This window comes from Budorcas taxicolor, chromosome 1 (assembly GCF_023091745.1).
Source record: "Budorcas taxicolor isolate Tak-1 chromosome 1, Takin1.1, whole genome shotgun sequence".
Taxonomy (NCBI): Eukaryota; Metazoa; Chordata; class Mammalia; order Artiodactyla; family Bovidae; genus Budorcas; species Budorcas taxicolor.
Genome location: NC_068910.1, coordinates 38,560,360 through 38,701,987, shown reverse-complemented (window position 1 = coordinate 38,701,987; position 141,628 = coordinate 38,560,360). Strand labels below are relative to the sequence as shown.

The following is a 141,628-nucleotide window of genomic DNA, read 5'->3' as shown; positions in this document are numbered from 1 at the left end:
CTACCTGTCATACTATAATACTTGCTTTTCATATTGGCTGCCTCCCCTGAACTAGCATTTAAGACCTCTTAGGAATAGGGTGCTTGAGAACTTTCCTGGTGGTCCAGTGATTAAGAATTTGCCTCTCCTTCCAGAGGATATGAGGGTTCGATCCTTTGGCAGGGAACTAAGATTGCACTTACAACTTAGCCTATATGCTGCAACTAGAGAAAGCTCGTTGATCACAGCAAGACCCAATGCAGCCAAAATTTTAAAAATAAAAGGTATAGGACTTCTACTGCTGTAACCTCAGCATCTAGAACACACCCTGGAACAGAGCAGGTACTTCAAAGATTTGAATGAAGGAATAAAATAGTTTAACCATAATTTTAATCAGCATTAGAATTGCTAGGATAGATTTATCACACCAAGTGCCTTAAACTATGTCCAGTTTAGGGAAGAATCCAGACAAAGTTCAATACAAAGAATAGCTCAGTGGATGGTGGTTTCAGCTCATCCTCATTAGCAATAGCCTCAGAACCACAAACACTATGACAACTGGTAGGAATCATGTCATTCACGTCACTGACTTCAAGCCTTAGTTGATTTCATCAAGAGTCAGGAAAAAATTAAAACAGGCTAAGTGAACTAAAAAAAAAAAACTGTATGTATTAATACTTACAGTTAATAAACAGCCTGTGAAAGCAATGTGTTTTATTTTAAAAGATCAAACCAACAGCAAAGAAGACCGACACTGGCCTTGGGCAGGCTTTTAATCAGATGTATGCAAGGACAGCTTGACCTGAAAACAACTACAGGCCTAATTTTAATATTTTGAGTTTTTTCTGTTGTTCAAATTTGGTGTCTGTTGTTTCACTTTGGTTTAAGAGTTGCTCATAAATAAATCAGATTTTCCATTCAATCATTACAAATGAACTAAAAAGCCATTTGATTTTTTTGCTGTTCAAGTCGGTTGGTTGCACACCATTGTATTAGAAGTTTCTTTCTCTCTTTAAGACCATGGTCTTCCTCAGTTGAAAATACTTTGATATACAAAGCAATGGATCTGATTTCAGTTCACCTATCTCTTCTCTAAGCAAATTTTCCACCTCTCCTTCCTAAAGATGCTCATTCTCTCCAGAAGGCAACCACTTTGTTTAAATCGGTAACACCATTGTCAACCCCAAAGAACTTCCATGAGTCTCAAACGGGAGACCAGGAGTAATTCATTTAAAGCATGAAGAACTTTGCCTGCCTGATAAGAAGGAAATCTTGGTAGGATATTGTTTCAATTTGAATTATTCAAAAAGCAGATTATACTTTCAACACATGCACACACGCAAGTGAAAGTAAGAAACGAAAAAGAAAAGTGATCTTGCACAATTGGCCACAAAGCAAACTAAGAGTATATGAAAGACAGTCAACATTTCACAGTTCAGATTCACTGCAATTTAAACTTACAAATTATTCCAACAGAGCAACACCTGATTCTTGTAACCTACTCAGATGCCTTGATGTAGCTGATCAAGATGCATTTCAGGTGTGAAATAAACCCAATGTTGAATCCAGACAGTGTTACTTGTAGTTCGGATTCTTTTACTCTCCTCATGTAGGCTTTCAGCAGGCAGTTTTCTAAAATGAACTCAGTACAATACCTAAGACCCCCTCAAAAACCCAGAGTCTTTCATTTTTACACCTACAGCTACACTGTTTTCTTCCTACATCAAGGTCACTTTGTTCCTTTATCATTGGTGGGACACAATGAAGAGTTATTTCTTCAACAGCAATACATGTACCATTTTTCCTAGTTACCCTCATATTCCCCCTCCACTGAGACGCATTTGTGGGAAACAGCAAAGTCCCAAAGCCTGGGGTTACAGCTGGCATCCACTGGACAAGTCATCTCACTCTACACCTCAGCTTCTTCGCTCGTACCTGACTCACAGGGTTCCTGTGATGTATAGCTGTGGACCTGGCTTACAAGTACTTCATGTGTATTATTCTCATTTTAGCAACCAGTCAGAGAAGATTTTGTGGACCACTTTCTCCTTGCCTGCAGCTTCCTCTGAAGAGGGGAACTGAACCCAATTCTTGGCCTTATGAATGCCCACGTAGCTATGGGAGTCAAGAGAACTCCAAAAAGGAAGCGGACCTCACACATCCAAATACTTCCCACTCCACCAGCACTCCGGAGGATCTTATCAACAGGAAACAAAAGCACAGTACTACTATAATGAAGTGTCTGACTTCTTTTCTAATTAGAAAAGCCCAAAGATTGTAGCCCAGGGAACAGCTAAATATTTAGAATGTTAAATAAGTTATGAAGACCCAGGCCCCACCCACCTTTATTACCCTGTTGTTTATCCTATCCCTAACCATTTCAGAAGAAAAAGCTTGTGATCCTCAAATCTGTAGCAATGGGCATTTGTGCACCTGGTAAAACCTCCCTCTCTTGAAGTGCAGTCTGAACATTTGCAGGAGAAAACATAAGAGCTGCTTGCGTTTACAGATAAATGATGCTCTCAGCTCATATCCCATGACAGGCACCTAAACCAGAGGAATCCACCAGATTCCTTGATGCTCAGGTGGCATCAAGGATTGGATGTTACTTTCTTATGCTTCAAGAACTTCCCTTTTTCAAGTATTTGCCAGCAACCCACTTTAATCTCTTGCCACACAACCTACTCTGATTAAACACATATTCACAGTATAAGGGGGAAAAAAAAGGAAAGTGACTATTTTTGAAAGAGGGAAGCAGATAAATTTTGCTTATGTTATCTTGGCAGATGAAATGCACTGCATCTTTCAAAATTTAAATAATCAGCACACCTCCTGGCAAGTTCAATTCTCAGATCACCAGTGGGCATCCCTTTTACTGCTCCATCTATTTCTTTTTTCCCCCTGCTCCCATAAACCTTCAGGCTGCTTCACTTCTGAGTCAGGGCCAAAAGTACTAGACAGGACTGCCCCCTGGATCTCATACATTCCCTAAAGCCCTTACCACAGGCAGTGACAAATTTCAGAGAATTTGCCATCGAGTTTCCTGTCTCTTCCTACTCCCCATCTCCATGACTCCTCAGCGAGAACTTAAAATAGGCTTAGGACCAAAACTCATTATTAACTACAGCTTTCAGGCTTCCGCACTCACCTGACCCAGGTCAGGCACTCTGTTGCCAAAACACGCCCAGCCAGGGGTGTGAGTTCTGCTCCCTGGTGGTCAGCTCCTAAGTAATTGAGAAAGAAAGAAAGCTGAATGCGAGATTGGACAGAAGTGGGTCCCTAATAGAAATTTTCAAATTCTACACTTCCACTTTCAGTTAACCTCCTACCTGGAGAGACAACCCTCCCCCCCCCCGCCAAAACACACACATACACACGCAGGACCGACACCACCACCAGATTTGACAGGTAGGTTGGTGCGTTCACTTAGGTAAAGATTACTGGTCATTTCATCTGTTTCCAATATACAACTGACAAGTGAGACTAAGTACGCACAAACTTCGAACGCCCCGTGGGGCTGAAACTAAGAGAAGTGTTTGGCTGATCCCAAAGCACTTGTTTCCAGGAGCGGAGGCCAAGTATCCAAAGCCCGCATCCCCATCAGGCGTGAGCTCCGTCCACACTTCATCCGTCACCGCTCCCCGGGTTCTCTTCCGTTTTTCTAAAACCTCCCCACTGGGGCCCCCACATATGCATTCCTCTCCCTTGCAGCACAACGGAAGGCTACATTTTAAGAAAGATTGTTTCCTTTAGCCTACTCACATAGGACATCTCCACGACCTCCCTCCCTGCCACCCCCCCCGCCACCAAAACCCACTATTTTCTGCAGCTGCTGCTAGTTTCCAACTTGGGGGAATGCCTTTACAACCCAGAATGAGTAGCCTCAAAGCCAGTCGATGGAATCGAGAATTTTTTTTTAACCTCAAATGAACACCCCCAAAATGCCCTCAGTAAAAGAACCCCCAAAATGCATGCAAGTGCATGAAAATCCACCAAGAACTCCCAGAGAGCGAGGCAAAAACTTCTGCTCCTGGGGACAGTACCAACTCCCCGCGCCCTCTACCCGGCCCCCAGCCGCTACCTTAGTGCCCGGGGAGCCACGCCACTTTGGCGGAGCAGGGCGAGGAGAGGGGGTTAGCAGGCGCTGGGTAATCCCATGTCCGCGAAGAGGGAGCTCGTTCCGTTAGGATGGAAGCGGAACACCCACACCTCCTCTCGGCGTGCGATTTCTCTCTCTCCACCCTCTGCCTCCTCCTCCACCACCACCACCTCCTCCTTCTCTCCTCCCACCCCAGCGAGCTAGAGGAAACGCTTCAGCAGCACATCCACATGGTTACTGCACTTCGAAGCAGCTCCTGGCAGCTTATATAGGCCGGGACGCTCCCTGGGCAATGTAGTCCGAGTCCGGGGTCGTGGCCGCGCCTGGGGCTGCGAGGGTGAACTACAAGTCCCAGAATCCCATGGGTTCCCCGGCTGGGCTCTAAATAGACGCGCACGGGGACAGGGAGGGGCGTCCTGCGGGGAGTCCGGGCTTCAAACCCGGCTCTGCGCCGAGAACCCGCTGGCTTAGGAGCCCGCGACTCAAAACCACCCGTGGGGGGCGCCCCCAGCCCTTGGGGACGCTCCTCCGTCGGCTGCTCCATTTCTCTAGAATCCAGGTGTCATTGGGAGCAGGGGGCGGGGAAGAGCTCGGATTTCTGCTTTGGGAAGTTTTTACAAGCTGTTACCCACCCTTCCCCCGCCTTGAGTACCCAGCCAAGAATTTCAGAAATCCAGGGCACAAAAACTCCAGTGTTTGCGGTCAAGGATTAAAGGCGTGAGGTTGTCTTTATTTAAGCCGTTCCGCTCTCTTCGGGTTTGCACAGAAATCTAAGTCTGGGAGCAACGCAAGTGGGAACACAGGCAAGAGGCTTGAGAGCACTTTCCTGAACCCGAACTGCGCTTGTCTTTCCTTGCCCCTCAGGAGGTAAAGAAACGCAAGCGTCTCCGTGCACATGTAAAGGAGCCTGGTTGTGACTTGCCGGTGCTGAGATTGAGAGGCAGAAAATAAATACGAATCACGACCTCGGTGCTGACCCTGCTACAAGCAGCCCCTCTCCTCCCGGGAGTTGCAAATGCTTAAGTAAATAAACCGCAAACCAGAAAAATAAGGGCTTTGGAGCGAGCCGCTCACAAGAAGATGCGCGTCCAGGCGGGGCGCCCTCCAGCAGGTCCTACAGGGGCTTCCGGGACACAAAGTGGATTCAGCTCACTGCTAAGTGATGCCTGGACATCCCGGGCTATCTGCTCAGGCTCCCGCTTTGGGAAGGTGGGCAAGTCGAGCCTCAGATGTGCGTTCATTCTCTCGACATTTCCTGAGAGTGTGCTGGGTGCCAGGCACTGGGGCATGGTGTTGAGTGTTCCACTGTGTTCCGGATAGGCACTGCCTACCGCCGCAAAAGATCTGCTATAACAGCAACAACAGCAATAATAATAATTGAGGAGTTTGACTTTTTTGAGCCCAGCCCACATGCATTTTTCATGAGTTTTAACAACCCTTGACTTATTTATTGTCTATTTGACAGAGGCACAACTGAGAGCTCAAAGAAATCAGATAAATTCTCAAGATGACACCATCAGTTAAGTAGTGCAGCCCGGATTCCAATTACAGCCTATAAGTGTACTAAGTCCTTGTCTTTGGGGAAATCCATCAGCACTACTTTAAATGGGCTCCCTCCCCATTTTGGGAGCAGCCTCTGAGCCCTTGGGCAAGTCATTTTTTATCTCTTTGCCCTAGTTTTGCCATCGGAGAGGGAGAAAAATCATTAGAATTTGCCAATCTTTTGTCAGGATTGCTTGATACAGAGTCCACAGTCTTGTGGACTTCAGCAACAAATTAGGGGAGCACCATAGCTAATAATTATTACTGACATAATAATGCCCAAAGTAATAATAATTATTGGCTAATAAAAATTTAGATAATAATTATTGGATTCATGCCATGTGCCAGGCATTATTCTAAACTCTTCGTGTACATTATCTCATCAAGTCCTATTAATGAACTTTTTTTTTTTTTTAACTTATGAGAAAGTTGAGGCATAGAGAAGTTAAATAACTCCCAAAGTCACACAGCGGGGTAGGCTGTCTTGACTCCCAAACCTTGGTTCTTTTTTTTTTTTTTTTTGGCTGCCTTAGGTTTTAGTTGCAGCATGTGGGATCTTAGTTTCCCGACCAGGGATTGAACCTATGTCTCTTGCATTTGCAAGGGATTCTTAACCACTGGACCACCAGGGAAGGCTCCCAATCCTTGGTTCTTAACTACTGCCATCCACAGCTTCCCCAGTGTAAACATATACATTGTATTTGTCTGCTCATATAAGCATTTAATCAAGCAAGAATGGTTATCACTTTCACTCTTGTCTCCTCTTTTTCAACATCATCCTCTGGTTGTTGGACACCACAGCCTTGTGCCTAAAGCCTCAAGCTACCAGTCCCATCAGCAAGACGCTCCCCTGACCTGTCACAAAAAATAAATCCACACCTTACATATCTGTCCCCTTTCTTCTTTTCCTTCATGAAAACAATCTGTTCCATTTCTAAATGGTTTGTGGCTCTATGTTTTAAATTCAACAAATCATTCTATGCTAACATAACTGGTAAACATTAAAGGGTGATTATTTCCTGTGCTTCTAACTCAGAGAAACAGTGGGATTTTAAAGTGGGTTTTCTTAAGAAAACTTGGTCATGTCTGAGGGCTGGAGTTGGGTAATATTCATCCTCAGCATACTGTGGACGCCTGACCTTTAACTGCTATCTCCACTGTCTTCTCATTGAGAAGACAAGTTTCATTAAAGGCAGGGGCCATCTTTTATTCATGGTTGTATTCCCTACTATCGCTAACTCAGAAAGCCTTAGTCCTTTGTCTGTGTATTTTTTTACATATGCCAAAAAAAAAAAAAGTTCATTCTAAAAAGGTGTTTTGACAGGAGGTGTGGCAGGCATGTGGCAAGCTAGATGAACATATTTTCTGGGCACACACCTTGTAGCCCATTTGCGTCACAGACTGTTTCCTCTACCTGTATGTATGAATAGTCCTTTTCAACATTATGCAACTAACCTCAAGTTCTGGAATCTACTGGGTCACCAGAAGGTAGTTGTAATAAATTTGCAATGATGCTCAGAAGTTCTCTGCGATGGTGTATGACTGGTGATTTATATCACAATAAAAGGGCCACTGCCCGACTCACCCTCCATTATCCATAGAGGTAAGGGGGCCTATTTGTCTTAGTTGTATTTTTCCCTAGAAAAATTTTCTAGATCTGTGCTTTCTAATACAGTAGCTACAAGACATTTGGGCACTTAAGATGTAGCTATTTGTAACTGAGATGTGAAGAAGGTGTAAAATACACACTAAACTTCAAACGCTTAAGACAGGAAAGTTAAAATATCTCATCAATATTTTTATATTGATCACATGGTAAAATGATAATATTTGGATATGAGTTAAACAAAGTAACTATTAAAACTAATGTCACCTCACATTGTATACTTTAATGTTACACAATATATAAATTATATTTCATTTTTAAAAAATTATGTTAGATATTTAATTCTATTTAAACTAATACATTTACTAAAGCATTATTTGGAATAAAAAATGAATGTCATCTGTTTCCTTTTAAACTTTTTTACTATATCACTACAATATTCAAAATTATGCACAAGGCTTATATCATACACAACTGGACAGTGCTGGTCTAGAGCACCGAGAGTCTGATTCTCAAGGTCCAATTTGAGATGACGACCAGCCCTGAAAGCTGCCATTTATGACTCTGCCCTTGAAAATGCCCTATGCGGGGAAGTAGAAGGGCTCTGCAGTCAGGACACTTTGATAGACTGAGCAGACATCTGAAGAACATCCAAAACTAGCACACCAGCTACCCCAGGGAAACCCTACAAATAGAAACAAGTTCTCATCAGTGGCATTTAGCTAAAAATTGCAACTGAATTAATCTTCCTAGAAGCCCACCCACAAATGCTACCCTGATTAAGAGAGCAAGATATGCTGGAGAAAGCAAAGATCGGGAAAAAAACAAAGGGTGTGGCCCCCAGCTGCACCCTTAATATCCATGTAACTGTGGCCAGTCACAGTTATTTTGATAGAGTGAAGCCAATGGTCCTTGTTCTGCCAACCTCACCAGATCACACACATCATTGGACATGAGTGGCTTTGCAAGCTCACCCTAGTGTACCAAGACAACACTGTCAACAAGCATGAGTAAATGTTGATTGTGATGAAAGAAGACTCACCTCCAAACCAAACATCAGATTATTAGGGCAATATTAGTCCCCATTTTTGCCCAGGTAAAAGATTCTATTGTGCTGGCCAAAAAGTTCATTTGGGTTTTATCGAAAGATCTTACTTTATTTTTGTGGTGGAAGGATGTACTCACAGCCCTTTTGAGAATCTCAGAACCCACAGACATTTGCCCCAGCACAACACAAATGTTCACAATTTTAGCATTGGTTCTTGGAATTCCTCATACCAACACCACCACCACCCCTCCACTCATTCATAGATACTCCTGCAAGACTAGATTGGCTTTTAGCTCCATCTTTCTGTGACATTGTCTGTCCAACCAGATAAACTCTTTGAAGATAGAGACCAGATCCCTATATTTGTATAGCATCTACCTCAGCTTTGCATACAGAGTAGGTGCTCAGCATTTACTGGCTAATTCACTATTGAAACCATAAGGATGGCCAGAAGAAATGACTCAGAAACACACAGCAGCCCTATCTGAGATGGGAAAAGTACAGTTGGCATTTGGACAAGAGCAAGAGAGAGAACAATTTGATACAGAGCTAGGAAAAGAGTGTTGGTAGCTCAGTTGTGTCCATTCTTTGCAACCCTGTAGCCCACCAGGCTCCTCTGTCCATGGGATTCTTCAGGCAAGAATACTGGAGTGGGTAGCCCTTCCCTTCTTCAGGGAATCTTCCTGACCCAGAGATCGAACCAGGGTCTCCTGCATTGCAAGCAGATTCGTTTGCCATCTGAGCCACAAGGAAAGCGTGGAGCTATAGGAAAAACAAAATGTTTTCTCTGAGCTGAGGCTCTGGGCATTCTCTGAGACTAAGAAAAGGGATGAACCAGAAGAGGCCCTATAGTTGCTGTTCTATCTCTGGAGTTTAAAAGAGACTTCCCTGCTGATCCAGAGGTTGAGAGTCCATCTTGCAGTGTAAGGAACACGGGTTTGATCCCTGGTCAGAGAACTAAGATCTAAGATTCCATATACCATGGAGCAACTAGGCCTGTGCACAACTACTGAGCCCACGCACAACTTCAGTCTGTATGCCACAACAAAAGATCCTACATGATGCAAGCAAGGTCATGTGGGCAGCAGCTAAGACCCAAGGCAAATAAATAAATAAATACATAGATTTACTATTTGTCAGTAACCTTGCGTGTGGAGGGAATATGGGCAAATTGTCAATGATATAAAATCCAGGAGGCAACATTATAGCTATAGAACACAAAAATGAAGTACTTACTACAATGTTAAGCTATATGAAAGTGATACCATCTCTGATTATTGCTGCCATTATTATCAAGAATCTTGTGTGCAAATCAAAGGCATTATTGCTTTCTTACCCATTATCTTCCTGTGACACATGCAGAACAAAGGCTTTATTATCAACTCAGACATTTCCCTCCCTTTCCCGCCTCCCATCTGTAAGACTATTATCCTAAACTACTCTGGTAGCCAAGTTAGATCTCGGGACTTGAAGAAACCTTAGAAAAGGCCTCATTATCTTATCCTAGTGTTTGAACTGAAAGGAAATCTGTTTGCCAAAAGAAAAACAGAAAGCTCTTCCTTATAGAAGTAGCCAGCTAATACATGTAGAATGAATAATAAAATTAGAAAATCACCATTTTGCAGCTTCTGCAGTAAACATTTGTTTAGACAGTATCAATAAATACCAAACTTCCTGGGTAAAATGTTGATGGGGAAAAATAAATTCATATGGTCCGTAAAACTCAGCCTCCTCACCATCCAGGAATTATGAAGGGGCTTCCCAGGTGGCACTAGTGGTAAAGAACTCCCCTGCCAATGCAGGAGACATAAGAGATGTAGGTTCAGTCCCGGGTGGGGAAGATCCCCTGGAAGAGGGCATGGCAACCACTCCAGTATTCTTACCTGGAGAATCCCATGGACAGAGGAGCTGGCAGGCTATAGTCCACAGGGCTGCAAAGAGTCAGACATGACTGAAGCTACTGAACACACATGCATGTAAGTGGACCTTTATAGTGAAGAGATATGGCAATTGCCCAACATTAACCAAGTAATAAAATTTACTATCAAAAATACTGGGACAAGCAAACACTATTTACATCCTGATATGATTCTTCTATAAGAAGCCAGTGATATTACACGTGAAACATTCTTGCCCAAAATATTTCACCATACAGTCAAACTAACCCAGGATATGGGCATTCCACAAGACCATTGGTATAAACTCTTCAAATAAATCCATGTCACGGGGAAAAAAAAATAGCAGGAGGACTATCTGGATTTTAAAAGACTAAAACAAATATAGCAACTAAATACTACAACTAAATACAACATGTCACTAGTGACTGGATCCTGAATTGGAAGAAACAAAAAAATCTTTGGAAGATATTTTTCAGCAACTAGAAAAATTTGAATCTAGGTTGTATATTAAAGAATGTTGTGAAATTATTGAGGTGGGCCTGGCAGCCCACTTCAGTATTCTGGTCTGGAGGATCCCATGGACAGAGGAGCCTGGAGTCAGAGAGTCAGATATGACTGAAATGACTGAGCATGTGGAATTACTAATTTTCTTGGGTGTGATAATGGTATTATAGAGGAGAATGCCCTTGTCCTTAGGAGATGTACCCTAGAGTATTTAAAAGTGACATCTTGTGGTCTCTGAAACTTACTCGCAAAACATGCATATGTATGCAATCTTAAAAAAATCATGTTTATGTATTTGTGCTTGTCTATTTACTCAAAAAATGATCTAAAATCTTGCCAAATTTTAGATATTTCTATGACCATTTTCCGATCATTTCACAGTTATGCTGGAAAACTATTTCATACCTTTGAAGGTGATAGTTAAGTGCAACAAATTATTTTAAACTTTCCATTTAGCTTTTTAAGTAAAATGTAAAACAACTTAGTTACTATAACTAGGCAAATTGGTGTCAAAGGTGTCCAAATTATGAGTAATTCATCGCAATATATTCTTTTTAGGGTTTTTCAAGTCAACCAGGAAAGCAAAGCAAATGATGCATAAGAAAAGAGAAGTGGAAAACTTAAGAATTTTTATGGGCTTCATTTTCCCCTAGTCCTGGGAAAGTTATTTAATGATCAATAGACCTGGTCACTAAAGCAACTACTGAAATCTACTTAATTCAGTTACCAGTCAAGCAGAACCTGCAGCTTTTGCACTTCCTGTGTTGCATCAGCATATCCAGACTCAAGAGAGTAAACTGCTTCCTTTTGTTCCCACTTAATTTTGTTCCCAGATTTAAAGTAGTATTTTCCTCTAATTGTAGTTTTAGGATATGGGTAATCTGCATCATGAGTTCAACCCAGACGGAGAGTTTGAGGTTAATCCTTTATGAAACAGATCAGTGAGGTGGGGGGTCAGCCAAGGGAAGTGGGATTGGAGGCGTAGGGGGTCAAGTAGAGGAATTATACAGGAACATTTTATTGGCTGCTTAAGTAGCTGGCCGGAGAAGGTAATGGCAACCCACTTCAGTACTCTTGCCTGGAAACTCCCATGTACGGAGGAGCCTGGTAGGCTGCAGTCCATGGAGTGGCACAGGGTTGGACACGACTGAAGCAACTTAGCAGCAGCAGCAGCAGCAGCAGCAAGTAGCTGGCGGTCAGTACTGAACTAATATTAAGGGGTACCTACGTACCCTAGGACACGACTGAGCGACTTCATTTTCACTTTCCTGCACTGGAGAAGGAAATGGCAACCCACTCCAGTGTTCTTGCCTGGAGAATCCCAGGAACAGAGGAACCTGGTGGGCTGCCATCTATGGGGTTGCACAGAGTCGGACATGACTGAAGCGACTTAGCAGCAGCAGCAAGTAGCTGGCGGTCAGTACTGAACTGATATTTCCCTGGTGGCTCAGATGGTAAAGCGTCTGTCTACAATTCGGGAGCCCTGGGTTCGATCCCTGGGTCGGGAAGATCCGCTGGAGAAGGAAATGGCAATCCACTCCAGTACTATTGCCCGGAAAATCCCATGGACAGAGGAGCCTGGTAGGCTATAGTCCATGGGGTTGCAAAGAGTAGACACGACTGAGAGACTTCACTTTCACGTTCACGTACTCTAGGACCGGCCTCCCTGGTGGCTCAGTGGTAAAGAACAGGCTTGCCATTGCAGGAGACATGGGTTCTATCCCTGGGTCAGGAAGATCCCCTGGAGGAGGAAATGACAACCCACTCCAGTATTCTTGCGTGGAGAATCCCATGGACAAAGAAGCCTGGCGGGCTGCAGTCCATGAGGTTGCAAAAGAGTGGGACATAACTGAGCGACTGAGCACACATATAATCTGTCTACTGGGTTCTATACCGGGCATTGAGAAAAGAGAAAAAAACTGAGTAGAATACAAAGTGTTTTGCTGTCTACTTTTTTCTTTTTTAATATTTATTTACTTATTTATTTATTTGGGGGCTTCCCTGATAGCTCAGTTGGTAAAGAATCTGCCTGCAATGCAATTCAATTCCTGGGTTGGCAAGATCCCCTGGGGAAAGGCTAGGCTACCCACTCCAGTATTCTTGGACTTCCCTTGTGGCTGAGCTGGTAAAAAAAAATCCGCCTGCAATGTGAGAGACCTGGGTTTCATCCCTGAGTTGGGAAGATCCCCTGGAGAAGGGAAAGGCTACCCAGTCCAGTATGCTGGCCTGGAGAATTCCAAGGACTACAGTCCACGAAATCGCTCAGAGTCGCTAAGAGTCAGACACGACTGAGCGACCTTCACTTTCACTTTCAGGTGGTACTAGTAGTAAAGAACCTGCCTGCCAGTGCAGGAGACATAAGAGATGAGGGTTCGATCCCTCAGTTGGGAAGATCTCCTGGAGGAGGGCATGGCAACCCACTCTTGCCTGGAGAATCCCAAGGACAGAGGAGCCTGGTGTGCTACAGTCCCATGGAGTTGCAAAGAATTAGACACAACTGAAGTCACTTAGCAGCATTTATTTATTTAGCTTTGTCAGGTCTTAGCTGCAGCATGTGGGATCTAGTGCCCAGACCAGGGACCAAACCCAGGCCCCTGCATTGGGAGTGTGGAGTCTAAGCTTCTGGACCACCAGGGAAGTCCCTGTTTTTTCCTTTATCATTACCTTCCCTCCAAAGGAATTTCAGACTTTTAAAGGCAGAATTTGAGGGTAACAAATAGGAAGTCTGGCTGCTTTTTAACCATAGTTGTAGCCCTCAGATGGTCTTTCATCCCATTTCTTTCGTTGTTCTTCAGTACAGTAATATTTTGCAGACCTAGCAATTGTGACCGAGATCGGCTTATGCTGTCCGTGGCCTCTGGCCTTCTTTAATTACTTTACTACCGTTGAGGGTGGTGAACTGATTAAAGAAGGGAATATTTCTCCCTTGATAAAGATGCACATTATCAAGATGATCCTTTGTCATGGAAACACTTATATTGAATATAATATAGCAAGTGAAGGAGAGGAATAGCTTCTTGTGAGTAGTTTCTCTATTCAACTCTCCCTCAAACAAACTCTTTAAATTACACTTATCTGTTCTACTTAGGGGTATAAGGAGGAAGCAGTACATTTATTTTACAGGGAGTCAAAGTCTCACTCAATACCTTAGGTACTTTGAGAAATATTAATAGATGAAACTGACAATCTTTGATGCCAATGAGCAATTCTATACAGATAAGTGTTCTCTTATCTTATAAGAACAAAAAATTCAACAAGCATATAGTACTCCCATCATCAAAAATAAACAAGGATTTGTAAAAGAGAAACATCATTGTTTCCAAAAGAATACCATTCATAGGAAAAGCAAGCCCATTCTGAGTTTCCAGATGTACTGTTTCCTATCTGAATGAAAAAAGAACAGCATATATTATGGCTCCATGAAAATAATTCCATATAACAACAAGTAATAGATCTGATCTTTCCAAAAAATGATCCCAGTAAGGATTTACTGATGTTTTTTCTTTTAAAAAAATTATTTATTTATTAGGCTGTACTGGGTCTCTTAGTTGCAGCCTGTGAACTCTTAGTTGTGGCATGTGGGATCTATTTTCCCAACCAGAGATCGAACCTGGGCCCCAGATTGGGAGTGCAGAATCTTAGCCACTGGACCACCAGAGAGGTCCCTACCAATTATTTTTAACTTGTACATAAACTGAATGATCATTTGACTTTCTGAAAGACCAAAATGTCTGAGTTCACCCGGTTTTGAAAAAGTTCACTTGGCTTGAGAAGTAGGGTGAAAAGTTGCTATTATAAAGATATTATGTCTGTTGCCCTTGATTTTTTTTTTTAAAAAAGAAGTGTACATTCTGACCTCAAATCAGTATTAGAAATTAGGTTCTCAGATTAAATTAGCCTTTATTTCTTTTCCACTTAATTTATTTTCAGAACATGATCACAAGGGAAGAGGCACCAATATTAAAAGAGAAAAGAGAAAAAAAGACTTCTTATAATGCTAACCTATTTTGGAGCCATGTTTTGAAGCCATAAAGTGGTACTTGGTGACATGTCAACCCACATTCAAAATAAAAGAGGGAAAATACTGTCATGTGTTGGATGGAATAATTCTTAATCAGCAAGTAATTAAATTTTGATAATTTAATTAAATCATAATTTTAAATGATAATTTAATTAAATCATAATTTTAAATTATAATTTAATTATAATCTTATAATTATATATTATTAAATTATAATATAATCTTATATTATAATTTTAAAATATATAATATATAATTTAATTATAATTTAAATTATAATCTTATTTTTTGTTACTATCTCATTTAACAAAATTTATCTCATTTGTTACTATCTCATTCTGTAGTGAAAGCAGAAAAATCTTGGGGAAATGAGGGAACAATAGAGTTTGCCTTAAAAGTCTATGTGCAGGGGGCAGGGGAGGGGAATGAGGTCATAGGTTCCCATCATTTTCCCGTAGAGAATAAGCCTGTTGGAAGTTTGGGAAACTTTTCCCTCATAGGATCCAACACCCTGCTAGAAACATGTGCTTCCTTCTCAAAATTGCTTTGGCTATTCAGGGTCTTCTGTGGTTCCATACAAATTTAAGAATTATTTGTTCTAGTTTTCTGAAAAAATGTCATTGGCATTTTGATAGAAGTACATTGACTCTGTAGGTTGCCTTGGAGTGTGGTCGTTTTAACACTGTTAATTCTTCCAATTCATGAGCACGACAGATCTTTCCTCTATTTGGATTGTTTTCAGTTTCTTTCATCACTGTCTTACAGTTTTCCAAGAACAGGTCTTTACCTCCTTAGATGAATCTATTCCTAGGCATTTTATTCTTTTTGATACCATTAAATATGTTCTTATCTTATCAATTTCTTTTTCTGACAGTTGTTAGTATATGGAAACAGCAGAAATTTCTGAATATTAATTTTGTATCCTGTATCTTTACCAACACTGATGTTCTTTAGATTTAAATAAAGAAAGAGAGAGATTTCAGTAAATGACTGTGAGGCCTAAATTTTCAAGGTCACAGGGGTTGGATAAGCACTGTGTAAATCAAAGTGATGAGGTTTGCAAAAATAAGTAAGAGAGAACAGAGGGGAACACAGAGGAGATGCTCAACAGAAAGTAAGATACTGGGAGTGAAGTTGAGGATGGCCAATATCTAGAACTGTCTACAGTCCTGATCATTTCCTTGTCTAATCCCAAGCCATTTGTGGCCACGTAACGTGCCACCACCACTGTGTGAGGCAGTGTAACCAAGTAGCAAATAGTGGCAGTGCTACCATCACACTGCAGAAATCCAAGTCCCACTTTGCAATCCCAGTATTCCACTTACGAGCCCCATGACTCTGGGCAAGACCTATATTGACCCGTTTCCAGATAAGTAATTTACCCAAACTCTCTGAGCCTCAATTTCCTCATTGGTCCAATTTGTATCATTATAGAACTTCCCTCATTGCCTTGAAAGTGAAAGTAAAAGTCGCTCAGTTGTGTCCAACTCTACACAGTCCATGGAATTCTCCAGACTAGAATATTGGAGTGGGTAGCCATTTCCTTCTCCAGGGGATCTTTCCAACTGAGGGATTGAACCCAGGTCTGCTGCATTGTAGGCGGATTCTTTACCAGCTGAGCCACAAGGGGAGCCCAAGAATACTGGAGTAGGTAGCCTATCCCTTCTCCAGTGGATCTTCCTGACCCAGGAATCAACTGGGGTCTCTGGCATTGCAGGCGGATTCTTTACCAACTGAGCTATCAGGAAAGCCCTATCTAAGTGCTCAGCACATAGTAAATACTCAAGAGATTATTAGTTAATGCTCCAGTTTATTATTATCATTATTAATGCAACTTTACTTCTTGCACACAAAGGCATTTAATCAAATAGCTGGTATGCAAAGCTATGTACACAGTGAAGTCCTTTAGTTGAAAAGTAGTTTCTATAAAAGGATACTTGACAGTGGAATTTTTTTTTTTTTCTTTTCGGCCACTAGGCTTGTGGGATCTTAGTTCCCCAACCAGGGATTGGATCCAGGCCCTCAGCACTGAGAGCATGAAGTCTTAACCCCTGGACCATCAGGGAATTCCCAACAGTGGAAATTTTATAAAGGATTGGTCTACTCACTCTTTTCTTTTGCTGATGAGGGAACAGACATCTAAACATTCAGTGACCCTTCCAGTTCACAGAGATACACAGAGGCCACGTGGGGTTGAGAAGCCATGCTTCATGACCCTATGCAGGTCCTCAGTCCACTGACTCAGATATCTAAGACTGAAACTGCTAAATTAATATAGCAAAATTGCTATCTATTCTCTTAACCAGCTCTTTATTGTCAGCTTTAAAACAGAAGCCAAGATTACAATTCTAATGCTATTTATTTCTGTCAATTTTTTTCTATATATTATATTAAATCCACTATTTATTTTCTTTAGGTTTTATTCCATTGAGCTTTTGGCTTGTCCATTAACAGGGCCAAATTCCAACAGGAAAGAGACACTTTTCCATGGTGAAATCACAAGAATGTCCTGAATTCCCAACTGTTTTGTCTGTTGCTATGACCCAGAGAAAAAATTCCTCAAAGAACAACAGTGGAGTCATTCCATGAGTGACTTTTTTTTTTTTCACAATTAAAAAAAATAACAACAATAATAAAAATTATCCTAGAAATGGGAGGAGAAAAAATCCAGAATGCTTACTTTTTTGGTCAGATTTCCCAGGGGAGCAAGTATGACACAGTTCCTTTTTCTTTTCTGCAATTATTTTCTAATTAATTTGCTCCTGGTCCAGTTTAATTTTATTCATTTCTATGGCCATTGCATCATACCCAAATGAGCTTCCTCTTTCTATTGTTAGACAAACTTTCTCAAAATATTTTAAAATTTGCTACTTCCTCTCCGTTCTGTTCTGTGGGTGAAGCATTTTATTCAGACACTTCCCTCTGAGTCCTCTTGAGATATGAAGTTTCATGATAATTCGTGGGTGGGAGACTTGGAGAAGGTTTTGACAGTTGTAGGAGGACCGTTTGTGAGATGACATTTATTGTGTGCTACTGGCTTATCTACGGATGTGCCTCTGGTGTCTGCTATGCTAGACTTAGTAAGTTGTCATTAACAATAATGATGATGATGATAGACCCATTGTAATAGAGACCATTTACAGAGGCCTTTTTAAAAGTTTTGTTTATTTTTGGCTGTGCTGCCTCTTCGTTGCTGTTCAGGCTTTTCTCTAGTTGCAGCAAGTAGGGGCTACTCTCTAGTTGCGGGGCATGGGTTTCTCATTGCGGTGGCTTCTCTTATTGCTGAGCACATGTTCTAGGGCTTGGACTTCAGTAGTTGTGCTTCTCAGGCTCTAGAGCACAGGCTCAGTAGCTCTGGTGCAAGGGATTAGTTGCTCTCAGCATGTGGGATCTTCCTGGACCAGGGATGGTATCTGCTACCTCTTGCATTGGTAGGCAGATTCTTTACCACTGAACCATAGGGAAGCTCCTATTATATGTTAAGTGCTTTACCAAGATCATTCTATTTAGTCCTCATCGCAGTCCTAAAGTGTGGATTTTCTAACTCTATTTCATAGATGAATCCCAAAACTTAATTAAGTTGCCCAAGATCCTCTAACTTGTAAGCAGCAAGGGCTGTCTGAGTCCTAAGCTCTTACTCATTACGTCCATATTTCTCCAACTGTAGTTCTGAGAACAGCAGTAAGAGCAGTACTGGGGCAATTGTTAGAAGAGACCTGGCACATTCAGGGCGGTACGCCAGCCATAGACCGCGGAAATTGTTAGAAATGCAAATTCTCCTGCTGCATCCCAGATCTGCTGAATCAGAAATCCAGGGAGTGGGGCCCAGTAGTCTGTGTTTTAAGCAGCTCTCTGAGTGATTCTGGTGGATGCTGAAGGTAGAGAGCATCAGCTGCAGCATTCTATGTTTCATAGCAGCAGTCCCCAAACTTTCTGGCACCAGGGAGCAGTTTTGGGGAACACAATTTTTCCACACACCATGGCAGAGGGGTTGGTTTGGGGAGGATTCAAGCACATTACATTCACTGTGCACTTTATTTCTATTATTACATCAGCTCCACCTCAGATCATCCTCTGTTAGATTCCAGAGATTGGGGACCCCTGCTTTTTAGGAAGAAAGGCATCACACCCATGAGGAGGGAATTGGGAGGTTTTCTGGAAAGTGGCTCCAGGAACTCTGGATTGGTTGCCTGGTCAGGGGCTGGCTGGGACTGGTGGGTTCCTGTCTCTCACAGGGATGTCTTGGACTTTTCCTGATTCTAGAGGCCCCCAGATCTCCAGGGGCTGGGTGGTTGGTCTTTCTCTGAATTTCCCTCAAAAGCCAGCCTCTGAGCTCAAACTGCCTGTGCCTGAACCCTAAGTGGTTATCATCAACCTCCAGTTCCTGCCCTGATCCCATGCAAAACCACTCTCACACTTTTCTAGTGACAAGTTCAGTTCAGTTCAGTCGCTCAGTCGTGTACGACTCTCTGTGACCCCATGAATCGCAGCATGCCAGGCCTCCCTGTCCATCACCAACTCCCAGAGTTCACTCAGACTCACGTCCATCGAGTCAGTGATGCCATCCAGCCATCTCATCCTCTGTCATCCCCTTCTCCTCCTGCCTCCAATCCCTCCCAGCATTAGAGTCTTTTCCAATGAGTCAACTCATTGCATGAGGTGGCCAAAGTACTGGAGTTTCAGCTTTAGCATCATTCCTTCCAAAAAAATCCCAGGGTTGATCTCCTTTAGAATGGACTGGTTGGATCTCCTTGCAGTCCAAGGGACTCTCAAGAATCTTCTCCAACATCACAGTTCAAAAGCATCAATTCTTTGGCGCTCAAGCCTTCTTCACAGTCCAACTCTCATGTCCATACATGACCACAAGAAAAACCATAGCCTTGACTAGACGGACCTTAGTCAGCAAAGTAATGTCTCTGCTTTTGAATATACTATATAGGTAGCTCATAACTTTTCTTCCAAGAAGTAAGCGTCTTTTAATTTCATGGCTGCAGTCACCATCTGCAGTGATTTTGAAGCCCAAAAAAATAAAGTCTGACACTGTTTCCACTGTTTTCCCATCTATTTCACATGAAGTGATGGCACCAGATGCCATGATCTTTGTTTTCTGAATGTTGAGCTTTAGGCCAACTTTTTCACTCTCCACTTTCACTTTCATCAAGAGGCTTTTGAGTTCCTCTTCACTTTCTGCCATAAGGGTGGTGTCATCTGCATATCTGAGGTTATTGACATTTCTCCTGGCAATCTTGAGTCCAGCTTGTGTTTCTTCCAGCCCAGAGTTTCTCATGATGTACTCTGCATATAAGTTAAATAAGCAGGGTGACAATATACAGCCTTGACGTACTCCTTTTCCTATTTGGAACCAGTCTGTTGTTCCATGTCCAGTTCTAACTGTTGCTTCCTGACCTGCATACAGATTTCTCAAGAGGCAGGTTAGGTGGTCTGGTATTCCCATCTGTCTCAGAATTTTCGACAGTTTATTGTGATCCACACAGTCAAAGGCTTTGGCATAGTCAATAAAGCGGAAATAGATGTTTTTCTGGAACTCTCTTGCTTTTTCCATGATCCAGCAGATGTTGGCAATTTGATCTCTGGTTCCTCTGCCTATTCTAAAACCAGCTTGAACATCAGGAAGTTCACGGTTCACGTATTGCTTGGAGAATTTTGAGCATTACTTTGGTAGTGTGTGAGATGAGTGCAGTTGTGCGGTAGTTTGAGCATTCTTTGGCATTGCCTTTCTTTAGAATTGGAATGAAAACTGACCTTTTCCAGCTGGCATATTGAGTGCAGCACTTTCACAGCATCATCTTTCAGGATTTGAAACAACTTAACTGGAATTCCATCATCTCCACTAGCTTTGTTCGTAGTGATGCTTTCCAAGGCCCACTTGACTTCACATTCCAGGATGTCTGGCTCTAGATGAGTGATCACACCATCATGATTATCTGGGTCGTGAAGATCTTTTTTGTACAGTTCTTCTGTGTATTCTTGCCACCTCTTCTAAATATCTTCTGCTTCTGTTAGGTCCAGACCATTTCTGTCCGTTATTGAGCCCATCCTTGCATGAAGTGTTCCCTTGGTATCTCTGATTTTCTTGAAGAGATCTCTAGTGTTTCCCATTCTGTTCTTTTCCTCTATTTCTTTGCATTGATCGCTGAAGAAGGCTTTCTTATCTCTTCTTGCTATTCTTTGGAACTCTGCATTCAGATGCTTATATCTTTCCTTTTCTCCTTTGCTTTTCACCTCTCTTCTTTTCACAGCTATTCGTTAGGCCTCCCCAGACAGCCACTTTGCTTTTTTGCATTTCTTTTCCATGGAGATGGTCTTGATCCCTGTCTCCTGTACAATGTCATGAACCTCATTCCATAGTTCATCAGGCATTCCATGTATCAGATCTAGGCCCCTAAATCTATTTCTCACTTCCACTGCATAATCATAAGGGATATGATTTAGGTCATACCTGAATGGTCTAGCGGTTTTCCCTACTTTCTTCAATTTGAGTCTGAATTTAGCAATAAGGAGTTCATGATCTGAGCCACAGTCAGCTCCTGGTCTTGTTTTTGTGGACTGTATAGAGCTTCTCCATCTTTGGCTGCAAAGAATATAATCAGTCTGATTTTGGTGTTGACCATCTGGTGATGTCCATGTGTAGAGTCTTCTCTTGTGTTGCTGGAAGAGGGTGTTTGCTATGACCAGTGCATTTTCTTGGCAAAACTCTATTAGTCTTTGCCCTGCTTCATTCTGCATTCCAAGGCCAAATGTGCCTGTTACTCCAGGTGTTTCTTGACTTCCTACTTTTGCATTCCAGTCCCCTATAATGAAAAGGACATCTTTTTTGGGTGTTAGTTCTAAAAGGTCTTGTAGGTCTTCATAGAACCATTCAACATCAGCTTCTTCAGCGTTACTGGTTGGGGCATAGACTTGGATAACTGTGATATTGAATGGTTTGCCTTAGAGACAAACAGAGATCATTCTGTAGTTTTTGAGATTGCATCCAAGTACTGCATTTTGGACTCTTTTGTTCACCATGATGGCTACTCCATTTCTTCTGAGGGATTCCTGCTCGCAGTGGTAGATATAATGGTTATCTGAGTCAAATTCACCCATTCCAGTCCATTTTAGTTTGCTCATTCCTAGAATGTCGACGTTCACTCTTGCCATCTCTTGTTTGACCACTTCCAATTTGCCTTGATTCATGGTCCTGACATTCCAGGTTCCTATGCAATATTGCTCTTTACAGCGTCGGAACTTGCTTCTATCACCAGTCACATCCACAGCTGGTTATTGTTTTTGCTTTGGCTTCATCCCTTCATTCTTTCTGGAGTTATATCTCCACTGATCTCCAGTAGCATATTGGGCACCTACTGACCTGGGGACTTCCTCTTTCGGTATCCTATCATTTTGCCTTTTCATACTGTTCATGGGGTTCTCAAGGCAAGAATACTGAAGTGTTTTGCCACCCTTCTCCAGTGGACCACATTCTGCCCGCTCTCACCACCGTGACCTGCTCGTCTTGGGTTGTCCCGTGGGCATGGCTTGGTTTCATTGAGTTAGACAAGGCTGTGGTCCTAGTGTGATTAGACTGACTAGTTTTCTGTGACTTTGGTTTCAGTGTGTCTGCCCTCTAGTGACAAGGGAGAGGAGTAAGTATGAATGTTGAGGGGTAGACATCCGGTAGTGCTCAGACTCACCATGTCCAGCTGTGTCCCCAGCCAAAGCATATGGTCTGACTCTTCAGAGGATGCCCTGTGCACCTGCTGACCTTCTGCTGCAATCCCAGACTGCGTCCAGGGATAATGCCAGAACTGAAATATGTGTTAATGTTAGCTTCCTATTGCTGCCATAAACAATGATTACACACTTAGTGACTTACCCAACACAGATTCATTATCTTAGGGTTTCACAGGTCAGAAGATCAATAAGGGTCTCACTGAGCCAAAAACAATGTCCCTTCCTTTCTTTCTGGGGGCTCTACAGGAAAATCTGTTCCCTTCTGCTCTCTGCAGGAAAAATCTGTTCCCTTCCAGTGGCTGCCCACTGGAAGACAGTCCATTTCTTCACCTTGAACATCAATAACATTGCATCTCTCTTGATCTTTCTTCCCTAGTCACAGCTTCCTCTGACCACAGACAAGAAGAGTTCTGCTCACCTAATGTGATCAGACTGAGCAGGACTATCTCCCCATCTCAAGGACCTTAACTTCATCACATCTGCAAAATCCCCTTTGCCACATAAGGTAACATATTTATAGATTCTGAGATTAGGATGTGGACATCTCTGGGGCCATTATTCTGCCTACCAGAGTTTCCTCTTGTAGCACAGGGCACAATATTCTTTTATAGAGACTACAGTTGCAAATTGCAAGAGATAAGAACATGGTGAGAAAATGAATTCATATATCATTTAGAGGACTAAACAAGTCATGTTTCCTTGATTCCAAGACCATTTACTGAAATATATATCCCTGCTTTGAAAATCTTTTTTTGAGGGAAAAGGAAGCTCAACCATATTATAGGTATTCCTAGCTCACAAGAAATATCCAGAATTCAGAAACAATACAATGGGATGGAAATGTGTCACAAAATCAAAGGATACAATAATATTATCAATTAGTGTCTACTTCCCTTTCTATACCTGTATATTTGGTCTCAATAAGATATAATTATGAAGTAGGCAAGGTAGGAGATTAAGGCACATAGATGCTTAATGACTAAACTTAAAGTTTCTTAAACAAATGCTGGGACCCAAAGCCAATCTTTGGGTCTGACGCTGGGACAATCTCTATTTTGGGAGGCACGTCTTTACAGAGAGATATTATTTCCTCAGTGATCAACGAGCTTTGGGTCACAGACCCCTAGGAAACCAGTAATTAAAAGTATTGGGAGTTCATTCAGATGTTAAGCATTGCCTGAAGCCTGAAAAGGTAATGTACTTCTGAACCTTTCAAATATATACAGGAACTGGTATGATTGAATATGCAGTTCCTTTGCTAATGTACTGCCTTCAGAGAAGCATCCTGATGTTTCATTTTCCAAATTAAGTGGGGTACTAAAAGTAAAATTTCCATTGTATGAGCATCTGAAATAGAAATATATGTTTACCTTTTTCTTGAAAAAGTTGGGAATTATTTTTCTTCATCATTTCTTTTAATTTTCCATCTTTACAGATAGGAGGGTCAACCAGATGGATGTACCAGTACCTCCACTCAATAGTTATGTGACAATCCATTTTAATTCATCCAGTAAGAATTTCTTGTATATCCACTAGGTGTCAAGCACAATTCCAGGCACTGAGGCTATAGCAGAAAAGAAAACACGAAAATTCTTGCCCTTGTGGAATTGACATTAAAACCCTTAAAACATGTGAAATACTTAGAACATTGCTTGGTTCTGAGGAATAGCTGGAGAATTATTAGTTCTCATGATTATTATAATTATCAAGTTATGTAATATCTAAAATGAGCATTCTAAAGTTTGTTTGTTTGTTTTTTTAAATAGGACACATTCCTCTTTATATTTAGAGAGGAGAAATGAGAAGTCCAAAGAGGCAGAAACATTTTGCCGTGGGGTTCTTTCATTAAGCATTCTTTAGCATCATCATGTGGTGAAACCACTGATTTGGAAAGCCTGTTAAATGAGGCTTATTTAGTTATTTGTGACTGTGCTGCACAGCTTGCAGGTTGTTTGTTCCCCAACCAGGGATTGAACCCCAGGCCCCTGCAAGTGGAAACACTGAGTCTGAACCACTGGACCACCAGGGAATTCCCTAACTGAGGCTTAAAACGTTTTGCTAGTTTGTGCCGCGGCCAATGAGAAAAATTTATACAGAGAGAACTTTATGTGGTTCGCTTTTTTCTTTTTTTTCTTGTTCAAGTTGTTTCATCTCGCTTCGCTCCCTCCTTCAGAGCCGATTGATGATGCACACTAGTGATGAGGACACGGACACCAGCCTGCTCAGGACTCTCGGCATCCTCATCACTGAGACTCGGCCTCATCCAGCTCTGACTGCGGCTAACACTCAGGGTGTCTGTAGTTCCCCTTCAGCCGTCACAGAGAGGAAGCCTGGTTTGCCCAGCTGCTTTCTCCACCTACAGCTCCACTGCAGGCCCACAGGAGTCTATGGTTTAGCTGTACTTAAGTTACGTTGCCATCCCAAGTCAGATCAGCTGTAACTGGAAGTTCAGGCAAAAGTGTCATGGGCACCAGTAACACTTACAGGAATGGTTGGTGGGCCACCCTCAGACTCAGGAGGTCTTTAGGTGGGGCCCAGGAATTTGCATTGCTAATAAGTTCCCTCCAAACGCTATTGACTCTGCTGGTGAATCTTGTGTGTCTGTGTGTAGCAGATATATATATATATCTTTTTTATCCACTGCAGATATTCACTAAGGTTGCTTCTATATCTCAGCCATTGTAAATAATGCTGCTATGAACACTGGAGTGTATGTATCTATTCTCAGCAATATTTTTTATTTTTTCAGCTGTATACCCAGGAGTAGAATTGCTGGACCATATGATAATTCAACTTTTAGATGTTGAGAATTTTCCATACTACTTTCCACAGTGGCTGCACCAACTGACATTCCCACCAACAGTGTTTAAAGGTAAACTTTTCTCCATATCCTTGCCAACATTCCTATCTGTGTTCTCTTTGATGATAGCCATTCTGATGAGATCAGACCAGTTAATCCTAAAGGAAATCGATCCTGAACATTCATTGAAAGGACTGATGCTGAAGCTGAAACTCCAATACTTCTAGGAGTTTTATGGCTTCCAGTCTTAGTTTTAGGTCTTTAACGCATTTTGAGTTTATTTTTGTATATGATGTTAAAGAAGGGTTTAATTTCATTCAGACTGGAAAAACCAAGGGCCAAAAACATGGGGCAGGGGCATCTAGGTGGAAACCCTTGAGAAATGTGGCTTTGCAGACTTCCCTGAGCTTCAGAGCCTGTTGAGAACAAGTATTGAGTATGGAGAAGCAGCAGTTCCCTGATGTGGGAAGACCCTGAAGGACTCCATGCCCCAGGCACTGCCCCCACCCTCTTGCCTGCCAGGCATTATGCTGGTGAAGTCTCACTAGGGCCAAAGTGAAGAAAAGCTGGGTCTCAGAAAGAAGAAAAGAGATTTAACTCTAAAGGAGATGCAAGAATTAACTAGTAGAGAAGTTAGAATCCCTCAGGCATTGTCAGTGGGAATGTAAACTGGTATAGACACTTAGGAAAACAATTTGGCAGCTTCCTCAAAAGGTCAGACACAGAATTACCATATAACCAAACAATCCCACTTCTCAGATATATCTAAGAGAAATGAAACATATGTCCACACAAAACTTATATACAAATGTTCATAGGCTATTCAAAGCAGCATTATTCATAATAGCTAAAAAGTGGAAACAATCCAAATGTCCATCATCTGATGAATGGATAATTTAAATTTGGTATTTTGGCCATAAAAAGGAAAGAAGTGCTAATATGTGTTACAACATGGAGGAAACTTAGAAATATTTTTCTAAGTGAAAGGAAACAGGCACAAAAAGCCACATATTTTATGATTTCATTCACAAGAAATCTCTAGAATAGGCAAGTCTATGGAGACAAAAAGTCAACTGCGTGTTACCCAGGCCTGGGTTGGGGGATGAGGAAATAAAATGACAATTATTGAGGTTTGGAGTTTCTTTGGGGAGGGTGATAAAAATGTTCCAAACTTCAATTGTGGTAACAGTCATATAATAATTTGAATATATGAAAAATCACTGAATTACATACTTTATAAAAGGGTAAATTGTATGATGTATGAAGTATAATTCAATAAAGCTGTTTTAAAATGAATTAACTAGCACATACGAACCATAGCCAGGGGGTAAAACCCTGGGTCCGAACCAAGTGGGCATCTGATTAATGGTCTGAAATATAAGAATGGATAGGCAAGAATGTACTGACTTGGAAGGACTGACTTTGGACTTGGGATTTCATACCTCAGCAAGGACCCCAGGGATAGGGACAGACTCACTGCTGGCGTGGATCTAGAAGCTGTGAGAACTCTGTGGCTAATCTAAATGAAGGTGAAATGCATGGGTTGCTGAGTCACATGGAAGAAAGGACTTCACAGTTCAGGGAAGTAGAAATGCTGTTTGGATTTATTCTGAGAGGCTAGAAGACCCACCGAGCACCATACTCTATGGGAAGGTCCTGAGGACATGCTACCTGCCAAGCCATGCATGGAGCAGGGGCCGCCAGCATCACTCAGCAGTTCAACAGGAGAGGCTCACATTGTCCTGGTCCCAACGGGAAGATACTCTTTCTGTGCCCAGGAAAGTTCGCAATGGACTACAAGCCATGACTGCCATCAGGGCACTTTGGACTGTTTGTATTCAGGGGTCACCAGGCAAGACAGGGAGTCTCTAACTTGGCAGCGAAAATGACCCTGATTAACAGGAAAAGTGTGAGAACAAAAGTTATGAACAAAGCTAGTGGAGGTGATGGAATTCCAGTTGAGCTGTTTCAAATCATGAAAGATGATGCTGGGAAAGTGCTGCACTCAATATGCCAGCCAATTTGGGAAACTCAGCAGTGGCCACAAGACTGGAAAAGGTCAATCCCAAAGAAAGGCAATACCAAAGAATGTTCAAACTACTGCACAATTGCACTCATCTCATACGCTACTCATACGCTACCAAAGTAATGCTCAAAACTCTCCAAGCCAGGCTTCAACAGTACATGAACCGTGAACTTCCAGATGTTCAAGCTGGATTTAGAAAAGGCAGAGGAACCAGAGATCAAATTGCCAACATCCGCTGGATCATCAAAAAAGCAAGAGAGCTCCAGAAAAAACATCTACTTTTGCTTTATTGACTATGCCAAAGCCTTTGACTGTGTGGATCACAGCAAACTGTGGAAAATTCTTCAAGAGACGGGAATACCAGACCACCTGACCTGCCTCCTGAGAAATCTGTATGCAGGTCAGGAAGCAACAGTTAGGACTGGACATGGAAAAACAGGCTGGTTCCAAATCAGGAAAGGAGTACGTCAAGGCTGTATATTGTCACCCTGCTAATTTAACTTATATGCAGAGTACATCGTGAGAAATGCCAGGCCGGGTGAACCACAAGCTGGACTCAAGATTGCTGAGAGAAATATCAGTAACCTCGGATATACAGATGACACCACCCTCATGGCAGAAAGCAAAGAACTAAAGAGGCTCTTAAGAAAGTGAAAGAGGAGAGCGGAAAAGTTGGCTTAAAACTCAACATTCAGAAAACTAAGACCATGGCATCTGGTCCCATCACTTCATGGGAAATAGATGGGGAAACAGTGGAAACAGTGACAGACATTATTTTGGGGGGCTCCAAAATCACTGCAGATGGTGATTGCAGCCATGAAATTAAAAGACGCTTGCTCCTTGGAAGAAAAGTTATGACCAACCTAGACAGCATAAACAGAGACATAAAGCAGAGACATTACTTTGTCAACAAATGTCTGTCTAGTCAAAGCAATGGTTTTTCCAGTAGTCATGTATGGATGTGAGAGTTGGACGAGAAAGAAAGCTGAGCACTGAGGAATTGGTGTTTTTGAACTGTGGTGTTGGAGAAGACTGAGAGTCCCTTGGACAGTAAGGAGATCGAACCAGTCCATCGTAAAGGAAATCAGTCCTGAATATTCATTGGAAGGACTGATGTTCAAGCTGAAACTCCAATTCTTTGGCCATCTGATGCAAAGAGCTGACTCATTTGAAAAGACCCTGATGGTGGGAAAGATTGAAGGTGGGAGGAGAAGGGGATGACAGAGGATAAGATGGTTGGATGGCATCACTGACTCGATGGACATGAGTTTGAGTAGGCTCTGGGAGCTGGTGATGGACAGGGAGGCCTGGCATGCTGCAGTCCATGGGGTTGCAAAGAGTCGGACATGACTGAGTGACTGAATTGAACTGAAGTGAATCAATGAATAAGTGGAAAAAATTGACAAGAAATCCCTAGGTGAAAAGGTTAATTTAGGAATTAGAGTTAAAAGTACAGCTCAGCAATCAAGTTTGCACCACCTAGGACAATTTATCTAGAATTTTGCTCACCCTCCAGGCATGAGCAAATTCCCTGGTGGCTCAGTCAGTAAAGAATTTGTCTGCAGTGTGGAATACCTTTGTTCTATCCCTGGGTTGGGAAGATCTCCTGGAGTAGAGCATGGCAGCCCTCTTTGAAATTCTTTCCTGGAGAATCCCTAAAGACAGACGAGCCTGGCAGGCTACAGTACGTTTCCAACTCCCACCTACGGTCCTACTGCTGCCTACTCAAACTCATGCCCATTGACTCAGTGATGTTGTCCAACCATCTCATACTTGGTCATCCCCTTCTCCTCCCACCTCTAATCTTTCCCACCATTAGGGTCTTTTCAAATGAGTCAGTTCTTTGCATCAGGTGGCCAAAGGATTGGAATTTCAGCTTGAACATCAGTCCTTCCAGTGAATATTCAGAGCTGATTTCCTTTAAGACGGACTGTTGGATCTCCTTACTGTCCAAGGAACTCTCAAGAGTCTTCTCCAACACCAGTTCAAAAGCATCAATTCTTCAGTTCTCAGCTTTCTTTCTCGTCCAACTCTCACATCCATACATGACTACTGGAAAAACCATTGCTTTGACTAGACAGACATTTGTTGACAAAGTAATGTCTCTGCTTTATGTCTCTGTTTATGCTGTCTAGGTTGGTCATAACTTTTCTTCCAAGGAGCAAGCGTCTTTTAATTTCATGGCTGCAATCACCATCTGCAGTGATTTTGGAGCCCCCCAAAATAATGTCTGTCACTGTTTCCACTGTTTCCCCATCTATTTCCCATGAAGTGATGGGACCAGATGCCATGGTCTTAGTTTTCTGAATGTTGAGTTTTAAGCCAACTTTTCCGCTCTCCTCTTTCACTTTCTTAAGAGCCTCTTTAGTTCTTCTTTGCTTTCTGCCATGAGGGTGGTGTCATCTGTATATCCGAGGTTACTGATATTTCTCTCAGCAATCTTGAGTCCAGCTTGTGGTTCACCCGGCCTGGCATTTCTCACGATGTACTCTGCATATAAGTTAAATTAGCAGGGTGACAATATACAGCCTTGACGTACTCCTTTCCTGATTTGGAACCAGCCTGTTTTTCCATGTCCAGTTCTAACTGTTGCTTCCTGACCTGCATACAGATTTCTCAGGAGGCAGGTCAGGTGGTCTGGTATTCCCGTCTCTTGAAGAATTTTCCACAGTTTGCTGTGATCCACACAGTCAAAGGCTTTGGCATAGTCAATAAAGCAAAAGTAGATGTTTTTTCTGGAGCTCTCTTGCTTTTTTGATGATCCAGCGGATGTTGGCAATTTGATCTCTGGTTCCTCTGCCTTTTCTAAATCCAGCTTGAACATCTGGAAGTTCACGGTTCATGTACTGTTGAAGCCTGGCTTGGAGAGTTTTGAGCATTACTTTGGTAGCGTATGAGTAGCGTATGAGATGAGTGCAATTGTGCAGTAGTTTGAACATTCTTTGGTATTGCCTTTCTTTGGGATTGACCTTTTCCAGTCTTGTGGCCACTGCTGAGTTTCCCAAATTGGCTGGCATATTGAGTGCAGCACTTTCCCAGCATCATCTTTCATGATTTGAAACAGCTCAACTGGAATTCCATCACCTCCACTAGCTTTGTTCATAGTGCTGCTTCCTAAGGCCCACTTGACTTCGCACTCCAGGATGTCTGGCTCTAGGTGAGTGATCAATCCTTCGTGGTTACCTGGCTCATGAAGATCTTTTTTGGATAGTTCTTCTGTGTATTCTTGCTACCTCTTCTTAACATCTTCCGCTTCTGTTAGGTCCCTACCGTTTCTGCCCTTTATTGTGCTCATCTTTGCATGAAATGTTCCCTTGGTATCTCTAATTTTCTTGAAGAGTTCTTTAGTTTTTCCCATTCTATTGTTTCCCTCTATTTCTTTGCATTGATCGCTGTGGAAGATTTTCTTCTCTCTCCTTGCTATTCTTTGGGACTCTGCATTCAGAGTTCATTTCCTTTTCTCCTTTGCTTTTAGCTTCTCTTCCCTTCTTTCCTCAGCTATTTGTAAGGCCTCCTGGAATTGAGAGAGAAAGTTGATACTTCTGGAGAATCAACAAAGTTTCCATCTTTGATAATGATGATTAATAATAGCAAACACTTAACAGATATTTATTTTTATTTATTTATTTGGCTGCACTGGGGTCTTAGTTGTCATGTGGGATCTAGTTCCCTGATGTGGGATCGAACCCAGACCCCCTGCAGTGGGAGCTTGGAGTCTTAGCCACTGGACCACCAGGAAAGTTCCAATAGCAAATTTTTTTTGAGGTACTGTGGAATGCTAAGCCTTGTACATTTTTATCTCATTTAATCTTTATAAAATATGTAATAAGGTACTGTTATTATTCCAATTTCTCAGGTGAAGAAATAGTGGCTTAAAAGGTGAATACCTCTTAAAAGTGGCTAGCTTTTAACAGAACTCTTTCTGAGTCTAAAATCTGTATTATTTTGTCAACAATTTGCTTCTCTTTATGAGAAAGTGGTCATAATTATTGCCATTCACTTTCCATTAATTAAATAAATGTTCAATAAGTGTTTGTTAAATGCCAGGTCTTGGCGCTTTTGCTAATATAATGGTGAACAGATAAGGAGGATACTTGCCTTTATGAAGCTTATTGCCTAATAGCGGGGCAGGACCATGAATCAAAGGAATTCAGGGCTCGACAGGGCAACAGGCTTGTGTTGAGACCAATGAAGATAATCTCTGACCTGGAATCTATATTTATGCACAGTTAATATGTAAAACCTTGGTTAAAGCATTGACCTTTTAGCCTCATCAACTGTTAAATGGGTATAGTAATAGTAGTTTTCTTGCCAAGTGGTTGTGATTTCAAATGAGGAAATGTCTGAAAGCTCATGGCAAACTGCAAAATAGTCAGCAAGTATGAAAGGATTTAAAACACTTTTTTCACCTGTTTTTCCCCCCAAATGAGATACAACTAACATATGACATTAGTTTCAGGTACAACAGAATGATTCTGTATTTGTACATATTGCAAAATGGTCACCAAAGAACTTCCCTTTATATTAAAAAAATTCACACATAAACTAGAAAGAATAGAACAATAAACACTCAAAGAAAACCCCATAAACCAGCTTTAACAATGACCAAGTCATGGCTAACTGTGCTTCATCTCTAGCCATCCCCCTATTTACCAGATTTTGAGAAGTAACTCCTTGGCAACAGCAGGTCTTTTTATCTATTATCTATTTAAATATATATATATATATATATATATATATATATATCTCAAAGGAAGAGATTCTTTAAAAAAAAAAATGCCCACAGGGACTTCCCTAGTAGTTCAGTGGTTAAGAATTTGCTTTCCAATGTAGGGGACAGGGGATCCATCCCTGATTCAGGAAGATCACACATGTTATGGGGCAACTAAGCCCATGAGCCACAACTGTTGAGCCTGTGCTCCAGAGCTGGTGCTCTGCAATACCAGAGAGGTCACCGTAATGAGAAGACCATGCACTGCAACTAGACAAAGTGTTCGTTCAGCAATGAAGACCCAGTGTGGCCAAAAATAAAAATAAACAAACAGTTAAACAATTTAAAAATAAACATACCCACAAGGACTTCCCCGGTGGTCCAGTGGTTAAGAATCCACCTTGTAATGTAGGAGACACTGAGTTCCATCCTTGATCCAGGAAGATCCCAAATGCCATGGGGCAACTGAGCTGGTGTATCATAACTACTGAGCCCATGCAACTAGAGTCCGTGCTCCTCAACAAGACAAGCTACCAAAATGAGAAGCCTGCACATTGCAACTCGAGAGTAAACCTTACTCTCCACAAGCATAGAAAGCCAACATGTAGCAACGAAAATACAGTATAACCAAAATAATTATAGTAATTAAAAAAACCCACAAATACCATTATCACTCTTAAAGAACTAAAAACAAAATTGACAGTATTTCTTAATTTTACAAGATATCATAATTTGATTTAATGGCTATATTTCCCTGATTATCCTAAGAAATTTGAGATCAATAGGTTTGAATTCATATTTAGACAAGATTCATATATATTGCAATTGGTTGAGATTTCATTTTTAACCTATAGGTCCCCCCTTTTAGGTTTTCGTTTTGCCTTTTTTTTCCCCCCTGAAGAAATTGGGTCCTATAAAACAGTGATTCTCAAACTTCAGTGTGTACCAGTGTGCTTTAAAATCATCTGGAGAACTTGTTAAAAGCACAGATTACTGCGTCTGGTCTCCAGACATCCTGATTGAGTACTGAATCTCTAACAAGTTCCCAGGTGATGCTGATGCTGCTGGTCTGGGACAACACTTTGAGAGCCACAGCCTGGATTTCTCTAACTGTATCCCTGGAGAAGGAAATGGCAACCCACGCCAGTATTCTTGCTTGGGAAATCCCATGGACAGAAAAGCCTGGCCGGGGCTACAGTCCTTGGAGTGGCAAAAGTGTCGGACCCCACGCAGTGACTAAACAAGGGCAACAACAACAACAATCCCTTGGAGAGGGTTCCTTCAACACCTTCATCTTCCATTTTCCTGTTAAGTGAAGCTTATTGAGATGCTTACATAACAGCATAATGGTTTAAAAATGAGGGTTTGGGACTTCCCTGGTTGTCCAGGGGTTAAGAATCCACGTTCCCATGCAGGTAACACTGGTTCCATCCCTGGTCGGGTAACTAAGACACTCCATGGCAAAGAGCAACAAAGCCCAGCGCCACAGCTACTGAGTCGGCGCGTTTTAGAGCCCGTCCTCCGAGAGAGAAGTCAGCGCTTGGTTGAGAAGCTCTTGCGCCGCAAGTGAAGCCGCTGCCTGAGGTAACTAGAGAAACCTAAGTGCCCAAGAGCCACAACAAAGTGCCAGCACAGCCAAAATTATGTAAACAAACAAACAAAACCCCTCAAGGTTTTAAGATATGTGTTAGAGACCTAGTGTGGCTGGGTTTAAATCTCTTCAAACATTTATCTGCCTTGTAACCGTGGGCAGATCACTTAATTGTTCTGTGAACTCAATATTCAGGGTCCCCCTGAGGAGTAAATGAAATTTCAAAAAGTAAAATGTTCACCTAGCCTATTGCCTGGCACGTAGTAGTGAAAGTCACTTAGTCGTGTCCGAGTCTTGCGACCCCATGGACTGTAGCCTGCCAGGTTCCTCTGTCCATGGGATTCTCCAGGCAAGAATACTGGAGTGGGTTGTCATTTCCTTCTCCAGGGGAGCTTCCTGACCCAGGAATTGAACACGTCTCCTGCATTGCAGGCAGATACTTTACCGACTGAGCTAGGAGGAAAGCCTGGCACATAACAAATGCTCAATAAACTTGACTATAATTTTTTTCAACCAAAAAATAATAATGGGGCATACTGGCTGCAGAAGCTCATGACTTCTGGGCTTTTGTTGTTTTTACGTAAGCAGAGCCAAGGAGGAAGGCTCTAAAGGAGATCTACCTGGAGAGAAGTGGAGAGCGGACAACTCTCAAGGCCACTTCTCAAGTCAGCCTGGGGCTTGGCCCCTTTAAGGTGGGCGGGGACACGTGACCTACAGGGTCACATGGCTCGCGGGACAACATGGCTGCGCCCGCGCTAGGGCCAGCTCGAGGATGTGGCGCCGGGCTCACTCTCGTCCTCTTGTTGTCGCTGTTCTTGCTGCTAGGCTGGGCGGCGGGGGGCGAAGAGGCTGGGCCTGAGGCAGGCGCGCCGTCCCTCGCGGGCTCCTGCGGTTGTGGCAATCCCCAGCGCCCCGGGGCCCAGGGAAGCTCGGCAGCCGCGCACCGATACTCGCGGGAGGCGAACGCCCCGGGCTCGGTCCCCGGAGGGCGGCCATCCCCGCCCACCAAGGTGCTCTCTCGATTCCCTGATGATGGGTGGGGGTCGCCAGGTTCCTCGACAGGGCTGGGATGGGTAAACCAAGTGGTTGGAGGAGGGCAAGTAAAGATTATAATCACGTCGCCCAGTCGCGCACTGGCCGATCTAGTTTGATGAGAAGTTCCTCCGCCCTCCAAAACAGCTGGGTCCTGGGGCTCTGCCTAATTCTGAGCATTAGGTAGTTTGGTTTGAGAACAGTTGTCTCTCATTTTCTTGTCTTTTATTTCCTACTTTTCTTTCAACCCTATCTTCTTGATGAGGTTTTCCGATTTTAAGTTATACAGATGTAGGTTTAGACTTTCCAGGTGGTGCCAGGGTGAAGAATCCATCTGCCAATCAGGAGATTGGGGTTTGATCCCTGGGTTGGGAAGATCCAGTGTAGTAGGACATGGCAACCCATTCCAGTATTCTTGCCTGGAAAATTCCATGGACAGAGGAGTCCTAGGTTCTTCTCATTAATTGTGAAGGAATCAGGACACTGGGTGTCAGTATCTGTAACATTGTTGTATACATACCGGTAGTCTCTTATTGTAGATTATGCTTCTTGAGGACTTGTCCTATTTATTCTGCTGTCCTTAGCACTTTAGTACATGTGAAGAACTAAGTAAAACAGTAGTAGTAGTTGCTGTTGAGTTGCTAAGTCGTGTAACCCTGTGAACTGTAGCTTGCCAGACTTCTCTGTGGGACTTCCCAGGCTCTGTGGGACTTCCCAGGCAAGAATACTAGAGTGGGTTTCCAGTTCCTTCTCCAGGGGATCTTCCCAACTCGGATGGGAACCGGGTCTCCTTCATTGGCAGGCAGACTCTACCACTGAGCCTCCTGGGAAGCCTGCTGCAGACCTTACCTAATCTCTTTCCTTTCTGCGCCTTCAGTATTTCCATATGCTGACACAGTAGTATCTGTTTACTCTGATATAACGATTACTAAAGATAATTGTCTGCTGGTATCTCTCCCCAACAAGGTTGTGAGAGTGATGGGGGTCAGCACCATAATCTCGTGACTGTATAGAGTGTTAGGAGGTTGGTAGCTGGACTTCTTTTTGTTTCTCCATCCTGTATTGTAATTATTGGCATTTAAATTTTTGTTGTTCCTCAAAGGATGCCCTGAATTATTAGCATTTATCTTTTGTGTGGTAGGAAGCTTTGGTTACAATTGCAGTGTGTGTTGGCCATATTCCTCTAACTTGAATGGTAATTGATAGTCTGTCTCTCCTGTGAGAAAGCCATCTGTTGCTCTGTTTGTAACAGGGTTGCAGTCTTATCTGCATGTACACTGATCTGTGTCAAACTTTTACCAAGGACCTTCTGGCCAGTACTGAACATTCCTCATTTTAAGAGGTCCAATGTCTGATTGATCCCAGAATCGGATATAGGTATCTTTTGAATCACATTTTTAAGATACGCTTTTTTTTCTAAAAGTGGTTTCATGTCCAGATTGATTATTGTATGGGTCATCTTTGGCCATATCTTGCATTCACTTTAAACATTAGTTAAATTAATTATATTTTGTTTACATGCATTTATTTTATGTTCATTTTCACTTCCGTTCAGTTTCTATAATGTTTGGCAGCATCTCTGCTGCTGCTGCTGCTAAGTCGCTTCAGTTGTGTCCGACTCTGTGCAACCCCATAGACGGGAGCCCATCAGGCTCCCTGTCCCTGGGATTCTCCAGGGCAAGAATACTGGAGTGGGTAGCCATTTCCTTCTCCAATGCATGAAAACGAAAAGTGAAAGTGAGGTCGCTCAGTCGTGCCCGACTCTTAGTGACCCCATGGATTGCAGCCTACCAGGCTCCTCCATCCATGGGATTTTCCAGGCAAGAGTACTGGAGTGGAGTGCCATTGACAGCGTCTCAAGATGTTAGTAAATTAACAGTGGTTGAGAACACAGTTCACAAGCCTTGAAGGACTCCTAAACTTAATTCTTGAACATGAAATGGACTTCTTATCAAGACAAAGGACTTCTTAGGAGGCTATTCTTTGTCTATTTTCCTTGGTTTCCAATGTTTTAGTTTATGTGCAAATGACTTTAGTCTCATTCTGACACTTACCAATTTATTCTGGATTTTGGAAGTCCAATATTATGGGAAAGATACATGGTCCTAGTGATAACTCTTTTTCCTCTTAATTTTCTTTCTTCTTTTAGAAAAAGGATTTTTCTTTTTGAGTAGTTTTAGGTTCAGAACAAAATTGAGAGGAAGGTAAAGAGTCAGTCAGTTCAGTTGCTCAGTCATGTCCAACTCTTTGTGACCTCATGAATTGCAGCACACCAGGCCTCCCTGTCCATCACCAACTCCCGGAGTTCACTCAAACTCATGTCCATCGAGTCAGTGATGCCATCCAGCCATCTCATCCTCTGTCGTCCCCTTCTCTTGCCCCCAATCCCTCCCGGCATCATAGTCTTTTCCAATGAGTCAACTCATCGCATGAGGTGGCCAAAGTACTGGAGTTTCAGCTTTAGCATCATTCCTTCCAAAGAAATCCCAGGGCTGATCTCCTTCAGAATGGACTGGTTGGATCTCCTTGCAGTCCAAGAGTCTTCTCCAACACCACAGTTCAAAAGCATCAATTCTTCAGCGTTCAGCCTTCTTTACAGTCCAACTCTCACATCCATACATGACCACTGGAAAAACCATAGCCTTGACTAGATGGACCTTTGTTGGCAAAGTAATGTCTCTGCTTTTGAATATGCTGTCTAGGTTGGTCATAACTTTCCTTCCAAGGTGTAAGCGTCTTTTAATTTCATGGCTGCAATCACCACCTTCAGTGATTCTTGAGCCCCAGAATACAAACTCTGATACTATTTCCCCATCTATTTCCCATGAAGTGATGGGACCAGATGCCATGATCTTAGTTTTCTGAATGTTGAGTTTTAAGCCAACTTTTTCACTCTCCTCTTTCACTTTCGTCAAGAGGCTTTTTAGCTCCTCTTCACTTTCTACCATAAGAGTGGTGTCATCTGCATATCTGAGGTTATTGATATTTCTCCCAGCAATCTTGATTCCAGCTTGTGCTTCTTCCAGCCCAGCGTTTCTCATGATGTACTCTGCATATAAGTTAAATAAGCAGGGTGACAATATACAGCCTTGACGTACTCCTTTTCCTATTTGGAACCAGTCTGTTTTTCCATGTCCAGTTCTAACTGTTGCTTCCTGACCTGCATACAGATTTCTCAAGAGGCAGGTTAGGTGGTCTGATATTCCCATCTGTCTCAGAATTTTCGACAGTTTATTGTGATCCACACAGTCAAAGGCTTTGGCATAGTCAATAAAGCAGAAATAGATGTCTTTCTGGAACTCTCTTGCTTTTCCCATGATCCAGCGGATGTTGGCAATTTGATCTCTGGTTCCTCTGCCTATTCTAAAACCAGCTTGAACATCAGGGAGTTCACGGTTCAAGTATTGCTGAAGCCTGGCTTGGAGAATTTTGAGCATTACTTTGGTAGTGTGTGAGATGAGTGCAGTTGTGCGGTAGTTTGAGCATTCTTTGGCATTGCCTTTCTTTGGGATTGGAATGAAAACTGACCTTTTCCAGTCCTGTGGACACTGCTGAGTTTTCCAAATTTGCTGGCATATTGAGTGCAGTACTTTCACAGCATCATCCTTCAGGATTTGAAATAGCTCAGCTGGAATGCCATCACCTCCACTAGCTTTGTTCATAGTGATGCTTTCTAAGGCTCACTTGACTTCACATTCCAGGATGTCTGGCTCTAGGTGAGTGATCACACCATCGCGATTAACTTGGTTATGAAGATCTTTTTGTACAGTTTTTCCGTGTATTCTTGCCACCTCTTCTTAATATCTTCTGCTTCTGTTAGGTCCATATCATTTCTGTCCTTTAGTGAGCCCATCTTTGCATGAAATGTTCCCCTGGTATCTCCAATTTTCTTGAAGAGATCTCTAGTGTTTCCCATTCTGTTCTTTTCCTCTATTTCTTTGCATTGATCGCTGAAGAAGGCTTTCTTATCTTTTCTTGCTATCTTTGAAATTCTGCATTCAGATGCTTATATCTTTCCTTTTCTCCTTTGCTTTTCACCTCTCTTCTTTTCACAGCTATTTGTATGGCCTCCCCAGACACCCACTTTGCTTTTTTGCATTTCTTTTCCATGGGGATGGTCTTGATCCCTGTCTCCTGTACAATGTCATGAACCTCATTCCATAGTTCATCAGGCACTCTGTCTATCAGATCTAGGCCCTTAAATCTATTTCTCACTTCCACTGTATAATCATAAGTGATTTGATTTAGGTCATACCTGAATGGTCTAGCGGTTTTCCCTACTTTCTTCAATTTCAGCCTGAATTTGGCAATAAGGAGTTCATGATCTGAGCCACAGTCAGCTCCTGGTCTTGTTTTTGTGGACTCTATAGAGCTTCTCCATCTTTGGCTGCAAAGAATATAATCAGTCTGATTTTGGTGTTGACCATCTGGTGATGTCCATGTGTAGAGTCTTCTCTTGTGTTGTTGGAAGAGGGTGTTTGCTATGACCAGTGCATTTTCTTGGCAAAACTCTATTAGTCTTTGCCCTGCTTCATTCCGCATTGCAAGGCCAAATGTGCCTGTTACTCCAGGTGTTTCTTGACTTCCTACTTTTGCATTCCAGTCCCCTATAATGAAAAGGACATCTTTTTTGGGTGTTAGTTCTAAAAGGTCTTGTAGGTCTTCATAGAACCGTTCAACTTCAGCTTCTTCAGCGTTACTGATTGGGGCATAGACTTGTATTACTGTGATATTGAATAAGTCAGGAGGTGCTCAGACAAAAAGATGCAGTAAGCTAGGCTTTGGAGGAAACATTTTCAGCAGTTGGGGATGGTGAGGCAGCTTGAAGGACCTTGCAAGAAGGAGAATAGCATGGGTGTAGACAAACCATTGTATAAGTGCATTGGTGTATTCTAGGAAATGTAAGTAATTTGAGATTTCTGGGCGTGACATTTTCACCCTATTTCATGTAACACCTTTTAGGTCTGAGGTGTTTTTGTTTTAAATATATTTTAATTTAATGAGCACTTGGCAAGATGTGGTACACAAAGGAGTAAATAGCCCTGGGCGTTACTCTGAAGGAATTTAGTTTCACTGGAAAGTTAAGGCAGTAAGAATTGTCTGGGAAACAATAAAGATACTTTCAAATTTTGCTTAAGTTCCCTCCAGTTAACAAAATATATAGTGCTCTTTGAGAAAGCTTTTCTAACAGTGTTCTACACTGCTGATTATTTTATAAAAAGGTATCAAAATATTTTAATTTCCATGTATCATTTACAGTAGTTGTTTGATGTGGCATTGAGGATAATGAGATGATAAAACTGTGTGTGCCATCTCTGTTTGTATAGGTGAAGTCAGTTGATTTCCTGTGTGAGAATGGTTTGCTAGGGTAATGCTGACCCAGGTGTCAAAGTGTGATTCAATGCCCTCTCCTCTCTGACCCCTTTCCTCCAGGAAGAAGTAGTGTTTTTATCCTCTGTGTTCTCAGGTATTTTGTCATTGTTTGAAGGAAATGTGTATATATTTTTTTAAGTAGTGTTATTTGTGTAATTGTTTGATGTCTCATTCTGCATGGGAAGCAATTTTTTAGTCCTGCTTTAATCTCTGTATCCTCTGAGTGCTTTACACATTTAAGCATGGTATAACAATTTCTGGAGTGATCTTACCTTTTTGTTGTTATTGGCTTCAATGTTGAGAAACTGCCAAGGGAATAAAGGGTATCAGATCCTTTTAAAAGAAACCTTTGGCAAATAGTCTTTTTGCTGTATCTCATCCTCCCAAGGATCCTGTGAGATATTATCCCCTAGTTTACAGACATAACGACTGAGGCCGAATATAATCATAAACTCACAGGGCTTGAAGGGACTTCACTGTCATTCCGTCTGCAATTAGTGGCAGTAGAGTGAGAGGATGATGGAGGTAGATAAGTCCTACATAGATCGTTAAGGCAGCACTTTGTGGGCAGAACCAAGGAGCTTGGTTTTCTTGTCGACTCAGCTTCCTCCAGAGCTTTTAGCTTTTTGCTTAGGTTTGAGGAGAGGAAAGAGGGAAAAAGAAGAGTGCTACACAAAAGAATTACATGTAAGTTAATTTTGCTTTTGTGTATAAAACAAAAACCCAAACTTTGTACTGCAGTTATGGGAACATTGGTTTCCAGGTTACTTTAACTGAAATTTGCTGCTGACATGTTGAGTTTGTTCTTTAACAAATAATCTCAATTATTTGATTTGCCTCATTTCAGAAGACCAGACCTAGTGAATGTATTGATGAAAATGCATCTATTTCAGAGCTGACTTTAAAAGTTTTTACTTTATAAGCTGTGAATATCAGTATGCCAGCAGCATACGAGGTAACTGTTATAATATTTAAATATATCTCCCTTTCTCTGTTAAAAAAAGAAAAAAAAAAACAACCCACAGAGGCAAGTGAAAGGAAAGATTCTTAAAGCTAGCTTCTTGTTATTGTTGTTCAGTCGCTAAGTTGTGTCTAATTCTGTGACCCCATGAACTGCAGCATGCCAGGCTTCCCTGTCCTTCACTGTTTCCTGGAGTTTGCTCAAACTCATGTCCATTGAATCGGTGATGCCATCCAACCATCTCATCCTCTGCTACTCCCTTCTGCCCTCAGTCTTTCCCAGCATCAGTGTCTTTTCCAGTGAGTCTGCTCTTTGCTTCAGGTGACCAAAATATTGGGAGCTTCATCTTTAGCATCAGTCCTTCCAATGAATATTCAGGATTGATTCCCATTAGACTTGACTGGTTTGATCTCCTTGCTGTCCAGGGGACTCTCAAGAGTGATAAAAAAAAGTGGGGGACGGGCTTTCACGACTGGGAAGTTCAAGTACAGCTGTGGCCCCAGACACGGCTGGATCCAGGACCTCAGGCAGCATCTCCAGGTCTCTCCTTCTGGCTCTCTCTTGACAGCTCTTCTTTCTTCTGTGTAGGCTTCACGTTCGGGTAGTATCACGTTCAGGTAGTATCCCTTCTTAGTTCAGTCGCTCAGTCCTGTCCAACTCTTTGTGACCCCATGGACTGCAGCACGCCAGGCCTCCCTCTCCATCACCAACTCCCGGGGTTTACTCAAACTCATATCCATTGAGTTGGTAATGCCATCCAACTGTCTCATCCTCTGTTGTCCCCTTCTCCTCCTGCCTTCAATCTTTCCCACCATCAGGGTCGTTTCAGATGAGTCAGTTCTTTGCATCTGGTGGCCAAAGTATTGGAGTTTCAGCTTCAGCATCCTTTCTACTGATAAAAAAACTGGACGAAAGGTTTTTTTCCCTCGTAGCACCAGCAGAAGTCCTGAGATTAACTGTGATTAGGTCGTGTGTCTGTCTCTAATTGTATCCCTATGGTCAAAAGAATGTGGTGATGAATATCATCAGGCCTGAATCATGGGAAGTGGAGCAGTTATCCAGCTCCCCCCACCACCACACCTGGCGTCATACTCTCAGCTGAAGAAGTGGTTTTCAGAGAGATGTCACTTGCTCTTAGAAGAACAGGAAGGAATGGGTGCCAGGTGAGCAAAAATAATAGATGTTTGCTGCACCTGGGCGGAGTGTGTAGCCCGAATACAGTCCTAATGGTAAGAGGGTCACTTTGACTTCACGTGTGCTTTTGGCTTGGTAGTAGCAGAAACTGGTGGCAGCAGGGTTTGAGCTGACTGCCAGGGAGGAATGGACTGTTTGAACCTGGACCTTTATGAAGACTTGGTGAAAGTGGTTCTTTGAATTTGGCTTATGACTGTGAGACCTGATGCTCCGGGTTTCAATGGAACAGCACTTCACATTTGCAGGACCGAGATTTCACTTCATTAGTATAATTTGGGAATTTTACGATCCAGTCAGAGTTTTGTGGTCTATTTTTGTCTATCGCCTCCAGAGTGGAAACTTGGCTTCTTCAGTGTGGGTTATCTCTGACAGTCAATGAAAAAGAGGGGGCAAAAAAAAGCAACCAGGCCAGGAGTCCACAGTGGAAGTCGTGATTGTGTTGGCATTGTTGGTACTCACCTGGAGGGTGAGTGGGATGAGAAACTGAGATAATAGTAAAACTTCATACAATACAATGAAGCCCACAGCTTCCTGTGGACCTTGTGTTTGTAGGAAGGTATGAACAACTGTTCTTAGAAAAGGACCTCCTTGTCTGCTGCTGGAAAGCTTTTATTTTTTTCCTTTAAGTCCTTTATGAGACATGAAACCTTCTATTAGATCATTTTAATAATCATTTTAAGCTTTCATCTGCAGGCTTCTATTTTTCTACTTCTTTGCAGAGCTGCTTAACATTCTGACTTCTCGTCTTAGGACTAAGGGATCTTGTGTCCCAGACGCTTGACAAATGATGAGAATAATGTGTGAACCTAGTTCAGTCTCTGAGCAGAGTCTATTCAGCAGGTTTCACTGTGATGCAGACACGCTATCCATGTTTGGGATGGTGTTATAGAAGAAGGAGAATTTTTTTTAAATTTAAATTTATTTATTTTAATTGGAGGCTAATTACTTTACAATATTGTATTGGTTCTGCCACACATCAACATGAATCCACCACGGGGTACACGTGTTCCCCATCCTGAACCCCCCTCCCACCTCCTTCCCCGAGAATTTTTATAATTAGGAATAATTAAAATGATACATTTTTCATTGTATTTGTGAAATCATTTGTTCAGTCAATGAAGTTTCTTCTTTCCCCTCTTCCTTCCTCCCTTCCATCCTTCCTTCCTTCCTTGAATTATGCACCATTCTAGGAGCTGGGGATAGAGGAATGAAAACTTTAGTTCTGGTCTCCAAGGAGCCTGGGATCAAGGGCAGGTGTTGGGATAAAATGGTGTTTAACAAAGGACCCCTAATGAGGGATGTATGCCGAGCCAGCAGAGGGAAATGCAGGCCGGAAAGGCTTTCTGTAGGAGACGATCCTTGAACACGAATGTCATTAACAGAGAGATGAAGTACAGATGGAGTCCAGGGTGAGAGAGATGGGCTCTGATGCTTCGATAGTGTATTTTACTCTGAAAGGTGGTGGAGAACCCTAAAGAATTTAAGTAGGAAAATGGCATAATCAAATTGACACTATACTGTGTTTTTGAATAGAGAGTACATTACATGGTTTTAAAATTAAAAAATAATTGTCTAGACGGGTGTATGGTGAAAAATTTTCCACTTACATAATAACCTTACCCTCTGACAACCATTGCATGAGTTTCTTGAATATCTTCCCAGAGTGGTATTCTGCAAATGGAAGCAAATACAAAAAGAAGATGTGAATCTATATTTTCCCTCTCACCTCCTTTCTCCAGAAATGATAACATACCATGCTTTCTTTAAAAAATTTTTTTTATTTATTTTAATTGGAGGAGAATTACTTTTCAATATTGTGATGGTTTTTGCCATACATCAATATGAATTGGCCATGAATTGGCATTGTCCTCTCCATTCCTTATCCCTTTATCCTGGTGAGATCCCTCCATATCTATATATTAAAACTGTCTTATTTTCTCCCTCAATTTTCCTTCTTTTTCTTTTCTTATGGCTGCTTAATTTTCCATTTTATGGGTGGCCCGCAACTTAGTTAATCATTCCAATACTGAAGAATATTTCGTTTGTTTCCAACCTTTTTCTGTTCCAAGCAGAGCTTCAGGAAATTGTGTTGGATATAGAAGAGATATTTTGGAAGGTTCAGTAGGGGCTTGGATATTTGTTGTATGAATGATTTGCGTGGAGGGTTGATGGCTTAGAGAGGAGCTAGGAGAAATGTGAAAGTATGAAGCTGGAGGCAGAGGAGCCAATTGTGAGGCTACTGCATTTATTGAGAAACAGAAAAGGGGAAAGATGAGAGGGATATACATTTAGGAGACCCAGTAAAACTGGGTGCTTGCTAAACTGTTGGGATTAGCAGATGGGCGAGGTTGGGATGACTTCTTAATAATAATACATTGGACATTAAAACATTTATTACTTATGTCATGATGAAAGCAGCTCCATTTTCATTGAGAAATACATGCACAAAATTGAAAGCAACCACCAGTGAAGAGAGTAGGAATAGAGAGTAGGAAACAATGATTACTGATCATGACTTTCTGTTACTTCTGAACTCGTTTTTTGAACTTTTCTGCTCTTATTGCTAAGCCACGTTTTCTGTTTTTATTCCTACTAGCTGTTACTGTTTAGTTTCTTTTTTCTTTTCCTCAAGTCGAACTTTTGTTTTCTAGATCGGAGATCTGATAAGTCCTAATCTGCTGAGAAGTGAGTGAATTGCTTTTTCACTCAAATGATTAGCATGTAAGACACTGTGTCCGCAGAGTATATTTCTGATAGATGGTATGATTGTGTTGCTGTTTAGAAATTGAGATACAAATGGCATGTCATAAAATTCGCCCTTTGAAAGTTTACAATTTAGTGTTTGTTTTAGTATAGACACAAGATTTCAACAAGCATCGTCACTAATTCTAGGATATTTCATCACTCTGAAAAGAAACCCCATACTCATTAGCACTTATTCCCTCTGCCCACCTCCCTGCAGGCTCTGGCAATCACTGATCTACTTCCTGTCTCTTTGGCTTCTGCTCTGGGCATTTTGTATAAATGGAATCATACAATATACAGCCTTTTGTGAGTGGATTCTTTCATTTAGCATCATGTTCTCAAGGTTCACCTGTGTGGTACTTTGTTTCTTTTTATGGCTGATTTCTATTTTGTGGATGTGTGACATGTTATTTGTTCATCAGTGGACAAGTGAATATTTGGGTTGTTTCCACTTTTGGGGTATTATGAATAATGCTGCTATGAATATTACTGTACAGGTTTTTTCATGGACATACGGATTCATTTATCTTGGGTATAATCCTAGAAGTGGAATTGCATCATCATGTGTTAACTCTTTATGTAGCTTTTTCAAGAACTGACATTGTTTTCTAAAGCAGCAGTGTTACTTTACATTTCTACCAGCAACGTAAAGGGTTGCAATTTTCCTCCATCCTTGTCGACACTTGTTCTTATCTGTGTTTCTGATTACAGCTGTGCTGGTGGGTGTGAAGTGGAATCTCACTGTAGATTTCGTCTGCATTTCCCCAATGATGCTGACCTTGGACCTGTGTTTATTAACTGAAAATTTTAGGTGTGATCCTCAGATCTTATGTTTAGTGCTAGGACAACATGTGAACAAGGTAGCCTCAGTTGCTGCCCTCTTGGTGTTTAGAATTTATATGAAACAGTTGTTGTTCAGTCACTAAGTCATGTCTGACTCTTTGCGACCCCATGGACTGCAGCATGCCAGGCTTCTCTGTCCATCACCAACTCCCAGATCTTGCTCAAACTCATGTCCATTGAGTCAGTGATGCCATCCAGCCATCTCATCCTCTGTTCCCCCCTTCTCCTCCTGCCTTCAATCTTTCCCAGCATCAGGTTCTTTTCCAGTGAATCAACTCTTCACATCAGGTGGCCAAAATATTAGAGCTTCAGCTTCAGCATCAGTTCTTCCAATGACTATTCAGGACTGATATCCTTTAGGATGGACTGGTTTGATCTTCTTACAGTCCAAGGGACTCTCAAGAGTCTTCTCCAGCACCCCAGTTCAAAAGCATCATTTCTTTGGTGCTCAGCCTTCTTTACGGTCCAGCTCTCACATCCATACGCGACTACTGGAAAAACCATAGCTTTGACTCTATGGATCTTTGTCATCAAAGTGATGTCTCTGCTTGTTAATATGCTGTCTTATAGATAGAAACAAAGTAACTGCAGTTGGAGTTTAGATAAGGTGTTAAAAAAGGACAAGGCATAGTCCTTTAGTAAATGTTTTAGATTTTCCATTTGAGTGATTTAGGTCTTTTCCATTATCATTGGCAACCTCGATTGACTGAGTAGGTTTTAAAAGAATTATATGTGGCATTTTTATATTTGCTGTTTAAAATAGTTTAAAAGGAATAAGAACATAGTAAAGGAGGAAAATGCGCCGATGTATAAAGTGAAGTGAAGTGAAGTCGCTCAGTCATGTCTGACTCTTTGCAACCCCATGGACTGCAGCCTTCCAGGCTCCTCTGTCCTTGGGATTTTCCAGGCAAGAGTATTGGAGTGGGTTGCCATTTCCTTCAGATGTATAAAGAAGTGGAATATTCTCCCTGCCTCTGACCTCCAGTCATTAGGAGCTTGGTGACTCTTGCTCTAAACCTGCTTCCATGGTGTGTGCAGATATTTTTTTTTTAATTTTTATTTATTTATTTGGCTGTGCCACTTCCTAGTTGCAGTATGTGGGACCTAGTTCCCTGACCAGGAATTGAACCCTGCCCCTCCCTCAATTGGGAGCACAGAGTGTTAGCCACTGGACCACCAGGGAAGCCCTTTTTATTTTTCATTTATTTATTTGTGTGTGTGTGTGTGTAGATATGTATTATGAAGAGTTTTTTCTAGATATATTACTGTCCTAAAGACTCTTCTCTTCATTTTGTTCGCTGGAGTGTGGGGTCACCTTACTCATCTCTCAGTGGCTTTTGTGGCGGGGGTTCGCTCTGCGTCCGGTGCTCACCGCATGCTGGCACTTTACACTTGACCCGGGTTCACTCTGGCTCCTGTGTTTCCCCTTTCGCTGCAGATGGTCCCCATCCCTGCCGGCGTGTTTACAATGGGCACAGATGATCCTCAGATAAAGCAGGATGGGGAAGCACCTGCGAGGAGAGTTGCTATTGATGCCTTTTACATGGATGCCTATGAAGTCAGTAATGCTGAATTTGAGAAGTTTGTGAACTCAACTGGCTATCTGACAGAGGTAACGGGATTGGGATGGGGAGGAACGACTTCATCAGTTGACCACTTTTCACTGTGTTCCCAGTGCTGTGCCAAGCACTTATATATGTTTCATCTAACTGTTGTTTTCTTTTTTTTTAAATATAAATTTATTTATTTTAATTGGAGGCTAATTACTTTACAGTATTGTATTGGTTTTGCCATACATCAACATGTATCTGCCACAGGTATACACATGTTCCCCATCCTGAACCCCCCTCCCTCCTCCCTCCCCGTACCATCCCTCTGGGTCGTCCCAGTGCACCAGCCCCAAGCATCCAGTATCATGCATTGAACCTGGACTGGCGACTCGTTTCGTATATGATATTATACATGTTTCAATGCCATTCTCCCAAATCATCCCACCCTTGCCCTCTCCCACAGAGTCCAAAAGACTGTTCTATACATCTGTGTCTCTTTTGCTGTCTCACATACAGGGTTATTGTTACCATCTTTCTAAATTCCATATATATGCATTAGTATACTGTATTGGTATTTTTCTTTCTGGCTTACTTCACTCTGTATAATAGGTTCCAGTTTCATCCACCTCATTAGAACTGATTCAAATGTGTTCTTTTTAATGGCTGAGTAATACTCCATTGTGTATATGTACCACAGCTTTCTTATCCATTCATCTGCTGATGGACACTGCTGGGCATACACACCAAGGAAACCAGAATTGAAAGAGACATGTGTACCCCAGTGTTCATCGCAGCACTGTTTATAGTTGTTGTTTTCATAAAAACCCAGCGAGACAGGTTACTTTTCAGGTGGTAAACTGGGGATTATCAAAGCATCTTGCCCTGAGTCCCATAGCTGGTTAGTGGTGAAGCTGTGGTTCAGGCCTTGCCAGTGTGACCCCCAGCACCTGTCTTTTAACCTTGATGCTCTGGTGTATCAGTGCTGCAGTATGCCAAAGAGTGCCACTGTCCGCTCAGGCTTTTTGAGATAACATCATGTAAAGTAAGGCCACTCTTCCCTCTCAAAAAATTATAGTTCGTGTGTTTTGGAAGCATGGCATAATTCATAAGTGATAGATGAAGAAGTGCAGCTTTTCATTTTTGTGGTTTTATTCCAGTGCCTGAAGACACACAAGGTTTCCTTCGGCAATTCCAGTGTTTGCTGTGGTTGCTGAATCACAGAGCAGTGTTCTGAAAGTGGATGTTTGTATTCAGTGGTACTAGGAAGAGGGAGCCTTTCTAGATGGCGGAAGCTTCTGAGTGGCTCAAATATCCTTGTCATATATATATGGGTTTCCCATTTTTCTTACCAAAAGATTCTTCCCTCGCCTTCAGTTTGTGGAGTCCCTGCCTTGTTTTTTGTTTCAGGGTAGAACATCTTTTTTATTTAAAAAAAAAAAAAAAATTCAGAGTGAATGCTGAAAGCAAGACAACTTCCAAATTTGGTTTCGCATTTCTTTGGCATTTCTGAAAATATACAGAATGGTTGCCTCTTTGTTTCCATTCCTAGTGAGAAGTTTCTGTTCTTTTTGTTTCATGAGAGTACTCTCAGATCAAGTTCCTCAATAGTCTGCGGAAGTTAGAAGATGGCTTTTAAGGCAGGAAGTTTCCCATGGACTAGGGTTCTCCATCGAGATTAGACAGAATGAGTAGAATTTAGGGCGCCTGGGAGCATGGATGATGGGATACTACATCTGGGTTTCTGTTACCCTCTAACTGAAATGGAGCATGTCCTTTAATTAGGAAGTAGACAGTGTGGTACAGAAATGGCAGCAATGCCTGTGACTTTGTCCTCAGCAGAAATCACAGACACTTTGTGCCACATTATTCTTTTCACAGAGATCTTAAGCTTAAAATTACTTGTATTCATCCCCACCTTAGAAATGATAATTATGAGACCTGCCACTAGATCTTATTTAATATATTAAAAAATAAAAAAGGCAGACATATACATATAGACACACACCTGTATGTGTTACTATAGCACACATTTGTTTTACAAATATTTTGATATAACTCGCTTTCTTTGTAATTGTGTTGATTTTGTTTTATACACTTCACCCGACTGCCAAAAGGGCCTAGGGAACAAAAAGGGTTAAAGCCCCCGCTTTGGATAAGATACTTCATATTTTTATCGCACTTTACAGTTGTTTTTTTGTTTTGGTCTTTTCCATTTCTCCAGCTTCATTTTACATCACACTTCCATTGCTCATCACATTCTGATCCTGCTGTTCTTGTTTCTGTTCTTTGCAAACTGGACACTCTTTGCCATCTTTGGGGCACAGCCCACACTCTCCCCTGCTTAGAATTTCCTGCCTGTCCCCCTTTTGCATGGCCGGCTCCTTCTCATTCTCGAGTCATCTCAGCTTAATTACCCTTCTCAGGGAGGCTTCCTCTGCCCACTCTCTCAAAAGGAGACTTTTCTCAATACTCTCCCCTTTACAGTGTCAAATAAAGTTGTACTTATTTTCTTCCATTCTTTTTTCAACTTGACTCTTATTCTAAGTGCTCCATGTATAAGTGCTCTAAGGTCAGAATCCATGTCTATGTAATATTGACCTTGTATCTCTGTCATGTAGCCCAAAGGTGGGCATCTGGTAGGTCTTTGATCAATGTTGTTGAATGAGGGACTGGTCTGAGTTTTTAGACATGGTGATGCCACAAGGGAATACAGGAAGAAGAGCTGGGATGCATAAAAGTTGATGAGCTTGAATTAGGAAAAAGAATTTGAGGTGTTCATAAGGCCTGAAATCCAGGGGTGTAGTAGGCAGTTATGCTCATCTAGTGAGGAGAGGATATGTATGCAGGTAGAGATCTGAGCGTCATTTGAAGTGCTGGCAATGGTTAAAATGATGAGATCGCCGAGTTTGTCTAGCAGCAGGTCCGTGTCTCTCAAGTGCCTATATTAGAGTCACCAGCTTAGCTGTTCATACGTGTAGGTTCCTTTGCCTCACCCCAGACCTCCAGAATCAGAAGCTCTGAGCTTGGGGAGCAGTAATGTGTAGTGGCAACAAGTTTGCCAGCTGATCTCAACTGCACAGAGCCCAAGAGCCGCTGGAATAGAGTAAGAAGAGCAGAGAAGCAGGGTAGAACACCAGGGAGCAACAGTGTTTTAGGGGCTAGAAGGAGAGCCCACGTATTTTAGGAGTTGAGTAGGAAGAATCCAAAAGGAGGACGAAAACCGGAAGAGTAGAACCATGGAAACCAAGAGGCTACTTTGCACATTTGCTGACTGGGGCCACATGCAGCAAGGAAAACCAAGTAGATACAGACTTGTGACAGTAACGTTAAATAAAAATGATTAAAATACAGATTTCCGCCTGGTGTTCAATTTGGCCACTTGAGATTTATCAGCACAGTGGACACCTTAGTGGAGCTAGAATGTGTCAGAATATCAGCAAACAGTGCCATTTGCTTCTTTTAGCTAGATTCCAGGAGTAGAACAAAGGAAAAGCTTGATATGTGATCTGATATGTAAAGAATCCTGTTATTTTCCAAAGTCATTTGTAATACTTGGGGAGATGTGTTTCCATCAACAGAAACAATCACAGGCTCAAAAGCGAATCTCTTCCAGTCTGCATCCTTATCAGCTACATGAGCCTAAAATGAAAATGGGCTCTGTAAGTGACACTAACCTGTTTTAATAGAAAGCCAGATGCTTTAATGTCATTTCTGAATCCTTTGGGAGGTCATATGACAAAATTAAGTTCCTCTGGACAAGAAGAATCACTCAAGTAGTGTACACAGAAAATGGCACTTATGAAATGTATTACTGCAAACTTTTCTGGATTTTTATTTCCTTTCTTTCCTTCAGGCTGAGAAGTTTGGTGACTCCTTTGTTTTTGAAGGCATGTTGAGTGAGCAGGTGAAGTCTGACATCCAGCAGGCAGTAAGTAATGTTTTAACAGGCTCATATTTCTTTACTGCTCATTAGAAATGGCTTGGATGAAAAATCCAAACTACAAGTCCTTCCCCTCCCCCCAGGTAACTCACCATTTTCCTGCTATAGATTTTCCCCCAGGACAGGCCTATGGACAAGGACACCATGTCTTGAAGAAAATAACACAAACCTGGGATAGTGTCTAAAGTGTTGAATCTGACTTGAGCTACTGTCTCGTGTACCTAAGTATAAGTGAAGCTTACCTGGGCTTTAAACACTTCTGGGTTTCTTTTACTTACAGTCATTTTTAGAATGGAGGGTTAAATGTGTATTTTTTTTTTTTTTTCCCAATTTACTTCTATTCTTAAAGTCTTGGTCTCATCAGGTGTTGGTATGGAGAGACAGTGTCCTTTTAAAGGATTCGTGAATTCACATGATCAGAGTAGCATTTATGAAAGGGGTCCTTTGCTCTGGATGATCACAGGAAATTGAGGCCAGAACCTGGTTCTTGCCATCTGGGGTGAACCCTCTCTTAGAGGGGACCCAGGGGAGTCGTGGAAGCAGTGGATGAGGCCTCTAGAAGCACCTATGTGGTGAGGGGAGCTCAGGGTTCCTGTTGCAGACATTTTAGTAGGTTTGTGTATATTTGAAGTGACAGTGAAAAGTGAAAGTGTTAGTCACTCAGTCGTGTCTGACTCTTTGCTACCCCATGAACTGTAGCCCATCAGGCTCCTCTGTCCATGGGATTCTCTAGGCAAGAATACTCGAGGGGGTTGCCATGCCCTCCTCCAGGAGATCTCTCCAAGCCAGGGGTTGAACCCAGGTCTCCTGCTTTGCAGGCGGATTCTTTACCGTCTGTGTATATTTGAGTATATATTTACTCATCTGCCTCATGAGATGGCAGAAAATATACAAGGGAAGGAGGGGAGGGGAGGGGAGTTAAGCTGGAAAGCGGAGGGTTCACAAAACAGGGCTGAGGTTGCAGAAGAAGCAGAAGGTGGTGAGAAAGAAAGGAAACGGGGTCAACTGACCCCAGGGAGACTGAATAAGACCCCGACTTGGAAGACAGGACTTCAGCACTAATCTTCCTTTCTTATACAGGTTCCCTTTCAACTCCTGCCTGAATCTCATCTTTATGTGTTGGCGTCACCGTTCTCTCTTGTGAGCTAACCGTCCTGGCTTGGCTCATGTAGAAAACCTGGGGGAGTGAGGGGGAAAGATGAGGTAAAACCAAACTTGCTCTCAAGCCATTTTATAGGAGAATCAGGTTTCCTTTATGTGTGTATTTCATATTACTCTATGTTTTATTTTATTTTTTGTCCTGCTGCAGTATTTGGGATCTTAGTTCCCTAACCAGGGATCTAACCCATGCCCCCTGCATTGAGAGTGCCGAGTCTTAACCAGGGGACCACCAGGGAAGTCCCAATGTTTTAAAAAACATGGCCAAGTTCCATCTGAATCTCAGTTTTCCTCACAAGTTTACATTGCAAGTCTGTTATGTTATCTGATATACCCTGCCCCCCCCCCGCCCCCGCCCCCCTCTTTAAAGGGGTTTGAGGTCAGATTGGCTTAGTGTTGATGAGCGAACAGCTCAGGCTCTGAGGTCTTGTTTTGTGATAGGGAGTTCCGATGGGGGAGGGCACTTAGTTTTGTATTTTGCACTTTCAGACAAGGCGTCTTGTCAGCTGAGAAGCTCTGAGCGCTTTAGGCATAGAGGCTGATCATTACTAGGCTCTGCTGGTGCCCTGTTAAATCCACAGTGAAGGGTGTGTGCTGGTAACCAGGACGAGCAGAAGCAGCTCTTACCCGGCCATAGTGTTGGGCACTCACTTAAGTGCTCTTAATGGAAAAGCAAACCTTTTAAGCATGATTAGAAAGGGCTGGAATGAGTGAAATGAACCTGTCAGTGATTTGAGGGAGCTAAGTTTTTGTTTTTTGTGTCTCCTCTTAGGTCTTGGCACACCCTTATGCACTAGACCTATTTTTAACCTGGTGTTTCCAAGAGTGTAGGAGAGAAGATGGGCCACTAGGTGACTACGGGACGCAGATGAATCAGGTGGCACATGGCCAAACGTAAGATCATGTAGTCTCAGGCTCAGGGCTCTTGTAAGGCCTGATTGAGAAGAAAGTCTCATCCGAGTGTTTTCTTGTTGTGAAAACTCAATGAAAGTGAAAGTTGCTCAGTCGTGTCCAACTCTTTTAGACCCCATGGACAATACAGTCCGTGGAATTATCTAGGCCAGAATTCTGGAGTGTATTCTTAGTTCCCTTCTTCAGGGGATCTTTCCAACCCAGGAATCAAACTCAGGTCTCCCACATTGCAGGCAGATTCTTTACCAGCTGAGCCACCAGGGAAGCCCCTAAAACCCAGCAGCACTTGTTAATCTCCTTTTTAACATAAAAAATAGGCCTCAGAACCTTCCCCAGGTTTCACTGGCTGGCTGGAATTTATTAATGTGGTTTACTCTTATGTATATTTTAAATGTAATTATTTTATAAGATTATTTACTTTCATGCAGTTGTTTTAGATATTTATGATCATGTGATTATTTTATGTTTCATATAATTCTTTAAAATAATGTAATGAAATTAATTATTTTAAATGTCATAAATGCTCTCTCATGATAGGAAACACTAGGGCTATAACTTTTCATTTTCAGAAAAAGCCTTTTCATTGTAAAAGAAAAATCCAATACGGATCACACAGATCAAGCGTGTCATTTTATTATGTCACTCTAAAACGAACATCACTGTAACCTTGTCTTAAGTCAGGAATTAGAATTTCGCCACCTGCCCTAGCAACCCCAACCATGTGCCACATCCTGAACACCACCTGCTCTGTGCCTGAAGTAGCCACTATCTTGCTTTTTTTTAAAATAGTTTTTTTGTTGTTGTTGTTTGGCCCCACCATGCAGCAGGTGGGATCTTAGTTCCATGACTAGGGATCGAACATGTGCCCCCTGCATTGGAAGCTTGGAGTATTGACCACTGCACCACCAAGGAAGTCCCTATCTTGCTTTTTAAGATACTTCTTGATACTTTAAGATACTTTTTAGATACTTCTCTGCATTTCTTTAGAGTATTATCAGCAGGCATGTATCCTCAAGACTGCCAATATTTAGTCCCGCCCATTTAAAGCAAATTTGTCTTTTAAGATTTTTTTTTTTGACTTAGTTAAGACTGTTATAATCTATGGATTTCTCTTCCATTATCCTGCTCCTCCCCAGCCCCTGGCCCTGTCTGCTGCTCCCTCCCCTCCCCACCCCCCAACAATTTATCTGTGAAAGAATCCAGGGTTTTTTCCTGGATTGCCCTCTCATGTTGCACCTAAGCTCGTCTCTCTGTCCTGTGCATTCCTTGCCAGTGGTGTCTGGATCCATAGACCTAACCAGGCTCACATTTGGACCCCATTGCAAGACCTCAGATAGTGACACGTTCTTACACCACAAGGCCCATAATGTCTTCCTCTCTCTCTTTTTATAATGTTACCTGCTGTTAATGCTGTTAATGTTAGTGTCTAGATCCATGAGTTCATTGGGGTTGGTTCACTGAAAGATGTTGAGAATATAATCGGTTTTTTTTAATTAATTGAGACTTTATAAAGAGGTGGTTCCCTCATCTGCTATTTTCTTAACCATTGATACTATTCATACAAGATAGAGTAAATGCTTGATTCTTTACTAGGTTTTAAAATAAAGAAGTGATCCCCTAGTACTCTCTAGAAATAACCGATTCGATTTCTTTTTTTTAATTAAACATTTAAAGAATATTGTAAATTTACATGCGGTTGTAAGAAATACAGATATCCCATACACCCTTCCCCTGGATTCCTCCAGTGCTAGCATCTTACATAACCACAGAACACTTTCACAAGCAGGAAGTTGACAATTGACACAACCCACTTACCTTCATCTGGTTTTACTAGTTCTATATGTACTCACTGGTATGTGTATATTTAGTTCTATCTCATTTTATCACAAATGTAGATTTGTATAATCACAGATTTTTTTTTTTTAATGTCATGAACCTATGGATTTAAACATTCTTAAACATTCTTTGTTTTCTTCTTTAGGAACTCTTAATATATCTGTTTGTAGGATTCATTTTCAGAGTTTATCACTTCTTTTGAATCGTTTCTATCTTTTATTTTTAATTAATTTTTTTCTTCCTTTACATCTTCTTTGTCTCTTAGGTATTCTTGTGTTCATTTCGGAAGTGGCCTTTTCTTTTGATTTAGTTATTTCTTGACTTATCTACTCATCTGAGTTTGCTGATGCTGTTTTATTTTATTCTCTCATGAGTCATTTTCTTAATGCCCTTGACCTCATTTTGACATGGTGTTTTGAGCATCACATACCCTTTAGAAGGAGGCGTGGTCCAGAGTAGCTTCTGTCGCTTGAAGAACTCTTACCTTCAGTTATGCTCACATGGGCCTCAAAAATATGACCTCCTGTTTCCTCAGAATTTCCTGCATCTCTTCCCTTCCACTCCTTCTCTTCCTTTTCTCTCTTGTCCCTTGTTTCCTAGAGTTTGGTTTTATTCTCTCAGCTTTCTCCTTGGTGAGGGACTCTGTTCTGGAAGGGAACCCTAGCAGATCAGTGTCAAGAATTCTCAGGGTAAGACTGTTCAGTGGCCTTTGTACTTTCTCACCACGGGTCCCTAACATGCACTTACACCACAGTGGGCAGAATCCATTCCCGTTTTCATAATTCTCTGCTTTCCAGTGATGCCCACTGGCTGCTTTGGGATTTTCCTCGTCACAGCTCTGATGACTTGTTGCTTTCTTCTGTTTTCTCCTCTCCAGCTGTAACAACCGTGCAGGTTGTGTGGCTGTTGGCAGTCTTCCTTTGCCTGTTTGTATTCTGGTTTGGTAAAGGTACCTTGTCACATAGATTGGTTGTGCATGTTGTGCTTAGGATTTTGGTGTTTTGCCTAGTGGTTATCTAATTGCTGTACCTGGTTCTATGCATTGACTTGGAGAGATTCAGAGTCTGTGCTGATGCCGCTGTCCTCTTGGGTTTGTTTGTTTTTTAATGTGTAATGTTTAGAGGCAAAGCATCCATCTAGCTCTCAAGGTTTTCTTGTAGAGATAAATGGTGAATTTAACAGTGAGAAACAGAGTATATGTGTGTGTAGAAATTTACCTACTTGTGGTTATTACTTGGATGTTTCATTTAAAACAGTGTCTTAAAAACTATAGATATCAAATCCTAGAAGGGATTAAGGCTAGCTTTTGTTGTTGTTTTTGTTTTTTTACTCTAGATAACTTAAAATACCTTAAAAGGATGGTATTTAAAATATATACTTTCTAAAGAGTATGTTTCATTTTTATACTTGGGTCATTAATGTATCTCCTAAATCTTGGGCAGAGGAATAGCAGTGAGATGGGAAAAAACAATTCCTCTTGGTGGGAACCTGAGAAATAATGATCATCTATTTGTTTGTGGTTTAATACTTTCAAAATTGTTAACAGTTTTAGGAAACAAATTGCTGAGTAAGTGTCCTTGAAAAAGGAGGATGAGAAGCTATTTTGAGACTGTCTTTTCAACTGAAAGCCAATTTCATTAAGGATTCAGAATTACGAAGACTGCTTTTCCTTTTTCTTCTTTTTTCAAATTAAAAAAAAAAGTCTCTTCTGCTGAAAGGAGATCTTTTGGTAAATATTTTTTAAATTAATTGTGTTCAAATATATTTTGCTTCATTACTGAAAGATGGAAATGGCAACCCACTCCAGTATCCTTGCCTGGAAAATCTCATGGACAGAGGAGCCTGGTGGCTGCAGTCCATGAGGTCACAAAGAGTCGGGCACGACTGAGCGACTAACACTTACACTGAAAGATAATTGAACTAAGTAAAAATTTCCAGTTGGCAGTTATTTCCTCCCAGTACACTGTAGGGTTTAATTCACTGTCTTCTCATTTTTGTCATTGCTGTTAAAACATCAGCCATCAGGAACTTCTATGGCTGTTCTTCTGAGGTCATTGAGTTTGGCCTACTTTTAAAACAATCTCCTGTCTTTGCTATTCTACAGTTTCACTGTGATATGCCTAGGTGTTGCTGCTTCTGCTGCTGCTAAGTTGCTTTAGTCGTGTCCGATTCTGTGCGACCCCATAGATGGCAGCCCACTAGGCTCACCCATCTCTGGGATTCTCCAGGCAAGAACACTGGAGTGGGTTGCCACTTCCTTCTCCAATGCATGAAAGTGAAAAGTGAAAGGGAAGTGGCTCAGTCATGTTCGACTCTTAGTGAGCCCATGGACTGCAATCTACCAGGCTCCTCCATCCATGGGATTTGCCAGGCAAGAGTGCTGGAGTGGGTTGCCAATGCCTTCTCCGTTGGTTTCTTTCAATTTTTCTGCTTCAGTTTCATTGAGTTTCCTGAATCTGAGGACAAGTGTTTTAAAATCATATCTGGATTATTCTTAACCATGATCTTTTTGAATATTGCCTTTTTTTCCATTCTTTCCTCTGGGTCTCCAGTTAGATGCTGGTTAGACTTTGTCACTCAGTCTTCCATGTCTCTTAACTTCACTTTTGAGTAAATGTATGTATGTGTGTATATTTATACTACATATACTTAATGTAGTTATTTTAAAATATATGTATATATTTTATGCTGTATACATTAGTATGTGTATTTCATTTTAATTTCTGTTAGCTTTTGGCTATATCTTTGGTGTTATTTTTTTAGTCTTCAAATATATTTTGCTTCATTACTGAAAGATAATTTAAGTATCTTTATGGCTGGATGGCATCACCGACTCGATGGACATGAATCTGAGTGAACTCCAGGAGTTGGTGATGGATAGGGAGGCCTGGCGTGCTGCGATTCATGGAGTCACAAAGAGTTGGACACGACTGAGCAATTGAACTGAACTGAAGTATAAAATTAAAGTTTAATTTTTTAAGTATGAAATTAAAGTTGCTCTAAGAATTAAAATATATACACCTAACTCCTCACAGTTTACTACAGAGTTAACATTTAAGACCTACTATAGAAGCCTTATTACCATGTAGGTTCCTTTACCTGACTCCCTATATTATAGTTATATATAGTAAGTACATCTTCATAAATGGGAAAGAAACCCCAGAATTTTGCTTGCAACACTCATACATATTTTTTTATAATTTAAAGGAGAAAATAATCTATTCCATTTACCCAAAATATTTTTGTTGTTCTTCCTTTATTCCTAAAGTTCCGTATTTCCCTTCAGCTGAAAAAACTTCCTTTAGCATTTCTTTTAGAGCAAGTCTTACGGTGATTAATTCTCTTACTTTTTGTTCATCTGCAATGTGTTTATTTTACCTTTATTCTTGAAGGATGTTTTCACTGGCTACAAAGTCCTGGGTTGACACTTCTTTGCTTTCATGACTTTAAAATATTGTCTCACTCTTTTCTGTTCATGCGGTTCTAATAATAGACATTTGAACCACTAATCTCTCATATGTATTGTGGCATTTGTTTTACTGACTTCTTTCAAGGTATTTAAAAAATCTTTTATCTTTAGCAGTTTGATTATAATGCTTTTGGACATTGTTTTCTTAGAGATTATCCTGTTTGGGGTTTGTTGGGATTCTTGTGTCTGTAAATTTATGTCTTTAACCATATTTTGTGGAGTGTCCAGCCGTTATTCCAAATATTTTTTCAACACCAATTTCTCCTCTCATTTTGGGATACCGACGCTTTAGTTGTAGACTTTTTATTATTGAAGAGGTTCCTTAGACTTTGTTCATTAAAAAAATTTTTTTTCTCTGTTTTTAGATAGTATAATAGTGATACAATCTAGTATTCTAGTGATGTGTCTTCAAGCTTCCTGTTTTCTCTGTCATTTTCATTCTGCTCTTGAGCCTACCCAGTGAATTTCAGATACTGTATTTTGCAATTCTAAAGTTTCCTTTAAAAAAAATAGCTCCTGTTTCTCTGCTGAGAAGGAATGCCCAGCTTTTTATTCATTTCAAGAGCATTCACGTTTACATCATAGCTGATAGTTATAATAGCTGTTTTGTTCTTTGTCCAATAATTCCAACATCTGGGTCATCTTGGGGTTTGCACCTGTTCTTTTCCCTTCACTTTTGGGTCTCTGGATCCTGTTATAATACTCTGGAGGATGTTGACTTTTTTTTTTCTGAGGCAGTTAACCTAGTAACCTGGTTAAGTACAAATCAGCAGTTTTGCCTTGTCTACTGGTAGTAGTGATTTTGTAGCTCTGTTTGTTAATCCTTTTCATGCTAGCGTAGCGTCTTAATTATTTTTTCTTCATCCTAACTATAATTTTACCTTTTTAAAAATTATAGTTATTTACAATCTTGTGTTAATTTCTGCTGTAAAGTGATTCAGATATGTGTATACAATATTTTTTTAAATATCCTTTTTCAGTATGGTTTATCTCATTTTACTTGTTTAATCAACTTCTTATAGGGATATTAATGCCTACCTAGTTGTTGTTATCAGTCGCTAAGTCATGTCTGACTCTTTGTGAGCCCGTAGACTGTAGCATGCCAGGCTTCCCTGTCCTTCACTAAACTCATGTCCATTGAGCCTACCTCATAGATTATTGTAAAGATCAAATGAAGTAATGTTCATAGAACCACATAGTAGTACAATGTCTGGCACATAAAGAGCCTTTTAGTAAATGTTGCTCTGGTTTCTTCAGATAGATTGTCTCTTTGCCTGGCCTAATTGAAAATTTAGTTAAATTTCCTTTGCTTTACTTTGGCCCATTCTTAAGAATTGGCATTTCCATATATAGCATTGTACCAAATTACAGTGATATTTTCAAAGGATTTGCTGTCATGGGATAAATCTTCTTGGATTATCTTAGAGTCCTTGGCTAGAGGAATATACAAGTGATACATCTTTTTCAGTAGGAAAGTGAGGTAAAATATACGTAACATAAAATTTACCATTTAAACTACTTTTAAATGGATAATTCATTAAAGTTATGTACATTCCCAATGTTGTACAACCCTCATCACCACTATGCACTTAAAGGGCTTGTTTGCCATCCCAAACAGAAACTCTGTACCATTAAACAATAATTTCCTATTTTCCCTTCCCTAGCCCCTGGTAAACCTTGATTCTTCTTTGTGTCTGCATCAATTAGTCTGTTCTAAGTGCCTCATAGAAGGAATCTTACAATATTTGTCCTTCTATGACTGGCTTATTTCACTTAGCATAACATGTTCAAGATTTATTCATGTTGTACCACGTATCAGAATTTCAATCCTGGATAAACAACAAAGGCCTTCTGTATAGCACAGGGAACTATATTCAGTATTCTGGGATAAACCATAATGGAAAAGAGTATTTTTTAAAAATGAATTTATATGTACAACTGAATCAGTTTGTTGTACAGCAGAAATTAATACAACATTGTAAATCAATGAAAAAAGAATTCTATTCCCTTTTTAAAACTGACTAATAGTCCACTGTTTCCATATACCACATTTTATTTTATCTGTCAGTCGACATTTGGTTTGTTTTCAGCTTTTGACTATTATGAATAATGCTGCCATGAACGTTGGTGTACAAGTGTCTGACTTCGTCTGTGCTTTCAGTTCTTTTGGGTGTATATAGTGACATTTATTTGAATTCATGCCTCCTTGACTGTCTGCCGTCCATCAGTGGGGTCTGTTTTTTGACTTACAGAAGAAATGAGCTTAGCTCCCTCTGAAGATTTCCTTTCTGGATTTAAATGTAGCCTGTTTGTTTAGCAAGCCATCAGAAATGTCCTGCTGTCTCCTAGGTACTGTACTCTTCCTGGGAATACTAGGATGAAAGATACCTTCCCTGTCTTTTAACTGCTCAAAGTCTAAGGAATGCAGTAACATCGAATTCAAACCAATATTAAGTGGGTTTTTTTTTCTGAATTATGATTTTTTAATAACAAGAATGAAAACACATAGTTCATCTGTTTGAAATTTATCGCAAGGAGTAAGAGTATATGAAGTCCATCCCATCCTGAGGTGGCAGTACCTCAGCAGTGCTGTGATGAAGAGAAGCGGTGAGGAGTGGGGAGAGATGCCTGCAAAGTTGAATTTGTTAGGTTGATCAGGGAATGCCTGTGTGAGGAAAAGGCATTTTAGGGAAGCCTTTCAGGTGAGGAAGAACTCATCTTGGGATCAGCTAGGACAGAGCTCTGGTGGAGTGCCTACCATGTCCTGCTGCTTTGATTATCCATATCCAGCTTTGCATGGTCAGGTTTCAGCTACACTTACTCTTGGCAATCCATTTGAAATGCCTGTCTGTTGTCCAACATTCCAGATTGAGATGCTTCCATTTATTTGTTCTTACGGCTTCTTATGCCTTCCTTTCACGTTATTTATCTCACTCGTCATTATTTGTGTAGATATTTGTTGAATGCCCTTTTCTTTACCTGAACCGTCCTGTAATGGTGGGTGAAGCTGTTTCCGTATTATTCACCATCCCCCGAGCATAATACCTGTCACTTAATAAGGACTTAATAAATATTTGCCAAAAAATGAAAGAATGCCGTTTGAGTATCCTCTACAGGAGCATTCATTTTTGAGAGCTGTGGGGCTCAGACCTGGTATGACCTGTCTCATGTTGGAAAGGCAGCTTTTTCTTGGCAGGAGAATGCTGATTCGATCAACAGGGTGAAGGTGAGTTCACAGAAACTGAGTTTTTCAGGAAGTGTGATTCAGGGTTGGCTGATTGGATAAGAAGAGAACATGGTCAGACAACTGTGTTCTATGTCTGGTTTTGAAAAGGCTGGTTGTCTGCCTGTCCTGGGAGTCAGTATGTGGTGTAGACTCAGGAAGCAATCGATAACCCTGGAAGGTGAGACTCCAATAAAGTAGGATAACAGGGCACAGTATTTTATTCCAATCAGCTCTAAAACAAGGCCCCTGATCAGAATGAGTGTTAGTGAGGCATGGTGGGCTCCCAAAGGCTCAGATTTCAAATATCTGTTTAAGAGGTTCTTAAGTGTCTTTTCAAGTCATGGGTCTTTTGAGGTCTGACTTGGATTAGGAAATAAAGATGATTCCCTCATCTCCTACCTCCCAGGTGTTGGCATTTGTGCTGTAAACCTCTGCAGTGAGACAAAGATAAAGACTGTCAGGTAGGGAGTTCTGCCCAGGGGATATGCAGCTTTAGGAAACACTTATGCAGAAAAAGAGGATTTAGAATGGATGAAACTTTCAGAATCATCTGGTGAAAAACTTTCCTCTTATAGATGAGGCAGCCATCGCCCAGGAGGGGAAATAGCTTGTCTCAGTTCTTGGAAATGTTTAAGAGGGGCACCTAAGTGTACCTATGTGTGTGTTCAGTTGTGTCTGACTCTTTGCGACTCCCCTGACTTAGCCCACCAGGCTCCTCTGTCCATGGAATTTTGCAGGCAAGAATACTGGAGTGGGTTGCCATTTCCTGTTCCAGGGGATCTTCCTGATGCAGGGATTGAACCCACATCTCCTGTATCTCCTGCATTGGCAGGTGGGTCCTTTACCACTAGCGCCACCTGAGGACCAGCCTAGTACCTTTCCTGTCAGAGACCCTTTTGCAAAACCCCTAAGACAAGGGCTGATTCCCCCTCTCTATAAAGGTATGTCCTGTTGAAACACTAAATTTTTAATTGGTATTTATCCAGAAGAGGGTCACCTGTGGTGGGGAGGGGTTTGGAAACCATGGAAGCCTCAGGAACAGATGAACTTCTTTGTTAAATAAAAGTTTATCCCATTTATACTATGTACCAGGCAGTGTTCCAAGTACTGTGGATGTAAGTCCTCACTCTCCTGGGAGTTACAGCTCCAGGGAGAAACACACTCTACACAAGTGAGCTTTTAACTGACTGTGCTAATGGCCTGTGAATAAAATAAAACAGAGTAATGGGGGAGAGAGTGGTCGCATATTGTATGATTAGGCTTCTTGGGCTCTTTATGTGTGGGGTGTGGGATGGCCTCGCTAAGGAACTGACACCTGAGCTGAAACCTAGCTGGTGAGTAGGACCCAGGATGACCAGTAATGAGGGAGTGATGAACAGGGGAAACTGGGATAGGAGCTAGACTTAAGTTGGAGAAGTAGCAGCAGGTGGATGACCTAGACTTTGTGAGCCTCAGAGACATTTGGGTTTCTTCTTTAGTACAGCTGGAAGCCACTGGATCTAGTTAACATTTTTTAAAATTTTATTTTATTTTGCCCGTGCTGGGTATTTGTTGTAGCACATGGGCTTTCTGTAGTTGCCCTGTGGCATGTAGGATCTTCGTTCCCCGATCAGGGATCAAACCCCTGTCCCTTGAAGTGGAAGGTGGATTATTAACCACCAGACCACTGAGGAAGTCCCCTCTAGTTAACATTTTAAAGAGAGCACTTTGGCCTCTGTGTGTTTTGTCGTAGGCCAGGTGTGACATGATGTGGCTGTGGAGCAGGCTGGCAGGAGGCGAGATGCTGAGAAGGGTCTGGTGTTGGACATCTGAGAGCAGAGGGGGCAAAGGGGAGTGAAGAATCAAGTAGGACTCCTGGGTACTGGCCTGAGCAACTAGGGAGACTGTGATTCCCTTCACTTGAGATTGTAGAGCCAGGGGAAGGGTGAATACATGATTGAACCTAGAGAAGACTAAGAGGTGAAAGAATTATGATTATTCTACACATGTCTGCAAGGTGATCCAAAGGGAATTAAACTTGTTCCACGTGATCCTTGGAGCCTGATCAGTGCCAGCAGATGGAAGGGCTCTGGGAGGCATTTCTTTTGCACTGTTGATGAAGAGCTCTGTCTGTTAGAATGATCTGAGCTTGAGTGTGTACCTGCAGGGAGGTGATGTCTGTCCCTTAAACTGTTGAAGCTAAGATGGGGGATCATCTATGAGTAGAGTGACCAATGTAATTTAAGGTCCAGATGGGGATATTTTTGAGAATAAAATGGGTTGCTTTTAAGTATGCCAGAGTAACAAGTATACGTCTGGACTGTCCTGGTTAAATGAGAACTGTTGTTCATCCTGTCTTACATATTCATCCTAGGGATACTGTAGAGAGGATGTCTTTAGTTGGGCATGGGTTGAAAGCAGGTGTCCTCTGGGCTTCTTTCCAAGTCTAAGGTTCTGAATATCTTTGGTGTATTTTATTTCACAGAGAAAGTTGATGTTCAGCTTTTCTGGATTAAGTGAAGTACTCTTACAATATAGGGAGATCAAGTGAAGTGGACATGTAATAAGGGTAGCCTGTCCTGTGGAACATCCTTCTCACACCCATCCTGCCTCACTTGCTCCTCCTTCTCCCCTCCTGGGGGACGCATTTGCAGAGTGACACCCCCTGACTTTAGTCAGGTGCCCATCCTTGGGCTCCCATGGCTCATCAAGCCCCTCTTGGCCACAGCACTTAGTACAGCCTTGAATTAATCTGCTTATTTGTCTGTCTTCACCCCTAGACTGTGTGCTTGACTTCTCCACCCCTCAGGCCTCTCACAGGGCTGCATAGGGTAGGCACTCATCAAATGTTTCCTGAATGTATAAATGAATGAATGAATGAATAGCATTGTAAAAGAGTTCTTCAGCTCTCTTGTACCAACGCTTATACATGCTTGTTTTCTGAATGCTTATGCTAAATCTGCACTTTAGTAAGCCTGTTAGATACGTTCTCTTACTAGGCTGATTTTGCTGATTGAGAAAACCAAACGCAGAAAGGTTTAGTACCTTGCCCACTGTCACAGAGCTAATAAGTAGTCAGTGGTCAGGATTGGAACCTACCAAGCCCTTGGCTCGAAGACCATCTCCCGTTACTCAGAACTTAACCGTGACTGTTATGTAAGCAGTTTAAAGATTTTGAGAAGTTCTGCAATTAAAAAAACTAGTTTAACTTGATTACCCAAGTGCTTTCCTGGTAGGTGGACTGCTTTGATTGCGGAACTTCCTTCCACCCGCCCCCTGCCGCCCCGCCCCCTTCTTCCCCCCAATAGCTATTAACATCTTGTGGAAGACTCTGGAAACAGCTTTTGGAAAAGCCTGGGTAGTAGAACAGACTTATAAATTGAATATCTGTGGCTGTGGGTTCTTTCCCTAGCTCTGCCACTACCTGCCACATTTCAGGGCTTATTTTTCCATCCTTAAAATGAAGGAATTTAAACAGTTAGCCTCCCTATCCTTTCACCTTTAAAACCTGGTGGCATTGTAAGCCTGCCTGTGTTAAGCATGCGGCCAGGCTGGGAGAGCTTCTTAGGTGCCTTTTCTGTTTTTTTGTCTTCTGTTTGACCTTTTTTCTCAGAAGCCTCAGAACTTGTAAGCCGTGAAAACAAAGTACAGAACCAATCAAATGTCATTCAGATGTTCTGTAATTTCCCTGTTTTAGACATTGAGAAAGGCTTGTAGGTAAGCCAGTAGCAATTTAAGGAGCTTAAATGAAGCCTTTTTGTAAAGAGTTGTAATAAAAGCTTCTTTGCCTAAAGAAATAAAAACTTACTTAAAAAAATAAAAAAATTATTTCTCTTGTTTTCAGAATTCTTTTTTAAAAAAAGCCTCAGATCCCAGACCTAGAGAGTTAAATAAGTCAGACAGAGAGAGACAAATACTCTGTGTTATCACTTATGTGTAGAATCTAAAAAATAGAACAGATACATATAACAAAACAGAAACAAAGTCACCTATGTAGAGAACAATCTAGTGATTACCAGTGGAGAGAGAAAAGGGAGGAGAGGCGAGATAGGGGTAGGGGATTAAAAGATACAAACCCCTGGAAACTAAATAGATAAGGAACAAGGATATGGCGTATAGCACAGTGAAATATAGCCATTGTTCTGTAGTAATCTTCAGTGGAGTATATATTATACACCTGAAATGAATACAATATTGTAAATAAACTATACTTCAATAAACAATTTTTAATAAAAAGCCCCAAATCTACTTTGCCCATATTTCTTCAGGTCTCAATGGAGAATGAGTCAACTACCTTACTTTTAAAGGGTTCTTGGATGCTAACGATCCTTTATGCATTTTTTATACATTATCTTTAACAAGTGACTCTCTAGGATTTCTGCTCCTCTCTTAAGGACATGTAAAAAATGTTTAGAGTGTGTAAACTGGTATTTCAGGAAGGCGGTGAATTCTATAATGAGGAATTTCACCAATAACTGGAGCAAAAATGTTGAACATTTTCAGATCGGCCTTAAGTTTCATAAACATCTGTACTCTGTGAAAAAGCATGCATTTTTCTCTCTCACATATTCTATTAAATAGTCAAGGTACCTGATTTAGGATTTAATTTAAAATAAGTTGTCAGATCTGACTCCCTATTTTCATGATGAATTTGTTTTTACTCTTTATTCAAGCCTACTTCTCAATTCTCTACATTTGTATTGGGTGCTGAAGAAAGAGATTTTACTCATTGTGTGCTTCCTATTCCACTTGATTCCTTCAGTTGCATTTGATTCTCATCCAGTTTTATTTATACTTCATGAATTCGAACAGATCTGTGATTTCTTATTGTTCGCTGGTGCCAGTTGAAAAATTCTCCCAGGCTGCTTTTATAGGGGTAACTGTCATGTTTATACTACGTTTCAAAAAACACCCATCTTTTTAATTTGCTTGTCTAAATGCATTGAATTTTTAAGAGAACAGTTGTAAAGTTGTGAACTTGACATTTTTGCACGTGAATGTGCATGTTAACACAGTGCATTGTCTTTTTCCTGTGCCGACTTTATTCTGGGCTGTGTGTGTATAAGAAGCATAATTTACCACTTCTGGCAAAAATAAAGGCACCTTCGCTGTCTTCCCCCTTTTCTTTTCTTTAAGCTGTTACTACAAGTCTGGCTATGTCCCTAGGGAGAGGTGGGAAACGATGTCTTTGCCCTCTGAAGTCCATGTCTCAAGGGGATGTCAGTACTCACACGGATCCTATTTACATTGTAATTGGTTGCTGGCTGTCTGGTACAGCTGTTTCAACTTAAACCCAAGACAGTTGCTATGGAGATGGTGTGACTAGAAATAGGTCAAGTAAAGTCCTTTTCTCCCTGGATGTAAGAGAGTGCTGTAACTCAACTAGAAGTGTCTCAGTTGAACAGAAAATACATAGATAGGCAACCACATCCACCGCCCCCTATAGTTTCTCTTTTTAGGATGAGGCTTATCACAGATGCCAAACCACTCATGTTGTTGCTGTGACTCTGGAAAGAATGCATGTGAAGACTCTTTCTGTTAAAAGGAATCATAGATGTTATAATTTGCAGTGTAACCTTGTTTAACTGGCTTATGTATGACTCTGAAAAGTTGCTTATTTCATAAATTACTAAACATAGTAGAACAGCATTTATTTTGAAGACATGACCAGAAGTTCAAGAACAAGTCTTAAAATATGGAGTTAACAGTGATATTTGAAAGAAGTTATCTGGTGACATCGGATGGGATTTGTTGTATGTTTGTCTAGAAAAGATGGCTTTCCCAGTACAACTTGGCTGAGAAGAATGATGTTCTGCCCGTAAGCTAAGTCCTCTGTTGTGGGTGACTCTGATTGCCTATCTTTCCTTCTTCATATGTCTGGTGCGGAAGTGGTTCCTGACTCTGCATCTGACCATTGTAATGTAGAGTTACAGTCTTTCTCATAGGCGCAGGTGTCGTATGGTCCTTTCATAGGCCCCCAAGCTTTGTCTAGTTTGGGGCTTCATGAATGTGGAGACAATTTTTTATTTGTTTTACCTCTTTTAAAAATTTATTTGTTTTTTAATTGGAGGATAATTGCTTTACGATATTGTGTTGGTTTCTGTCATTCCTCAACATGACTCAGCCCTACATACATATGGCCCCTCCCTCTTGAAACTCCCTCCCACCTCCCACTCCATCCCACCGCTCTAGTTGTCTCAGAGCACCGGGTTTGAGCTCCCTGAGTCGTACAGCAAATTCCCACTGGCTGTCTGTTTTACATATGGTAATGTATATGTTTCAGTGCCGCTCTCTCTACTCGTCCCACTCTCTCTTTCCCCCTACTGTGTCCACAGTCTCTTCTCTATGTCTGCATCTCTATTGCTGCCCTGTAAATAGGTTCATAAGTACCATCCTTTAGATTCCATATGTATGTGCTAATATACTGTTTGTTTTTCTCTTTCTGACTTACTTCACTCTGTATAACAGGCTCTAGGTTCATCCACCTCATTAGAAGTGACTCAAAATATGTTTTATGGCTGAGTCGTAATTTAGTTCTCACAGTTGGATGGGGAGTAGGATGCTATTGGCATCTAGTGGGGAGAGGTCTGGGATGCTGCAGGGCATCCTACAGTGTACGGAACAGCCCCCTCCATCAAGGAATTGTGTGGCCCAAAAAGTCAGCAGTGCTGAGATGGTCTGTACTGGATGGGTTATTAAGAAATGTAAAAGCTTTCAGGAAAGAATGACAGTAAGAGAACTGGAAAGTAGATATGTAAAATGAGAAAGTGTGTGTATATAATGGGAAAGAAATTGAGTAGGAACTATAGCACTAATGTGTGTACCTGGACCCACCAATTTGAGTTTTACAGATATTTTTGGAAGAAGATAAAGTGAATAGTTAACCATGGAAGGTAAGTATTAATATGTACAATGAATAATTGAGAAACTCTCAATATACCAACTGTCTTAAGTCATACTCTCAGGATTCTGGGAGTTGAAGATTTCCTTTAGAAATGAGGTTCCTAAAAAGGGAACCTGGTAGACAGTAGGCGCTCAATAAATATGTGCGACCAGAGTGAGTTGAGGGGAAGCAGAGAGGAAAAGGGAATGGATTCAGAGGCCACAGGGGCAGTTGCCCCGGGAAGACCCCCCACAAGCCAACTCCGTGGAATTTTCCCATTGAAGAAGGTCGGGAACCTTGGAGGACTTCTGCCATTAAGGCTTGTGTTTGGTTGTCTTAACTAACGCTGTGCGTATGTGTACCCTGAGATCCAGCCATTCCACTTCACAGTGTACCCTCAGCAGGAACACTTCTGCATATTTCCTGAGTCAGGAGCTACCAAGAATGTTCCCAGAAGTAGCACCATTCACAGTAGCTCAAACTGGAAACTGCCCAAATGCCCATCAGCAGTAGAAGAGATAAGTTAATCCATTTAAAAAGTTACTAATGATGAACTATTTCAAAACATAATAGGTTATAAGAAAAATAGGCATTCTAGTTTCCACCACCCAGATTTAACAAAGGCTAACATTTGCCATCAGTTCAGTTCAGTCGCTCAGTCATGTCTGACTCTTTGTGACCCCATGAATCGCAGCACACCAGGTCTCCCTGTCCATCATCAACTCCCGGAGTTCACTCAGACTTGTGTCCATTGAGTCAGTGATGCCATTCAGCCATCTCATCCTCTGTCGTCCCCCTCTCCTCCTGCCCCCAATCCCTCCCAGCATCAGAGTCTTTTCCAAGGAGTCAACTCTTTGCATGAGGTGGCCAAAGTACTGGAGTTTCAGCTTTAGCATCATTCCTTCCAAAGAAATCCCAGGGTTGATCTCCTTCAGAATGGACTGGTTGGATCTCCTTGCAGTCCAAGGGACTCTCAAGAGTCTTCTCCAACACCACAGTTCAAAAGCATCAATTCTTCAGCACTTAGCCTTCTTCACAGTCCAACTCACATCCATCCATGACCACTGGAAAAACCATAGCCTTGACTAGACGGACCTTAGTCGGCAAAGTAATGTCTCTGCTTTTGAATATACTATCTAGGTTGGTCATAACTTTTCTTCCAAGGAGTAAGCGTCTTTTAGTTTCATGGCTGCAGTAACCATCTGCAGTGATTTTGGAGCCCCCCAAAATAAAGTCTGACACTGTTTCCACTGTTTCTCCATCTATTTCCCATGGAGTCATATTTGCCTTTAAAAATTTTTTTTTTTTTTTTTACTTTGAGAAATGGAACCTTCTGGTGTCCTTAGTGTTGGGAATGGGGTAGAATTGGGTGAGTGATCTGAAGATCTTGAAATGTTAAGAGTGGGATGACCTTGGCTTTCTCTGCATGTCTTCCCTTGACGTGGAATGAATTACCTGTCACTGGCACTTAAACGGGCTTCCCTGGTAGCAAATATCAAGCAGTGTAGTCAGCAGGAACACCCCCCCCCCGGCCTCCCCGCCACCCCTCACCCTGATTAGAGATTCCACAGTGCCACAGAAGAAAGAGGAAGAAGCCCTGCCTTTTACCTCTCCTGCTCTCTGAAAGAGAAAACACTCTGCAGTAGTGTCCTCAAAGGACATAATGCCTCTTTCACTGAGATATAAAAGAATTTGGCTTTTCCCATCAAATTGTGATTGGAATACCATGAATGTTTTGATTGTGCTGATGTGAGAAAAAGAACAAGAACAGAGTTTGGTGTTCTCGGTGATTGCTGCAATTGTTAGCCGGGAACACATCCCCCATCTCTTCCACTCAGCCTGGCTTGTCAGGATGCAGAGGACTGAGAACAGCATTGTCTTGGGGATAACTTGAGTCCGTTCTGGTTTACAGCAGAAGAATCATTTGCAAACTTCTCTTCTTTACTTAGTATTAGCATCACTGATGACGGTAATTTTTTTTGGTAACTCTCTTTGATTGTCATGAGGTCCATGGTTGACTGCTTCCCTTTACTGAGTGCTTGCTAAGTGCTCGGGATAGTCCTAAGCCCTGGATGTATGTTTGGTTTCCTCGTAATAATCTCTGAGATAGGCATTGTTACTGTCTTCATCTTACAGTTGAGAAAACAGATGTAGGGAGGTTCAGTAGGGAGGTTGCCAAGGGTTACCCTCTGCATGGCAGAGTCATAATTCAAATCTCATTTTGACTGACTCCAAAATCAAGTTTTTAACCAATCTCTAAACAATCCCAGGTGGTGCAATGGTAAAGAATCTGCCTGCCCATGCAGGAGATGCGGGTTTGATCCCTGGGTTGGGAGGAGGAAATAGCAACCCACACCAGTATTCTTGCCTGGAAAATTCCATGGACAGAGGGGCCTGGCGGGCTACAGTCCATGGGATTGCAAAGAGTCAGACACAACAGAGAAAGCACAAATGAATGAAAATGAACAAAACAAGGGCCACTTGATATTGGTATATGGGTTGACAGAGCTGTAAAGTAGGAGGTAAGGTCTTGGGAACAGGATGTGGGCTGAGCACTTCCCAGTCCTCTTAGATTCCCCCTGCTCTGAGTCTGAGGTGGGGGACTGGGAGGCTGCTCTCATTTCACAGATGAGGACTTTGGGGCCAGACAAGCAGTGAATTTACCCAGAGCCACACAGCTCATGTTGGGCTGGATATTAACCAGGGTCTTCTGTGAACACACTGCAGCTCTGTATTCGGTGCTTCAGCTTGGTCTCCCACCACCTTGGTTGACCTTCAGCCTGGCACCAAGTTGTAAGATTAATGCTGTTTCCTCATCTTTTACATCAGAGTGGTACCAGTTGACCCAGTTGTTAGAGATTATAGAGGATTAGCTAGCAGTGTGTCTTTTTAAGATTCTTGGAAAGATACACCATTTATATACATATTTATTTAATCACTGTGGTGCTTTATGATGCGAGATAATACCTTTTTAAAAAAACTTTTTATGTTGTATTGGGGTATAGCCGATTAACAATGTTGTAGTATTTTAAAGTGAACAGCGAAGGGACTCAACCTTACATATACATGTGTGCATTCTCCCCCAAAGCCCCTGCCCCTCTAACCTGCCACATAACACTGTGCCTTTTTGTTTGTTTTGGGTGCATGTGTGGCTTGCTGGATCTTAGTTCCCCAACTGGGGATTGAACCTGGAGCACAGCAGTGAAACAAGTCCTCACTACTGGACCACCAGGGAATTCACGAGATAATGCTTTTTTTTTTTTTAAAGATTTAGTTACATATAAATAGTTTTGATATTCTGGAAAAATGATTTGGTAATTCCATGGAAGTTGAAGACCTTAAGTGAGATTGGTTTTTTTTTTTCTGCATGGACTGGGTCAGTGTTTTTTTAGAGCTAACCTCAGCTTATCCTGTGTTGCTCTGAGGTTGCAGCTGCTCCGTGGTGGTTACCTGTGAAAGGTGCTAACTGGAGACACCCAGAAGGGCCCGACTCTACTGTCCTACACAGGTGAGACTGGTGGGTCTTAGCCTAGATGATATTTTCATTTCAAAATCAGTTCATATGATGTTGAAGAGAAACTCAATGTCCATTGTCTATAAAAGAGTATGACGAACTCTAATCAGTTGGAAGGGAAATAGGATGGCTAGAAAGAATTAGTGTACAGACCCAAACATTGTGCCTAGGTCATGGAATACTCTGTTAAAGATTTTTTTTTTTTTTTTTTTGATGTGGACCATTTTTAAAGTCTTTATTGAATTTGTTACAATATTGCTTCTGTTTTACTTTGTGGTCTTTTGGCTGCCAGGCATGTGGATCTTAGCTCCCTGACCAGGGATTGAACCCACACCTCCTGTATTGGAAGGAGAAGTCTTAACCACTGGACCACCAGGGAAGTCTCTGGAAGTCTCATAATAAGTGGCCTCTTGCCATCCTCATTTGGCCTTTTAGAGGGTTCCCTCCTATCATTCTTTCCCCATTTGACAGACCTATTATAAATCTCATGACATGTAACCTTTACAGATTGTTTGTTCTTCCTCATGAGTAGGCTATTATGAGGACGGAGACTGCCTCACAGAGAAGTGGTGGTGTCTTGCCAATTGGCCACTGTAACAGCTAGGCCTTGGGTCCAGGACTCGTGTTCTCTGCAGTCCTGGACTGACATACTTTGAAGCCACCATCTGACTGAAAAACCACAGAGCTGCAAGTCGGTCAGCAAGTCTCCAGGGTGGCAAAGAAATAATTATCTCAAGCAAAAATAGAGTAGCACTTTAAGCCCTGGAGGCGGAGAAAGGTTTGGGTCAGGACTCAGCGTCTCAATAGCCCAAGAAAACTGGTCTCCTAACCCACTTTTTCAGATGGGATTCTCGAGTCTCTGTTTTCCTGCTTACTGCCCTCAGTGAGGGAGCCAGAAGTACATGAAGTTCAGCTCTAGGGATACAGCTCCTTGATCAATATCATTCTTTCAAACTCTTGAGTTGGTAGGCCGTGGGGTAGAAATAGACTTTGAGGTAGAATGTGGTAGGATTCTCAAATACCTCAGGCTGATGACCTCCTGCTGCTGCTGCTGCTGCTAAGTCGCTTCAGTCGTGTCCAACTCTGTGCGACCCCATAGATGGCAGCCCACCAGGTTCCTCCATCCCTGGGATTCTCCAGGCAAGAACACTGGAGTGGGTTCCAATGCATGAAAGTGAAAAGTGAAAGTGAAAGTGAAGTCGTGTCCAACTCTGTGCGACCCCATGGACTGCAGCCCACCAGGCTCCTCCCTCCATGGGATTTTCACTTCTTTCTGAACTATCATAGTAGAAGAAAAAGCTGAGGACAGAAGGAAGACCCAGAATGAAATGTGTTTTATCCACTGAGTCCTTTTGAGAAAAGTGCATGTCTTAAAACATCAATGCTGAAAACAGTGACTGGCATGTAAAGGTACTCAATAGATGCTTTGGAAAGAATAAGTGAAAGTCATGGTGTAATTATGATAGGGAATTCAGAGATGCTTAAGAGGGACTTCCCTGGTGGTGCAATGGTTGAGAATCTGCCTGCAGATGCAGGGGATGTGGATTTGATCCCTGATCCCGGAACTAGGATCCCACATGCCACAGGGCAACTAGGGTCTCGTGCCACATCTACTGAAGCCCGTGCACCCTAGAGACCATGCTTCACAACAAGAGAAGCTACCGCAATGATAAGCCCATGCACCACCACAACTAGAGAAAGCAAAAGAGTTCTTGCATGGCAACAAAGACCAGGGCCAGAGTCCACTGGAGAAAGAGTGAGCAGGAATTAAAGTTATTGGTGCTGAATAAATATGTTTATCCCCTTATTCTCAAACTTCCCCCTAGTCTTCCCTGCCCCGCTATACTGTTAGAAAAAATAGAGGCTTACTTGGAATATGCTGGAGTGAGGCAAATTGAGCAGACTCATCTACAGCAGAAAGACAAGAGTTTAAAGCCAAGTATCACAGATTGGATTCTTTGGAAACAGATGCTGAGACAGAGCTTGGTGTGCAGACTATTTATTAGGGATCAACACCTGTGGGAGGGATGGGGAGGAAGCAGGATTGGGCAGAGGGAGAAGCCAAGACTGCAAGGCAGGTCCAGGAAGTCCCAGCCAGTCCCTCGGGGGTGGGATGGGGTTGGGGCTCTGGGGTATAAATGACCCATAGGATTGAGCTATGGGTGAACCCACATGGCTGTGCCTTTATGCTCCTGCTGTGGTTTGTCGTTGGTGACTGTGAGGTGGTTCTTTGCAACTCTCCTGAAGGAGCTGAGCGCTGGAAGCTTCTGCTCATACCATGTCCAGCAGCTGCAAAATCGTTCTTTCCTCACAGAAGAAAGCATTGGTTGGTGCAGCTGGCTGGTGCATCTCCATACCCTTCTGCACCAAGTGAGATTCTCTGGGGGTTCAGGCCTGCCAGCAAACTGGAGTAATATTTCAAGTCTTGTGCCAGGAGGGATCATAACCTATTTGGGAGCCTGGGATGTCAGAAACCCCTGGTGGAGGCTGATACAAGTGCAGTGGGGCAGGGTGGGGGGTGTTGACCTGGACACCAGGCCCACCTCCCAGTCAGGGATTGAGGTGAAGGTGAAGATGGGCGGTTGGCTGGAGCCGGTCCCTGTTTCCAGTTCTGGTTCCGCCCTCCTCACTCTGCGCTCTCTGTTCCCCAGGCCGGACCACCCGGTTCTCCACGTCTCCTGGAATGACGCCGTTGCCTACTGCACGTGGGCGGGAAAGCGTTTGCCCACGGAGGCCGAGTGGGAGTACAGCTGTCGAGGAGGCCTGCAAAATAGGTACTTGAAGGGTGTCCCCTTGCTTAATAGTATGTGGATCCTCTTTCTAAATCCACTGGAACTTACTCTGGACAGCTGATTTAAAACCACAACCACCAGGGCAGCTCTTTCCTACTGGGCTTTCCTCACGTTGGTGAAGTTCCTTAGGAAACACCCAGGCAGAGGCGGGCGCATGGCTGGTGGGGTGGCTGCCGGCCACGCAGCCCCATGCCCGTGCCACATGGTCCTCCTTCGAGCCCCTCTGGCAGGCTGCCTTCTCTTTTAGGGGTTTCTTATTTTAGGCGTCTCCTCTGTTTCCAGAGCCATGAGACAGAAAACTCACGATTGGGCCTCAGCTACTAAAAAGGCTCCTTAAAATAGTGAAGGCTTTATTAAAAAGTGCGGTGTGATGGTGCCCCTTTATGCTTCTGTAGTCCAGAATGATGGCTGCTCTCCCAGCCTCCTATAAGCCCCTCTTTTAGTGAGGTGATTTATATCAGGCCTCCTGAGTCCTCAGGAGAGACTGATGTTGTTGTGAGCTTGACATGATCTCGTTGTGTGGAAGTTAAAAAAAATTCCTGATTAAAAGCTTTATGTATTAAAAAAAAATAAAATAACTCACTTCAAACAAGCGAGTAGTGTGCTCTCTCCCTTTCACTGCCTTCCTCTTCTTGACTTGTGTCCAGAAGCCTGTGCATGTTTGACAGGCTAATGCCTGTGTCTCTTCTGACAGACTTTTCCCCTGGGGCAACAAACTGCAGCCGAAAGGCCAACATTATGCCAACATCTGGCAAGGCGAGTTTCCTGTGACCAACACCGGGGAGGACGGCTTCCGAGGGACTGCGCCTGTGAGTAGCAAGGTTCAGAGGGCTGTAGCCACTGCGCACGGAGAAACCACTAGAAACCGCTAGACATGAGGGAGAGTGTTGCTCACTCTCCACTTTACATCTTGTACCCTTTCTGCCTTCATCCACTACCGCACGAGGCAAATACTAATACTTAGACGTTCTTTTTTGTGACACCTTTTTCTTTGCAATTCTATAATACTATAGAAACTTTGAAAAAAAACCAGAAGAGTTGCAAAGGAGAAAATTGAAAGAACCTGGAGGAATCTTATCTCAAGATAGATAACCCCTATTAGCATTTTGGTGCAATTCTTCCCGTTCATTTTTGGTGTTAATGGTACTAAGAATTGCTAGAAGTTAATGCTTGAAGTGTGCCAGGCATGATACTGAGGTATTTGCATGAATTATCTCAGTTAATGTTCCACTCTGTAAGGCAGGTACTGTTATCCCCATTTTTTCAGGTGAGCATTCTGAGGCACAGAGAGGTTAACTAACTTGCCCAGGGTTACACAACTGGAAAGCCACACATCTGGGATTTGAACCAGGTCGGTTTGTTTCAAAAGCCCACGCTCTTAACTACCATAGGTGCCAGTGTAAATGTTTCTTGTGTTTGTGTGCCTATATATTTTTTACATACTGCTTTGGGGTCATAGTATTATATTTAAAATCCTACTCTCCTTTCCCTGTGTAATATCAGGAACGTTTTGTCTGGCATTAGCAGTTCTTCACAAATACATGTCTTTTAGCAGCTGGATAGCTTGTCATTTAAATTAACCCTAATTTATTTGCTCCTTATTTTTGCAAAGTTACATCTGTTTTTTTGCTGAATAACAACATCTTGTGCATAAATATTAAATTGTATCTCTGATGATTTAAAAATAGTTTTTATTGAGGTATAGTTGATTTACAATGTTGTGTTAGTTTCTGCTATCCAGCGAAGTGAATCAGCTACACATATGCATATATCTGCTCTGTTTTTAGATTCTTTTCCCATACAGATCAATTCTGAGTATTGAGTAGAGTTCCCTGTGCAATACAGTAGATCCTTAATAGTGTGGTGGTTTTTTAAAAGGTAGATTCCTAGCAGTGAAATTAATGAGTCAAAGACTAGAAAACTTTCTTGGTAAGAGTTTCACATACATAACCAAACTGTTTTCTGGAACGCATGTAGCATGTTTCCCTCCATGAGTATTCCTTTCTGTTTTTTTTTTTTGTCAGCAGAACCACACACTAATGAAGCAATGATAAAAGCATTTTGTTTTCTCCTGACACATTGAGCAAAGATGTCTTGTGGTGGGAAAATAGCACTTTACTGGATTTGTTGTTACAGAAGATAATATTCTTTCAACAATCTTTCAAACAGTTGTCATTTAAAAAAATATTCGTGTTTTTAATATTTGTTCACACAAAAATAATTCTTCCAAAATTTATATATAAACGTAACACACATATGTTATTTGGAGCATGACCAAGTGATTCCAGAATTTCAACTGAAATAATAAACAAGTGAAAAAGACAATTTTTGGAAGAGATGAGGGATGAGAAGACACTTGACTTTTCAGAATTTCAAACATACTTTGAGCCATATAGTTAAAGCATTACAGTTGTTTTTGCAGGGGTGCAGAAGTAGTGTAAAAAAAGGTACATGAGAATATGTTGCCTTTAAATAGGCATAGGAACTCACATGTGTGTGCTTCTAAAATTTCATATGTATGAGTTAGGTATATGATAAAAGCACCAACACAAACCAGTGGGAATTGGATGTATTTTTCAACAAAGACAAAATTTATTTGCTACTATACAGCAAAGTGAAGTTGGTTCTTTTCAGGTTTCCTTCTGGATAGCTTGTGCTCTCAGGTGCACATAGTTTTATTCCATAAAATGAGTTATTTGAGACCTTGGGGTCTAAGAGATCTCAGCTTTTTCTCAAATTGTACATGGGTAAGAAGGCCAGCTGTTATCTCATGGGCCACTGTTGGCAGAACCTGCGCTGCAGGATGAACACAATAAGGAGCCTGATGAAGATGCTTAGGAGACCCCAGGAAAGGTGACACGTGATGTAGAAGCAGGACACTTAGCCTTGAAGCATATATAGTATAGGCTTCTGATAGACCAGGCAAATTACATAAGCACCTGTCAGTCAAAAGACCATGAGAATTGGTACTGGACAGTTATGAATATTTTACAGCACTTAATGGCTACAGAATTTCACATCACTATTTAGACAGGTGAACCTCCAAGGAAAAAGTCATTTATTCTCAAGTCAGTGCATCTTCTCAGAAAATAACAATTTCCATATGAAATAAGGATACTTTACAGATATTAAGAGTGGAGAAGGCAATGGCATCCCACGCCAGTACTCTTGCCTGGAAAATCCCATGAATGGAGGAGCCTGGTAGGCTGCAGTCCATGGGGTCGCTAAGATTCGGACACGACTGAGCGACTTCACTTTCACTTTTCACTTTCATGCCTTGGAGAAGGAAATGGCAACCCACTGCAGTGTTCTTGCCTGGAGAATCCCAGGGACAGGGGAGCCTGGTGGGCTTCCGTCTATGGGGAAGACGGAGTCACACAGAGTCAGACACGACTGAAGTGACTTAGCAGCAGCAGTAGCAGCAGAGATAGAACATTTAACTGGGGATGTTCAGAAGAGGTCTGCCTTGGAGGGTATTCAACAGAACTCACCTGAAGAAGTTGCCATGGAAGTTCCTAAGACAAAATTAGAACATTTACCAGGAGCCGACATGAGAAATACGACCTGAAGAGGAAAAAAACCAACACGTTGTAGAGAGGTCACTTCCACCTTTGTTTGGAATGAGACTTGACAGAAGATTTGTACCTTTAAAGTGGGACTGTTTATCTCAGGTCCTCCTTAGCTTCCTTGTTGTGTTCACAGGCCTTAGTCCTTTGAGAGCAGGAATCGAACTTCCAATGATGGGATGGACTACAGTGAAATAGCTCCCTCGCCTGCTGTTTTATTAGTTTCACTCTGGTTTTAAATTGAGTGAACTATTCTGACCACAGTGAACCTAAAGAATTGGTTTTCTGTTTTATTGGGCCTCTGTTGTAAGTTATTAGTTTGTTTTATTTTTCTTGCATATCTGCTCATTCACCTGAAAATAAACATGTCGGAAGTATTTCTTCTGAGCTTTCTGGAAGGAAGTTTTGGTTGGTGTGATTAACTGAACAAAGAGCAGTTAAAATTTTTATACTCTCATGTGGTAATTTTGGGAGTGGTGACCTCCAGATTTTACCTCACTTAAACATCCAGTTATTTACAGAAGGAAGACCCCTCAAACCTTTCAGTAGATGCTGTTATTGATGTTTCCTCATGTTAGGGTTTAACAGCACCACATAGGCTAACTTGCTTGCCCAGCGTTTGTTGTATGTTGTCGTGTAAAGAAGACCTTAGGCTGGCTGACCTCCGTTAGTCTGCTCTCTAAGCCTGAGAAATGGTTCCTCCCTCCACTTCTCCACTTCGTTCATTCCATCTTTCAGTTGCTCTCATGCCCCTTGCTCCTTCCCATCTTTTTGCTTAAACAAATTATTTTCTTCTTTTCCTTCCAACTATTTTTGTCTTATTCTTCTTCATTATCTCCAAATTCTTGAAAGAACAGTTTATGCCTCTGACCCCTTCTCCTTCACTGTCTCTCTGACCTTTGACCTCTGACTTTGAGTCCCATAAGATGCTTCTACCTTTGTGGAGGAGGGTTCATCTTCAGCTCGAAATCTCTCCCTCTAGGGAGTTTCTGCATATTTTCTTTCATTCTCTTACCCTACTAATCCCACCCTGCTTTTCTAGATTGGATGTTTTTAGTTTTTGGCATCATCATTTTTTCTCCCTCATTAAAACTCTTTCACGTCTATGTCATCAAACCCTTTCTGCCTTCAGTCAACATGCATGGAGTTACTGAATGAAGCAGTGAATAGGTACTGCTGTTTCCATAATGAATGCTGAGTTTGGAAGCAGAATGGTAAAAATTTTCAGCTTTGCTCATCATCTGGATTAATTTTTTTTCTGAGTAGCGTCATAACTTTATTGAAGTGCCCTGGATTGCCCACATATCAGATGGTTCCATATTTATGTGTAAATCTAAAACCTTCTGAAGCCAAATAGAAAATTAATTTTATTCCTTTTAGTTCTACTTCATTAATTGAGAAAAAACATGAACTTACAAAAAGATTTTTTAAAAAGAATTTCAATGATATTATTTTTTTCACTTAAAAATAAAAGTTTCCTTCATGTATGACCATTTCTCGTAAAATATGTTAGCAAAAAGTTTTGAGTCCCTGAAGTAGCAAAACTTGTTCTATATGCATTTACTATTCAGTCAAAGGTTTTTCTCTGGTCCTCCTCCCCACCTTCCTTTGTACACAAGCTTTGCACTTTGGTACCATGTCTGTGACATAATTATGTGGCAGACTGATCTACCTTTGAAATGTGATGTAATTGCTAGCTGAAGAGCCTGTGCAGCTTACCTCATACTTCCAGGTCCCAGGGATTGCAAACTTTCTTTGTTTTATAGATAGCACTTGATAATGAATTTGCAGTTTCTCTATAATAATCAGTGTTTTGATAATAATGACTCAGGCTTAAAGATAAGCTAGTGAGTTGGAGGGGGCTGGTGGAGAGGACAGAATTGGCTTGAGGTCTCTCCGTGCCTAAAGATGTTGTGGCCAGCAGAGCTCAGCTGTGATGACAAGACTGATACTGGATATAATGCCGTTTCTCTTATGCTTCTGAAGGTCTACAGATAATTTACCTGCCACTTCTCAATGAGATACAGATTTGACTTGTGATCAATACTAGTCTCTCTATTAAGAATTATTTCATTGACTTTCTACCATGTAACATAAACTCTTCTTAGGTTTCTGAACTCCCTTTGAGAACTCAAAGCTGAAAAATATCTTCCTCTGTTTTTATATTGGCCAGATTGTATTTTCACTGTTGGAATGAAAATTCATATTCATACTTTGAAGTACAAGGTCTTTGTGCATTTTTATACTAAAGAGGCTTTCTAGACAAGGTGAGTAGATTGACAGCATTTCCCCCTTTTTTTAATTTTTAGGTTGACGCCTTTCCTCCCAATGGTTATGGCTTATACAATATAGTAGGGAACGCCTGGGAGTGGACTTCAGACTGGTGGACTGTTCACCATTCTGTTGAAGAAACGATTAACCCAGTGAGTATCAATCTCAGAATATGTATTATGAAAAGGTTACACCCATCCTTTGGGCAGATTATGGTAGGAATTTCGTGTGTTTGGCTATTTATGTACTATTGAAATTAATCTTGGAATTTCCCCAAGGAATATTAAGCACATCTTTTTTTTTTTTCCAACCTTAAGGCATTGTGTAGAAATGTCTGTGGACTTTTTATATGCTGCTGGATCGTTTCGGTGATAATGATGTGAGGAAATCTGCCTATAACTTTAGAAATTATATTCAGCCTCATAAATGTGATCAGAGTGATGAGATATATAAATAACTAGCAAAATTCATTAACGTTTGTTAATAACTAGTGAGATCTTGTAGGTGGTATTTATCATGCTGCTAATTGCCTGAGTTTTCATTGGCTAAAATTTTGATTGAAGAACATTGTTTGAAGAAAATGAGAAGGATGTTTTCTGGGTGAATGCTGAATCAGGAAGTTGAGTCATTTGGTGATTATTTCCTGAACTCCGCAGTATGTCAGTTCATAAACCTTGGGAATGTAGCAAAGCTAAGTTAAATTTTACCTTCTCTGGCATGGGAGGACTATTGACTGCAGCTAGTGGGCTACTCTGCCTCTAAAGCCAAGCTCTCTCAGCATATATAATAATTTAGACACTAAAAGAATTAGGTGTGCGGGTGGGAAGTACTTCCTTTAAAAAGAACGTGTCTGAGTATTTCTTGTGTGAACAGATTGGGGGGAAAATGCCATTTAGAAATCCTATCTCTAGCAAACTAGACATTCATAAGTCAGATCCAGGAATATATATTTATACCCAAACTAGCTAGACTGGGAACTTAATATGCTTAATTTTAAACCTTAACCTCTTGAAAACTTACAAAAGGTAATGATAAAGACAATTAATTCTTTGATCTCTTCTCAGTGGAAGGTTAAACAGCTCAGAGTAGTTGAAGAAATTGTCAGACTCTGTGGCTCACGCCATTTTTTTTTTTTTCAGGATTTAGGCATAAATTTATGTGATATGCTTGATTTTTCTTCACAGAATAACACATGAGTTGCTCATGAATAATCTATAGACAGAAATCTCCTTTCTTGGGGGCAGATGAAAAAGCTGAATTCTTCAGAAATGGTCATTTCCTCTTTGTTTTCCTTGGCAGGGCTGGTGGAATTAGTGGTCAAAGGCAACCCATCTCTCCAACGTGAGAATAAGGTTGTGAAATTTTCGGTGGGTTTGAGGTTGGGAGATGCCATTCTCTACTGGTACAATGTGACTTGGCGTTTGCTGTCAGAAGCAGAAATAGAATTTTTTTCCTCCCCTTAGATGAAAGCATCTGCATGTTTGGAAAGGGTGCACAAGGCTTCAAAATTCTGGCAAGTTGTGAATGTATTTCTGTGACCATCTGTTGTCGAGCTGAGTGCTTATTAGCTTTCAGTTTTATAATTGCTTGTGTTGCTTCTAAGGATTTACAGAAAAATCCATATATTCTTGTTTTCACAGTCCCAGGCTCTGATCTGGGATGTTGTCTTTGCTCTATAAATCATTAGCCTTGTAGGTTTCTGTCACAAAGGCCTCATTTGCTTCCTGATTTGACTGGGATTAAATTCATCAGTTTGGAGGACTGAACCCCAATCCCCTTGCAAACTCAGACTCTATCATTCAAATCTTTACAACCAGCGCTGCTGTGTCTCTCATCTGTATTACCACATCAGCCTCCCAGTTGGGCTCCCTGGCTTCATTCTTTCCGTTCTGTTGCAGCTGGAATGATCTTTATAGAGAATATGTTTTACGCTCTCACTCCTCTGTTTCAAGAATAAATGAAGTACAGACTCTTGAACATGACTTCTGAAGGCTAAAGTAATTTAGCCGTTTCTGATCGCTCAATGACCACAGCTTTTTCTTCCTTTCAACATTTCATTTTGAAACATTACAAAAGTTCAGAAAATAGCATAACAGAGACCTGTGTATCTGCCATTATGATTTAACATATACTGACAGCTTATTGTATTTACTGTATTTCTTTTAACCAAAGAGAAAGAACAAAAACTACTCTATCAACACTTGATATTTGTCAGTATTTTTAATTTAAGCTGTTCTAGTCTGTGTATAGTGCTATCTCACTATGGTTTTTTAGTCATTAGGTATATATATATTTTTTATTTTATTAAAGTAGAATTGATTTACAATATATTAATTTCTGCTGTACAGCCTAGTGATTCAGTTTATGTATATATATATACACATATATTCTTTTTCATATATGTATATATGCATGTTGCTGCTGCTGCTGCTAAGTCACTTCAGTCGTGTTCAACTCTGTGCGACACCAGAGATGGCAGCCCACCAGGCTCCCCCGTCCCTGGGATTCTCTAGGCAAGAGCACTGGAGTGGATTGCCATTTCCTTCTCCAATGCATGAAAGTGAAAAGTGAAAGTGAAGTCACTCAGTCGTGTCCGACTCCTAGAGACCCCATGGACTGCAGACTACCAGGCTCCTCCATCCATGGGATTTTCCAGGCAGGAGTACTGGAGTGGGGTGCCATTGCCTTCTCCAGTATATATGCATACTTTATATATATTCCTATACACACATTCTTTTTCATATTCCTTTCCGTTATGGTTGTCACAGGATAGTGAATACAGTTCCCTGTGCTATATTGTTGTTTATCCATTCTTCATATATGAGTTTATATTTAGTCATCATATATTGAAGTCTGTATCTGATAACTCTCATAGCATGCCACCCTATTGACCAGCTTCTGTTGTGTGTCGTTCTTGGGTTTTGGTTACATCTTATTTTCTTATATGCTTCAGTATTTTTGATTGAGTACCAGACATTGTGTGAGGTAAACTGTAGAGACTGTTTGAAATCTGGAGAGTGGAATCTTTCTCTGGAGCAGGCTTATCTTAGCTTCTGGAAACTTACATATCATCTTAGCTATTCTAGCCAGTAATTGAGATGATTTGAAGCTCAGCTTCAGTCCCTGTGAAGGCTAGATGTGTATAGCTCTTCAGGGTGCCAGCCAGCAGGCTAGGGGGTTTCCATGGCTCTTCTTCCTTGGAGGGCCCTGTGAAAGTTGCTCAGTTGTGTCCGATTCTTTGTGACCCCATGGACTGTATAGTCCATGAAATTCTCCAAGCCAGAATACTGGAGTGGGTAGCCTTTCCCTTCTCCAGCGGATCTTCCCAATCTAGGGATCAAACCCAGGTCTCCGGCATTGCAGGCTGATTCTTTACCAGCTGGGCCACCATGGAAGCCCTAAGCTCCAGTTGTTTCCTTGGGGCCCATGAGTCTCTGCAAAGTTCTATTCAGCTTTTCAGTATTATATTTGCTGCAGCTGGAATCAGCTGACCTCTGAGAAAACAAGCTCACCTCTCTGGCCTTGTCTTCAGTCTGGGATTTGAGCTCAGCAGTTCGTCACAGCTCTTGATAGTTCTCACCTGAGCTGGTTTAAACTCCCATTTCTCTTCGAGGTCTTAATTTATATGCCTTTTTTCCCTACGGGCTGTGTGTCTCCAGCACCTAGCAAAGAACCTGGTCCTGTAATAAAGCCAGTTCCAGATACCTAGAATCAAAGAGAGTTTGATCACTGTTCATACTGGAGGTGTTTCAAAAGCAAAAGCTAGTTAAAAACATAATATTTTCAGGGTAAGTTTTGAACCAAAGTAAACATTTCAACCCAGGAACGGACCTCTTCAGTGTCATGTGTATATTTTAGCTCCAAGACTAACTCGTAATGGCAAATACTTTTCAAGCTTCTTTGGAGAACTTGGGAACAGTCAGTGCTCTGTAGGCAGAGGCTACTCAGGGAATACCTTTTTCTTGTTCAGTGACTTCCAGGGAGCAAAAGTTAATCATTAGTGTTTATTTTATTGGCTAGTAACACCTTGTATGCTTTGTACACAAAATCCTGGGAGAGGCGGAGGTATTTGGCCATATGGAGTGAGGGTCAGTTTGGTCTTGCCTGGTAGAAAGTTCTGGGGAGTGTGCATGCATGCATGTGTGTAATTTTTGAAACTGCTTAGGTTGATAGCCTGTTTTTCTACACAGGTGCAATCCAGAGTGTGGCCACTGATGCTACTTTCTTAACCCAATTAAGAAGTAATTTGTGTGTGTGTGTGTGTGTGTGTTTTCCTTTGCAGTTACTTTACTTGCTGCTGCTACTGCTGCTAAGTCGCTTCAGTCGTGTCCGACTCTGTGTGACTCCATAGATGGCAGCCCACCAGGCTCCCCCGTCCCTGGGATTCTCCAGGCAAGAACACTGGAGTGGGTTGCCATTTCCTTCTCCAATGCATGAAAGTGAAAAGTAAAAGTGAAATTGCTCAGTCGTGTTTGACTCCTAGCGACCCCATGGACTGCAGACTACCAGGCTCCTCCATCCATGGGATTTTCCAGGCAAGAGTACTGGAGTGGGTTGCCATTACCTTCTCCTACCTTACCTAGAAACCCATATTAATCTCTGGAAGTGTGTGGTGGTGCTTGTATGCTTAGTCACTCAGTCATGTCTGACTCTTTGTGACCCCATGGACTGTAGCCCTCCAGACTCCTCTGTCCATGGGCAAGAAGAGTGGAATGGGTTGCCATTTTCTCCTCCAGAGGATCTTCCTGACCCAGAGGTCGAACTCACACATCTTGCATTAGCAAGCAGATTCTTTAACACTGAGCCACATGGGAATCCCCCAGAAGTGTGTGATACTTTCAGTCAAAGACTATATAGAACTTATCTAGCATCCTAATTTCCCACACGTACATCCTTTCTTCACTACCCTAGTAACATACCCAGGGTACCATGGTACCCTGGTTTACTGGTGATGTAAAAGGATGGAATAATCTGTAATACCTTTGCCACTCTCACTTAAGGTACGCAGTTTCATTTGGGCAGCTTTTTTTTTTATCCTAAGGGAAAGAAATATAGCCTTAGAATTAGTCAAAGTAATGTGGATTTTAGCTCTACCACTTGATATTAAAGGAATCTCTCTAAGCTTAGGACATACCTTAAGTTTCCTTATATACAATTGGGAATAATTATATACCTATCTCATGAAATTTTTGGCAAGTTAGATCTGATAATGTTGCATGTGAAAATATAACTTTAGACCCCAAAAGTACTATTGTGCTAGTGATTTACTTTTTTTTTTTCTTAATTATTTTTTGCTACATAATTGGAAGATTATATCCTTCTTTTCGGGCTTCCTAGGTGGCTCAGTGGTAAAGAATCCAGCTGCCAGTGCAAAAGACGTGGGTTGTCTCTCAACGTCCAAAGATGTTGGGCATATCCCCTAGAGGAGGAAATGGCAACCCACTCCAGTATTCTTGCCTGGAAAGTCCCATTGACAGAGGAGCCTGGTGGGCTACAGTCCATGGGGTTGCAAAAGAGTTGAACACGACTAAACAACTGTGCACACACAAATACATGCTTCTATTCAGCAGAATTAGCAAGAAATGTTGGCCTTTGGGAGCAGAGGAGGAGAAAATGATGTTTATAAATAATGAATGCCTAATATTCTTCCTATCCTTACCTTTTGTTAACATATCACATAGTCATCCTTACAATGAAAATCTCGCTTTGTGGCTCATTAGAGTCCATTGGGAATAAAGTGTCCCAAAAAGTATTCCTCCTCTGAATGAATCCCTGATGCTTGTCAGACGCTATTAGCCAAAGATTCTGTTTGTTCTGTTTTTGTCAATGTGGAGTTTGACTGTTCAGTTAGATCATATAGCTCTAGATATTTTGGGAAATGTGTTCTGTTTTGCAAGGCTGCGGTGTTGTGGTATGGAACTGACCAAAGAAAACATAAGCCCTCCTGTTGTGCTGGCTGTGGTTTGGAGTTTGCACTCTGCTTGTTTTGAAGAACGCACCTCTGACCCTTGCCTGTCACACAGGACACTTGTCAACCTCTGACCCGAGGTCAAAGTGGACCACATATTGGCAGGTGCCTCATGGTCAGTCCTGTTTTTGCCATTGGGTGATTAGACTTAGGACTTGGACTTGCATTTGTCCATCCTCTAAATTCTGCATTTATTTGTTCCTCGTCCTAATAATGCCTCCTCTGGCCACATACCACTATATGAATCAATGAATTTTGTGCATCACAAATGTTAGACTCCTGCTTAGCCTGTTTCCCAGACCTCCTCTGTCTATGGCATGAGACTGGCCTTGTCTCAGCCTGGCAAGAGACAGTAAATATCACATCTTCCTGAGTTGAGACTGTCTGACCCATCAGCTGCCCCCTTGGCAGCCTAGTCAATGCAGCTCACATTCCCAGAATGCCACTTCTAGGTAGTAGTTTATGGAGACGTTGATTAAGGATTTTTATCTCACATAGGATCCTTTATTCACATATTTTCAATGAGGACAGTTTAGAATAAATCAGTTTGATGGAAAAGTAACCTGGTGTTCAGAATGAGAAAGACCTGAAAATATTAAGAAAGTTTAAACTTGATAATAAATTACTATGGTTATAAATTATACTTAAAAATTCCCAAAGGGAAAGCAGAGTGGTCAAAAAACATCAATCCCTTGAGGCCATGTTTATGAAAAGAATTTCATCTTCTTCTCCCGAGTGGAAGATGGAAATTGTTCCATAGGAACAGCTGATGTTGATCTATAGCCACTTTTCTTTGTGGTTGTGGAGCGAGGTTGGTCATTCAACAACCACAAAAAACTGTTGAGAAATAGAGGAGATAAGCTTGAGTATATATGGCTCAGATATTTAGATCCTGTAAACGCATTTTCAAACACAGTATCTGGACACACGCTTCTTGCTTGAAAAGAGTGAATGCTAATTCCAGTTGCTATTTGGAAGGTGGTAAAAATGCTGTTTGTTCATAAAATTACCTCCAGAGTCTCATGTTATAGCTCTTGACTCTTCCTGAGCAGACAGAGCGGGACATGCAGATATATCATGGGCCCCTCTCTTAGTTTGGAGGACCAGTGGATCTTGGTGGGAAATGAAAAACTCCAGCCTCTACCACTGTAGGACCCCTGTTTTGATCCCGGTGACACCTGTGGTCCTGCATCCTGGAGCTTCAAATGTCATGGGCCCGAGAACTCTCTGCTACCTAGGCCATCTAGTTGTGTCATCAGATGTGCCCACTGTTTGATGTTCTTCCATGGCCAACCGAATATTTTCACCCCCAGAGCTTTAGCTCACTGATCGTCATTGTACAGTTGGTGAGAACACAGAACATGGCTTCTGTCTTGTGCATGCAAGCTTTTCAGACCCCCCAAAACAGTCACAGCCTGTGCCCCCTCATCTTTCTCTTTCTAGATGAGCATCCCCATTCTTTCAATTGCACCTGGAATAACTTGGATTCTAATCCAGGGCAACTGGGGTTACAGTCCTCTGTATAATATGAGTGGGAAAAAAGTCCCCCTTTCTAAATGAGCATCCAGAAATGTACACAGCGTTCTATCTGTATGTTCCCTGATAGATGCAAATAATAGTGCAGCGATCCTTTTCCCTCCTTCTCTGTCATCGGGTCTCAGACTGTGGTAGCCATTAAGGGCTGTGCCAGTGGAATCCAGACAAGGGTTTTTGAATTTTGTTGCTGTCACTGTGGTTAATGGGTGACCCTGGGCAAGTCACTTAGCTACTCCGGGACTCAGGTTTGCTTCTTTCATCAGTGGGGACATAAATTCCCACTTCACAGAGTTGCTCTGATTGAGAGAGTGTTGGTAGCTACTTAGACCAACATTTGGCAGAGAGCAAGCATATGGTATATGGCAGCTTCAGTTTTCAACATTGCTGGTTCTATCCCCCTTCTGCCATGTGGCCTCTTACTATCATGTGCAGTTGCAGCAGCGACAGGAAGAGCAGCATCTCACCGTTGGCCTCTCAGAACCTTGCAGTAGCCAAAGAGTACTTCCTCTTTTCCTCCTGGCTTCCCTGGTAGCTCAGACAGTGAAGAATCCTCCTGCAATGTGGGAAACCCCAATTCAATTCCTGGGTTGGGAAAACCCCATGGAGAAGGGATAGGCTACCCACTCCAGTATTCTTGGGCTTTCCTGGTAGCTCAGGTGGTAAAGAATCTGCCTGCAATGGGGAGACCTGGATTCAGTCCCAGGGGTGGGAAGATCCCCTGGAGGAGGTCATGGCAACCCACTCTAGTATTCTTGCCTGGAGAATTCATGGGACAGAGGAGCCTAGTGGGCTGTAGTCCATAGGGTCACAAAAGTCGGACACGACTGAGCGACTAAGCACACACACTTTGCCCCCGCCGCCCCATGTCTATTGACTTTAGGCTGAGTCTCTTTAGATATTGTTATTATATAGCTGTGTTTTATGCATTTATTTATAGGTAGTTTTTAAACTGTTTTGAATCTTATCTTAGTGGCCCTATTTTGAAATGTAATGAAGAGCCTATCTCTTCTTTCCATCAAATTTCTTTTTTTAAAAATCAGTTTCAGCCTTGAGAGACAGCTTACAGACTTCATTGTGACTATCAGCCCTGCCATTTATGGTAGTGGTTTTCCCTTCCAACTTATTAGAATCAACCAGTTCAGATTTTTTTTTTTTTCTTTTTTCTTTTGTCATTGATAGCTGCATGAATGAGACAAGGCTGATGGCAGAGCCCTACAGCCATGGGTTCAGCCCGCATTTCCTGAGGACTTACTGTGCTATGGGGCTGTTTGGCTCTCAGGGATGCAAAGATGCACAAGATAGCCTCCCTGTTAGGGAGCGTCTAGTCTCGGGAGAGGTGGCGATCAGGTAAATCAAGATGTGCTCTGGTCAGAGTTGCTGCTGGGACTTCCTGGTGGCCCAGTGGTTAAAAATCTGTCTTGCAGCGTATGAGATCCCCGTTTGAGCTCGGGTAAGGAAGATCCCACATACTGCAGAGCTACTAACCCTATGCGCCACCATCGCTGTGCCTATGCTCTACAGCAGCTGCTGGAGTCCAGGTGCCCTAGAGCCTGTGCCCTACAACCAGAGAAGCCACTTCAGTGAGGGGTCCATGTATCGCAACTAGAGAGTAGCCCCCCACCCACTCGGTGCAACTAGAGAAAGACCCTCACAGCAAGAAAAACCCAGCACAGTCAAAGATAAATAAATAAATCTTCAGAAAGAGTTGCTGCTGATGTGGTTGTTATGGGGCCTCGTTGAGCTCTGTTCTCTGCTGGTTGGAGCCGAGAAGGCTTTTCTGAGGAGGTGGCCTTAGGAAGGGTGGCAGCAGCTGTGTGCCAGGTCCTTGGCATCCAAACACAGGAAGGCCAGGGTGTGGCCTCGTGAGGAATTCATGGTCAGCAGAGAAAGGATTTTCATCCTTTACCCTGCTGCTTTCAGGTCCCTTGGAGAAGGGAATGGCAACCCACTCCAGTATTCTTGTCTGGGAAATCCCATGGACAGAGGAGCCTGGCAGGCTACAGTCCATGGGGTCACAAAGAGTCAGACACGACTTAGCAACTAAACAACAACAGCTTCAGTTTCTTGAAGTAAAGCCCCAAAGCCATAGCTGCCCTCTGCCCTTCAGTCCCTAAACATCTTGCCTTTTCATACTCATAGTAAAAGCAGCGAGAGGGGTGTGTTTCTTCTGATTTTGCTGCGGTGTGTTTTTCCCATCCTTATGGGCATGACTGAACTTTGTAAAGAATTTCCGTTAGCTGACAAACTAGGGGCTTAGGAGAGTGACTAGTGAATCGTCTTCCTTCATGTGGCATGCTCAGTGAAAGGGCTTTATGAACTCTGTTTCACAATATAGAGCACTTCTGGGAGGGGAGAGACATCTGCTCTAAGATAGGGGTAACAGAAGGTCAGCATCGCCGGCTGGGGTTATAACAGAAACATTACAGGCGGAGAGTTTGCTAATGTGCTTATTTGCCATCCTCTGTCAAGTTCTTCCGGCTGCGCTGAAGGACAGAACCATGGCTTGGTGATGAAAACAGAGGTTAGTAGCCTGGAATTTCACCTGAGATTTAGCTTGAAAATGTTCAGGGGCCTTGGGTGAGTCATCTTGCCCTTGTCTGGCTTCCTGCTTCATCTGTAAATGTTGCTAGGGGTGTAGCAAGTCATTCCCAGGACACAGTCAGTCTGGACAACAGCCCTGGGCTCTGGTGCTGGCTTGGGAGGTAGGATGAAGTGGGATGAAGTAGTAAGATGAAGAAGCTGTTGTAATGTGCTTAAGAGGACAGATTTTAAAATGATTCACACTCCGTTGTTCCACATTCTAGTTCTGCCCCTTGATGGCATGGTGGCCTTCGGAGAAACGGGTGACATCTTTTGATTTTGTTTCTTTGTCTATAAAGTGGGAGTAACAGGAAAATTTAAGGACATTGGGTTGTTCTGAGGATTCACAAGAGATTCAAGCACGTGACCCTATATCTGCCACACAGTAAAAGAGAGCTAATTTCTTTCCAAGCACCTCTCAGTCAGAACATCCTTCTTGAAAATCCTTTCCTCTTTAGCATGTCATTTTACTTGTTAGACCAAATTGTGTTCTTTTCTTCCATTTTATTTGTTAATAAGCATTTACTGAGCACTTGCTCTGTGCTAGGGGCAGATATAAACATCACACTATCCTTGTCTACAAAGAGTTTGATTTTCAGAATCCCTAATTATGTTTCCTTCCACGGCGTGTGCATGCTAAGTCACTTCAGTTGTGTCTGACTCTTTGCAGCCCCATGGACTGTAGCCTGCCAGGCTCCTCTTTCCATGGGAGTCTCCAGGCAAGAATACTGAAGTGGGTTGCCATGCCCTCCTCCAGGGGATCTTTCCAACCGAGGGATCAAACCCACGTCTCCTACATTGCAGGTGGACTCTTTACTGCTGAGCCACCAGGGAAGCCCTCCTTCCATGGTACTAGGAAGCTTTTGCCTCACTGATGCTTAGGAAATCAGAACCAAAACCCAGGTTTTTTTGGCTTCCCTTCAAATTTGTTTATTCCTTCCCTGCACCTCTGTTTAACTGGAAGGGAACAGAGGGAAGGGAGGGTGGAGAGCTAACAGGGTCTCTGTTACTTGGTTCCCTTATTTATTTGGGTCTACAGCTGACAGGCCAGGTCTGAGCAGCATTTCTGGTCAGAGGGGTTACTCACCAGATTTTAGGTGTTAGGAGGCCTACATTATGGGTCAGTTGCCTAAGGTTTTTCTTCTCTGTCCCTGGTGTGGTTTGAAGTGTGAATCGACAGCCAGAAGCTTAGGTGCTGTATCCAGAGCCAGAATCCTCTCCATCGGGCTTGGCATCCCATCTTCCACCTCCGTGACCCTCCCTTCCTATCTTCTTCCTACTCTAGCCTCCCTGGACAGATTGTTTTTTTATGTGAATCCTCCAGCACTCCCCCAATATCGCAGCCCCTAATTTATGCTTAACATTTTCAGCTAAGGCCTCTGTCTCATCATGCTTGACAGTCAGCAAAGGTTAATGTATGTGTATATTCTGGTACACAGAATAATTCTCTTCTTTACAATTTCTCATATATAGTAGCTTATAGTCATAAATACTTTGACCACAGCACTCCTAAACCAGAGGTGGAATCATTACACATTGGGAAGAAAACGTGTGTTCCCTGTCAATCTGGAGCCGGTCCCCCAAGCCCTTCCCTCCACTGGCTTTCTAGAGCCTTACATGTTTGGGTTACAGAAGAACAGATGTTCCTCAGACCCTTGTCCACAGCATGACTTGTTCCCAAGGCCACCTAGTGCTTGTGTGAGGAGCCAAGTCAAAGTCCTTATTCTTTACGTTTATATATATATTTTTTCTCCTCAAAGAGCTCAGAGTGCTCTGCCTCCCTCCGTCTTTCTCAGAGACTCTTCTGTATTTCTCATACCCGCAGAATATTCCTGACTGTGCAAAAGGAGGCAGGTGGTCTTAGTGTCATTTCTTATGATAATTCATAGAGTGGAGAGAGGTTCTGACTTTGCCCCAGATTTTGAATTTGGTTTGCAGAGTCAAGATGAAATCCCAGGTCTTCTGATCTTGAAGCTCATATAGTCTTGGCCGGTGTCCAGATGTTATTTGAGATGCAGGACTTGAAAGGCTGCTTACTTCCTTGTAGTATTTTACCACAGACTGCACCCGTTAAGTCAGGAATTTCAGGAAGTGTGGTAACTCTGAAAGATAATTTAAAGAGATATGAATTGCTGAGTCATACTTGTTTCATACTTGAGTCATCCTTGGCTTCTTCCAAAAACAAGTGAGAGGCAGTATGGTTTTTTATATGCCTATGGTTTTTTTATATCTTGAGATTTTAAATCAGTTTCCTGCCCTTTTTACCTTCTTAATCTCTTATATCCTTCCACTAAATTGTTCTTAAAAATTATTGATTTGGCAAGTCAGTTTTTGCACTGAACATTTAGCCTGTTAATGAATTGTGAAATAATTTGGTGTCATTTTCCCTTTCTATAGCTTCACCTTTTGTGTCTTCCCTTATGCTGTAGTGTGACTCATTTGTTCTTTCCCTAAGGATCTGGAAATTAAACCATGTTATTGAGAACAGAAGAAATAGAACAGTCTGATTATCTTTTACATCAGGTTATTCTGGGGAGGATTTTCATGTGGATATGTGAACATATTTATAATATAGGTATATTCCTATCCATATGTGTGATTTTTATATAAATATATGCTTTTATTCATTCAGCAAAGTTTATTGGCAGTCTACTGAATGCCAGACTTATGAGCTGGGTTCTGGGAATCGCATAGACATGATCCCTTTGCCCTCTGGAGCCTGCAGATGTGAAGGAGTGAAGCAAACGCATGTAATTACATATATGTGGTCATGTCTTTAATTATATGTGAGGAGGAAGTTTAACATGATGGTTAAACTCAGGCAGTTTGGGAGTTGGACCTGGATTCCTATCTTAGTCACCTACCAGCTGATTAAGCTGGAGCAAGTCACTTAAATCCTCATTCAGCTTCCCCATCTGTAAGTGAGAAATAACAGTACCCCTCGTGGAGAGACTGAGAGATTTCAATGAGATACCACAAAGAAATTGTTTAGTGTAGTGAGTGGTTATGTAGTAAACACTTGATAGATCTTAATCATGACTATAGTGTTTAATATGCAGTGAAAATTTCAGTGAGCTATGAAATGACAGCTCACTCTGAAATCTAGTTCATGAAAGATACTTATTCTGGACCTTTTTAGGAATGTGGAAACAAGATAGGACATCCGGTAGCATGCAGCTGTACACTTCTTTCTGTGGACAGTCTCTGCTTTATACACACTAAAAAAAGTAGACACTGCTTCTAATGAAGTGACAGAACTTACAGAACTGGGCACTTAGCACTTGTCTACTTTCACAGTATACGAAGTAAAATCATGGAAGTAATCAAGTATTCTTTGCAGAAAATGTTTAACTAAAAATATGATTTGGTTTGCTTTTGAACTGTGGTGTTGGAGAAGATTCTTGAGAGTCCCTTGGACTGCAAGGAGATCCAACCAGTCCATTCTGAAGGAGATCAGCCCTGGGATTTCTTTGGAGGGAATGATGCTGAAGCTGAAACTCCAGTACTTTGGCCACCTCATGTGAAGAGTTGACTCATTGGAAAAGACTGATGCTGGGAGGGATTGGGGGCAGGAGGAGAAGGGGACGACAGAGGATGAGATGGCTGGATGGCATCACTGACTCGATGGACGTGAGTTTGAGTGAACTCCGGGAGTTGGTGATGGACAGGGAGGCCTGGCGTGCTGCGATTCATGGGGTTGCAAGAGTTGGACACGACTGAGCGACTGAACTGAACTGAACTGAATCACTTATACTCTCTCATAACTTGCTAATGAGTTGTCACTGAAGAACACAGAAGATTGTGAGTATAAGAGAATGTGATAAACGAAATCCTTACAAAGACTATAAACTAGTTTTCTCACTTCTCAAAAGCTTTAGAGCCATATCTGTTTTCAAGCAGGACTGAACAGTTTCACAGAATCATTCGGAGAGAAGCAAGTGAGTGAATGTGGAGTAGACCTTTCAGCAGATGTAGTCTGTACCCTGTGACCTTGGGTACACTTTCACTGACCCAGAAGTCACCTTTCTTTAGGATGATGCTACTGTGTACCATAAGGGCTTCCCAAGTAACTCAGTGGTAAAGAATCTACCTGCCAGTGTAGGAGACGCGGGTTAAATCCCTTAGTGAAGAAGATCCTCTGGAAGAGAAAATGGCAACCTGCCCCAGTATTCGTGCCTGGGAAATCCCATGGACAGAGGAGACTGGTGGGCTACAGTCTATAAGATCACAAAGGGTCGGACACAACTTAGCGACTTAACAACAGCTATATACTATACCTTGTTTAGGATGAAAAAAACTGATTTCAGTGTTCTTCAGAACCAACCTCTCCAGGATTGGATAGACTGTGAATGCTCTTTTGTGTAGTATGTTAGCGTATTCTGGTAAGTCACTTCAGTCTATCCGACTCTGGGCGACCCCATAGACGGCAGCCCATCAGGCTCCCCCGTCCCTGGGATTCTCCAGGGAAGAACACTGGAGTGGGTTGCCATTGCCTTCTCCAATGCATGAAAGTGAAAAGTGGAAAGTGAAGTTGCTCAGTCGAGTCGGACTCTTAGCGACCCCATGGACTGCAGTCTACCAGGCTCCTTCATCCATGGGATTTTCCAGGCAAGAGTACTGGAGTGGGGTGCCACATATTAAGCTTTCTGAAATTAAAGAACTACCTGCATTATTAGATGACAAATTCTGTTTAGCAATGTATACTATCAGCAGATGATGAGAAAGTTAGTTCTTGGTTGTGGATATATAGTGTGTTACTTATTTTCTCTTAATAGTTGCTTCGTCTGTGTTTAGGTTGATGGGTTTTTAGCATTTAGTTATTTTATGGCCTTGTGTTGAAAAACTGCCATGGGTTTTCACAGTTATTATGATCCATATCTCAAATAAAACATATGTATCTACCATAGTATAAGTCATAATGTTAACCATTTTATTGGGACTTTGCTGCTTTTTTGCCTCTCTTTCCTTCCTCCCGAGAAGTTGGATAGAATGACTGTAGAAGCTGAAGTCTTTGGCCACTTCTTACCCACAAGGATGACTGCTATTAAAAAAAGTGATGCAACTTCTTAGAAAAACAACACAGTGGTTCTTCAGAATGTTAAAAATAGAACTCTGTGATCCTACAATGCTACTTCTGGATATATGCCCCACAGAATTTTTTAACAAGTATTTCATTTTAGTTTTTAAAATGGAAATATTGATTTACAATATTGTGTTAGTTTCATGTGTATAGCAAACTGATTCAGTTACATATATATATATATATATATTCTTTTTCAGATTCTTTCCCCTTATATAATTATTATGAAATATTGAGTATAGTTCTCTGTGCTATACAGAAGGTCCCTGTTGATCTTCTGTTTTACATATAGTAGTGTGTCTGTGTTACCCACTCCAGTGTTCTTGCCTGGAGAACCCCAGGGACGGGGGAGCCTGGTGGGCTGCCGTCTATGGGGTCACACAGAGTCGGTCATGACGAAGCGACTTAGCAGCAGCAGCAGCAGCAGCAGCAGCAGCAGTGTATTTGTGTTAGTTGCAAACTCTTCATTTATTCCTCCTCCTGTTTTCCACTTTGGTAACCATAAATTTGTTTTCTATGTCTATGAGTCTGTTACTGTTTTGTATATAAGTTCACTTGTATCTTTTTTTTTTTTTAAGATTCCACACAGAAATGGTATCATTTGTCTTTCTCTGTTTGACTTACTTCACTTAGTATGATAATGTCTGCTGTTGCTGCTAAGTCACTTCAGTCGTGTCTGACTCTGTGTGACCCCATAGATGGCAGCCCACCAGGCTCCCCCATCCCTGGGATTCTCCAGGCAAGAACACTGGAGTGGGTTGCCATTTCCTTCTCCAATGCATGAAAGTGAAAAGTGAAAGGGAAGTCGCTCAGTTGATAATGTCTAGGTCTATTCATTTCGCTGCAAATGCCATTGTTTAACTCTTTCTTATGGCTGAGTAATACGTGTGTATGTATCACATCTTCTTTATCCATTCATCTGTTGATGGACTTTTAAATTAATTCCATATCTTGACTGTTGGAAATAGTGCTGTTATGAACATTGGGGTGTAATTTTTTTTTCTTTTAAAAAAAGTCTTCTGTAAATCCTGAAATCTATAACTTGGCTTTATTTATTTATTTGCCATGCAGTTTGTGGGATCTTAGTTCCCTACCAGGAATTGAACCCAGGCCCACAACAGTGAAAGCACAGAGTCCTAACCACTAGACCACCAGGGAATTCCCTGAGTATATTTTTTCAAATTATAGTTTTCTCCAGATACATACCAGTGAGTATGTGTTGGATCATTGGGACTGGTAGATCATATGATGGCTCTGTTTTTAGTTTTTTAAGGAACCTCCACACTGTTCTCTGTAGTGGCTGCACCAATTTACATTTCCACTAACAATGTCGGAGGGTTCATTTTTCTCCACACCCTCTCCAGCATTTATTATTTGCAAACTTTTTGATGATGGCCATTCTGGATGGTGTGAGGCCATTCTACTGCATCATAGCTTTGGTTTGCATTTCTCTAATAATTAACGATATTGAACATCTTTTCATGTGTCTTTTACCATATATATATAAATCTCCTTTGGAGAAATATCTGTTTAGATCTACCCACTTTTTGGTTGTGTTCTTTTTTCTTTAAATATACTGAGCTGTATGAACTATTCATATATTTTGGCAATTAATCCCTTGTCAGTCACATCATTTGCATTCTTTTACATGTAGCTGTCCACCACTTATTGAAGAGATTGTCTTTTGTTCAATGTATTCTAGCCTTTGTCATAGATCAATTGCCTATGTAAGTGTGGTTGTATTTCTGGGTTCTCTGTCTTGTTCCATTGAACTGTGTGTCTGTTTTTGTACTAGCGCCATACTGTTCTGATTACTGTAGCCTTGAAGTATAATCTAAAGTCAGAGAGCATGATTCCTCCAGCTCGTTGCTTCCTTTTCTAGATTGTTTTGGCTGTTCAGAGTCTTTTGTGTTTCTTTACAAATTAAATTTTTTTAAAAAAAATTTAGTTCTGTGAAAAATGCCACAACACTTCTGATACCAGATGTGTAACTTTTTTCCATGCCAACTCCCTGGACACCATCTGAATATCTTTTGTTCAGTTCAGTCTGATGATAACCACCTGGAGTCAGCACAGACTCCAAGGTTTAAGGGCTAAGTCCCACAAGTCTGCCCCCACTTCAGATGCCAGTCCAAGTATTGGGTGCTCTGGGTGCCTGCACTTTTATCTGAGGTGGCTGCTAAGTCAGAAGTTCCCACAGTGCCCCCCTTTCAGATTTGATAATGTGCTAGAACAGTCCACAGATCCCTTTACTTACTATCACTGGTTTATAATAAAGGATACCAATGAACAGCTGGATGAAGAGATACACAGTGTGGGGTCCAGGAGAGTCCTACACACAGGAACTTCTATCCCTGTAAATGTGGGGTGTACCATCCTCCGAGCACATAAATGTGTCCACCAACTCAGGCTCTTCAGATCCCATTGTTTGGTTGTTTTATGGAGGTCTTGTTACATAGGTGTAATAGATTAAACCCTTGGCCATTGGTGGTTAGGTCCAGTCACCAGAACCCCTGCCCTCCCTGGAGATCTGTGAAAGAAAGTGAAAGTTGCTCAGTCGTGTCTGACTGTTTGTGACCCCATGGACTATACAGTCCTTGGAATTCTCCAGGCCAGAATATGGGAGTGGGTAGCCTTTCCCTTCTCTGGGGGATCTTCTTGACTCAGGGATCGAACCCAGGTCTCCCACATTGCAGGCGGATTCTTTACCAGCTGAGACACAAGGGAAGCCCCCAGAGATCAAGGGGTGGAGCTAAATGTTCCAACTTGATAATCGTACCTAGGTCTCTCTGCCTGACCAGGGCCCATCCAGAATTTACGTAGGGCCCCTCAGCTACCAGTCATCTCATCAGCACACAGAAGACACAAGTCACTCTGGAGAATCAGTACAAAGACCAAATATGTAATTTCCCATTGTACCACAGGGGTCTCTACCATCTTACTTTTCATTCTAACCTTTCCCCCTTTTTTTGTTGAACCTCACCTTTTGGCCAAGAGCAATTATATAGAAACTTAAGTGCAAGGCATATATCCACTGGTTCAAATAATATTGACATCTATAGTCTCAGCCTCTGTTTAAGGTTCAAATGATAAAGCAGGGAATAGAGCAAAGTCTGTGGTGTCAAGGTGCCTGCCCTATTAGGAGAAGGAAAGCAATTTGTAATTTGTCACCAGTAGTAAGTGTTAGTGTATTTCATTTTTTCTTGTACCGTTCTGACACCACATGTGTGTGTGTTTTACCTGATACCAAATATGTAATTTATCTCTAACATGAGCTGGGTGTTCAGAAATTCAGTCCAGTTCTGATGCTTACTCCTGGAGTTATCACAGATACCACAGATTATGAATGCAATCCTACAAGTCTTCTAATACTTCCTATGCCAGCTGAAAATGGGATACCCAGGCTCCCCACACTTCTGCCTGGCAGAATGTGAATTTTGGGGTTCAGATGATCCCTTCACTCAGGCTTGGTAATTTACTAGGACAACTCACAAAACTCGGAAACCACTTTACTTATGATCCAGTTCAGTTCAGTCCAGTCGCTCAGTCATGTCAGACTCTTTGTGACCCCATGACTCACAGCACGCCAGGCCTCCCTGTCCATCACCATCTCCTGGAGTTCACTCAAACTCACGTCCATCAAGTCGGTGATGCCATCCAGCCATCTCATCCTCTGTCGTCCCCTTTTCCCCCTGCCCCCAATCCCTCCCAGCATCAGAGTCTTTTCCAATGAGTCAACTCTTCACATGAGGTGGCCAAAGTACCTATGATTGCTGGGCTTAATTTAAAGTATACAACTCCCTGGTGGCTCAGAGGTTAAAGCATCTGCCTCCAATGTGGGAGACCCGGGTTCGATCCCTGGGTTGGGAAGATCCCCTGGAGAAGGAAATGGCAACCCACTCCAGTACTCTTGCCTGGAGAATCCCATGGATGGAGGAGCCTGGTAGGACTACAGTCCACAGGGTCGCAAAGAGTCGGGCACGACTGAGCGACTTCATACAACTCAGAAGAGGCAACAAAAGAGAGATTCTCGTCTTTTTTCTTCCAAGGATCTCAGGAGCTCTGAGCCAGGAACTGGGGACAAATATTGGCGTTTTGATACCACAGCAAGGAAGAAGGGGGACATATAGGGTAGGAGGAGAAGGAGTGATGGAAGGTGGAGGAGGGGGTGTGATCTTTCAGGCTGTCTGGGGGTTTGTCATTTGACAGAGACACTAAATGGAGTGTGAAGGCTGAGGGAAGAGGCAGAAAGAACTGTAAGTGCAATGGACAATGATGTCATGAGGGACTCAAGAAAAGGGATAATGGGAAATAGACCAGCATCATTTTGCCTTGGGATGCAAGACCAGGGGACTTGCCTGCTGGTCCAGTGGCTAACACTCTGCAGCCCCAGTGCAGGGGGCGTGAGTTTGATCCCTGGTTAGGGAACTAGCTCCCACTTGCCACAGCTAAGAGTTCTCATGTCACAACAAAAAGATCCTACATGCCCCAACTACCAAGATTCTGCATGCTGCAACTAAGGCCCAGCGCAGCCAAATAAATAAATAAATGACAAAATATTAGAAAAAAAAATCGACACGCTATTGTGTGTGTACATAGAGACACTTTCTATGCACCTGACATTGTGATTTACTGAGATCTCATGGCACCTGTCATTTAGTCTGTAATGAAAGGAAGATGTTAGATTTCCTTGTTATCACTTTATTTCTGAGGCATGCTTTTCCCTTGGAGGTATTTGAAAATCTTTCCAGTAATACACAAGGAAAGATGAGACCTTACAAAGTAGGTCTATGAAATGGAACAGGTTTTTCCATGGTATGAGGTTGAGATTGAAATCCCCAAACCCCAGGGGGTTTGAGCCAGAGAAACTACTGAAGGCATCCTCTGTATGTGGATGTCTGTTTAGGTGGTAAGTATTGCTACTTTAAATGTCTATTTATTCTTTTTTAATATAAATTTATTTATTTTAATTGGATGTTAATTACAATATTGTATTGGTTTTGCCATACATCAACATGAATCTGCCACAGGTATACACATGTTCCCCATCCTGAACCCCCTCCCTCCTCCCTCCCCGTACCATCCCTCTGGGTCGTCCCAGTGCACCAGCCCCAAGCATCCAGTATCATGCATTGAACCTGGACTGGTGATTCATTTCATATATGATATTATACATGTTTCAATGCCATTCTCCCAAATCATCCCACCCTCTCCCTCTCCCACAGAGTCCAATAGACTGTTCTATACATCTGTGTCTCTTTTGCTGTCTCACATACAGGGTTATCGTTACCATCTTTCTAAATTCCATATATATGCGTTAGTATACTGTATTGGTATTTTTCTTTCTGGCTTACTTCACTCTGTATAATTGGCTCCAGTTTCATCCACCTCATTAGAATTGATTCAAATGTATTCTTTTTAATGGCTGAGTAATACTCCATTGTGTATATGTACCACAGCTTTCTTATCCATTCATCTGCCGATGGACATCTAGGTTGCTTCCATGTCCTGGCTATTATAAACAGTGCTGTGATGAACATTGGGGTACATGTGTGTTTTTCAATTCTGGTTTCCTAGGTGTGTATGCCCAGCAGTGGAATTGCTGGGTCATAAGGCAGTTCTGCTTCCAGTTTTGTAAGAAATCTCCATACTGTTCTCCATAGTGGCTGTACTAGTTTGCATTCCCACCAACAGTGTAAGAGGGTTCCCTTTTCTCCACATTCTCTCCAGCATTTATTGCTTATAGACTTTTGGATAGCAGCCATTCTGACTGGTGTGAGATGGTACCTCATTGTGGTTTTGATTTGCATTTCTCTGATAATGAGTGATGTTGAGCATCTTTTCATGTGTTTGTTAGCCATCTGTATGTCTTCTTTGGAGAAATGTCTATTTAGTTCTTTGGCCCATTTTTTGATTGGGTCGTTTATTTTTCTGGAATTGAGCTGCAGGAGTTGCTTGTATATTTTTGAGATTAGTTGTTTGTCATTTGCTTCATTTGCTATTATTTTCTTCCATTCTGAAGGCTGTCTTTTCACCTTGCTTATAGTTTCCTTTGTTGTGCAGAAGCTTTTAAGTTTAATTAGGTCCCATTTGTTTATTTTTGCTTTTATTTCCAATATTCTGGGAGGTGGGTCATAGAGGGTCCTGCTGTGATGTATGTCGGAGAGTGTTTTGCCTATGTTCTCCTCTAGGAGTTTTATAGTTTCTGGTCTTACATTTAGATCTTTAATCCATTTTGAGTTTATTTTTGTGTGCGGTGTTAGAAAGTGCTCTAGTTTCATTCTTTTACAAGTGGTTGACCAGTTTTCCTAGCACCACTTGTTAAAGAGATTGTATTCTCTCCATTGTATATTCTTGCCTCCTTTGTCAAAGAGAAGGTGACCATAGGTGCATGGATTTATCTCTGGGCTTTCTATTTTGTTCCATTGATCTATATTTCTGTCTTTGTGCCAGTACCATACTGTCTTGATGACTGTGGCTTTGTAGTAGAGCCTGAAGTCAGGCAGGTTGATTTCTCCAGTTCCATTCTTCTTTCTCAAGATTGCTTTGGCTATTCGAGATTTTTTGTATTTCCATACAAATTGTGGAATTATTTGTTCTAGCTCTGTGAAAAATACCGTTGGTAGCTTGATAGGGATTGCATTGAATCTATAAATTGCTTTGGGTAGTATGCTCATTTTCACTATATTGATTCTTCCAATCCATGAACATGGTATATTTCTCCATCGATTAGTGTCCTCTTTGATTTCTTTCACCAGTGTTTTATAGTTTTCTATATATAGGTCTTTAGTGTCTTTAGGTAGATATATTCCTAAGTATTTTACTCTTTTTTTTGCAATGGTGAATGGAATTGTTTCCTTGATTTCTCTATTTTGTCATTATTAGTGTATAGGAATGCAAGGGATTTCTGTGTGTTGATTTTACATCCTGAAACTTTACTATATTCTTTGATTAGCTCTAGTAATTTTCTGGTGGAGTCTTTAGGGTTTTCTATGTAGAGGATCATGTCATCTGCAAACAGTGAGAGTTTTACTTCTTTTCCAATTTGGATTCCTTTTATTTCTTTTTCTGCTCTGATTGCTGTGGCCTAAACTTCCAAAACTATGTTGAATAGTAGTGGTGAGAGTGGGCACCGTTGTCTTGTTCCTAACTTTAGGGGAAATGCTTTCAATTTTTCACCATTGAGGATAATGTTTGCTGTGGGTTTATCATATATCGCTTTTATTATGTTGAGGTATGTTCCTTCTGGTCCTGCTTTCTGGAGAGTTTTTATCTTAAATGGATGTTGAATTTTGTCAAAGGCTTTCTCTGCATCTCTTGAGATAATCATATGGCTTTTATTTTTCAATTTGTTAATGTGGTGCATTACATTGATTTGTGGATATTGAAGAATCCTTGCATCCCTGGGATAAAGCCCACTTGGTCACGGTGTATGATCTTTTTAATGTGTTGTTAGATTCTGATTGCTAGAATTTTGTTAAGGATTTTTGCATCTATGTTTATCAATGATATTGGCCTGTAGTTTTCTTTTTTGTGGCATCTTTGTCAGGTTTTGGTATTAGGGTGATGGTGGCTTCGTAGAATGAATTTGGGAGTTTACCTTCCTCTGCAATTTTCTGGAAGAGTTTGAGTAGGATAGGTGTTAGCTCTTCTCTAAATTTTTGGTAGAATTCATCTGTGAAGCCGTCTGGACCTGGGCTTTTGTTTGCTGAAGATTTCTGATTACAGTTTCAATTTCCGTGCTTGTGATGGGTCTGTTAAGATTTTCTATTTCTTCCTGGTTCAGTTTTGGAAAGTTTTACTTTTCTATGAATTTGTCCATTTCTTCCACGTTGTCCATTTTATTGGCATATAATTGCTGATAGTAGTCTCTTATGATCCTTTGTATTTCTGTGTTGTCTGTTGTGATCGCTCCATTTTCATTTCTAATTTTATTGATTTGATTTTTCTCCCTTTGTTTCTTGATGAGTCTGGCTAATGGTTTCTCAATTTTATTTATCCTTTCAAAGAACCAGCTATTGGCCTTGTTGATTTTTACTATGGTCTCTTTTGTTTCTTTTGCATTTATTTCTGCCCTAATTTTTAAGATTTCTTTCCTTCTACTAACCCTGGGGCTCTTCTTCCTTTTCTAGTTGCTTTATGTGTAGAGTTAGGTTATATATCGACTTTTTCTTGTTTCTTGAGGTATGCCTGTATTGCTATGAACTTTCCCCTTAGCACTGCTTTTACAGTGTCCCACAGGTTTTTGGTTGTTGTGTTTTCATTTTCATTAGTTTCTATGCATATTTTGATTTCTTTTTTGATTTCTTCTGTGATTTGTTGGTTATTCAGAAGTGTGTTGTTCAGCCTCCATATGTTGGAATTTTTCATAGTTCTTCTCCTGTTTATTCTTAAGTGAAAAAAGCACATGCCCTATGCTGAGAGAAGCACATTTGGAGAAGCACATCCAACAAGGGGTGTTATTTCAGCTCTATCCCGAAGCTGATGAATCTTTATTTTTAAAAAATATGAACGCTCAACTCAGTTTCCCTTGGGCCTAGCCATTTTCTTGCAGTGAACTTGTGAAATATGGAAGGGCTTGTGCTGTTCAAAGTGGAACAGTGGAATGATTTCTTTAAAAATATGATACCATATCAGCTCATAAGGGGCACATGGCTGAGTGGCTGAGTGGGAGCCTGGAACCAGATGGCCTGGATTTGAACCCTGGCTCCTCCCATTACTAGCTGTGTTACACAGGACAGGCAATTTAACCTTTCTGTTCTTTGAGTCTTCATCTGTAAGATGGCCCTGATGATGGGGTGTCCAACATCCCTAGCCTGTGCTCATGCCTGGCACAGTTGTTAATAGCTGCCCTATTCACTCCCCAAGGTATCCTTATTTGGACAATTGATTATATAGTTGCCCTCCCAATAATAGAACCTACATCAGAATATCATTTTAAAAATTCAAAACATTATAACAATACCTGGTTCTAATATGTGCTCAGTAAATATTAGCTGCTATTATTAGCTGTTACAGTTGGAATCAGTGTTTTAAATGACCAGTTTTATGTATTATCTCCCAAAGCAAGAACTGTTACTGTAGTCCTTGGGCTATGAAAGGGACATATTTTTGTGGAAGATGGAGGACCATGGACACTGTGAGCAAGTTAATATCATGTTGAGAATTCTCTTCCTTTTTAGCCGGGCGTGGGCGAAACAAGTAGCATGGAGGAAATGACTGTTTTCATTCATTTCTCTAACAGGGTAATCACCATACAGTGCATGCTGGTTTTACAGAGAAAATACTGCGGGGGTTGTTAATTTGGACTGTGTGTTTAATGTGCTATTCTTTCCAATCTGATTTCTAGTTTCCTTTCTTTGACCTTTCTCTGGGTGTCACCCTCTTTTTCCTCTCCTCATGCAACATCTAAAGCTAATTGCAGTCCCTTATGTTGGTCCTTGTGCTGGGGGTTGAATAAAATTACACATAACTGAAACAGCTTTATTTGAAGTACTGGTTTCAGCCACCCACTCTTAAAATCCCTTGTCACATTTGACATCAGGTAACTGAAGTGAATTTTTTTTTTTACTTTGTTTTTCACAAATGTGCCTTGGTTAGAGGTGCAGCTAGTCTGGAAGAGTCAAACTGGACAAGCACAGGGGTGGGATGAACCTCGACTTCTGGTTTTGTCACTTGCTATCTTTGTGACCTGGATCTGTCCATTTATTCCATCTTTCTGAGCTTCACTATTCTTCATCCTTGAAGTGGGGATCATGATACTTTCTGCTTCCCAAAGCTTTTCTGAGGATCAAATGAAGGAAGAGATATTATGGTAGTATGCTCTAAGCAAATGTAGGCAGAGTTCCTTTTTAAAAAGTATTCGTGTATTTGACTGCATCAGGTCTTAGTTGAAGCCTGTGGGATCTTCATTGCATCCTGCAGGCTCTTTAGTTGGTGTATACAGGCTCTCTAGTTGCTGCATGTGGGCTTAGTTGTCCTGCAGCTTGTGAGATATTAGTTCCCCAACCAGGGATGGAACCCACGTCCCCTGCACTGAAAGGCTTTTCTTACCTGCTGGACCACTAGGGAAATCCCAGAGTTCCTTTCATGAAAAACAGTTGAGGTGACTGGAAAGAAATTCATTTTAGGAGACACACAAGCAGACACTAGAAGAAAAGGGTTAAAAAAACTGCTCCTGTTGGTGTGTTTCTGAGCTGCCTATTGCTGTAGTACTGGCTGATTTAACAAGGGCATTGCTTTAACATGCATGAAGTACTTCAAATTGGCAATAAGATCATTTTTCTTTAATCCTGAACTTGAGAATGCCAAAATTAAGCCTATGGAAACCTGGATGATAAGATAGCTTAAAGGCTTGATGAGAAGTCAGGTGTGCAGAGAGCCTAGCTTTTAGCCAGTCAGGGCGAGGATGACTTAGCTCTCAAGGGAAGATGCACGCTTCTCAGGATCAGAAGGTGGAGAATGAAACCTGTCCTTTTAAACTTGAAACCCCCTATAAATAAACTTCCGAGGAAGCTTTTGACTCCTAATATTTGGGGGCTCTGAAAGTTTTTTCTTCTTTTAGCTTATTCTGGTGTGTGCTTTCTCTCATTTAACTTAAAAATTGTTCCTACTATAGAAAATATCAAACATGCAGAAGTTGAGAGAGTGGTGTATTAAATCCCCATGTCCTTCCTACCCAGACTTAATAATTATCAGCATCGGGAAGATCCCCTGGAGAAGGAAATGGCAATCCACTCCAGTATTCTTGCCTGGAGAATCCCGTGGACAGAGAAGCCTAGTAGGTTACAGTCCATGGGGTCGCAAAGAGTCGGACACGACTGAGCAACTTCACCTTCACATGGCTAATTTAGTTTCATCTGTATTTCCGTCCACTCATCTCTGCTGTCCTTCTCCCCTGGATTGTTTGAAGTTGATTCCATATCTCATAGTTGATTTAAAATACCATCATTTAAAAATTTGTTTATTTTCATTAAAATAGCTTTAATGTGGTATAATTTGCATAAATTGTACATTTTTAATGTGTACAATTTGACCAGTTTATATATATAAATAATTATGTGTGTGTGTGCTGTGCACAGCCATGTCTGACTCTTTGCAGTCCCATGAACTGTAGCCTGCCAGGTTCCTCTGTCCATGGAATTTTCCAGGCATGAATACTGGAGTGGGTTGCCATATCCTCCAGGGGATCTTCTTGACCCAAGGATCAAACCTTTATCTCTTGTAGCTCCTGCATTGGCAGGCGGATTCTTTACTGCTGTACCAACTGAGTATAACTGTATATATTGATCAAAAAATAAATATATACACACACATATCCATGAAACCACCATAGTATAGGTAGTGAACATAACAATCACCCCAAAATTTCCTTATGCCCTTGGTAATGGCTCCACTTTGTCCTTTCTGCCTCTAATACTTGAGCAATTGCTAGTCTGCTTTCTGTCATAGTAGATTAATTTGTATTTTGTATGTTTTAGAGTTTTAGATGAATGGAATGTACAGTGTGTACCTATTTTTTTTGTCTAGCTTCTCTCACAATGGCATAGTTTCTATTTATTTAACAAATATCGTTGTGCTCCTATTGGGTACCATTTTGAGAGTTGCAAGACCTCTTAGGAGACAGTTGTAATAGTCCAGGTGGAACATGGAGCAGGTGGTTTGGAGCAGGGTGGTTACTATGGAGATGATAGCTGCCATCCATTTGAGATCTGCTTTGGAGGTAGAGCTTATCAGACCAGCTGGATGTGGGGGTGAGGGAGAGGGAGGAATCAAGAATTTCTCCTCAGGATTCTTGCTTGAGCAGATAGGTAGGATGTAGTGAAATGGAGGAAGACTCTGAGAAATAGGCCTGACTTTGTCCTAATTTCATCCTTTACTGGTTGTCCAGTGCTTTTTCAAAGTTATTATTATCATTGGTTGATCTGAGGCAGTATCAAATCTGCAGATGAAAACAGTATTTAGTGTTTAAGATATTCACCAAATTGCTAGGTCTTCTCACAAATGTTTTTAAATACAGGCCAGCTGCCATTGTCAAATTGAAGATAGTGAATTTCAGTTTTCTCCTCGGGTGTTTGTGATGTCATTTGTACCAGGAAAGGGGAACAGAGAGTAGTGCAAAGTCAAATGATATTTTCACTATATATGTGTATATGTATGTAAGTAATCAAAATGTTTAGTTTTCACCTAAAAAGCAATAAGTATGCAAACAGGAAACTGATCAATACCAGGGAAAAAGATTAAGTAGAAACTGAGTAAGCACAGATACTGGATTTAACAAAGACTTAAAAGCAGCTATTATATTTAAAGTACTAAGAGAAAATATATTCAAGAATTGGTAGAAAATACTGTGTGAATCAACAAATAGAGACTCACAACAGACAAATAGAAAAGATAAAAGAACCATGTGAAATTTCTAGAATTGAAAATATAGTAACTGAAATGAAGAGTTAACATGATAGCAGATTAGAAATGGTAGGATGCCTGAATCAGTGACCTTGAAGGTAAGTCAAAAGAAAATTTCTAAACCAAACAACAGAGAGGGGAAAAAATAATTGAGACTGATCAACAGAGGCCTGTGTGACGGTATCAAACATTTGAACATGATTTTAACACATGTATAATAGGAGTCCCAGGTGGAGAAGGGAGCAAGAAAGGGACAAATCATTTTTGCAAAATTATCTAAATACCAAACTTGATGAAAATTATCTACAGATCCAAGAACTTTAGTGAACTTCAACCAGGATAAACACAAATGAGAAGTATACCTAGACATGTCATAGTCACAGTGCTGAAAGACAAAATATTGAAAACAGCAAGATAGAAGTACCTTATCACATACAGGCCAACAGTAGTGTGATTAGTGACTGTTTTCTCATCAGAAACCATGGAATTCAGAAAATGGTAGAGTGATATAGTCAAGAGGCTGGGGAAAAAAGAAACAAACTAAGACTTCTATATCTAGCAAAACTATCCTTTCAAAAATGAATGTGAAGGAAGTCTGACTTTGGTTCTAGGAAAATGGAGTAGACATAGATTTCCTGTTCTTCCTACTAAATATGATTAAAACTCTGGACCCTATCTAGAAAAGAGCATAAAAAGTCCCTGAAAGGTGTAAAGACGGCAGAGTAACTGCAGACCTTGGACTCTAGGAATGACATGGTGGTGAATTACATAGATTTTTCTTTTTGCCCCATATATCCCAAACATGGAGCTAAAGAAACCACCAACCTCCAGATGCCAAGAGGTGTAAATAAAGTCTCAAGAAAAGCCTACTCTCTCTAGTCAAAGGAGCAAGTAGGAAACAGTCTAAAAACACAGTACACTTCTAGTCAAAGACTTACTAAACCACCCTGCTCCATGTAGGTACCATAGAAAAACAACTGTTCTTCTGTGCCTGCACAGGCCAAGAGGGACCTCATGCACCCTCATCAGGCTGGTTGAGGTGCCATAATCCACCTGCCAGGATGGTGTCAGAGAAGGCCAGGTGGGGTGCCAGGCCTTTCATCATTGGCTGGCAGTAATTAGGCCGACCCTCCCCATGGTGCAAGTGGATGTTGTATGGGGAGCCAAACTCTCACCTCCTCCAGCAGTAAGTGAAGAGTGTCCCTCCTGAGGTGACAGTGGAGACCGAGTGGGGAGCCCGGACTTCTGCTTCCACCTGGCGGTAACAAGATGGCTCTCTCCCTTTTCCTGTCAGTGTGGTGCCAGAGAAAGCCAACTGAAACAGAATGTTTAAGTAAGAGCCAGAGGGACTTCCCTGGTGGCACAGTGGATAAGAATCCTCTTGCCAGTGCAGAGGACATGTATTTGATCTCTGGTCCGGGAGAATCCCACATGCCACAAACCAACTAAACCTGCGTGCCACAACCACTGAACCCACGCTCTAGAGCCTGCAAGCCACAACTGCAGAAACCTGTGCACCTAGAGCCCAGTGCTCCACAAGAGAAGCCACCGCAATGAGTGGAAGCCCATACAAAGCAATGAAGACCCAGCACAGCCAAAAACAAATAAATAATTTAAAACATTAAAATGAAACTTAGTAGTACAATAATTTTGAAAAAAGAGCCAGAGTCATGTAACATATAAACATTATCCAGGTTTCAAGTGAAAAATGAATTGTCATACCAAGAACAGGGGAGACACCAAACTAGATCAAAGAAAGACAGTCAATAGATACTAACATGTTTGAAACAAATGAAAAAAGAGAATAGAAACTTCAGAAAGGAAATAGAAAATATAAATGGGAACTAAAAGCAAGTTTTAGAACTGAAAAACAGAATAACCAAAATAAAAGCTTGCTGAATGGGTTCAGCAGCAGAATGAAAGGGACAGAGCGGGGGGGGAAATTAGTGAACTGGAAACAAAAACAAATTATTCAATATAAATATTGGAGAGAAAATACAAAATGAATAAATGGTGTCTCAGGGAACTCTGTGATTGTTAAAAATGATCATCTAAAATTTTGTCTTGGGAATCCCAGAAGAGAGGGGAAAGAACATGGGGTGAAAGGTTACTCAAAGAAATAATGGCTGAAAACGTCAAAAATTTGAGAGAAGACTTAAATCTATAGTCAAGAGGCTAAGTGAACATTAAATAGGATCATTGAAAAAGGAGGAGAATTCCAGAAAAACATCTATTTCTGCTTTATTGACTATGCCAAAGCCTTTGACTGTGTGGATCACAATAAACTGTGGGAAATTCTGAGAGAGATGGGAATACCAGACCACCTGACCAGCCTCTTGAGAAACCTATATGCAGGTCAGGAAGCAACAGTTAGAACTGGACATGGAACAACAGACTGGTTCCAAATAGGAAAAGGAGTACATCAAGGCTGTATATTGTCACCCTGGTTATTTAACTTCTATGCAGAGTACATCATGAGGAACGCTGGGCTGGAGGAAGCACAAGCTGGAATCTAGATTGCCACGAGAAATATCAATAACCTCAGATATGCAGATGACACCACCCTTATGGCAGAAAGCGAAGAAGAACTAAAGAGCCTCAAGATGAAAGTGAAAGAGGAGAGTGAAAAAGTTGGCTTAAAGCTCAACATTCAGAAAATGAAGATCATGGCATGTGGTGCCATCACTTCATGGGGAACAGATGGAGAAACAGTGGAAACAGACTTGCAGATGGTGATTGCAGCCATGAAATTAAAAGACACTTACTCCTTGGAAGGAAAGTTATGACCAACCTAGATAGCATAATAAAAAGCAGAGACATTACTTTGCCAACAAAGGTCCGTCTAGTCAAGCCTATGGTTTTTCCAGTGGTCATGTATGGATGTGAGAGTTGGACTGTGAAGAAGGCTGAGCGCTGAAGAATTGATGCTTTTGAACTGTGGTGTTGGAGAAGACTCTTGAGAGTCCCTTGGACTGCAAGGAGGTCCAACCAGTCCATCCTAAAGGAGATCAGTCCTGGGTGTTCTTTGGAAGGAATGATGCTAAAGCTGAAACTCCAGTGCTTTGGCCACCTCATGCAAAGAGCTGACTCATTGGAAAAGACTGTGATGCTGGGAGGGATTTGGGCCAGGAGGAGAAGGGGACGACCGAGGATGAAGGGCTGGATGGCATCACCGACTCGATGGACATGAGTTTGCATGAACGCCAGGAGTTGGTGATAGACAGGGAGGCCTGGCATGCTGCAGTTCATGGGGTTGCAAAGAGTCGGACATGACTGAGCGACTGAACTGAACTGAACAGAAGAAATCCATACCAAGACATATAATAATTAAAATTCTGAAAACCAGAGACAGAAAATCTTAAAAAAGCCAAAGAAAATCAACACAACCTGCAGGGGATAAGCCAGTGTGAATGACACTGTGTGGGTTTCTCATCAGAGATCCTAACAAAGGGCAGAAGAAGTGACGCAATACTTTCCTGCTATATTCCTTATGGTACATGCTCAGTTGCTTCATCCTGTCTGACTCTTTGCGATGCTATGGACTGCAACCAACCAGTCTTCTCTGTCCATGGGATTCTCCTGGCAAGAATACTGGAGTGGGTTGCCACTCCCTGCTTCAAGGGATCTTCATGACTCAGGAATTGAACTCGGGTCTCCTGTATTGCAGGTTGATTCTTTACCCCAGAGCCACTGGGAAAGCCCCATATTCCTTATGGACATGATATTTTTTTATGTGTTGATAACTGCCAACCCAGAATCCTTTATCTAGTGAAATGTCTTTTAGGAATAAGAAAAAAAATCAAGACATTTTCAAATGAAGGAAAACTATAGAATCTGTCATCAGCAGACCTATCCTAAATGAATGTCTAAAGGAAGTTCCCCAAACAGAAAGGAAATGATTCAAGAAAGAACCTTTGAACATCAGGATGGGAGAAAGAACATAGTAAGAAAAGTATGGGTACATATAGTAGGCTGTCCTCTCAAGATTTCCAAGGTTTGTTTGATGGTTGCAGTAGAAACTGATGTTGATGTGTTTCTAAATATGTTTGGAAGAAATATTTAATGCAGTTATAAACAGGGGAAGCTAAAAAGATATAAAGGGAGGTAAATTTTCTGTACTTCACTGGAATTGGTGAAATAATACCAGTAGACTAATATTTTATATCTTATCACAGTTTTATATGTATAAAGTAAGTATTATATATATTTAATACTTGTACAGTAATGTATACTATATAATATATATTTAAGTTATATGTTTAATTAATATACATATACTAAATATATATGTAAAACTGTAATTAAGCATTGTAAGTGAATGCTTTTGAACTGTGGTGTTGGAGAAGACTCTTGAGAGTCCCTTGGACTGCAAGGAGATCCAACCAGTCCATTCTGAAGGAGATCAGTCCTGGGATTTCTTTGGAGGGAATGATGCTGAAGCTGAAACTCCAGTACTTTGGCCACCTCATGCAATGAGTTGACTCGTTGGAAAAGACTCTGATGCTGGGAGGGATTGGGGGCAGGAGGAGAAGGGGATGACAGAGGATGAGATGGCTGGATGGCATCACTGACTCAATGGATGTGTGTCTGAGTGAACTCCAGGAGTTGGTGATGGACAGGGAGGCCTGGCGTGCTGCGACTCATGGGGTCGCAAAGAGTCGGACACGACTGAGCGACTGAACTGAACTGAACTGAACTGAACTGAAGTGAATAAGAATGAATTTCTTTAGAGAAATCTTTCTGCCACAGGAAGGCAGAAAAAAGAAAACAAAAAGTAGAGAACAGACAAAAGCAACAACAAAATGGCAGTCTTAAGTCCTAAAATATCAGTAATTTCATTGAAAGGGCAATGGTCTAAATATTAAAAGGCACATTGGCAATGTGGATTAAAAAACATAACCTAACTAAATACAGTTCTACAAAAAACTCACTTCAAACATAATGGTATAATAGATTGAAAACAAAATGATGGGAAAAGATGTTTTATGTAAACATTAATCAGAAAACAGCAGGAATGGCTATTTTAATGTTGTATAAAGTAGACTTCAAAGCAAAATCACCAGAGTCAGGGAAGGGCATTGTTTGATGATAAAAAGATCAATCTACCAAGAGGATGTAATAATGCTAAATATGCATGCCTCAGAAAAGAGCTGAAACCTATGAAGCAAGAACTGATAAAACTGAAAGGAAAAATAGTCTAACCTGCAGTTTTAAGTGGAGATGATTATGCTCATTTTTCAGCAATTGGTAGTATAACTAGATAGAAAATCAGCAAAGATATAGAAGAACTTAACACTGTCATCAACTTTCACATGGGTTCTTATCTGTTTCTGAGCAATATCTCTGTATTCAGTGTGTATTTTTACTTTGATTCTTGAATACTAGTGGTGGAGGTCATTCGGGCATGGCAGCCTCTCTTCTTACCAGGTATTAGGCAGAAAGGTGAGGTATTCAGACACTACAGTCTATAGCTCCTTTAAGTTGTTTTAACCTGCTTCCCTGGTGACTCTGGTAAGAAATCCACCTTCAATGCAGGAGACCCAGGTTCGATCTCTGGTCTGGGACAATCCCCTGGAGAAGGAAATGACAGCCCACTCCAGTATTCTCTCCTGGAGAATTCCATGGACAGGGGAGCCTGGCAGGCTACAGTCCAGGGGTTGAGAAAGAATCAGATACTACTTGGCAACTAAACAACAACAGACTTGACTGTGAGAGATGATGTTAATTTTGATTTATTGATCCTTTCTTCAGCAAAAAGAAATGGAGGCATTTTCCCTTTATGTTAGTTTCCTAGGGTTGCTGTAACAAATTACCACAAACTTGGTGGCTTGAATAAACAAATTTTATTCTCTCAAAATTTTGGTGGTTAGAAGTCTGAGACCAAGGTCCTGGCAGGGCCATATTCCCTTCAGAGTCTCTAGAATCCTCCCTTGTCTCTTCCTAGCTTCTGGCAGTTCCCCGGAACCCTTGGCATTCTTTGGCTTGTAGCTATATCAGCCCAGTCTCTGCCTCCATCTTCACATGACCTTCTCTGTGTCCTTTCCTCCTGTTACAAGGACACCAGTCACTGGATTCAGAGCTCACCATAATCCAATATGACTTTACCTTAACTAACACAAAATTTACAAATGTGCATGCTCCCTATTTCCAAATTTGGTCATGTGCTGAGGCTTTGGGTGACCATGAACTTGAGGGAGGAGGCACTATTCAACTCGTTATACACTGCTAGTAATTTTTCTGTTTTTTTTTTTTGTTTATTTTGCAAAGTGGTAAGCATTTCAGATGTAGCTAATCCTATAATCCTGCATCATGTTTTCTGGCAAAAATAGTTTTATTTATAAGGATCAGCTGAGCAGTTACCTACAGGACTGTATTAACTGCTGTGGTCTTATCAGCCTGGGGTGACTCTCATTAGGACTTGTGTGTCACTTTGTCGAATGTCATTTTTATTGATTGAAGATTTGGTTCATATGAGATGCTGATGAAAGGGAACTATTTTGTTCTCACTCCTTCCTGTTAGCAAATCAGCTCCTTCTTGTTCTTGGATCTAACTTGAGAAAAGAATTGAATCTTGCATGCCAGCATATACTGTGAGCAACTTTAATCAGAATTTAGACTGTCATTTGGTACATTATAACCCAGCATGCAGAGAACCACCCAAAGCAGTGCAATGCAAGAATCCCCAAGAAAGAAATTTAATGTAGGAGAGAGTGGCCATTCTGTTGGATACCAGCACAGTTATAAATGCTTTCATCTCTGCTTTGGTGAATTCTGGGTGATTATGCTACTTTTATACAATAATAAACTCACCAAGCAGATTCTGTTGTAATGGCTGTCGGATTCCAGATATTCCTGGAAAGGATGCTGTGGTGTGAAGTCATTATTTTCAGCTGTAGTTCTTCTCATTTATAGCTTGCCCATTTGTAATCAATAAAAGTTTAACCGTGTAACATAAAGCAGTTAAGGGCATGGAAATAACTTTGGCCTTGCAATGGAATGAACGATGGCCAGTGACTTGGTCTTTGACAATTTTTAAGTACATGAAAATGCTTTGAAAAAAACATGAAGTTCTGCTCACAAGTTGTTTTCTTGGAAAACAATAACGTACTGTTTTCCAATCAGCGTATTAACTATGCTTGGAGAAAACATGGTTCTTTTAGGTTCTGCCACTTAGATCTGGGCCTTTGACAAGGAAAAGGAGAACTGAGATTTCATGTTGGCTCACACAGTATAAAGAATCTGCCTGCAATGCAGGAGACCTGGTTTTGATCCCTGGGTCAAGAAGATCCCCTGGAGAAGGGAATGGCATACCCACTCCTGTATTCTTGACTGGAGAATCACATGGGCAAGAGGAGCCTGGTGGGCTACAGTCCATGAGAATGAAAAGAGTTGAACATGACTAAGTAACTCACACTTTGAAAGAAAAAAGAAAACTGAAATAAGAAGCACTGTTCAGTTCAGTTCAGTTCAGTTCAGTCGCTCAGTCGTGTCCCGACTCTTTGTGACCCCATGAATCACAGCACACCAGGCCTCCCTGTCCGTCACCAACTCCTGGAGTTTACTCAAACTCATGTCCATCGAGTCGGTGATGCCATCCAGCCCTTCATCCTCGGTCGTCCCCTTCTCCTCCTGCCCCCAATCCCTCCCAGCATCAGGGTCTTTTCCAATGAGTCAACTCTTCTCATGAGGTGGCCAAAGTATTGGAGTTTCAGCTTTAGCATCAGGCCTTCCAATGAACACCCAGGACTGATCTCCTTTAGGATGGACTGGTTGGATCTCCTTGCAGTCCAAGGGACTCTCAAGAGTCTTCTCCAACACCACAGTTCAAAAGCATCAATTCTTCGGCGCTCAGCTTTCTTCACAGTCCAACTCTCACATCCATACATGACCACTGGAAAAACCATAGCCTTGACTAGACGGACCTTTGTTGGCAAAGTAATGTCTCTGCTTTTTATTATGCTATCTAGGTTGGTTATAACTTTTCTTCCAAGGAGTAAGTGTCTTTTAATTTCATGGCTGCAATCACCATCTGCAGTGATTTTGGAGCCCAAGAAAATAAAGTCTGATGCTGTTTCCACTGTTTTCCCATCTATTTCCCATGAAGTGATGGGACCAGATGCCGTGATCTTCATTTTCTGAATGTTGAGCTTTAAGCCAACTTTTTCACTCTCCTCTTTTACTTTCATCAAGAGGCTTTTTAGTTCCTCTTCACCTTCTGCATAAGGGTGGTATCATCTGCATATCTGAGGTTATTGATATTTCTCGTGTCAGTCTAGATTCCAGCTTGTGCTTCCTCCAGCCCAGCATTCCTCATGATGTACTCTGCATATAAGTTAAATAAGCAGGGTGACAATATACAGCCTTGACGTACTCCTTGTCCTATTTGGAACCAATCTGTTGTTTCATGTCTGTTGTTGTAACTGTTGCTTCCTGACCTGCGTATAGGTTTCTCAAGAGGCAAGTCAGGTGGTCTGGTATTCCCATCTCTTTAAGAATTTTCCACATCTGTATCATTGGTTGTTTTTGTATAACAAGGGAAAAACACAAAACTCTTATCCCTCTCAGACTTCCCAGATGTGTTTCTGGTTTGTAGGAGTTTACTGGTAGCTCCCAGATACTCTTTGCATGGCCAACCTAATCATGAGGCTTTTGACCCTGGCAACAAAAACTTTACAGCGTTCATTTCTGTTGCAGTTTTTCCAAAGCCCTCTTTAGAAAAAATAGTCTTACATCTCGGCTTGCTCTTTCTGGTTTCAGTTCTCATTATAGTGGAAGCCACCATTCAGTTTCCTATACTCTTGGTCTCTAAGCTCTGGAACCAGGCTGTCTCAGGGTGAATCCTCATTCTGACACTTGCTTAATATCAGAAGTTGTTACAGAAGTCACGTGAGTTAATACTTGCAAAATACTTAGAGCCCTACTTGGTTCATAATAAGCACTATATAAATGTTTTTGAAAAAGATAAACTACATTCTTTGTTTTGATTGTGATGGTTGTTATATGATTATACATTTGTCAAAACTCATTAGAAGTGTACATTTAAGCGTTGTAGAAGTATAAGTTTATATAAATTATACCTCAGTAAACCTGACCTAAATTTTTTTTGGAGAGAAAAATTATATCTATTTATTCAGCTAGGAAAGGGTTTATAAGATGTTGCAGAGTAGGATTTTAAAAACATAACTCAAAGAGGCTTGCCACTCTAGGTCTGCAGGCCAGTTATAATGCAGGATAAAGTTGCCTGTCAGCATGAGAAACTGATGTAAGAGATGTTGCCAGGCAGCCTATTAGTCATCTAGGAAGGAAACCCTGTAGGGGTTTGGGTTGCTTAAGGTAGTCACAGAGTTCATCGAAGAGTGGGAACTTGAGCTGGACCTCAGAGGATATAGGATTTGGAAGGCATTCGAGAAGGTGCATGGGTGCAGATGCAAGACCGAGGGACAGAAAAGCATGTGCCCCATTTAGGCAACCATGAGAGAGCTGGCTGGATTAAAATAAATGCTCTGAGGATGGAGAAGGAAATGACTACCCATACCAGTATTTTTGCCTGGAGAATTCTCGTGGACAGAGGATCCTGGTGGACTATAGTCTGTGGTGTTGCAAAAAGTCATACACAATTGAGTGATTAACACACTCTCTCTCTCTGTCCTTGGAGGGGCAGCTGTACTATCTGAGCTAATGAGTTCTCTTCTTTTCATCCACAGAAAGGCCCCCCTTCTGGGAAAGACCGGGTGAAGAAAGGTGGATCCTACATGTGCCATAAAGTAAGTTGAGTCACTAACCTCTGCTTTGGTGTTACAACAGCAGGTTTATGGGTTCATTGTAATCATTAACCCCCAAATGTCCCATCCATGTCTATTAATACATCTCCATCAAAGCAAGAAAAACAAATAAGTTTGGGCACAGGCATGGCAATAAGTGATGCAAGAAGCAGAGATTATAAATGGTCTGTTGTCAACCATATTCCATCTGTTGTTTTGTGACCCTTTGAGAGATCTTTGTTGTCCCACGAATCTGGGTGGACTGTATACCTTTTCCATCATGGAAGTCTGGAACCACACCCTTAATTTATTTGAGGCTCCAGAGATTTTTTTGGCTTCTCTATTGCTATTAAGGTAAGAATTATAGATGTTGGGTAGATTGTGGTATATCGAAATGGAAACATCCCAAATGTTCTTGGTATATAGAATGTGCTTTGTAGAATAAACATTAATCTCAGAGAATGCTTTTTCTCTTTGGGCTGTAATGTCAGTGTCAGAGACAGTTGTCCTTGGCTAGTAGAAGTGACTCAGTGTTTCATGAGTAGCCTTTTTTAAGGAGTTCAGAAATTGAATAGCACGCCTCTCCCTTTTTTTCTTTAAGTCATGTATTTTTAGTGTCTCCAGCACTTCAACTTCTGTCTTTCTATCCCTATGCAAAGATGGCATTTCGCAGATTGTTCCTCCATGAAGCATCCTATGATAATTCAGTCAGTCTAGGCAGTTAGAGACTTAAAATACCCTGTAATGGCTCCAAATTAAGTTATTAATTTGATAATCGAGGCATTGTCAAACTTTGCCTTAAAATAATGGTTCTCAAACTTTATTGCACATTAGAATCATCTGGGATCTATAAAAAGTACTGACGCCTGTTTGCTCACTCACCTTATCCTGATTTAATTTTTCTGTATTATGACCTGGACATCAGGATTTTAAAGCTGTCAAGGTGATCATAACATACATCAAAGTTTGGGAACCACTGGCCTAAAAAGATTCTCTTTAAATTATGTGTATGAGAGAGTTCATATGTGTGTGTGTCTTCTTCATTTCTTAGAATTTTTAATATAATCATTTAGATGGAATTTCAGAGTTGATTCAAACTATGCTTTATACCTATCTTTATAACAAGATGTAGACAAATTTATCTTTAAAATTCTAATTTTAAATTAAAAGCATTGCCCTAGGCCATTCGAGTAGTTTAAAATGTTCATGTACCCATCTGTCTGTAGTCCCAGATTTTTTTTCTCTGATTCAAGCTGTTACTGCAGGTGTATCTGAATCCTCTTGCTGGGGAACCAGACTTCCATGAAAAACAGGTGAATCTCTTTTTGCACAGCAGTAGTTCAAAACTCTAGTTGCCACCAGTTATGTCTCTGACATATGGCACTTTTCTAAATTGATAATCCATTTACTCTATAAGAACTGAGGACCAAAAGGTTTTTCCTTCACAGATAAGTGGAGTAAATGAAACTTCTAAAAAACATTTCAAGTATGAACACCAGAATATTCCAGTGCCACACATATAAATATGTCTACTTTACCATTTCATTTTGCTTGCTTATTTTAAATGTTTTAAATTTTTATAAGCTTCTTAGTTTATGCTTTTAAAATATCTTTTATCCCAATACATGTTTTTAATAAATACAGTTACATGGCAGAGTTGATTTTTGTATATTTGTGTTGTGTAACCTTGTTAAACTCATCTGTATTAGTAATGTTTTTGTAGATTCTATTGTATTTTCTACATAAGTGGTTATACCAACTGGGAGCATAGACAGTTTTACTTCTTCCTTTTTAATTTGGATATCTTTTATTACTTTCTCTTGCTGTATTTCTCTCTGGCTAGAACCTCCAGTATATTGTTGAATAGGAGTGATAAGTACAACAGTCTTACCTAATTTTTGATCTTAGAAGAAAGACATTCAGCTTTTCAAAATTAGCTATGATATAAGCTATAGTGTTTTCAAAGCTGCCCTTTACCAGCTTGAGCAGCTTTCCTTCTAGTCTTAGATTTTTGAGAGTTTTTATCAGAAATGGATGTGGATTTTGCCAGATGTTTCTTTGAAGCTATTGAGATGTTTATGTGGTTTTTCTTTTTTAGTCTGTTAATATGGTAAGTTTATTTGTTTGTTATTGATTAATCTTTGGGAGTTTGTGTCTTTCAAGGAATGAATCCATTTCATCTGAGTTAATGAATTTATTCACATAATCTTTGCATTTTCACTTGCTGTTTAGACCATTTACATTTAACATAATTAAACCCAACATGGTTGGGTTTAAATTTGCCGTCTTGAGATTTGTTTTTCTCTTTGTCTCATCTGTTCTTTTCCATTTGCTCTCTCTCTTGTTTTTAAAACTTTTTTGCATTAAGTTGTTTTAATCACTTCATTGTCTCTTCTTTGGCTTATTAGCTTTAACTCTTTGTTTTAAAATTTTTGTAGTTGATTTAGAGTTTATATTACACATCTGTAACTTTTCTTAGTCACCTTTAAGGATAAGTTTTAATTTAGTCAGGATCAGAGGGATGGAGAGAGTGTTCCAGAAGAGAGAATAGCAGAGTGGCAAAAACTGAGTGGGAACCACAAGGTTTTCCACAGAGAAGTGGCAACTCTAGGATCTCAGTCAAATTAATTGTAAATGATGTAGGTATGTAACCTCAGTCTGGTTATTTTGGCGAGGTCAAGGAAATAGCACAGTGTTGATTGTGAATTACCTTCAGAGTGCTTATTCTTGCCACTAGATTAAGAGTGACAGCTTTAACTGCCACTAGGTAGAGTGAGTGCATTAAACTGTGGAGTCTAGAATTAGATCTGGGTTGGAATTCTGTTAACTTCTCTTTGCTAGTTTTTGCCTGTAACTTTAGACAAATTACTTAATCTTTCTAAGTCTCAGTTTTCACATATGTAAAATGTGCATCATAATTGCAGCTACTGTAAGGTTTTTATGAGGAACAAATGTACCAAACAAATGTATGTGCATACATGCCTAGCTCATGGTAAAGACTCAGTAAGTTAGTTGCTGCTAATGCCATCATTGTTTGTTTTTATTGTTGTTGTTTTTTTTTTAAAACAATAAAAATTTATGTTCTCACAGTTCTGGAGGCTAGAAGTCCAAGATTCAGGTGTTACCAGTCTGTTTTCTTGAGGTCTCACTCCTTGGTTTAAAGATGACAGCCTTCTGTCTGTGTTCTTGTAAGGTCTCTCCTCCGTGCATGCAGGGGTCTTCATGTCCTAATCTCCTCTTCTTACAAGAATGCCACTCAGATTGAATGAAGGACCATCCTAACAGCTTACTTTTAATGTAATTATCACCTTAAAATCCTACCTCCAAACAGTCACATTCTGAGGTACCAGGGGTTAGGGCTTCAAACATAAGAACTTGGAGGACATAATTCTTTCCAAACAGTGCCATCATTCTTAATAATCATCTTTATTAAGATTGTCTCCCCTCCATCTTCTCTTCTGAATAAAGAACCAGCAAGTGAACTACTAACTAGATAGGCAGAATCCTAGAAATAATTCTTATGGCAAAGGTGAAAATCAGTAAAAGAAAGAAAATCAATAAAAAGAATAGTTAATTCATTTTGAAAAAAAATCACCTTAATTAGAAGGTGACTTATTTTTGATCATTATCAGGGGCAGTCTGCATGACTAAAGTAAGCACTGATGATTATTTCTGACTTTTTGAGAGTCCGTCCAAAGTATGCCTTCAGTAAGGATAAGAGAGCACAGAAGAACAACTGTGAGTCAACATGGTGTTAAGAGCACAGATTCTAGAATGGAATTGAAAGAACTCTAATCCTAGATTCATGGCTATAAGCCATGTGGTCTTAGGAACACCATTACCATACTTGTGCCTCATTTTTTTTCTTGTATATATGATGCACATATAATAATACCTACCTCAGGGTTATTAGAAGGATTAAGTCACTTAATACGTGTGAAGATTTTAGAACAGTTCACATAGTAAGAACTCAAGAAATATAGTTGTTTTTGAAGTTGTTAGATTAATTCCCGTGACATCTTTAGAGCCTAACTCACAACACTGAGGAAATTCTACTTGCTGCCCCCACAACCCCACCATTTTACACCAAGATTACTAGCAGAAGGAGTTGATCAAGTGTACTGACAAGGGCAGTGGATGGGAAATTGAGAGACCTGGGTTCTACTGTGTCATTTTTCTGCAATCATTTTGTTCTTAATGAGCTACAGATGCCTCAAAACTATTCTTTATACCTAAACCTCTTCCTCTCATGAAAGCCATATTGCCATCCCACTTGACTCCAGTGCCCCAAGGCTAGTAAGCCATTATCTTAAATGGATTGTTCTTGAATCCAGGCTCACGTGCTGAGTGCAGCTATCCAGATCAATTCCACACAGTAATTAGCTATTTTGATGAAATGGGGCTAAAACAGGTCCTCACCACTACCTCTGTTCTTAATTAATAAAATGACCTATATTTTAGCCACTCAAAGTCCTAACATCATTAATAACCATTTTTGATGCTAAAAGTAGAGTTGGAAAGAAAGAAAGAGCAATGAGGACATATAAAATCAGGCCATTTTCCTCTTTGATTATGTATTTCATTAGTTGTCCATTACTGGAATTTACAATGAAGTACTTATATTAATAAGTGTTTGCTGAGTGAATGAGTACATTTAAAATGCAATGATATTGTGAATTGAGTGTTTTCTCATGTGATCGTCCTGACCTTTTCAACAGTAACTTGTAGTGAGACTTGCTTTTTAGGGTTTACTTCGTTATCATTTAGGTAAATGGAAGAGTTTAGGTATTGCTGTGATCCAGTGGAAGAGTAGCTCTTTTTATCACTTATTTTAAGCTTTTTTTTTGTTATATAAGCAAAACATTTTCATTCTATAAAAATTAGAAAATAAATAATAAACATAAAAATGAAAAAATAATCTACCTTGCTTTCTAAAGAATATATTGATAGTATTCTACTCAATTTTTTGGTGCAGTTTTAATTTTTCTTCCCCAAATGGAATTATGCTGTATGTACCAAGGTCTTCAAGTATGGCTATAAGCAAAATCTCTTATACACCATAAGCATCTTTTCCGACCACAGTGTTCCAGGCAGGCACATTTTGTTAACGTTGCTACAGCCTGTATTTTGTGGCATATGAACACCTAATTTTAAAGTAATTTGTTATATAATCTGAGGGATAGGTTGCATATAGAACTGTGCCATTCAACAAAGACCTAATCCTAACCCTAACCTTAACGCTTGTCACCAGAGATAGTGCCTCACCTTTCCCATTTATATAGCAAATAATTTTCCTATTTATGTAGCAAATGCATGCATGCTAAGTTGTTGCAGTCATGTCCAGTTCTTTGCAGCCCTGTGGACTGTAGCTCACCAGGCTCCTTGGTCCAAGGGATTCTTCAGGCAAGAATACTGGTGTGGATTGCCATGCCCTTCTCCAGGGCATCTTCCCAACCCAGGGATTTAACCCGTGTCTCCTGTGCCTCCTGCATTGCAGGTGGATTCTTGACCGCTGAGTCACTGGAGGAGCCCAAAAAGTAAAGTAGAAGTCGCTCAATCCTGCTCCTTGTGACCCCATGGACTGTAGCCTGCCAGTTCCTCTATCCATGGAATTTTCCAAGCAAGAATGCTGGAGTGCGTTGCCATTCCCGTCTCCAGGGAATCTCCCCGACCCAGGAGTTGAATCCGGGTCTCTTGCATTGCAGGCAGATTCTTTACCATTTGAGCCACCAGGGAAGCCCAGCAAATGCATAACTGTTCAGATGCTGGCAAGAGAATTATCATCTTTACAACATAAGATATCTAAGGCCTACAGGAAAGCTAATGAGTGCTTTTGTTTTAGTTAGGAAGTGGGTTAAGCCAAAGAAGTCAGATAAGACAGGCAAAGTGAGTTCCTTTAATTAAGAGCATTGGGTTCATTATAAAGTAACAGTTAAAATAATCTCCACGTCTACCATTTAACTTTTTCATGTAAAGATAGGATGAAGCATTTTGACATTATCCCATGTAGACCCATTTTGTAGTAGACCCATTTTGGAGAAGGCAGTGTCAACCCACTCTAGTACTCTTGCCTGGAAAATCCCATGGACAGAGGAGCCTGGTAGGCTGCAGTCCATGGGGTCGCTAAGAGTTGGACACAACTGAGCGACTTCACTTTCACTTTTTACTGTCATGCATTGGAGAAGGAAATGGCAACCCACTCTAGTGTTCTTGCCTGGAGAATCCCAGGGACGGGGGAGCCTGATGGGCTTCCGTCTGTGGGGTCTCACAGAGTCGGACACGACTGAAGCGACTTAGCAGCAGCAGCAGATGCTGCTGATTTAAATGGAGCAGATTTAGAAAAGCGTGTCCGACTCTTTGCGACCCCATGGACTGTAGACTACCAGGCTCCTCTGTCCATAGGATTTTCCAGGCAATAGTACTGGAGTGGATTGCCATTTCCTTCTCCAAGGGATCTTCCCGACCCAGGGATCGAACCCAGGTCTCCCGAATTGTAGACAGATGCTTTACCATCTGAGCCACCAGGGAAGTCCAAGTTTAAATAGCTAATGAGTCTTGAATTTTGCCTTTTTGGGCGAGTATTTCAGCAAAATGTTTGTCACAGTTCCCATCTGTGTCAAGCCCAACCTCCTCTTTCTGGTGAGAAGACTGCCTTTAAAGTAGCTCCATCCTATTTATCCACCCATGCTTCCTGCTTTTTATCATTTTTCCTTTCTGTACCAGTCATTGGAATTCTCATTCTGTAAATCTCTAGGCAGCTCAGCTCCCATTGCGCCTCCTCAGAGGGACCTTCTCAGGCCACCTTATCTAAGTAGCATCCAGTCATGCCTAGTCCTCTTTCCCTATTTAACTTTCTTCCAAGCTGACTGCTGCCAGAAACACTCTTGAATTTATCGATTTATTTATTGTCTGACTATTTACTCTCTGTTGAATATAAGTCAGCTTCATGATAACAGGTACATTATCAACAGAAAATTGGATTAAAGATTTACTGAGCATGGCCCTGCCCATCAAAACAAGACCCAATATCCCCTTCAGTCAGTCTATCCCATCAGGAAGCTTCCATAATAAGCCTCTATCCTTCTCCATCAGAGGGCAGACAGACTGAAAACCACAGTCACAGAAAACTAACCAATCTAATCACATGGACCACAACCTTGTCTAACTCAGTGAAACTATGGGCCGTGCCATGTAGGGCCGCCCAAGACGGATGGGTCATGATGGAGAGTTCTGACAAAATGTGGTCTACTGTAGAAGGAAATTGAAAACCACTTTAGTATTCCTGCCTTGAGAACTCCATGAAAAGTATGAAAAGGCAAAAAGATAGGACACTGAAAGATAAACTCCCCAGGTCGGGAGGTGCCCAGTATGTTACTGGAGATCAGTGGAAAAATAACTCCAGATAGAATGAAGAGACGGAGCCAAAGCAAAAACAACACCCAGGTGTGGATGTGACTGGTGATGGAAGCAAGGTCTGATGCTGTAAAGAGCAATACTGCATAGGAACCTGGAATGCTAGGTCCTGGAATCAAGGCAAATTGGAAGTGATCAAACAGGAGGTGGCAAGAGTGAACATGGACTTTCTAGGAATCAGCAAACTAAAATGGACTGGAATGGGTGAATTTAATGCAGATGACCATTATGTCTACTACTCTGGGCAAGAATCCCTTAGAAGAAATGGAGTAGCCCTCATAGTAAACAAAAGAGTCTGAAATGCAATACTTGGATGCAATCTCAAAAATGACAGAATGATCTCTGATTGTTTCCAAGGACAACCATTTAATATTAATGGTAAACCAAGACTGTGCCCCGAACAGTAATGCTGAAGAAGCTGAAGTTGAACAGTTCTAATGAAGACCCACAAGACCTTCTAGAATTAACATCCCCAAAAGATGTCCTTTTCATTATAGGGGACTGGAATGCAAAAGTAGGAAGTCAAGACCTACCTGGAGTAACAGGCAAATTTGGCCTTGGAGTACAGAATGAAGCAGGGAAAAGGCTAACAGAGTTCTGCCAAGAGAATGCAGTGGTCATAGCAAACACTGTCTTCCAACAACACAAGAGAAGACTCTACACCAGATGGTCAATACCAAAATCAGATTGATTATATTCTTTGCATCCAAAGATGGAGAGGCTCTCTACAGTCAGCAAAAAGAAGACTGGGAGCTGACTGTGGCTCAGATCATGAACTCGTTATTGCCAAATTCAGACTTAAATTGAAGAAAGTAGGGAAAACCACTGGACCATTCAGGTATGACCTAAATCAAATCCCTAACAATTATACAGTGGAAGTGAGAAATTGATTTAAGGGCCTAGATCTGATAGACAGAGTGTCTGAAGAATTATGGACAGAGGTTTGTGACATTGCACAGGAGACAGGAAGCAAGACTATCCCCAAGAAAAAGAAATGCAAAAAAGCAAAATGGCTGTCTGAGGAGGCCTTACAAATAGCTGTGAAAAGAAGAGAAGCCAAAGCAAAGGAGAAAAGGAAAGATATACCCATTTGAATGCAGAGTTCCAGAGAATAGCAAGGAGAGATAGGAAAGCCTTCCTCGGTGATCAACGCAAAGAAATAGAGGAAAACAACAGAATGGGAAAGACTAGAGATCTCTTCAAGAAAATTAGAGATACTAGGGGAACATTTCATGCAAAGGTGGGCTCAATAAAGACAGAAATGGTAGGGACCTAACAGAAGCAGAAGATATTAAGAAGAGGTGGCAAGAATACACAGAAGAACTATACAAAAAAGATCTTCATAACCCAGATAACCACGATGGTGTGGTCATTCACCTAGAGCCAGACATCCTGGAATGTGAAGTCAAGTGGGCCTTAGCATCACTATGAACAAAGCTAGTGGAGGTGATGGAATTCCAGTTGAGCTATTTCAGATCCTAAACGATGATGCTGTGAAAGTACTGCCCTCAATATGTCAGCAAATCTGGAAAACTCAGCATGGCCACAGGACTGGAAAAGGTCAGTTTCCATTCCAGTCCCTAAGAAAGGCAATGCCAAAGAATGCTCAAACTACCACACAATTGCACTCATCTCCCATGCTGGCAAAGTAATGCTCAAAATTCTCCAAGCCAGGCTTCAACAGTACATGAACCATGAACTTCCATATGTCCAAACTGGGTTTAGAAAAAGCAGAAGACCCAGAGATCAAATTGTTAACATCTGCTAGATCATCGAAAAAGCAGGAGAGTTCCAGAAAAGCATCTATTTCTGCTTTATTGACTATGCCAAAGCCTTTGACTGTGTGGATCACAATAAACTGGAAAATTCTGAAAGAGTTAGGAATACCAGACCACCTGACCTGCCTCTTGAGAAATCTGTATTCAGGTCAGGAAGCAACAGTTAGGACTGGACATGGAACAGACTGGTTCCAAATAGGAAAAGGAGTATGTCAAGGCTGTTTATTGTCACCGTGCTTATTTAACGTATATGCAGAGTACATCATGAGAAATGCTGGGCTGAATGAAGCACAAGCCGTAATCAAGATTTCTGGGAGAAATATCAATAACCTCAGATATGCAGATGACACCATCCTTATGGCAGAAAGTGAAGAAGAACTAAAGAGCCTCTTGATGAAAGTGAAAGAGGAGAGTGAAAAAGTTGGCTTAACCTCAACATTCATTCAGAAAACTAAGATCATGGCGTCTGGTCCCATCACTTCACAGCAAATAGATGGGGAAACAGTGACAGACTTTTTGGGGGGCACCAAAATCACCACAGATGGTGACTGCAGCCATGAAATTAAAAGACGCTTACTCCTTGAAAGGAAAGTTGTGACCAACCTAGACAGCATGTTAAAAAGCAGAGACATTACTTTGCCAACAAAGGTCTGCCTACTCAAGGCTATGGTTTTTCCAGTAGTCATGTTTGATTGTGAGAGCTGAACTGTGCAGAAAGCTGAGTGCTGAAGAATTGATGCTTTTGAACTGTGGTGTTGGAGAATACTCTTGAGAGTGCCTTGGACTGCAAGAAGATCCAACCAGTCCATCCTAAAAGAGATCAGTCCTGAGTGTTCATTGGAAAGACTGATGTTGAAGCTGAAACTCCAATACTTTGGCCACCTGATGCAAAGAGCTAACTCATTTGAAAAGACCCTGCTGCTGGGAGGGATTGGGGGCAGGAGGGGAAAGGGACAACAGAGGATGAGATGGTTGGAAACTCCAGGAGTTGGTGATGAACAGGGAAGCCTAGCGTGCTGTAGTCTATGAGGTTGCAAAGAGTCAGACATGACTGAGCGATTGAACTGAACTGAACTGAACTGTCTTGTTCTGCATTGTATCCCTCTTGCCTAGAATAGCAGCATCTAGCGTGTGGTAAACTGTCAAATATTTAATGAATAAATAAACTGTGCTTTGATGCCATCAGCCTATGGCTTTGGTGTTCTCTTCACTTACCTGAATTTTTCCATTTTCATGCCTCTGACATCATTGTTTTCTCCACTTAACACACCTTCTTTCCTCCTTTCTAAGTCCTGTAAATCTGTGCTACTTGATCTGTAGCTCATGGGCTGATAGCATGAGCAGCACCTACAGGCTGGTTAGAAATGCAGATTCTTGGACCCCAGACCAGTCTTACTGAATCGGAATCTCTGTTTTTGTGACCTGGAAAAAGATATTTAAGTCAGTTCTCCAGGTATTCTCTATATCCTCAAGTCAGAAGTTGTTATTATTTAGTCGCTAAGTCATGGCGACCCATGGACTATAGCCTGCCAGGCTCCTCTGTCCATGGGATTTACAAGGCAAGAATACTGGAGTGAATTGCCATTTCCTTCTCCAAGGGATCTTCCTGACTCAGGGATCGAACCTGCCTCTCCTATGTTGGCAGGCAGGTCCTTTATCACTGAGCCACTTGGGAAGCCCCAGTCAGAAGACCTTAGATAAGTCCCACTCTGACCAAGTTCTGCCTTCCAAAAATCATTCCTAAAAACGTAGACATCCACAAGCCACCATTTCTTCCCCTGAATTAGCAATAGCCCCAGATTCTTTTAACCCCAGGCTGTTTTGCCTTTTTGACGTGTAATCATTGTTTCCTCAACCAGCCTGTGAGCTCCAGCCAGACAGTGTACGCTGAAGGCAGTCAGGAAACACTTGACTGTTTTTTTTTTTTTTTGTCATATGTGGTACAGTTTTGGAACATGACTGTCCCTACTTGACTGCCTGCCTCCCCCTGAACTGCATTCTTGCTTCAGTGTGGAAGCCACCACAGACAGTGGTAGCATGGGGCCCTGCATTATCCACAGGACCTTGATTCTAGAAATGCCAAAGCACTTTGCTTCACAGCAGCCCGAAGAGTAAGGCCTGCATATAGCAGAGCTTCTGCTGTGTCTTCCTGCATGGTCACCTCTAGCCAGTTTGGAGCTGCCATTGCATCCCAGTCACAGGTCGTAGCAGATGCCATCAACTTTTTCATTATTTCAAGCATACTTTTTATTCATTGTCCCTCTGCCTGCCTGAATATTGGTAATAGTGTTATATTCCTCGCTGGTGGTGGGGAAAATGAGAAAATTGGTTGCTATTGTTTCACTATCTGTAAAAGAAAAGCATGTCTTTTGTTTTTTTCTTTCTATGGTAGAAGTGCTCCAGCGAAGGGTTCCAATTTCTTTGTCAGCTTTTAGAGATAATTTTTATGAAGATTAGAAACATTCAACTTTTGTGAGAGAAAGGAGAATAATAAGAATTAAGGGGGGGGGGGACGACTTTTATCATGCTGACCTATTTTCCCCTCCACAAATTATCTCTCCTTCATGAATTCCAGAGTATACACTAAATGATTCTTTGCTCAGTTTCTTTAACCAGCAGCAGGGACTTTAATTTCACAGGGTTCACTCAGAGTTGATGCTTTTCAAACATTGGGTACCTAGTTTATTTTCGTTCTCTGTTATTTTGGATTAAAGCATAATCTTAGGACCTAAGAGTTCCTGGCATGGTTATTTTTGGAATATGGAAGCTTTTGAAGTGTTTAAATCAACTCATCTTTTGGTTATTCACTGAATATCTAGTAGGTGGCCAGGAATAAGTTAGACTCTCTTATTTGTGAGTATCTGTGCACATGCAGGAGAATTTATCAGGGGTGGGAAAGAAGCATGAGATGTGATATACCTTTCCATCTTGCTAGGGAAGCAAGCATGCCACAGTTAGATCTGGGTTTGAATTCTACTTCTTTGAACAAATGTGTCATCTAGGGTAACTCATTTAGTTCCTCTGTGCTATTATAATCAAATGTGAATAAAAATATGTGATGAAGGTGACTTGAACTTTGGTTGGAGAACTTGATGTCTATGTTTGTATATATATATCATAGTCTGTGCTTATAAAACAATACAAAACAAATCCCCACACAAAAATATATAGCTTTATGAATTATTGTGATTTAAACACCAAAAGCAATGTATTAAGAAAAAAGTGTTTTTCACAGCGTTTCCTACTCTTGATGTTCCTGGGTTTGCAATTTAATTTTTGCCAACTTGCTGTATATTAAGTTGTATCTTAATGTTGTTCTTAATTAATATTGTCTCAATTGCCATTTAGCTTTATTACTTGGTTTCATGGCAAATACTATTCTAAATGTAAAGATAACTTTTCAAATTATTAAAGTAGTACTTATCAGAAATTTGAAACTCCACTGCCTGAGGGTTTCCCTCATAGTTCAGTCAGTAAAGAACCTGCCTGTAAGGCAGGAGACCCAGGTTCGATTCCTGGGTTGAGAAGAACCGCTGGAGAAGGAAATGATAACCCACTCCAGTATTCTTGCCTAGAGAATCCCATGGACAGAGAAGCCTGGCAGGCTACATTCCATGGAGTCTCAAAGAGTCAGACACGACTGAGTGACTCACACAGACACCATTCAGATTCTGGTGCATTTTGAATCTTTCGATCTGTTTTTCTTTGGCATACATGATGATCTAGGTTGAGATCACACTACATATATGGTTTCGTATCCTAACTTTTTCATTTAACATTGTATCCTGAGACATTCCTGTGTCATTAAATGTTCCATGAAAACATGCCTTGAGTGGCTACTTACTAGTCCAACTTCTGGATGTGGCCCAACTTAAGTAACCAGTACTTGTTTCATGGTTTTTGACTATTCTAAGTAATGTTGACAGCAACATCTTTGTATTATATCTGTGTCAAGTTTATAATGTAAAGGACATTGGTGAACTCTAAATGTGGTACCTTTTTTGAAACCTACATATTCCATATGCATGGGGTGGGTGCCTATAGGGGAGGCACTGTTTACAAGTTGGCATAACTCTCCATAGCTGGTAGTTGGTTACCACATGAATCTGACAGTTGAGAGCCTTCAATCGAGAGTCCAAGAGCACTCACCTGTCTGGTTCTCTCTGCAAAGTCTTACTGCTACAGGTATCGCTGTGCTGCTCGAAGCCAGAACACACCCGACAGCTCCGCTTCGAATCTGGGATTCCGTTGTGCAGCTGACCACCTGCCCACCATGGGCTAAGAGCCAAAAAGAGCCTTCCCGAATCCGAGCAGTCGTGTCTACTCTGCACACGGCTTCCCTCAGAAGGCTGAACAACCTGGTGTGAAGAATTCCCACCCCAAGGTGGGTTACATGCCTGCCCAGTGGCCAAAGGAACCGAATGGCGAGACCAAATCGCTGACCTGCATCGGCACGTGCGCTTTATTGTGTGATGTGTTTCATGTGTTACTTTTGAGAGTGTTTTAAAGAGGAAGGAGGTGGAGGGCATCCTGAGCTAGGCTTCAGGGTCCTGTGTTCTACCCAGGGTCTGCCCATGGGGATAGACCCCAGGGTCCCAGTGTTGACCTTCTAGGGCCTCAGTGAGTTCATCTGTCCAGTGAGTTCATCTGCACAGCGTGATGTCTGAGGCTCACTGCCAACTCGCAGATCCTCTGGATATATCAGATTCTATTGTGATTTCATAGTGAGAATTTATGACAGATGATTTTTTAGCTATTTTTTCCCCATGTGTGAACCTCGGGTGATATTAGTCATGTAAAATAGTTGTTCTCTTATGTATTATTTTCAGAAAAGAATAGGGTGGGGTGGTGGGGATGAGTCTTTATATTCATACCGCACTTTGCTTTTTCAAGGAAATCAGTGTCTTTACATTGTTATGACAAATCCCACTTGGGCCAGCGATGGCGCGCTCAAGTTCAGCCATCGGAACATGCAGGAATGTCTGTGGGGTGACTCTACTGTGCTTTATCTTTTAACATTAAGTGCCTTTGGTTTGGGGGGCAGCTGTAAGCCCTATTTTCCCCCTCTCCCCAAAGCCTTCGGTGAATGTGAACTGTGTGTTACACAGAGAAACCTGTTTAATTCTAGATGTAGGAGAAAAGGAGCAGGAACCTTGAATCAACTATATTCAAGGTATCCAGTATTTTGTAATAGGGAGGTAGGAAATCCTGTTGTCTGTGGAGTATCCCATGCTTTGGATCATGCACTATGTCGAATAAACTGGTATCTGCTAAATCAGCCTTCCCTCTTGTTGGTTCCTTTTCTATTTCACTCTATTAATGTCTTCTTTTTAAAAAATGACTTTGTGCGATGTGAGATGTACGTGTTTTTTAATGTAAAAAGTCTTTTAGATATGCATGTGTTTTGTTTGCTAGAAAACTTTCACATCGATTAGCTGCTTGATAACTTTGATATGGGAATAATTTGTGGGAGTGTTTATTCCAAAACACAAGGCTGTTCTGCCAGGAATCTCATTATGACCTTGCTTCTTCATCCTCAGTAGATGAGACAAAGTCAAGTGACTTTGACTCCAAAGTACAGTGACTCCATCCTGTAAAAACTGACAGGTGCTTCACAGGCAGGGAAAGCGCCTTGTTTCACAGCGATGGCTTCCAACCAGATATCTCTGTCATCATGATCCCAGCCTGATTCCCCATTCTTAGAAGACCTCAAATTCATTTCTGGTCTATTGTTTGAAAGGAAAGGCTCATCTTGAGGTTGGTTATTCAAAAACTAAGTCAAATAATATTCTGAAGGGTTCAGCCAACTCCTGACTGCGACTTCTGTGCCTAGCCTCTTAATGTTAAAACGTTTATCTTGAAAAATAGTCATGTTGCTGGGGTGTTTGTCCACATTTGTTAATCTGTTGCTTTGTGGATATAAAATGTTTCTTTACAGACTTTCATCAAGTGATGATTAATTCAGGCAAAACAAACAAAAAGCATTTGCTTCATCAAAAAAGCTAATAGAGGAAATAAGGTATTTTATTCTTGAAGTCACCACTAGTCAAGCACAGTTTTTGTTTTTACTTATTACCTCCCACCTGCTTGGATTTTTCACATGGTTATACTTTTAGTGTGTATATTTTAGATTCTTCTCTTGGTAATTAATGTTATATGGCATAAATATTTTGAGGTGTGTTTTGGCTTAGTCTTTAGAATTGCATTTTTAGCAGTAGCAGAATGTTAGAAAGCATTAAAACAAAATCCTAACAAATCCTTCATTTAAGAACCACACTTCAAGTTACTAAGGCTTCCCTGATAGCTCAGTTGGTAAAGAATTCACCTGCAATGCAGGAGACCCCGGTTTGATTCCTGGGTCGGGACGATCCCCTTGAGAAGGGACAGGCTATCCACTTCCATATTCTGACTTTCACCCACCACTCCAAGTTACCAGCTGCACCAGACTACAGACAGCCATGACCACTATGCATTATAAAATTGCATGTTGATTTATAAACAGACCAAGATTGTAGTATAATAACTGCAGCTTTAATTCCATATATGTGTTCCTGAAATGCCTCACCTTCTGCAAAATCGCATGTGAAAAATAGGGAGTGAAAGGGAAAAATAAAGGTGGGGCAGACAACTCTAATCTTAAGGAACCTTGTAACCAGAGCACTAACAGAAATAGTAACTATCCTGTAACTATCAGTTAAACTTGCACTCACATCTGTAGGCAGCATCACAACCCATCAGTCCTTTGCAGCCTTAAGCTGTGGGGTTCCTCCATCTTTATTCTCCAAGATGTAAATTTTTAATCACATTTACTTTTAAAAATTATTATCATTTATTTTTCTTTTTTACTGCGCTGGGTCTTCATTGCTGTACTCGGTCTTTCTCTAGCTGCGGTGAGTGGAGCCTCCTCTTTGTTGTGGTAGGCGGGGCTTCTCATTGCAGTGGCTTCTCTCACTGCTAGAGCACAGGCTCTAGGGCGTGCCAGTTCAGTAGTTGCGGCTCATGGACTCAGTAGTTGTGGTGAACTGGCTCAGTTGCCCCTTGGCATATGGACTCCAGCATTGGCAGGTGGACTCTCAACCACTGGACTACCAGGGATGTCTGGCATTTGCTCTTTTAACAGACCACTTATGTCAGAAGTAAAGATCTGATTGTGGTTTACACTTCTCCATCAGTCTTTTTAAGATTGGTGGGGGTAGGGGAAGCAGTATTTTTGTAGAATCTTCTTTTGAACTGTCAGATTTTCAGAGTTGAATTAGCATAGGGCAAATTTTAGCAATTTTGAAGCCACTAAATAAACCACTACTTGTGCTTCCATTGGATTAAAAAATTATTTTTTTTTGAGATCTTCATATACTGCTTTAGTTTTCTATTAAATTGCAAAAAAGTTTATCCCAATTGTTTCAAAACACATTTCAAATAACACACACCCCAACATGACTTTTACAGTCTACCATCTTCCAATTTCTGTTTACTAGTCACTGAAGAGTTATTTCTGCTTCTAAGAAATATTCAAGGTTGCAGAGCAGACTGCTTGGCTAACATGTCAATACCAGTATTGAAAATTCTGCTTTTTTTTTTTTTCTCAGTTCAGTTCCGTTCAGTTCAGTCGCTCAGTTGTGTCCAACTCTGCGACCCCATGAATCACAGCACGCCAGGCCTCCCTGTCCATCACCAACTCCTGGCGTTCACTTAGACTCATGTCCATTGAGTCCGTGATGCCATCCAGCCATCTCATCCTCTGTCATCCCCTTCTCCTCCTGCCCCCAATCCCTCCCAGCATCAGAGTCTTTTCCAATGAGTCAACTCTTCGCATGAGGTGGCCAAAGTACTGGAGTTTCAGCTTTAGCATCATTCCCTCCAAAGAAATCCCAGGGCTGATCTCCTTCAGAATGGACTGGTTGGATCTCCTTGCAGTCCAAGGGACTCTCAAGAGTCTTCTCCAACACCACAGTTCAAAAGCATCAATTCTTCGGCACTCAGCCTTCTTCACAGTCCAACTCTCACATCCATACATGACTACTGGAAAAACCATAGCCTTGACTAGATGGACCTTAGTTGGCAAAGTAATGTCTCTGCTTTTGAATATGCTATCTAGGTTGGTCATAACTTTTCTTCCAAGGAGTAAGCGTCTTTTAATTTCATGGCTGCAATCACCATCTGCAGTGATTTTGGAGCCCTGAAAAATAAAGTCTGATGCTGTTTCCACTGTTTCCCCATCTATTTCCCATGGAGTGATGGGACTGGATGCCATGATCTTCGTTTTCTGTATGTTGAGCTTTAAGCCAACTTTTTCACTCTTCTCTTTTGCTTTCTTTTTTTTGTTTTTAAATTTAAATTTTTATTTTTACTTTATTTTACTTTACAATACTGTATTGGTTTTGCCATACATTGACATGAATCCGCCACGGGTGTACATGAGTTCCCAAACATGAAACCCCCGTCCCACCTCCCACCCCATATCATCTCTCTGGATCATCCCTATGCACCAGCCCCAAGCATCCTGTATCCTGCATCGAACATAGACTGGTGATTCGTTTCTTACATGATAGTATACATGTTTCAATGCCATTCTCCCAAATCATCCTACCCTCTCCCTCTCCCTCAGAGTCCAAAAGTCCAGTCTACACATCTGTGTCTCTTTTGCTGTCTCGCATACAGGTTCATCATTACTATCTTTCTAAATTCCATATATATGTGTTAGTATACTGTATTGGTGTTTTTCTTTCTGGCTTACTTCACTTTGTATAATCGGCTCCAGTTTCATCCATCTCATTAGAACTGATTCAAATGTATTCTTTTTAACGGCTGTGTAATACTCCATTGTGTATATGTACCACAGCTTTCTTATCCATTCATCTGCTGATGGACATCTAGGTTGTTTCCATGTCCTGGCTATTATAAACAGTGCTGCGATGAACATTGGGGTACATGTGTCTCTTTCTATTCTGGTTTCCTAGGTGTGTATGGCCAGCAGTGGGATTGCTGGGTCATAAGGCAGTTCTATTTGCAATTTTTTAAGGAAATCTCCACACTGTTCTCCATAGTGGCTGTACTAGTTTGCATTCCCACCAACAGTGTAAGAGGGTTCCCTTTTCTCCACACCCTCTCCAGCATTTATTGCTTGCAGACTTTTGGATCGCAGCCATTCTGACTGGTGTGAAGTGGTACCTCATTGTGGTCTTGATTTGCATTTCTCTGATAATGAGTGATGTTGAGCATCTTTTCATGTGTTTGTTAGCCATCCATTCCTCTTTTACTTTTCAAGAGGCTTTTTAGTTCCTCTTCACTTTCTGCCATAAGGGTGGTATCATCTGCATATCTGAGGTTATTGATATTTCTCCCGGCAATCTGGATTCCAGCTTGTGTTTCTTCCATTCCAGTGTTTCTCATGATGTACTCTGCATAGAAGTTAAATAAGCAGGGTGGCAATATACAGCCTTGATCTACTCCTTTTCCTATTTGGAACCAGTCTGTTGTTCCATGTCTAGTTCTAACTGCTGCTTCCTGACCTGCATACAGATTTCTCAGGAGGCAGGTCAGGTGGTCTGGTATTCCCATGTCTTTCAGAATTTTCCACAGTTTATTGTGATCCACACAGTCAAAGGCTTTGGCATAGTCAATGAAGCAGAAATAGATGTTTTTCTGGAACTCTCTTGCTTTTTCCATGATCCAGCGGATATTGGCAATTTGATCTCTGGTTCCTCTGCCTTTTCTAAAACCTCAGGAGTTCATATATTGGGTCTGTGTTTCTAGTTCAGTTTTTTGCTCCTTTGAAGCTTAGGGCAATTTTAAGATTTGTTCTCAAATCTGCTTTGGTCCTGAATTCTGGACAACCTTAATTTGTTTTCAGGGATATACATGAGGGATTGAGTTAGGAGCAAGTCTTATCTTCTTTTTAAAGCTTTGTAAACATGGTAAGAAAGTGGTAGGTGAAGGGGAGCTATGGTTGTAGTGATCAAGAGTGGCATTTCTTTATTTCAGTTCAGTTCAGTTGCTCATTTGTGTCCGACTCTTTGCGACCCCATGAATCGCAGCACGCCAGGCCTCCCTGTCCATCACCAACTCCCGGAGTTCACTCAGACTCACGTCCGTCAAGTCGGTGATGCCATCCAGCCATCTCATTCTCTGTCGTCCCCTTCTCCTCCTGCCCCCAATCCCTCCCAGCATCAGAGTCTTTTCCAGTGAGTCAACCCTTCGCATGAGGTGGCCAAAGTACTGGAGTTTCAGCTTTTCTTTATTGGAAAACAAATTACATAGAGGCCTCAAACTCTGTGTGGTTCTGCCTACAACTTAAAGTGAAATACAGACCTGCATCAATGTAGACACTGTGTTTTCTTCATTTGCCCCTCCCTCCCCACCTTTTTTTTTTTTTTTTGACAAAGTATCCCTATTGTCCGTATGACCCTTTAGGAAAAGAGGAAATGAAAGATTCAGAGATGCTATATGCTTTAGTAAGTGTTGATTTGGGCTGGGATGGTGTGGGGTAGTAGCTCCAAGCTAATGTGTCGGTTAATTCTGTTTTCCACTGGATTCTAGGCCTGTTGCTGATCACCTTTTCAAAACAGATCATGTTGTCAAGCTACAGATAGAATTTTTGTATGTGGTAAAATCTGTAGTTGACTTAATGAAAGGAGTATTTTGGGGGGAGAAGAAAACATGGAAATATGATGTTTTCTGTTCTGAGACTTCAGGAATTTCATACAAGAGACTAGGATGGGATTTATTTTTTCTTTATAAAATGATATTTTGCTTGCATTTCTTCCTCCTCCTCTCTAACAAATACTTACCTACTGTTGGCAGTATTTCTCATCAGGGAGTTAACTTGCAGGCTGGCTATTAGGCAGTCACAGGAGGTGCAGAGCCTGGCTCTTGTGGGAACAGGGGCCAGGTGAGAAGCAGGCCGAGCGGTGCCCATTCTTAATGTGCTGTCACTGCTCTGCCCTCCTGTGACTGCCATACAGCAATGTGAGCCCAAACTTGCTGGATCGTCCAGTTTCTGAGGGTACCTGACTATATGCATTTTCATGTGAAGTCTGAGTTTTTAACATTGGCAACTAATTCAGATTTTTAAAAAAACAAATACTGTAGGACCTAATAAATTACTTCTGTGCCCAGATTCAGCCTGTGGGGTGCCACTTGTCAACTGAAATTATGAAAAGCTGATTCATTTCACACAGCACAAGAATCTCGTATATTTCTTTCTGAAAAAAGACTGATCAAGCAAGTAAGTAACATACCAGTTAGAAATGTCCAAGTGTGAGAAAGGGCAGTGGTTTGCCCCAGGTCATCATCTTATCTAGAAATGTCTTAGGACAGTGGTCCCAAACCTTTTTGGCAACAGGGACCAGTTTTGAGGAAGACAGTTTTTCCCCAGATGGAAGTGAGGGGCCAGAGATGGTTTTGGAATGATTTAAACACATATTATGCTGCTGCTGATCTGACAGGAGGTAGAGCTCAGGCGGTAATGCAAGTGATGGGGAACAGCTGTAAATAGAGATGAAGCTTTGCTCACTCAACCGCTGATCACCTCCTGCTGTGTGGCCCAGTTCCTAACAGATCTGCGGTCCTAAGGTTGGGGACCCCTGCCTTAGGAAGCCCCTCTCCTCCATCCCCACCCCACCCCACCTAAAATCATCTAACAGCCACAGACAATCTCAGCAGTGCTATCAACAATTCATTTTCATTAACTTTGGCACTTATTAATAAGTGTTCAGACTAATATCAGAGAATAGAAGAAATGTCAGTTTCTTAACTATTGGTTTCATTTATTAAAATTTAACTGTCTGTAAAACAAACTACCCGAGTAGGCCTTGTTTTTATAGGTTTTGCCAGAATCAGTCATACTATTAGTGAAAAGCTGGCCTTGGTGGTTTGATGTGCTTGAAACACCGTGGAAATTATTAACTCCAGGAGCCTCAGATGGAGCACTGGCCGCAGGCCAGAACTCCTTCCTTCCTCTGACTCTTGTGTTTAGACCATTAAAGCAGGAGTTTAATTAATTTTTTGATTAAGAAGAATCATTACAGATAATATTCAGGTAGACTGTAAAATGAGAAAGGCCCTTTTCTGAAGCTTGCCCTATTTAGGATTGGAAAGTTGGAGGGATTAGCACCAAGGGGGTGGAATTTTTCAGCTTCAGATCAGATTCTAATCTGCCCCCAAATGGTAATTGACCCCGAAGTCACCATTATGAGAAAGCTGGTTGGACCTTTGGAATTAGTCACCATTGTCAGAAAAAAAGGTGATTCCATTTCAGGGTCATTGAAGGTCGGGTAGGGTTCTGTCCCACGCCTGGGTCTGGGCCATGCTTGACAAATTCCTTGTTTTCTTTGCTGAGGAAATGGAAGGCCGATCATAGTAACCCTTTTCTAGCATGTCAGTGTGGCACCTCATCGGGGTAACATTAGTAGCTCTGAATCAACAGTTACGGGGAAAGTGAAACCAGCTGACAATCAATCAGGGGACCAGAGATAAGCTTTCCTTGTCAGGTGGTGCTGCTCAAAGGTTCACCTGCGTTTAGTCTGGTGCCTGTAAAGAGGGGCCTTTTGTGATTTACTTTTCTGAAGGCCACAGTTTTTCTCTGCTCCAGACAGAGAACTTGTCAAATGAAATTTTATTTATTTACTTTTATTTTTTATTTATTTATTTTTTTAAAGTTTTTTATTTTTTTAATTTTAAAATCTTTAATTCTTACATGCGTTCCGAAACATGAACCCCCCTCCCACTTCCCTCCCCATAACATCTCTGTGGGTCATCCCCATGCACCAGCCCCAAGCATCCTGTATCCTGCGTCAGACATAGACTGGCGATTCAATTCTTACATGATAGTATACATGTTAGAATGCCATTCTCCCAAATCATCCCACCCTCTTCCTCTCCCTCTGAGTCCAAAAGTCCGTTATACACATCTGTGTCTTTTTTGCTGTCTTGCATACAGGGTCGTCATTGCCATCTTTCTAAATTCCATATATATGTGTTAGTATACTGTATTGGTGTTTTTCTTTCTGGCTTACTTCACTTTGTATAATCGGCTCCAGTTTCATCCATCTCATCAGAACTGATTCAAATGAATTCTTTTTAATGGCTGAGTAATACTCCATTGTGTATATGTACCACAGCTTTCTTATCCATTCATCTGCTGATGGACATCTAGGTTGTTTCCATGTCCTGGCTATTATAAACAGTGCTGCGATGAACATTGGGGTACATGTGTCTCTTTCAATTCTGGTTTCCTCAGTGTGTATGCCCAGCAGTGGGATTGCTGGGTCATAAGGTAGTTCTATTTGCAATTTTTTAAGGAATCTCCGCACTGTTCTCCATAATGGCTGTAAAATGACATGGAAGGATGCCCTTTTCCTCTCCTCCATTATCATCTTTAAAAGGCAATTTAGGGACCACCCTGGCAGTCCAGTGGTTAAGACTTCGCCTTCCAATACAGGGGCTGCAGGTTTGGTCCCTGGCTGGGGAGCTGAGATCCCTCATGCCTCATGGCTAAAAAAACCCCACAAAAACCAGAAACAATATTGTAACAAATTCAATAAATACTTTAAAATGGTCCACATCAAAGTAAGTCTTAAGAAAATAAAAATAAAAAGCCCTTAGCATTGTGTGAAGAGAGCACTAAAATCAGATTATCTGGGATCGTTTCCTTGCCCCTCCACCTACTCACCTTGCGACCTTCAGGCAGGAAGCATCTTCTCAGGTGAAATGGGAATGGTAATAGCACCTACCTCTTGGGGTTGTGAGGAGAGATGAAATAATGCAAAAATAAAGTGTTTAGTAGAAATTACTTGGGTAAATGCTTGCTGGGTACTTGTTTCTTTTTTCAAACCTTAAACTTTTAATTTTGTATTGGAGTATAGCCCAATAACAATGCTTTGGTAGTTTCAGGTGAACAGTGAAGGGCCGTACATATACACGTATCTGTTCTCCTTCAAACACCCCTCCCATCCAGGCTGACACATAACACTGAGTAAAGTTCCCTCTGCTATACAGTAAGTCCTTGTTGGGTATCCATTTGGAATATAGCCATGTGTACATGTCCATCCCAAACTCCCTGACTACTGGTACTTGTTTCTAGTGAGTATGATTGTTAGGATCAGAGGAGCAGGAAGGTACTGCCGGACTGTCCTGGTTAATCCTGGGTTTCAGCTTAGAACAGAGAGCAAAACAGAGGGCCAAGAAGGAGAAAACAAAGAGGATGAATTTAAAAGCAGAACTTGACCTCTATCTCAAATATTAAAACACAGGGAAAAAACTGACATGAATGACCTCCAAACTTCTGTTAATTCTAGGTTGGCCAAAAAA

General features: G+C 41.4%; 1 protein-coding gene across 2 annotated transcripts; it reads left to right on the top strand.

The window, feature by feature from the left end:
• The first annotated feature begins 34,295 nt into the window (after nucleotides 1–34,295).
• Nucleotides 34,296–132,595, top strand: SUMF1 (sulfatase modifying factor 1). 2 transcript variants are annotated; one of them, XM_052639021.1, is made up of 9 exons: nucleotides 34,296–34,566; nucleotides 47,143–47,316; nucleotides 51,108–51,182; nucleotides 72,083–72,165; nucleotides 74,823–74,945; nucleotides 75,658–75,772; nucleotides 80,839–80,952; nucleotides 118,074–118,133; nucleotides 131,493–132,595. In XM_052639021.1, exons 1-9 carry the CDS (start codon nucleotides 34,297–34,299, stop codon nucleotides 131,601–131,603), a joined length of 1,125 nt encoding a protein of 374 aa, XP_052494981.1. In that variant the 5' UTR covers nucleotide 34,296; the 3' UTR covers nucleotides 131,604–132,595. The 2 variants fall into 2 exon arrangements, with proteins under 2 accessions (XP_052494981.1, XP_052494988.1); XM_052639028.1 differs by lacking the exon at nucleotides 80,839–80,952.
• Nucleotides 132,596–141,628: the final 9,033 nt, after the last annotated feature.

Excerpts from the sequence above, each read along its gene's own strand:
- SUMF1 (XM_052639021.1), top strand. The coding sequence starts at position 34,297 with ATGGCTGCGCCCGCGCTAGGGCCAGCTCGAGGATGTGGCGCCGGGCTC. Across the intron at positions 51,183-72,082 it reads AGTCTGACATCCAGCAGGCA|GTTGCAGCTGCTCCGTGGTG; the intron begins GTAAGTAATGTT and ends TGTTGCTCTGAG. Across the intron at positions 118,134-131,492 it reads GATCCTACATGTGCCATAAA|TCTTACTGCTACAGGTATCG; the intron begins GTAAGTTGAGTC and ends CTCTCTGCAAAG.